General features: G+C 36.1%; 8 protein-coding genes, 1 long non-coding RNA gene and 4 other non-coding genes across 14 annotated transcripts; 3 read left to right on the top strand and 10 right to left on the bottom strand.

The window, feature by feature from the left end:
- Positions 1-9,823: 9,823 nt before the first annotated feature.
- Positions 9,824-16,876, top strand: LOC107763758 (microtubule-associated protein TORTIFOLIA1-like). The gene is given in 7 exon segments (NM_001324814.1): positions 9,824-10,480; positions 12,547-12,738; positions 13,214-13,316; positions 13,389-13,442; positions 13,541-13,983; positions 14,065-14,949; positions 16,679-16,876. Coding segments are annotated over 7 exon segments (2,532 nt in total).
- A 12,051-nt stretch (positions 16,877-28,927) lies between these two features.
- Positions 28,928-33,520, bottom strand: LOC107760808 (putative serine/threonine-protein kinase PBL23). The gene is made up of 5 exons (XM_016578912.1): positions 32,965-33,520; positions 31,678-31,859; positions 31,247-31,436; positions 30,093-30,484; positions 28,928-29,449 (listed from the first exon to the last, which is right to left on the bottom strand). Exons 1-5 carry the CDS (start codon positions 33,110-33,112, stop codon positions 29,141-29,143), a joined length of 1,221 nt encoding a protein of 406 aa, XP_016434398.1. The 5' UTR covers positions 33,113-33,520; the 3' UTR covers positions 28,928-29,140.
- A 1,145-nt stretch (positions 33,521-34,665) lies between these two features.
- LOC142167742 (small nucleolar RNA R21) lies at positions 34,666-34,745 on the bottom strand. Its single transcript, XR_012697828.1, has one exon. It is a non-coding gene; the product is annotated as a small nucleolar RNA R21 (small nucleolar RNA).
- A 279-nt stretch (positions 34,746-35,024) lies between these two features.
- On the bottom strand, positions 35,025-35,106 carry LOC142167744 (small nucleolar RNA R21). The gene has a single exon (XR_012697830.1). It is a non-coding gene; the product is annotated as a small nucleolar RNA R21 (small nucleolar RNA).
- A 46-nt stretch (positions 35,107-35,152) lies between these two features.
- LOC142167743 (small nucleolar RNA R21) lies at positions 35,153-35,233 on the bottom strand. Its single transcript, XR_012697829.1, has one exon. It is a non-coding gene; the product is annotated as a small nucleolar RNA R21 (small nucleolar RNA).
- A 16,729-nt stretch (positions 35,234-51,962) lies between these two features.
- LOC142167374 (uncharacterized) lies at positions 51,963-62,989 on the bottom strand. The gene is made up of 2 exons (XM_075227538.1): positions 61,655-62,989; positions 51,963-52,007 (listed from the first exon to the last, which is right to left on the bottom strand). Exons 1-2 carry the CDS (start codon positions 62,987-62,989, stop codon positions 51,963-51,965), a joined length of 1,380 nt encoding a protein of 459 aa, XP_075083639.1.
- Positions 62,990-72,645: 9,656 nt separating this feature from the next.
- LOC107806222 (uncharacterized) lies at positions 72,646-74,113 on the bottom strand. The gene is made up of 2 exons (XR_001652605.2): positions 73,973-74,113; positions 72,646-73,007 (listed from the first exon to the last, which is right to left on the bottom strand). It is a non-coding gene; the product is annotated as an uncharacterized LOC107806222 (long non-coding RNA).
- A 6,923-nt stretch (positions 74,114-81,036) lies between these two features.
- Positions 81,037-84,693, top strand: LOC107806225 (vacuolar protein sorting-associated protein 22 homolog 1). Its single transcript, XM_075227049.1, has 7 exons — positions 81,037-81,195; positions 81,289-81,399; positions 82,404-82,539; positions 82,882-83,036; positions 83,576-83,683; positions 84,084-84,200; positions 84,322-84,693. Exons 1-7 carry the CDS (start codon positions 81,145-81,147, stop codon positions 84,424-84,426), a joined length of 783 nt encoding a protein of 260 aa, XP_075083150.1. The 5' UTR covers positions 81,037-81,144; the 3' UTR covers positions 84,427-84,693.
- Positions 84,694-85,435: 742 nt separating this feature from the next.
- Positions 85,436-89,375, bottom strand: LOC107806224 (protein FATTY ACID EXPORT 5-like). The gene is made up of 3 exons (XM_016630348.2): positions 89,052-89,375; positions 87,137-87,224; positions 85,436-85,687 (listed from the first exon to the last, which is right to left on the bottom strand). The coding sequence occupies exons 1-3, from the start codon at positions 89,248-89,250 to the stop codon at positions 85,615-85,617; spliced, it is 360 nt and encodes a 119-aa protein (XP_016485834.1). The 5' UTR covers positions 89,251-89,375; the 3' UTR covers positions 85,436-85,614.
- Positions 89,376-91,638: 2,263 nt separating this feature from the next.
- LOC107806223 (purple acid phosphatase 18) lies at positions 91,639-96,692 on the bottom strand. The gene is made up of 5 exons (XM_016630347.2): positions 96,260-96,692; positions 94,041-94,709; positions 92,679-92,867; positions 92,522-92,610; positions 91,639-92,069 (listed from the first exon to the last, which is right to left on the bottom strand). Exons 1-5 carry the CDS (start codon positions 96,401-96,403, stop codon positions 91,850-91,852), a joined length of 1,311 nt encoding a protein of 436 aa, XP_016485833.1. The 5' UTR covers positions 96,404-96,692; the 3' UTR covers positions 91,639-91,849.
- A 1,486-nt stretch (positions 96,693-98,178) lies between these two features.
- Positions 98,179-103,031, bottom strand: LOC107806226 (reactive Intermediate Deaminase A, chloroplastic). Its single transcript, XM_016630350.2, has 6 exons — positions 102,790-103,031; positions 101,342-101,457; positions 101,169-101,213; positions 99,362-99,435; positions 99,219-99,268; positions 98,179-98,520 (listed from the first exon to the last, which is right to left on the bottom strand). Exons 1-6 carry the CDS (start codon positions 102,971-102,973, stop codon positions 98,426-98,428), a joined length of 564 nt encoding a protein of 187 aa, XP_016485836.2. The 5' UTR covers positions 102,974-103,031; the 3' UTR covers positions 98,179-98,425.
- A 27,930-nt stretch (positions 103,032-130,961) lies between these two features.
- LOC107810247 (autophagy-related protein 8C-like) lies at positions 130,962-133,608 on the top strand. 2 transcript variants are annotated; one of them, XM_016635005.2, is made up of 6 exons: positions 130,962-130,991; positions 131,083-131,156; positions 132,232-132,287; positions 132,401-132,453; positions 133,133-133,251; positions 133,335-133,608. In XM_016635005.2, exons 2-6 carry the CDS (start codon positions 131,120-131,122, stop codon positions 133,427-133,429), a joined length of 360 nt encoding a protein of 119 aa, XP_016490491.2. In that variant the 5' UTR covers positions 130,962-130,991; positions 131,083-131,119; the 3' UTR covers positions 133,430-133,608. The 2 variants fall into 2 exon arrangements, with proteins under 2 accessions (XP_016490491.2, XP_075083148.1); XM_075227047.1 differs by lacking the exon at positions 130,962-130,991 and having other exon boundaries at positions 130,999-131,156.
- Positions 133,609-136,231: 2,623 nt separating this feature from the next.
- On the bottom strand, positions 136,232-136,304 carry TRNAF-GAA (transfer RNA phenylalanine (anticodon GAA)). Its single transcript has one exon. It is a non-coding gene; the product is annotated as a tRNA-Phe (tRNA).
- Positions 136,305-144,179: the final 7,875 nt, after the last annotated feature.

Raw genomic sequence — 144,179 nt, 5'->3', positions numbered from 1 at the left:
CTCTCAGCTATTTCTAGAGAAGTTCCTTCCTATCACACTGAGAGAGGAATTCCATAAGCTATTTGAGCGTCTATAGCATGGTAGTATGACTGTTACTCAGTATGAGTCCCGTTTTGTGGATTTGGCCTGTTATACTCTCCTTTTACTACCTACTGAGGGAGAGAGAGTAAGGAGGTTTATTGAGGGACTCAATCACCCTATCAGCCTTCAGATGACCAAAGAGACCGAAAGTGAGATTTCTTTTCAGGTAGCTGCTAATGTCGCGAGAGGGATCGAGATGGTTCTTGCACAAGAGAGATGGTAGAGGTTTGATAAGAGGCCTCGACAGTTCGGTGGATTCAGTGTGCCTCGTCTGGAGGCAGGGGTGATTTTGGTAGGGGTCATCCTCCCAGACTGTTTCATTCAGCACTTCATACATCTCCCGGTGCTTCAGGGAGTCACGGTCCTATTATGCCTTACTCTGGTCAGCCAACATTCAGTGCACATTCAGCTCCTATCAGTGCATCACCACTCCAGAGTTACTACAGCGTTTATCCAGCCCATTTGGGTCAGCTTCAGCTTCAGTAGCCACGGCATCAGGATGGGTGTTATGAGTGTGGAAACATTGGTCACATCATGAGGTATTTCCCTAGATTGGCGAGTAACAAATCTCGACAAGATTCTCATGCCATCATACCGGCACCAGTTGTTTCCTCGCCTACTCAGCTAGCTAGAGGTGGAGGTCAGACCATTAGACGTGGAGGTCATGCCATTAGAGGTGGAGGTAGACCGTTAGAGGTGGAGGCCAGCTAGTTAGAGGCCGTCCCAAGGACGCAGTTCAGAGTGGTGGGGCCCAGCCCGAATTTTATGCTTTTCCAGCTAGGCCTGAGGCCGAGTCATCTGATGCTGTGATCACAGGTATTATTACAGTTTACCATAGAGATGCTTCAGTTCTATTTGATCCAGGATCTACCTATTCCTATGTGTCCTCCTATTTTGCTTCATATTTGGTTGTGCCTTGTGATTCTCTAAGTGCTTCTGTGTGTGTATCTACACCGGTGGGAGATTCTGTTATAGTAGATCATGTCTATCATTTATGTGTGGTTACTATTGGTAATCTTGAGACTAGTGTGGATCTTCTACTTCTTGATATGGTAGATTTTGATGTCATCTTGGGTATAGATTGGTTGTCCCCTTATCATGCTGTATTGGATTGTCATGCTAAGACAGTGACCCTAGCTATGCCGAGGTTACCTTGGTTAGAGTGGAAAGGAACTCCCGGTCATTCTGCCAGGAGGGTTATTTCCTATATGAAAGCTCGGCGTATGGTAGAGAAAGTATGTCTAGCCTAATTGGCTTATATTCGCGATCCCAGCTCGGATGTTCCTTCTATGGACTCAGTACCAGTTGTTCGTAAATTTCCAGAAGTATTTCCTGCAGATTTGCCGGGGATGCCACCCGACAGAGATATTGACTTTTGTATTGATTTGGCTCCGGGCACTCAGCCCATTTCTATTCCACCATACCGTATGGCCCCGCCAGAGTTGAAAGAATTGAAAGAGGAGTTACAAGACTTGCTTGATCAGGGATTCATTAGACCAAGTGTCTCGCCCTAGGGTGCATCAGTACTATTTGTAAAGAAAAAAGATAGCTCTATGCGGATGTGTATAGATAATCGGCAGTTGAACAAGGCCACTATCAAAAACAAATATCCGCTGCCAAGAATTGATGACTTATTTGATCAGCTTCAGGATGCCAAGGTATTTTTGAAGATCGATTTGAGGTCTAGTTACCATCAGTTGAAGATTAGGACATCTGATGTCCCTAAACAGTATGGGCATTACGAATTCCTAGTGATGTCATTTGGGTTGACAAATGCCCCAACAGCATTTATGGATTTGATGAATCGGGTGTTCAACCCTTATTTGGATTATTTTATGGTTGTATTCGTTGATGATATCTCGATTTACTCCAGCAGTCGAGAGGAGCATGAGCAACATCTTCAAAGTGTGCTTCACACTTTGAAGAATAATCAGTTATATGCCAAGTTTTCAAAATGTGAGTTTTGGTTAGACTCAGTTGCCTTTTTGAGGTATGTTGTATCAGCAGAAGGCATAAAAGTAGATTCTAAGAAGATTGAGGTTGTTCAGAATTGGCCTAGACCTACTTTAGTTATAGAGATCCGGAATTTCCTGGGTTTAGCAGGTTATTATCGTCGGTTCGTGGAAGGGTTTTCATCTATAGCAAGCCCATTGACCAGACTGACCCAGAAAAGTGTCCCATTCAGATGGTCAGACGAGTGTGAGTTGAGTTTTCAGAAACTCAAGACTTCTTTGACTTCGACGACTATGTTGGTATTACCCACAGGTTCAGGATCGTATACAGTATATTGTGATGCATCTCACATTGAGCTTGGTGCAGTATTAATGCAGGATGGCAGGGGTGATTGCATATGCGTTGCGGCAATTGAAGGTTCTCGAGAAGAATTATCTTGTTCATGACTTAGAACTGGCAGCCATTGTTCATGCGCTGAAGATTTGGAGGCATTACCTCTACGGTGTCTCGTGTGAGGTATTTACTGATCATCATAGCCTTCGGTACCTGTTCAAACAAAAAAATCTTAATTCGAGGCAGAGAAGATGGTTGGAGTTGTTGAAAGACTATGATATCACCATTTTGTATCACCTCGGAAAGGCCAATATGGTGGTCGATGCTTCGAGTAGAAAGGATGTGAGTATGTGCAGTCTTGCATATATTCCGGTTAGTAAGAGGCCATTAGCTACAGATGTTCAGACTTTGGCTAATCAGTTCGTGAGGTTAGATATTTCAGAATCCAGTCGGGTTCTAGCTTGCACAGTCGCTCGGTCTTCTTTATATGAGCGCATCAGAGAAAGACAATATGATGATCCTCATTTACTTGTCCTTAAGGACACAGTGCGGCACGGTGATGCCAAACAGGTTACTCTGGGGGAAGATGGAGTTTTGCGAATGCAGGGTCGTATTTGTGTGCCTAATGTGGATGGGCTTTGTGAATTAATTCTTGAAGAAGCACACAGTTCCAGGTATTCTATTCATCCAGTTCCGCCAAAATGTATCAAGATTTGCGGAAACATTATTGGTGGAGGAGAATGAAAAAGGATATAGTTGCATATTTAGCTCGGTGTCTGAATTGTCAGCAAGTTAAGTACGAGCATCAGAGACCTGGTGGTTTGCCTCATAAGTTAGAAATTCCTGAGTGAAAGTGGGAACGTATCACTATGGATTTTGTTGTTGGGCTCCCACGGACTCAGAGAAAATTTGACGCAGTTTGGGTAATTGTGGACAAGTTAACCAAATTAGCACATTTCATTCAAGTGGTAGTTACTTGTTCTTCAGAAAGGTTAGCTGAAATTTACATTCGTGAGATTATCCGCCTTCACGGTGTGCCCGTGTCTATTATTTCAGATCGAGGTACGCAGTTTATCTCATATTTCTAAAGGGCTGTATAACGTGAGTTAGGCACACGGGTGGAGTTAAGTACAACATTTCATCCACAGACAGACGGGCAGTCAGAGCGCACTATTTAGATATTGGAAGATATGCTTCGCGCTTGTGTTATAGACTTTGGAGGTTCTTGGGATCATTTCTTGCCACTTGCGGAGTTTGCTTATAATAATAGCTACCAGACGAGCATTCAGATGGCTCCATATGAGGCCTTATTCGGAAGGCAATGTCATTTGCCAGTTGGCTGGTTTGAACCGGGAGAGGCTCAGTTATTGGGTACTGATTTGGTACAAGATGCCTTGGATAAGGTCAAGATTATTCAGGATCGACTTCGCACAGCTCAGTCTAGACAAAAGAGTTATGTCGACCGTAAAGTTTGTGATATTGCATTCATGGTTGGAGAAAGAATATTGCTCTGAGTTTCACCTATGAAAGGTGTAATGAGGTTCGGAAAGAAGGGCAAGTTGAGCCCTAGGTATATCGGACCCTTTGAAATTCTTGAAAGGGTGGGTGAAGTAGCCTACAGGCTTGCATTACCACCTAGTTTATCAGCGGTTCATCCGGTGTTCCATGTGTCTGGCTCCGAAAATATCATGGTGATCCGTTCCATGTATTAGATTTCAGCTCAGTCCAATTGGACAAAGATTTGACTTACGAGGAGGAGCCGGTGGCTATTCTAGCCCGTCAGGTCCGACAGTTGATGTCTAAGAGTTATCCTTCAGTTCGGGTGCAATGGAGAGGTCATCCGATAGAGGCATATACCTGGGAGTCTGAGTCGGACATGCAGAGTAAATATCCATACTTATTCACCAGCTCAAGTACTTTTTCTAACTCCGTTCGAGGACGAACGTTTGTTTTAGAGGTGGAGAATGTGATGACCCAAAATGTCATCTTTAAATTAAATAAATAATTTTGAGTTCTAAGACATCGAAAAAAGTACCATTTATCATTTCTCAACTTACGTGCACAGTCCAAATAATTTTACGAAAAGTTTTTATGTGAAAAATAAATTAAAATATGAAATTGAGCTTTAAAACTCAACTGAGTTGACTTTGGTCAATATTTTGAGAAAACAGACTCGGATCAGTATTTTGACAATTCTAGTAGGTCCGTATCGTGATTTGGGACTTGGGCGTATGTCCGGAATCGAATTCCGAGGTCCCTAGTCCGAGATATGAAATTTTGATAAAAAATTAAAAGCTTGAAAGCTTAATAATTTTTAAGAAATTACTGATGTTGGATTTATTGACCCCAGGTCCGTATTTTGATTCCAGAGCCCGGTATAGGTACATTATAATATTTATGATTTGTCTGCCGAATTTGGTGAGAATCGGAGTTGATTTGATGTGATTCGGACGTCCGGTTGTAAAAATATAAGTTTTAAAGTTTTCTTAAAAATTTTCTTTGATTTGGTATCCGATTCGTAGTTCTTGGTGTTATTTTGGCGATTTGATCGCGCGAGCAAGTTCGTATGATGTTTTAGGACTTGGGTGCATGTTTGGTTTGGACCCCCGGGGGCTTGGGTTGGTTTCGGGTGATTAACAGACCATTTTTTGGACTTGGGAAAAACTGGAGAAATCTGCTTCTGGTATCCTTCTTCGCGTTCGCGAGAGGGGGCTCGCGTTCGCGAAGAAGAAACTGGAGGCAAGTGAAAATTACTCTCCGCATTTGCGTAGAAGGCGAGGCCAGGACGAGCACCAAGCGATGAAGCTTCGCGTTCGCGAAGGCCAAATTTGGCAAGGCTTTGCGTTCGCGACATTGCCTTCGCGTTCGCGAAGAGCAAAGTTTTGGCAGCAAAATGTGCTTTGCGAACACGAGGTACTGACCGCGTTCGCGAAGGGTAAAAATCTGAGAAACAGAATTTAAGTTCTGGAAAATGGGATTAAACCTTTTTCCATTTTTGATCTCGGGTAAGGTGATATTTGGGCGATTTTTACGGGAAAATATTGGATAAGTATTCCTTATCCTATATTAATTATATTTCATAATTCCATACTCGTTTATATCATGAATATGTGAATTTATGGAAGAAAAATCAGATTTTTATAAAATCTTCCAAAAACGAAAAGTTAAGATTTGAAGGTCAATTTGACATCGGAATTTGATAAATTTTGTATGGTTGGACTTGTATCGGAATGGGTGTTCGAATTTCGTAAGTTTTTCCGAGATTTGAGACGTGGGTCCCATTGTCTAATATTTTAATAAATTTTGGATTTTATCCGGAAAATTAGTAAATTCATATGTAATTAATTCCTATGATTCGTATTGAATATATCAAGTTGTTTATAAATAGATTTGAAACTTTTGGAGACAAATTTAAAAGGAAAAATTATGGTTGAGTAATTGATTGGAATTTGCAAAGCGAGGTAAGTGTCGTGGTTAACCTTGACTTGAGGGAATAGAACCCTTAAACTATTTGTTATGTAAAATGCATGTGAACGACGTATAGGCGAGGTGACGAGTGTCTATACGTCGTCAAATTAATTGTTTGCATAATTACTTGAAAAATCATAAATTATTTTAAATCATGAATTAATTATTATAATAATTATTTCTCTCCAATTCTTTGTCAAATATTAATTCTTGAATTCCTGCATTAATTATTACATGCTATTTGAATTATGTGTCTTAATTGTTATTTGACATTTAGCATATTAAATATTAAACTGCCTATTTTCTCCATGATTTTTATAATAATTTGCTATTTGTCATTGTTTATTTCATAATTAAATCATAATTATTGTATGCTTGTTGTCTTATAATTTTTATTTTAATTATTGTATTTATTGGGGAAATTTATTCTATAAGAATTGGTAAATGGATATATTGGAGGATCGGGTTGCACGCCGTAACAAAATTGATTGAAATGGATATATTGGAGGATCAGGTTGCACGCCGCAACAGACTTATTAAAACGTCCATATTGGAGGATCGGGTTGCACGCCACAACAGACTTATTAAAAGTCAATACTTGGGGATCGGATTGCACGCCGCAATAGACTTATTTAAAAGTCAATATATATACTTCATTAAAAATAGTTATATGAGAGGATTGAAAATGAATATATTGTGAGAGCGGGTTGCACGCTGCAACAGAATTGAATGTGAATATATTGTGAGAGCGGGTTGCACGCTGCAACAGAATTGATGAAAATGATAATTGGTTATGACTGTTGAATTGACTTCAATTATTATAAATGAGTTACCTGATTTATTTCTATTATTGTTGTTGTTACTAATATTGCGTACAGGTTAATGTAAGTGACCCGTCTTAGCCTCGTCACTACTTCGTCGGGGTTAGGCTCAACACTTACCAGTACATAGGATCGGTTGTACTGATACTATATTCTGCACTTCTTGTGCAGATTTCGGAGTTGGTCCCAGCGGCGTACCATAGACGTGCTCGGATTTCAGCTACTCGGAGGAGACTTGAGGTATAACTGCACAACGTCTGCAGTTCTGAAGTCCCCCTCTATTTTACTTTAGTTGTGTGTTTGTTTCCAGACAGCTTTATTTTATTCAGACCTTTATTTGTATTTATTCTAGAAGCTCGTGCACTTGTGACACTAATTCTGGGATGGTATTTAGACACCGTTATTTTTATGGATTATTCACTATATTTCAGAATTTACTCCCGCAATATTTCTTTGTTATTAATAAATTTAAATTTTTTTTTTAAAATTGATAATATTATTCTAACGTTGGCTTGCCTAGCAAATGAAATATTAGGCGCCATCACGGGCCGAATGTGGGAATTTCGGGTCGTGACAGAAAACTACGTCGAGGTTGGTATTTTTGTGAATTGAATTTGAAAATTATGACTTTCTTATGTTTGTTATCTTATCCTCTCATAGTTTTGTGTTAATTATAGCTAGAGCTTTGAAGTGGAATCCATCTTTCATTCTTTCTACCTTGTGGGTTATTTGTTACTTTCTGTTGTTAATTATAGTAACCTATCGGTTTCACTTTTTTCTTCTTTTAAGTATGAGATTTCGTATTTTGTTGTTGTTCTTCTTCTTCCCTTTCCTTTAGACCTTCGAAATCTTTAAGAAGGTATATTTTAATACAAAAGGGATAAATTATAGGAAAAAGAGCGAAAGGTAAAGAAAGAAATATAAAATTGAATGAGGCAAATACAAAGAGTAACCATTGGAAGAGGGATAAAAAGTAAAGTAATAAGAAAATGAATAACAAAGAAAGTAACAGTAAGTAGAAAATATCAATAGGTTGTTTGAGACTATTATTTCCCTGAAAATCCTCTATTTTCCTTATGTTGTGCGGGATCTTTTTAGTAATATATCTTCCCTCATTATTACTCTATTATTTATCTCTTTTCATAAAATTCCTCTAAATTTTGAGTTCCGTTATCTACTTATATAATAGGTATATATATGATCTTATTCTTGTCTTTATTTATTTTTTGGTTTCTCACCCGGTATTCGGTACACATATTGAGGACCGACTAAATCCGGAGGACCGACTAAATCCGGATTCGCGCCGGGAAGTCCCACGTTGAGGGTAAAACGCTCCCTAACAAAGGTGACTCCATATTCAGGGACTCAAACCCAAGACCTCTGGTTAAGGATGAATGAGTAGAGATGGCTCATATCAAGAATCTGGTCACCAAATTTGGAACTCAACATTGACAAGGGTTACGGTGCTATGACTACCTAACAAAAAATAAAATGTTAGTTCAAATTGTATTTTTTATACTATTTATCAAATTAAATTATAGAATAACGTGAACCCCTCATAATTTATGGGTAGATGTAAGGACGATGACAAGAGTGAAAGAAATCCAGTATGATGTACCCAGAGGCGGATGTAGAGCGTTGTCGACGGGTTCAATTGAACCCATAATTTTTCATGCGGAGCAAAAATTTATATGTAAAAATTTCTTAAAATTATAAAAATAGTAGATATGAACTCATAACTTTAAAAATATAATGAGTTCAATGTTAAAACTTTAAAAATTGAACCCATAAAATATAAATTCTGTATTCGACGCTCCATGTTGCCAAGGCTTGGGAATGAGGACGCGCAGATCATAGTGAAAGATGAAATTTTGGGTTAAGATAAAAGATGGTAAATTATGTCAAATAAACTTAATTATGCGATTATCAAAATGTCATTCGCAATCGGTGTTGTAAAATTCTAAAATGATGTGATTTTTGTTTTTGTTTCAGATGAGAAGAAAAAAAAAAGGAACAAAAAACAGATGGGAAAGAAGAAGGAGAAAAAAATTGTTTGAATCCTTGTGAAAGAATTTGTAACTCTGCAACTCTGTTTTTAGTTTGGTTTTTCCTTATTTTTTTATCAGAAAGGAAGATTATTTATTTATGACTAAGTATTAAAAAACATAGTCCAAAGGAGTATTAAGGTAAAGGTTAATATTATGTGCTTTTACCATCTAAAAAGAGGAACAATATAAATACCTACATTTATATAGTACACTTAGAGAATCGCGTATTAGGACCACTATATAAAGCTGAAAATTTTCCTTTAAAGTTCTTTTCTGTTTTATTTTTCTTCATTTTCAAAGAAACTTTTATAATGAAAACAGATCACCTAAGCTCTAATTCTAATAAAAGTATTTTAATTTGTTATATCACCAAGACATAGAATTTTAATTGTACGGATATACATAAAAAATTCACTTCTATCTTGATTAAATTATTTTAAAATTCATTAGTGTTCCACAATTGTCCAAAGCGCGGGTTACTTTACTAGTTAGAATGTAAAAACAACGAACTAGATTATTATAATAACTAAGAAATAGACTAAAAGTACAAACTATTAATAAGTACCATAAATTTTAAAAAAATTATAATAAAAATATTTATATATATATATATATGTGTGATAATAGGTTTTTAATAGGCATTTCTATAGTCTGTTTGATTAAAAAAATTTCGGTTATTTTCTGATTAAAATCAAATCAAATTTGATCGATTTTTTAAATTTTCACTTTTTCTTATGGATTTAATTCGATTTTCGTTTTGGTTGGATTTTTCAATTTTTCATGAACACCCCTTTGAACCAAAACAATGGAGTAAAATAGTTGTAGTGAAATGTGGACAAAAAATTGGCTCCACACTACACCGTTCAGTGTTCACTGAGAGCAGATCTCCTTTTCCTTCCAAAATTTTCCCATCTGCTCTTTACTTCTTTGCTTCCTTTTGTAGCAAAACCCAACTTTCTTCCTTCACTCTCACAATTCAAAAAATCTTCTGTTCATTTCTCTTCTTCCACTATGCCTCACTAACAGTGACCTCCACACACACACACACACACACACACACACACACACACACACACACACTGTAAAAATTCAATCTTTTCAATCAAGATTCAACAAAAAATGGCTTCTCAAGTACCCAAATCTTCAAAACCTTCAAAACCCACAAACCAATTTTCTTCCCATTTAGCCATGATTGAGCTGAAGCAAAGAATTCTCACATCTCTCTCTAAACTCTCAGATAGAGATACCCATCAGATCGCCGTTGAGGATCTTGAAAAAATCATTCAAACCCTATCAAACGATGGCGTTTCAATGCTCCTCAACTGCCTTTACGACGCCACTAACGACCCTAAACCCGCCGTTAAAAAAGAATCCCTCCGCCTCCTCCCCACCGTATGTGCTTCACATAACGATTCTGCTGCCACCCATTTGACCAAAATTATAGCCTGCATTGTTAAAAAGCTGAAGGATTCTGATTCGGGTGTTAGGGAAGCGTGTCGCGACGCGATTGGCTCGTTGTCGTCAATGTATTTGAAGGGAGAGAGTGATCAAAGTGGGGTTGCATTGTTTGTGAAGCCATTGTTTGAGGCAATGAATGAGAATAGTAAGAGTGTTCAGAGTGGTGCAGCTATGTGTATGGCTAAAATGGTGGAGTGTGCTTCGGAAACGCCTTTATTGGCTTTTCAAAAGCTTTGTCCACGGATTTGCAAGTACCTTAATAATCCTAATTTCATGGCCAAGGCTTCTTTGTTGCCCGTTGTTTCAAGCTTATCACAGGTTCTCCTAAAGCAGCTACTCCCTTTCGATACAATTTATGTGACATAGTTTGCATTTTCACGGAGTTTAAGAAATAAAACGAAGACAGTTTGAAATTTGTGGTCGTAAACATGTTATGACAGTTGTGCAACTAAAACTTATAAAACTTGTTGCCTTAAACATGCCATAATATTTGTATGACTATAAAAACTTCTCGTTAAACATAAAATGGGAAGTGTAAACTTAATAGTTTCAAAATATAGAAGTTTGTCATTCTTTTTTTGGAACGGACTAATAAGAAAATAGTGTTACATAAACTGGAACTGAGGGAGTATTTGTTTACCTTGGCATTGCTACATGTTTATTCATGTCTGGAATGTAGTGTTATACTCTTGATATTAAGTTGAAGCCAGTGAACTTTGTGCAAGTTTTGCTTGCCAATTATAAGTAATAAATAAGTAAAAGTGTCATTTCTCTAACAACTTAAGCTTTATGTGAGATAGCTCACATAATTTAACATGTTAAATCTCGATGCCGCGTATCATCGGAATATTTTCCCATATTTGGTTCAAAAGCATCAGCCGGCACGTGAGGGCCTGTGTTGCAGACTTGAAACGAATAAATAAAAGTTTCCTTTCTCCAACAACTTAAAGCTTTTAGACCAGGGGTTCACACAGTTCAACACTGGCTTGCTTTAAAATGTTTCTGTTCGTTGTATGTCACTTTTGGCACTCAAAGTGAGTAAGACATTTTGATTTTTGTATAAATGATGTTTAGCTACAAAATGACAAATCAAATACCATTACCTTTTATTGATAAGAAAATCAAATACACTACCTAATCGCCTTCAGTACAATATAGAGAGAATGACTATAGGCTTTTTGGGAGAATAAAGAAAGCCAAACTGGTGTCTTGTGAAAGACTTAGGGGTTGTTTGGTTACCGGGATGGGATAGACAAGGATATCTCATGTGATTAGCTATCCCATCTTCAATATTGGATAGCTAATCCCACCATTTTAATACAAATCCCGGGACTAATTAATACCTATAAACAAGCGCGTGATAAAATAATCCTGCATTTCATCCCGAGATTGTTATCCCTTATCCCACCAGCCAAACGACCCCTTAAGGTTATATGGCGCTTCTTATGTGGTGTGCATTTAGTCCTCCATGGGGAAATGGTTATTTCCATGCCCAATGTGCCTGCTTGAAGTTTCTATTTTTCTAGAACTGTTTCATGTCATTATCATTTGAGGTCAAATGCCTCTTTTTGAGGAAGCAGCCACTTGTCAGTTATTATGTACAATAACCTGATATTTGTATTGTGCAAATATAGTTAAGGTAGCATTTCGGCGTCTTTCTTGGTTCTTGAAGCACTTTCACCTCTCTGAACTTGTTTAACAAAGATGATTATCAGTTTGATTTAGTTGGTTTCCCCCATCTGCATGTATCTTTAGGAGTGCATTCTATCATGTATTGTTCTGCACTAAGCATAATTTGAACATGTAGTTGATGATCAGGCGTAAGTATGGGTATAGATAAATCTAAAAGAACTAGAGGGATGAATTAGGTCTAGAAAAGCAAAAACACCGTGAGGAACATTTGATAATGTAGTTAGTCAAGTGATAATTTTGGAAAGGCTGTGCTAGGATAAGATTTCTTGAAGTGGAAAGAAGGATTTAAGGTCAGACATTGAGTGGAAGAATGCCCTGTCGTTTCCTTAAAATATACCCCTAAATTAAGATAGTGTGAAAAAAAAAAGAAGGTCCCCAAATTTGTGAAATTCTTTCGAAATACATTCAAGTATTCTGCTGATGCATGGATCAATCAGATCAAGTTATGTTGAAATGCTGCTTTATTCTTTTCTTAATTGTTGCATAAGCATCACATCAGAAAAATAAATTGAGATAATGCACAGCTTCAAATTTGTCTTTCTTTGTGCATTCTATTTGGCATCATATATTAAACAGCTTCAAATTTGTCTTTCTTCTTGTGCATTCTATTTGGCATCATATATAGAAAACTTAAGTCATCTTTAAAGTGGTTGTGGTGATATTTAAAGCCTTCAGAAACCATACTATTGCAGGTAGGGGCCATAGCACCGCAAAACTTGGAACCTTTATTGCAGACCATTCATGAATGCCTCAGCAATACGGATTGGGCAACTCGTAAGGCTGCAGCTGATACATTAAGCGCCTTGGCGTTGAATTCAAGCAACCTGGTAGCAGGGGGAGCCACTTCCACTTTAACCGTGCTTGAAGCTTCTCGGTTTGACAAGGTACCTTCATGTATAATTCTTTAACATAGTGTTAGGGTAATTTCATAGATTATTTTTGAAGGGTACTATAACACTAGTTTGGTAAATCTTGGTCAACAGTATCGAGAATCATGTCTAGCCAGTGTTGCTCTTAAGAGTGTTGAAATGATTCAAATCTTGTATGAGTTTGATGCTGAAGGCCAAATTAGACGGTGCTAAAGTTGGTGGGTGAACAATAACACCTCTGTTGACACGATTATTGTGGAGCATCTCAAACTTGAATAAAGAAAAAATAAACTGAATTTTGACTAACCAAAATGAAAAAGTGAATGAGATTAGATTTATCCATATCTTTGAATATGAAGTTTGCGAATAGATTCTAACTCTGCTAAATGTTAATTTAGTGCCTGCTCTCAACTTCAGCAAATATATGTTATTTGTATGTCATTATAGGTAATTTTATTCTAGCTAATTAAAATGTAATTGGGTTTTCCAGATAAAACCCGTGAGAGATAGTATGCTGGAGGCATTGCAGCACTGGAAGAAAATTGCAGGGAAAGAAGATGGAGCCACAGATGATCAGAAAGCTTTAAGTCATGGTAAGCCGGGAAGCGTGTAATTTTTTATATGGTATGAATTTCCTTCCTACTTTAATGAGACTATCATTTCAGCTGGCGAATCTTCTGAATCTACGGGATCGTCAGAAAAGGACCTCCGAAATGCTGGTGAGTGGAATGAGGCTTTGGTCAAGGACTCATTTACGGAACTTTTTCCGATAATTCTATTTCCTAAACTCAGGCTAGCAACTTTTCTGATAAAACAGTGGGCATATTAAAGAAGAGAGCTCCAGCATTGTCGGACAGAAAATTGAACCCAGAATTCTTTCAGAAACTTGAAGAAAGGAGTTCAGGTGATTTGCCGGTGGAAGTGGTTGTCCCTCGTCAATGTCTTAATGCATCAAATGCACCAACTGAAGTAGAGTCTGAGTCAGACAAAGCAGAAACAGGACAGAGAATAATGAGGAAAAGCCAGCTTGATGCCGGGTACAGTAACACGGAGAGTCAAACTTCCGGAGTAAGTGGCAGAGAACATGCTGTTGACGAGGGAGATTTGAATCCGAGGGAATCATCCAGCTACCGTGCTGGTTTTGCAAAAAATTCTGGTCCATCTGAGGGGTTTATGGCTAACAAAGGAAACTGGTTAGCTATTCAAAGGCAGTTGTTACTTCTGGAGAAGCAACAAGCTCATCTGACGAATATGTTGCAGGTTCACCTATTTAGTTAGTTTTCTTATTTTTACAATGGTTTCACTAGCCACTTTTCCACCAACAGCTCTCCCCAATTGCAGGATTTCATGGGCGGATCTCATGGTAGCATGGTGGCTCTTGAGAACAGAGTACGTGGCCTTGAAAGAGTTGTTGAAGACATGGCACGTGATTTGTCGCTTTCAGCAGGTCGAAGAGGTGGTACTACTTTTACGGCGAGGTTTGATGAATCTCATAATAGGCCTCTTGGGAAGTATAATAGCTTCCATGATTACTCCAGTACCAAGCTAGGTAGAGGTAGTGAAGGGAGCATCTCATTTGGCGAAAGGTTTGTGCCATCCGATGGTAATTCTTCGGGCATGAGGGGAAGGAGCCCACCAGGGAGATTGGATAATCCTGATGCTTGGGACTTTCATGCATATGGTAAGAATGGGCAATTGGGCTCTAGGAGAGGTATAGGTGGTGGGCACATGGACGCTAGGTCGTCTAAACCAGAAAACGAGATAGATCAGGTTGGCACCAGGAGAGGATGGGCCAAAGGAGCGGGACCCGTTAGGTTTGGCGAGGGACCTTCTGCCAGAAGTATCTGGCAAGCTTCAAAGGATGAAGCAACTTTGGAGGCAATCCGTGTGGCTGGTGAAGACAATGGAACTGCTCGAGGTGCTAGAGTAGCTATTCCAGAATTAGAGGCTGAAGCACTAACAGATGACAACGTCGTGCGAGAGCGTGATCCGGTTTGGAATTCTTGGACCAATGCAATGGATGCATTTTCTGTGGGTGATATGGAATCAGCTTTCTCTGAAGTTCTGTCTACTGGAGACGATTTCTTGCTTGTGAAGCTGATGGATAGATCAGGCCCAGTGATCGATCAACTATCTAATGAGGTGGCAAGTGAGGCCTTGCATGCTATCGCTCAGTTTTTTATGGAGCCAAACTTGACAGACATCTGTTTATCTTGGGTCCAACAGGTACAAATATCTCTAAGGCCCTTTCTTGAGTTCATGTTAATAGATTTTTCTTCTTCCATAGTCAGTTGTTTCCGTAGAGTATCTCTACAATTGCAAAAATTTCTTGTAGTTTTGGTTGTCTTCTCGGGTTAGGAGGTAGACGTCATAGAGTTCCTCTGAAAGAAACATGTAGTTCCTCAACCTGATTCGTCCACATAACTACAACCTCCTCTTACCTGATACAAGCAGTCAAGTTTTGAATGGGAGCATTGCAGAGAGTCAAGTTCCTAGCCTTCGTTGTGCCATGCAGAATCTGTTCATTTTGCACTCCAAGACCACATATAGCAACGAGCTTTTTTATGCTACCTAGTTTGTAAATTCTGAATGGAGTGTATTTACCATTGAGTTTATAAAAACTGAAGGAGCTAATGTGTTGAATGTAAATAATGAGGTAATGGGCTCTGAACGTTATCTTTTTGCTCACTCATTCAAAAAATAAGTCTCACTATCAAGAGAATTTAATGAAATCTATTTCGTTCACTTTTGGGTATAACCCTTCTACATTTAGCATTTCCTTCAGATTGAGCTCAAGTAAATCATGAATTTCTACGTAACATGCAGATAAGTAGGAGTCAATCTGTCAGTTTTCCCTTTAGTTTGTCGCTGGATTTTCTCTAATGGAAAATTGTGCCTTGAACTGTTCATTTCCTTTTCAATATTATGCGACCGAAAGAAAAACCGCATCTTTACTGTATAACAGACATATTTCACATCAATTTCTACGACTACATAATACTTTCTTCTTGGGAGATATGGAGGTCGAAGATTAGGGTAGAAAGGTAATTGGTTGTAGTGTGTTTTTCTGATCTGTTCCAGGCTTATTAGGGCTAGCTGACTAGTACATTGTCTTCGATTCTTAGAGTGCTAGTATTAGGGTTGTTTTTAGTACTATCTTCCGCCTCGGTTTTCTGGTACCTTGTTGTGTTACTGCTTGTTGCTATTGCTATTGCTTTCTTTCATTTGTTTTTTTCTCCGGTTCTTACATTGCTGATATCATTTTCCTGGCCTTGTTGTTGTTATTTACTTGTTTCTGTTCTTCCTCTCGAGCCGAGAGTCTTTCGGAAACAGCCTCTCTCCTCCCTAAGATAGGGGTAAGGTTTGCGTACGCATTACCCTTTCCAGACCCCATTTGTGGGATTCCACTGGGTTGTTGTTGTTTTTGTTGTTGTACATAATACTTTCTTCAATTATTACTATCTGGCGCTTATCCACTGCAAATCTAAATCTATAAACTTTCTATTATCGGCTTAGGCTTTCAAATGCTATTCTCTGGTGAATTAATCAATTAGGAATGTCAGTGTCTGGAATGCAAGACAGTTCTATTTTTAGTCTGTTTAGCTTTATTTTTTGGAAACACGTGTGCTAGGATAGGGTTTGAAAGATTTTCTTTTGTACCTGAAGATTTAATCTTGGAAGAGCCTTTCGTTTCCCGAAAACAAATTTCAGATCTGTACTCGTTATTCTAGAAAATAAAACAACTATTTTCCAGAAAACTATTGTTTCGTTTACAATAGAGGGCCCTAAAGTTTGAATATTTCCCATATTATTTTCTCTTTTCCCCCTCATATTATGTGTCAAAATCCTCTGTTGCATCTGTGAAGTGTGAACAAATTAAGCTGAAGCTTGATACAATCTTAATAAGTTTTTACACCGACTTATATCATTGTCCTTTTTTTCACTGTGTTTTCAGTTGCTAGATATTGTTGTAGAAAATGGACCTGATGTAGTGGACATTCCTATGGAAGTGAAAAAAGAGCTGCTGTTTAATTTGAATGAAATTTCATCATCAGTAGATATGCCCGGGGATTGGGAAGGTGCAACACCAGAGCAACTGTTGTTGCAATTGGCTTCTGCTTGGGATATTGATCTGCAAGAGCTGGAGAAGTAGCTGCCTTCTAGCTGGTTTCCGCCCGTTGCATGAAGTTACTGTTTCGTGAATTTTCTCCCGGGCAAGCTCAATTTACATAGAAGCAACTCTTTTCCCAGTTTACTAGTTCACCTTGGAAAACATTTCTGCATTGATTGATATTTTGAGATTTGATGTAAATTGCGATGCTTTATTCTTCAAATTCATGTACTTGGGCAGTCTGCTTCGCTTGCGAATCACAATTTTGCTGTCATCTTAACATAAATTGTATCATGGATATTTCTTGCAGCTCAATAGTGAAGTGGTCTTTGAAAGTTAAATAAGACTATAACATTTAGTAAAGGATCACCACTAAAGTGTGGTGAGATGGATGGGTTTTCTCCATCCTTAGCGAGAGCGAGAAGTCTCAGGTTTGAGTCCTGGAAATAGAGAAATCCCGAGTCTCCTTATATAATTTGTAACTACTTTTTTGTTTTATTTTCACACCCCTTTTCCCTTTACAACTTGAGTAGGGTGGAGAGATAGACCAAGACCCTTTATATAGTTTCTAATGTCTCTTCATATACATACACATCAAAAGTACTTATTCCTTGATTTGAGTTCAAATAATTGCTATTCAACTAAATAATTCATTAAAGCATAAGATTCTCTAAATATTCCAAATACTTAAGGGGAGTCTTGGTGTCACGACCCGAAATTCTCACCTTCGGACCGTGATGACGCCTAACATTTCACTTGCTAGGCAAGCCAACATTAGAATAATATTATCTATTTTTAAAATAATTTTTATATTATTAATAATCAAGGAAACAAAAGCGGAAGCAAAGTTTGAAACATAGTGAAATAATTCACAAAAAAAAAATGGTGTCTAAATACCATCCCAAAATTAGTGTCACAAGTGCACGAGCTTCTAGAATAAATACAAATAAAGGTCTGAATAAAATAAAGTTGTCTGAAATAAACACACAGCTAAAGTAAACTAGACGGGGACTTCAGAACTGCGGACGCCATGCAGTTATACCTCAAGTCTCCTCCGAGTAGCTGAAATCCGAGCAAGTCTATGGCACACCGCTGGGACCAACTCCGAAATCTGCACAAGAAGTGCAGAGTGTAGTATCAGTACAACCGACCCTATGTACTGGTAAGTGCTGAGCCTAACCTCGACGAAGTAGTGACGAGGCTAAGGCGGGTCACTTACATTACCTGTACGTAATATTAATAACAACAACAATAATAGAAATAAATCAGGTAACTCATCTAAAATAATTGAAGCCAACTCAGCAGTCATAACCAATTATCATTTCCATCAATTCTGTTGCAGCGTGCAACCCGCTCTCATAATATATTCATTTTAATCAAGTCTGTTGCGGCGTGCAACCCGATCAACCCGATCCTCCAATATGGACTTTTAATAAGTCTGCTGCGGCGTGCAACTCGATCCTCCAATGTGGACTTTTAATAAGTCTGTTGTGGCATGCAACCCGATCCTCCAATATATTCATTATAATTAATTCTGTTGCGGCGTGCAACCCGCTCCTCCAACATATTCATTTACCAATTCTTATAGAAGAAATTTTCCCAATAAATGCAACAATTAATATAAAATTATAAGACAACAAGCATACAATAATTATGATGTAATTATGAAACAAACAAAGGCAAATAGCAAATTATTATAAAAATCAAAGAGAAAATATGCAGTTTAATATTTAATATGCTAAATGTCAAATAACAATTAAGGCACCTAATTCAAATAGCATGTAACAATTAATGCAGGAATTCAAGAATTAATATTTGACAAAGAATATGAGAGAAACAATTTTTATAATAATTAATTCATGATTTAAAATAATTTATGATTTTTCAAGTAAGCAGACAAACAATTAATTTGACGACGTATAGACACTCGTCACCTCGCCTATACGTCGTTCACATGCATTTAACATAATAAATAATTTAAGGGTTCTATTCCCTCAAGTCAAGTTTAACCACGACACTTACCTCGCTTTGCAAATTCCAATCAATTACTCGACCACCGCTTTTTCTTTTAAATTTGTCTCCAAAAGATTCAAATCTATTCACAAACAATTCGATATACTCAATACGAATCATATACTTAATTCCATATGAATTTACAAATTTTTCGGATAAAAATCCAAAATTTATTAAAATATTCGGCAGTGGGACCCACATCTCAAATCCTGAAAAAACTTACGAAATACGAACACCCATTCCGAGACGAGTCCAACCATATAAAAATTATCCAATTCCGATGTCAAATGGACCTTCAAATCTTAAATTTTTGTTTTTGAAAGATTTTATAAAAATATAATTTTTCTTCCATATATTCATGGATTCATGATATAAATGAGTATGAAATCATGAAATATAATCAATATAGGATAAGGAACACTTACCCCAATATTTTCCGTGAAAATCGCCCAAAAATCGTCTTACCCGAGCTCAAAAATGGAAAAAGGTTGAAAATGGGAAGAATCCCATTTTCCAGAACTTAAGTTCTGTTTCTGAGACTTTTACCCTTCGCGAACGCGGTCAGTGCCTCGCGTTCACGAAGCACAAATTTGTGTTGTCCCATTTTACACTTCGCGAACGCGAGGGCTATTTCGCGAACGCGAAGCTTGCCTAGCTTGGTCTTCGCGAACGCGAGATGCCCTTCGCGAACGCGAAGGCAATAATCCTGGCCAGCCTCTTTCCCTTCGCGAACGCGAGGCTTCGGTCGCGAACGCGAAGCTTTGAACCTCAAGCCTTCACGAACGCGGTCACTCTGTTGCGAACGCGAAGCACAAAATGTGCCAGCCCCAATTTGCTCTTCGCGTTCACGAGAGTACCTTCGCGAACGCGAAGAAGAACACACTAGAAGCCTGAAGTCTGCAAAAAACTAGATTTTCTAAGTCCGAAAATGATCCGTTAACTACCCGAGCCCTCGGGGCTCCAAACTAAACATTCACTCAAGTCCTAAAATATCATACGAACTTGCTCGCACGATCAAATCGCCAAAATAACACCAAGAACTACGAATCGGACACCAAATCAAAGGAAATTTTCAAGAAAATTTTAAAACTTATATTTTTACAACCGGACGTCCGAATCACGTCAAATCAACTCCGATTCTCACCAAATTCGTCAGACAAGTCATAAATATTATAGTGGACCTACATCGGGCTCCGAAACCAAAATACGGACCCGAGGTCAATAAATTCAATATCAGTAATTTCTTAAAAATTATTAAGCTTTCAAGCTTTTAATTTTTCATCAAAATTCCATATCTTAGGCTAGGGACCTCGGAATTCGATTCCGGGCATATGCCCAAGTCCCAAATAACGATACGGACCTACCGAAATTGTCAAAATACTGATACGGGTCCGTTTGCTCAAAATATTGACCAAAGTCAACTCAGTTGAGTTTTAAAGCTCTATTTTATATTTTAATCCATTTTTCACATGAAAACTTTCCGAAAAATTTTACGGACTGCGCATGCAAGTTGAGAAATAATAAATGGTATTTTTTGAGGTCTTAGAACACAGAATTACTTATTAAATTTAAAGATGACATTTTGGGTCATCACATTTTCCACCTCTAAAATAACAGTTTGCCCTCGAACGGAGTTTTTGCCCTCGAACGGAGTTAGGAAAAGTACCTGAGCTGGTGAATAAGTATGGATATATACTCCGCATGCCTGACTCGGACTCCCAGGTAGATGCCTCTACCGGTTGACCTCTTCATTGCACCCGAACTGAAGGATAACTCTTAGACCTCAATTGTCGGACGTGCCGGGCTAGAATAGCCACCAACTCCTCCTCGTAAGTCAAATCATTGTCCAATTGGACTGAGCTGAAATCTAACAAATGGGACGGATCACCATGATATTTTCGGAGCATAGACACATGGAACACCGGATGAACCGCTTATAAACTAGGTGGTAATGCAAGCCTGTAGGCTACTTCACCCATCCTTTCAAGAATTTCAAAGGGTCCGATATACCTAGGGCTCAACTTGCCCTTCTTTCCGAACCTCATTACACCTTTCATAGGTGAAACTCGGAGCAATATTCTTTATCTAACCATGAATGCAATATCACTAACTTTACGGTCGGCATAACTCTTTTTCCTAGACTGAGCTGTGCGAAGTCGATCCTGAATAATCTTGACCTCATCCAAGGCATCTTGTACCAAATCGGTACCCAATAACCGAGCCTCTTCCGGTTCAAACCAGCCAACTGGCGAACGGCATCGCCTTCCGTATAATGCCTCATATGGAGCCATCTGAATGCTCGATTGGTAGCTATTATTATAAGCAAACTCTGCAAGTAGCAAGAAATGATCCCAAGAACCTCCAAAGTCTATAACACAAGCGCGAAGCATATCTTCCAATATCTGAATGGTGCGCTCTGACTGTCCGTCTATCTGTGGATGAAATGTTGTACTCAACTCAACCCGCGTGCCTAACTCACGTTGTACAGCCCTCCAGAAGTGTGAGGTAAACTGCGTAACTCGATCTGAAATAATAGACACGGGCATACCGTGAAGGCGGACAATCTCACGAATGTAAATTTCAGCTAACCTCTCTGAAGAATAGGTAACTGCCACTGGAATGAAATATGCTGACTTGGTCAACCTGTCCACAATGACCCAAACTGCGTCAAATTTTCTCTGAGTCTGTGGGAGCCCAACAACAAAATCCATAGTGAAACGTTCCCACTTTCACTCAGGTATTTCTAACTTCTGAAGCAAACCACCAGGTCTCTGATGCTCGTACTTAACTTGCTGACAATTCAGACACCGAGCTAAATATGCAACTATATCCTTTTTCATTCTCCTCTACCAATAATGTTGCCGCAAATCTTAATACATTTTGGCGGAACTGGATGAATAGAATACCTGGAACTGTGTGCTTCTTCAAGAATTAATTCACGAAGTCCATCCACATTAGGCACACAAATACGACCCTGCATTCGCAGAACCCCATCTTCCCCCACAGCAACCTGTTTGGCATTACCGTGTCGCACAGTGTCCTTAAGGACAAGTAAATGAGGATCATCGTACTGCCTCTCTCTGATGCACTCATATAAAGAAGACCGAGTGACTGTGCAAGCTAGAACCCGACTGGGTTATGAAACATCTAACCTCACAAACTGATTAGCCGAAGTCTGAACATCTGTAGCTAATGGCCTCTTACTAACCGGAATATACGCAAGACTGCCCATACTCACAGCCTTTCTACTCAAAGCATCGGCCACCACATTGGCCTTTTCAGGGTGATACAAAATGGTGATATCATAGTCCTTCAACAACTCCAACCATCTTCTCTGCCTCAAATTAAGATCCTTTTGTTTGAACAGATACTGAAGGCTACGATGATCAATAAATACCTCACACGAGACACCATAGAGGTAATGCCTAATCTTCAGCGCATGAACAATGGCTGCCAATTCTAAGTCATGAACATGATAATTCTTCTCGTGAACTTTCAACTGCCGCGATGCATATGCAATTACGTTGACATCTTGCATTAATACTGCACCAAGCCCAATGTGAGATGCGTCGTAATATACTGTATACGATCATGAATCTATGGGTAATACTAACACTGGCGCAGTAGTCAAAGTGGTCTTGAGCTTCTGAAAGCTCAACTCACACTCGCCTGACCATATGAATGTCAATGGGCTTGCTATAGATGAAAACCCTTCCACGAACCGACGATAATAACCTGCTAAATCCAAGAAACTCTGGATCTCTGTAACTGAAGTAGGTCTAGACCAATTCTGAACAGCCTCAATCTTCTTAGGATCCACCTTTATGCCTTCTGCCGATACAACATGCCCCAAAAAGGCAACTGAGTCTAACCGAAACTCACATTTTGAAAACTTGGCATATAACTGATTATTCTTCAAGGTGTGAAGCACACTTCGAAGATGCTGCTCATGTTCCTCTCGACTGCTGGATTAAATCAAGATATCACCAATGAATACAACCAAAAAAGAATCCAAATAAGGCTTGAACACCCGATTCATCAAATCCATAAATGTTGCTGGGGCATTTGTCAACCCAAATGACATCACTAGGAATTCGTAATGCCCATACCGAGTTCGAAAAGCTATTTTATGGACATCAGATGCCTTAATCTTCAACTGATGGTAACCAGACCTCAAATCGATCTTCGAAAATACCTTGGCACCCTGAAGTTGATCAAATAAGTCACCAATTCTTGGCAGTGGATATTTGTTTTTGATAGTGGCTTTGTTCAACTGCCGATAATCTATACACATCCGCATAGAGCCATCTTTCTTCTTTACAAATAATACTGGTGCACCCCAGGGCGAGACACTGGGTATAATGAATCCCTGATCAAGCAAGTCTTATAACTGCTCTTTCAATTCTTTCAACTCTGGCGGGGCCATACTGATACAGTATGGTGGAATAAAAATGGGCTGAGTGCCCAGAGCCAAATCAATACAGAAGTCAATATCTCTGTCGGGTGGCATCCCCAACAAATCTGTAGGAAATACTTTTGCAAATTCACGAACAACTGGTACTGAGTCCATAGAAGGATCATCCGCACTGGGATCACGAATATAAGCCAAATAGGCTAGACACCCTTTCTCTACCATACGCCGAGCTTTCATATAAGAAATAACCCTATTGGCAGAATGACCAGGAGTTCCTTTCCACTCTAACTGAGGTAACCCCGGCATAGCTAGGGTCACTATCTTGGCATGACAATCTAATATAGCATGATAAAGGGACAGCCAATCCATACCCAAGATGACATCAAAATCTACCATATCAAGAAGTAGAAGATCCACACTAGTCTCAAGATTACCAATAGTAACCACACATGAACGATATACATGATCTACTATAATAGAGTCTCCCACCGGTGTAGATACACACACAGAAGCACTCAGAGAATCACAAGGCACTACCAAATATGAAGCAAAATAAGAGGACACATAGGAATAAGTAGATCCTGGATCAAATAGAACTGAAGCATCTCTATGGCAAACTGGAATAATACCTGTGATCACAGCATCAGATGACTCGGCCTCAGGCCTAGTTGGAAAAGCATAAAATCGGGGCTGGGCCCCACCACTCTGAACTGCGTCCCTAGGACGGCCTCTGACTGGCTGGCTTCCACCTCTAACGGTCTGACCTCCACCTCTAATGGCCTGACCTCTACCTCTAATAGCCTGACCCCTACCTCTAGTTGGTTGAGTAGGCGGTGAAGCAACCGGTGCCGGTATGATGGCACGAGAATCTTGCCGAGATCTGTTACTCGCCAATGTAGGGCAATACCTCCTGATGTGACCAATGTTCCCACACTCATAACACCCATCTTGATGCCGTGGTTGCTGAAGCTGAAGCTGGCCCAGATGGGCCGGATAACCGCTGTAGTAACTTTGGAGTGGTGGTGCACTGATAGGAGCTGAATGTGCACTGAATGCTGGCTGCCCAGAGTAAGGCATAATAGGACTGTGACTCCCTGAAGCACCGGGAGATACATGAAGTGCTAAATGAAACGGTCTGGGAGGATGACCCCTACCAAAATTACCTCTGCCTCCAGACGAGGCACCACTATAACCACCGAACTGACGAGGACTCTTATCGGACCTCTGCCCTCTATCCTGTGCAAGAACCATCTCGATCTTCCTTGCGACATTAGCAGCCGCCCGAAAAGAAATCTCACTTCCGGTCTTCTTGGCCATCTAAAGTCTGATAGGGTGCATGGGTCCCTCAATAAACCTCCTCCTCTCTCTCTCTCCCTCCGTAGGTAGTAAAAGGAGAGCATGACGGGCCAAATCCACAAAACGGGACTCATACTGAGTAATAGTCATACTGCCCTGCTGTAGACGCTCAAACTACTTGCGGAATTCCTCTCTCAGTGTGATAGGGAGGAACTTTTCCAGAAATAGCTGAGAGAACTGCTCCCATGTAAGTGCAGGCGATCCGACTGGTCGGGTCAATGTATAATCTCTCCATCACCTCTTGGCGGAACCCTCATCTGAAATACAGCAAAATCAACCCCAATGGTCTCAACTATACCCATATTTCGCAGCACCTCATGACAGCGTTCAAGATAATCTTATGGGTCCTCAGAAGGTGTACCACTGAAGTGAACTGGAAAGAGCTTAGTAAACTTATCCAGTCTCAATAAGGCCTCAAAAGACATGGCGGGCCTATCGCCGATCTGTGCCGCAACAACTGGCTGAACTACCCCAACTGGCGGGGTTGCTGGAGCCTGATTCTGGGGAGCCATCTGCTCCGGAGCGGGAGTAGTGGGAGTTTGTGCTCCTCCCCTAGCCTGTGAGAGGGCTGGTGCCACTGGAAATGTACCATTCTGGGCCACGCCCTCCATAAGACTTACCAAACAGACTAGAGCGTCCTGAAGTACTGGAGTGGCTATGAATCCTTCCGGGACCTGAACTGGTCCAACTGGTACATTCTGAACTGGAACCTTCTCCTGAAGGTCCACCTGAGGTTCTTCAATAGGTGCAACTGCTCGAGCTCTGGACTGAGCTCTACCTCGGCCTCTGCCTCGGCCTCTAGCACGACCTCGACCTCGACCTCTACCCCTGGCCATCGTTGCCTCCGGGGGTTCTGGTCCCTGTCCATCAGTAGAGGTATTACATGTTCTCACCATTTGCGAGAGAATAAGAGTAGAATGGTTCAATCATCGATGATAGAATAAAATCGCACGACATAATAAGAAACAAGTGATATTGTTCCTAAACTTCATAGCCTTTGAGAGATAAGTACAGACGTCTCCGTACCGATCCTTCAGACTCTACTAATCTTGCTCGTGACTCGTGAGACATATATAACCTAGTGCTCTGATACCAACTGTCATGACCCGAAGTTTCCACCTTCGGACCGTGATGGCGCATAACATTTCACTTGCTAGGCAAGCCAACGTTAGAATAATATTATCTATTTTTAAAATAATTTTTATATTATTAATAATCAAGGAAACAAAAGCGGAAGCAAAGTTTGAAACATAGTGAAATAATTCACAAAAAAAAAATGGTGTCTAAATACCATCCCAAAATTAGTGTCATAAGTGCACGAGCTTCTAGAATAAATACAAATAAAGGACTGAATAAAATAAAGTTGTCTAGAAATAAATACACAGCTAAAGTAAAATAGACGGGGACTTCAGAACTGCGGACGCCATGCAGTTATACCTCAAGTCTCCTCCGAGTAACTGAAATCCGAGCAAGTCTATGGCACGCCGCTGGGACCAACTCTGAAATCTGCACAAGAAGTGCAGAGTGTAGTATCAGTACAACCGACCCCATGTACTGGTAAGTGCTGAGCCTAATCTCGACGAAGTAGTGACGAGGCTAAGGCGGGTCACTTACATTATCTGTACGCAATATTAATAACAACAACAATAATAGAAATAAATCAGGTAACTCATCTAAAATAATTAAAGCCAACTCAGCAGTCATAACCAATTATCATTTCCATCAATTCTGTTGCAGCATGCAACCCGCTCTCACAATATATTCACATTCAGTTCTGTTGCGGCGTGCAATCCGCTCTCATAATATATTCATTTTAATCAAGTCTGTTGCGGCGTGCAACCCAATCCTCCAATATGGATTTTTCATAAGTCTGTTGCGGCGTGCAACCCGATCCTCCAATATATTTATTATAATTAATTCTGTTGCGGCGTGCAACCCGCTCCTCCAACATATTCATTTACCAATTCTTATAGAAGAAATTTCCCCAATAAATGCAATAATTAATATAAAATTATAAGACAACAAGCATACAATAATTATGATTTAATTATGAAACAAATAAAGGCAAATAGCAAATTATTATGAAAATCAGAGAGAAAATATGCCGTTTAATATTTAATATGCTAAATATCAAATAACAATTAAGGCACCTAATTCAAATAGCATGTAACAATTAATGCAGGAATTCAAAAATTAATATTTGACAAAGAATAGGAGAGAAATAATTTTTATAATAATTAATTCATGATTTAAAATAATTTATGATTTTTCAAGTAAGGAGGCAAACAATTAATTTGATGACGTATAGACATTCGTCACCTCGCCTATACGTCGTTCACATGCATTTCACATAACAAATAATTTAAGGGTTCTATTCCCTCAAGTCAAGGTTAACCACGACACTTACCTCGCTTTGCAAATTCCAATCAATTACTCGACCACAACTTTTTCTTTTAAATTTGTCTCCAAAAGCTTCAAATCTATCCACAAATAATTTGATGTACTCAATACAAATCATAGGAATTAATTCCATATGAATTTATAAATTTTCCGGATAAAATTCGAAATTCATTAAAATATTTGGCAGTGGGACCCACGTCTCAAATCTCGGAAAAACTTACGAAATCCGAACACCCATTCCGAGATGAGTCCAACCATACAAAAATTATCCAATTCCGATGTCAAATGGACTTTCAAATCTTTAATTTTCTTTTTTGGAAGATTTTATAAAAATCTGATTTTTCTTCCATAAATTCACGGATTCATGATATAAATGAGTATGAAATCATAAAATATAATCAACATAGGATAAGGAACACTTACCCCAATATTTTTCGGTGAAAATTGCCCAAAAATCGCCTTACCCGAGCTCAAAAATGGAAAAGGGTTGAAAATGGGACGAATCCCATTTTTCAGAACTTAAGTTCTGTTTCTGGGACTTTTACTCTTCGCGAACGCGGTCAGTGCCTTGCGTTCGCGAAGCACAAATTTGTGTTGTCCCATTTTACACTTCGCGAACGCGAGGGCTACTTCATGAACGCGAAGCTTGCCTAGCTTGACCTTCGCGAACGCGAGATGCCCTTTGCGAACGCGAAGGCAATAATCCTGGTCAGCCTCTTTCCCTTCGCGAACGCGAGGCTTCAGTCGCGAACGCGAAGCTTTGAACCTCAAGCCTTCGCGAACGCGGTCACTCTGCCGCGAACGCGAAGTACAAAACGTGCCAGCCCCAATTTGCTCTTCGCATTCGCGAGAGTACCTTCGCGAACGCGAAGAAGAACACACCAGAAGCCTGAAGTCTGCAGAAAACTAGATTTTCTAAGTCCGAAAATGATCCGTTAACCACCCGAAACCAACCCGAGCCCTCGGGGCTCCAAACTAAACATTCACTCAAGTCCTAAAATATCATACGAACTTGCTCGCGTGATCAAATCACCAAAATAACACCAAGAACTACGAATCGGACACCAAATCAAAGGAAATTTTCAAGAAAACTTTAAAACTTATATTTTTACAACCGGACGTCCGAATCACGTCAAATCAACTCCGATTCTCACCAAATTCGCCAGACAAGTCATAAATATTATAGTGGACCTACACCGGGCTCCAGGACCAAAATACGGACCCGAGGTCAATAAATCCAACATCAGTAATTTCTTAAAAATCATTAAGCTTTCAAGCTTTTAATTTTTCATCAAAATTCCATATCTCGGGCTAGGGACCTCGAAATTCGATTCCGGACATATGCCCAACTCCCAAATCACGATATGGACCTACCGGAATTGTCAAAATACTGATCCGTGTTCGTTTGCTCAAAATGTTGACCAAAGTCAACTCAGTTGAGTTTTAAAGCTCTATTTCACATTTTAATCCATTTTTCACATGAAAACTTTCCGAAAATTTTACGGATTGCGCACGCAGGTCGAGAAATGATAAATGGTGTTTTTCGAGGTCTTAGAATACAAAATTACTTATTAAATTTAAAGATAAAATTTTGGGTTATCACACTTGGAGTAACGGTAAAGTTGTCTCTGTGTGACCTATAAGTCATGGTTCGAGCCATGAAAGCAATAACTAATACTTGTATTAGGGTAGGCTGTCTACATCACATCCTTTGTGGTGCGGCCCTTCCCCGATCCTGCGTGAACGCGGGATGCCTTGTACATCGGGCTGCCCTCTTTATATCCAAATAATTAGTTGTCTTTGGTCATTGTAACCTAATTTATCCATTAGAAATGTACAAAAAAATCAGTTATAATTAACATATAAATGTTCTTCATATATAGAGGAGTTGTCCATTTAACATTGATAGATTGAACTATGGTCATGTATCTTTGAATAAACTTGAAAAGTTCAAGGACTTCAGTCATTGTATCTATATGCATGGTATGTACATTAGTCCCTTAAAAATGTAAGTATATGTGTCAATACATAAGCATGGTCTTGAAAGGCTATATTTTCCTAACACAATGTACAAAATCTGAAGAAACTTCACAAGAAAAAGTACTGATTATGCTTAGAAGGTTTTAGTCTTTTGCTGTATCAACATTAGCTTCATTGCTTTCAATAGTTCCAATGTTATTTGTATTACTTTGAAATGGTGCTGGGGATTTGGAAGTATCTTCAGCTTCCTCCTCCTCCTTTTTCTTGCTCCCTGATAGATATGCCAAAGCAGTGACTACATCGCTGATCAACGGACGAACACTGGCTTCCTGTTGCAGACACATTGCTGCAATTGCTAGAGCTTGGTACAGTCCCTTCTTTGGGTAGTTCCCTTCAAGCATTGGATCTACCATTAAGTGAAACTTTTTCTTGTCTTTGAACAGTGGTTGTGCCTGTCAAGCAATTTGTGTAAGAGGTTAACTTCTATACGTTGATCATGTAAAAGAATTCTTACAACGAAAAGATAATTACAGGTAAACCGTCCATAAAAGTCGTATTAGTAACCTGGAAAATCAAGCGAGTTGCTTGCTACACCAGGTTAACATACATTGATGTCACCGGGGCGGAGCTAGTATACATGTTACGGGTTCGGTCAAACCCAGTAACTTTGGTCCAAACTCTGTATTTGTCTTAATAAATCGATTGAATATGTACAAATTCTTAATTTAGAACCCAGTACTTTAAAAGAACTAGAATTTCGAACCCAGTAACTTTAAATCCTAGCTCCGCCTCTGGATGTCAGTGTATAAAGTCTAACACAATGGTAGAAATTGCCATCGTATGACAAGGGGGTCATTAGTTTAAGTCGTGGAAACATCTTCTTGTAAAAAAGTAAGGTAAGATTGTGTAAGATAGACCCAATGTGGTTCGACCCTTCTTAGGATCCCGCACATAGTGAGAATTTTGTGCAACGTTCTACCCTTTTATAATTAGTTTGGAATGGTTCATAATGTTTCAACAATGTTCTAATTGGAAGTAAAGAGTAATCTCATTGCTTAAGCATTTCATAGTGAACATTGAAATGTTGGAACTTACCCACTGAACAAGATTCTGTTCTTCACTTGGTTTTGAGGTGTCAATGACTCTTCTTCCTGTGATCATTTCCAAAAATACAACTCCAAAGCTGTAAACATCAGATTTTGTAGTCAATTGACCTGTGGAAGCATATTCAGGTGCACAATAACCATATGTTCCCATGACCCTGGTGGAGACATGACTCTTATCGCCCGTTGGCCCTAACTTGGCAAGTCCAAAATCCGAGAGCTTCGGATTGAAATTCTCGTCTAGAAGTATGTTGGAGGCTTTAAAATCGCGGTAAATCACCGGAGGATTAGCTGTTTCATGCAAGTATTCAAGTCCTTTTGCTGCTCCTGCTGCAATTTTCATCCTTGTATCCCAATCAAGTGGTTTCTTATCTGGATCAAGTTCTGCCAAACAAGGTGATTATAATTGGTAAATAATGTGAAAATCAAACTCAAGGCTCATGTTACTAGTTATGTTGCGCGAACTCTCCAAAAATGTTGTTGAACCAGCATTAGATCCTCCAAAAGTGCAATAATTTTGGAGGATCCGACATGCACCTAGCAACATTTCTGGAGAGTCCGAGCCATGTATCATTAACAATGCTAAAAACGGTTGGCAAAAGGGTAGTCCGGTGCGCTAAGCACCCAATTGGCTTATTATAGCGCTTGGGTTGAAGGAGCCCCTCCGGAGTCTGCACACCCACATTAAGCGCAGGTACCTACTGAGTGCGAGTGCCGAGTGACTGTGAGGTTGGAGTGGATGGGAGGACAGAGTGGTTGTTACTCTAAGAATATGCACTTGATTTCATTACTGTGTACTTCAGCTGACCTATATCACTGTCATGTAGTTTCTAAGAGATACTATATCTTGTTTCAATTGAACGTGACATGAATTAACTGTTTTGGCTTCAAATGTCGAACTTGAAACCATGCCTATTTCTTTTTTTTTTTGGGGGGGGGAGAGGCCGGACCACAAGGGTCTATTGTAAGCATCCTTGGCCTGCATTTCTGCAAGAGGTTGTTTCCACGGCTTTAACCTGCGACCTCTTGGTCACAAGGCAACAACTTTATCAGTTACGCCAGTACTAAAAAGGGTTACTTGATGAATATGCAAAATTTCAAGTTGCGTAAAGAAAGTAAGAAATGGTGACATATCAATATGCATACCAAGAAGGTGATCTTCTAGTGAACCATTTGGCATGAATTCATATACTAATATTCTCTGTTCACCGTCTGAACAATATCCTACCAAATTGACAAGATTAGGGTGATGAAGCAGACTTAATATCAGAACCTCCACAAGAAATTCTCTAGTTCCTTGGAAACCATTCCTGTCAAGTTGCTTCACAGCAACATCCTTAAATAAAAAAATACAAAAAATAAAGAAGTTAAACCTTTTGATAGAATAATCATTTTAACTATCAAAATTTGAAGCAAGTATATTATACCGGAGAGATAGAGGGTGTGATTGGTATGAAGGAAAATATTTTAAGAAAATACGTCAACTTTTGGTGTTTGGTTGCTAGAAAATATTTTTAAAAGTTGACTTCTGTCATACTAAACACACCCTAGAGAGAAAATCGAGGCGAGGAGAGTACCAAATTCTTGCTTTCAATGTGTCCCTTGTACACTCTCCCAAAACCACCTTCACCAAGCAAACGATCATTGTCAAAGTTTTGAGTGGCAAGCTTCAATTCTTGAAATGTGAAGATTTCAGCAGAAATGTTCCCTTTTCCAAGTTTTGCTATTTCTTCTGCTATGTACCTCCTTCTGCTGCTGTCTGCACACCAGCACAAGGATGATTATGATGTGAAAGCTGGAGAAAACTCAGGTCCTTTGGGAAGTTAATTGGTTTTAGAATGATAAAAAGGGTAGTCCGATGCAAGAGATATCCCGCATTAACGCAGGGCCCGAGCAAGGGCCGCACCCTAAGGGGTATGATGTAGACAGTCTACTCTGATGCAAGTATCGGTGGTTGACTCCACGGCTCGAACCCGTGACCTATAGGTCACACGGAGACAACTTTACCGTTGCTGCGAGGCTTCCCTTTGGTTTTAGAATGATAATGTGAAGAAAAGTTATTCAATGAACTTCCAACATAAGCATTTTATTACGGTGATTCGATTATTTCTATGCTCTGACCTATAACCGTTTTCATTGAACTTCCAACACAAGCATTTTATTATGGCAATTCTATTATTTTTATGCTGGATGTCAACCTATCGTAACTTTTTTCAATGAAATTCCAACACAAGCAATTCACATGGTGGTTCAACTATTTTTATGTTGATCGTCAACCTATTGCAACCCTTTTCAATGAATTTCCAACACAAGCATTTTTCGTATGGGAGTTCTACTATTTTTATGTTCGCTATCAACCTATAGCAACCTCTTTTTTTGTCTAGACTTGGGACCGGCTAATTTGCTAAGCACATATAAGGCTAGTTTTTCAAAACAGACATTAATGTGATCAATTTATGTTTGATGTCACTCAAATAAAATGCATTTGATTCTTTTATGAAGCCCCATACCATTTAATTTATTTAGCAACTATGTTTATTTTGATGGTTAATCAACTCCGTTTTTTTGGTAGGATCTTGAATACCAAAGGCAATGTCTTTTTATTGATAAAAGAACAACAACAACAACAACAACAACAACAACAAATCCAGTGTAACTCACACATGTGGGGTCTGGAGAAGGTAATGTGTACACATATCTTATCCCTACCTTAAGAAGGTAGAAATGTTGTTTCCGACAGACCCTCAAAAAAAGAAAACCATGCAAAATTGTAAAACATGCAAAGACAAAGCAATTCTAATTAAATTTAACAAAATTGGATGGCCAGAAATAATAGATAAAACCAAAGGGCAGACAAATTTTACCAGTTCTAAAAGAAAGATTGGATTGAGTTTTTGTGTTCTTGTGTTCTTGAATATTCTTTGTCAAAGATCTTTTATGAACAGTTTCTTCCTTTGCAACACAACATGTAAAGCAATTCATCTTCATTTTCTTCTTGTTACCCAATGTCATACCTAAGATTCACAACAAAAATCATCAAGAATGAGGTTCTCCTTTTTATTTCTTATTTTTCCTAGTCAACGGATTTCGCTCATCAAGTTCTTGTTTGATCTTCTACCCGTAAGAACATCACAATGTTCGTCTTTTTGGGATTAATGTCCTAGTTGTTGCCAATTTAATTTGATCTTCCGCCCATTACAACACCACAATGTTCGTCTTTTGGGGATTAATATCCTAATTGTTGCCAAATTTAATTATGAAATTCCCAGATAGGAATCCAAGAGGAACACATTAATAAAGTTAATAATCCACATGAAGATGAAAATTGAAGCCCTTTGATTCCAGAAAGAAACAATTTTCTTTCTGGCCTTTTAGGGAATCAATAAAAAAAATATTGGTTAGGAAAAATGTTTGTTTTGCTTCCTTTGCCCTTCAGATAAAACGATTTCTGGTATGATAGGAATATACTTAAATTCATTTTGTTCCTTCTTTGGAGAATGTTACACTTGTCAAAGAAATATTTCTTTGAAAAGCAGGTAGAAATATTTTTGTATGACTAAATTGACTGGCCTTCTTTTATTTTACCTATGTTAATTACTATTTTTTTTATTGATGGGAAAGCAATAAACTGATTTTTATATTTATTCTCTGACTTTAATTAAAAGGTGACTTACTTTATCTTTTACCTTCCATTTATTTCGGAAAATTTCAAAATGTACATAGATCTTCTCTATGCAATTTCTAATAGTATAGCTAACAAGTTTATTCTAACTTTTTTTTCGTATACAACAGCATTATATTATCTATTTCTTTACTTTTTTTTCCACCATGTCCGGTACTCACATAGTCACATTGGAGCACAACTATATCCGACAACTGCATTATATTATCTATTTTTTTTCTTTTTTTCCTACCGTGCACAACTATATCTGAATTCGCAACACACGTAAGGCTTCATTCGGGGGAAGCACTTACTACTCAAATTTTTTCTATACCCAAAGCTCGAACTGAGACCTCTGATCAAGGAAAAAGCAATCTATCCGCTGCACTACGATACTATGATCTTCTTTGTATATGATAATATATGAACTTTTGACCAACCATTTTGTAATGCTTTCTCTAATGCCTGCCGAAATGCCGGGAAAAACACTAAGCCTAAGTAATTCATACTAAATTGATATCGATAATCACAAACTTTAAGATTGTCTTTGTTCTACCTTTTCTTCTATGTTTTCTATGTCTTTATTGTTGTGAAATCCTCTTGTGAAATTATATCATCTTTAAGATTATATCAAATTTGTTGTTATTCTGAAGTGGAGAAGAAAAGATAATATACTTTTATAAACATCATATCATATTTATATATACTAGAAAATACCAAAAGATACACAAACTAGTTTTTACGCACTAAAATCCCGCTATGCGCGGAACCAAAAGAAGGGCCGAACTACAAATATTTATTATACACAACCCATGCAAAGATGTTATTTCCACGGCTTACCGGGAACTCACGTCAAGGCTTCCTTGTAGTATTTATAATATACTACTAAATAAATAAATAAAGGCATCCCTCAGAACAAAGCTTCTCATCAATGGACATCAGGCCACTACTTTTAAATTATTCAGCTAGTTCATCAATGGGATAAAAAACCGCCAAACACTAAAGAAAAAAACAAGATACATTAAAAAAAACGATACAAAAAGCATCTCACATTCAGATAGCGCTCGAGAAATTTACAGTTAGTCCAAGGCTTTCCTTCAAAATACATTAAAAAGCATCACAAAAAATAGAGAATAATTAGCACTTTAAAGTTATTAGTCTAGTATTCAGATTGGGGAAAAAAAGAGTTCAGATTTGAAATAGCAGAAAATAATTAGAATAGTAAATTGTAAAGAACTACATGAGGTATGTAAGAAAATAATGCATCCCTCAGAATTAATTTTGTCTTCCTTAAATATCAGTCTACTTTTAACGTTAAATTTATAAAGTATTCATCACAGGGATGTAGCAGGAGTAAAAAAAATTAGGAAAAAGAGAAAAAATGGAATAAATATCGCTCGGAATTAATTTGCTCATCAATGGATATTTCAGTCCACTACTTTTAAAACATAATTTTACTCGTCATAGCGATAATAATCCGAAGAAAATCGAAAGAAAAAAATGATACTTTAAAAACACCAAAAACAAAATACAGTGTACCCAAAACAAAACAATGAAAATCTAAGTTGAAAAAGATACCAAAACTGAAGAATCACCAACTAAGCACAATGATATTCGCAGAAAATGTAGAAAGCAAAAAGGAAAGAAGAGTGGAGACGGCGACTATGGAAAATGGAGTAAAGGGTTTTATATAGAAAGAAGAGAATGGGCTAAAGTGGAACTATAAGCCCACATCTCGATCCTAAGCCCTCTTACCATCTAATTTGGGAAAACTACAGTAGTATAACCCCTCTTAAAATGGGGTGAACAGTTACCCACACAAATAAAATTATTTATCTTTATCTATTCATTTATTTTTTTACCCATCAAACTAATTATATTTTCTATTCATAGTAATTTTTGTTAGAAATTTTCTCTTTTTTCTCCAATTCTTTTTTATTTCTATGCTTCTTTTCTTTTTTCCCTTTTTCTTTCTTTTCTCCTTTTCTTTTTTCTCGTTTTCTTTTTTTTCTTCTTTCTCTTTTATTCATTTATTTTTGCCCAAATCGTATTATTGTTATTTTTTATCATAACTTATTTCATACTCAAATTTGACTCCTTATTTATTTATTTATTTATTTATTTATTTCTTGTTCCTTTTCTAATTCCACGTGATTGCCATGCAAACCTTGATCTCCTTCCCTACAAATATCAGTACACACTCTACCATTATAAGTAATACAACCAGTTATGGAGAAAGAAAACATAATCTACGGTCACCAAATCTCCATATATACTAGTTAGAATAGATATGATAATAAAATAATGAAAATGCAATAAAAATATAAGTAGCAAAAAAGACTTCTAGTACCATATGATACTAATATGGAATACATGTATACCAACAGAGTATATGATTGCTCTAGAATATTGCTACAACTATATGCGACTATACTATTGTACCAAAATATTAAAGGATGCAATAAAAGTATGAGAAAATTACATGCTCGTATTGCAAGCTAAATATTCGCAAAACAACTTGCTCATTCTGTATACTAATAGGGTATATAGTTGTATGGGGTCGTTCCAACAATTGCCTATAAGTATAAAAAAAACTATTACATAATACACATAATCTATGTCCATCGCCACAAAAAAATTTCAGCACTGTAAATCATGTTCATATAAATAATTTTAGAATAGAATTCACTTAAAATGTAGCTAAAACAATCAAAAATATGTTCAAACTGCCATATGATACCAACATGGCATATAACTATACCAACATGTAGGGGTGTTCATAAAAACGCGAAAAACCGAACCAAACCGACCAAAAAACCCGATATTTTTAGGTTTGGTTTGGTTTTGGTTTTAAATTTTAAAAATCGATCAAATTTGGTTTGGTTTTGGTTTAAATAAAAAAACGAACCAAACCGACTATAAAAGTAGCTATTTAAATTTATTATTACACCTATATATATGTATATTTTTATATAAAGTTTTTAAAATTTTATGGTACATATTAATCATTTGTATTTTTAGTCTAGTTCTTTGCTATTATAATAATATAATTATTTGCCTTCTAGTTTGATTGGTAATTTTCTTTTACTAAGTACAAGAATTTATTTCATGTTAAAAATAATTGATTTTTAATTAGTACTTAATTTATTCATCACTATTTGAGTCAATTATCATCAATATATCTTGGTAAATGATAGATTTCTGAAAGAGCAATTGGTTTGATAGCGTTATGTTAAAAATGTAGTCGCCGGAATATGCGTTTGGTAGTGTATGTCTCATATTTAAGAAAAATCCGATAAATAACCGAAAAAATTAAAAAACCGACAAAACCCGAATCGATAAAAAATCGACTTAATTAGTTTGGTTTGGTTCCAATATTTGAATAATCAACTTACTTGGTTTGGTTTCTTTTGTAGGGAAAAACCGACCCAAATCGAACCATGAACACCCATGCCAACATGGTATACAGTTTTACTGATTAATTCCTGGCAACTATATGATTATACTACTATTACTTAACACACATGCATAAAGAGAAAAATAAAAAAAATAGTGTACCACATATTAATATAATGGAGTAAAGTATTTCAAGATATTGTACTATATTACTATTATTAAAAGAAAATCAAATAGTGTACCAATTAAATGCAGCTAATACAACCAAAAAATGATTCAACTAGCATATGATACCAATATTGCATATAGCTATACTAATAGGGTATATAGTTATACGGTCTTTCCAACAACTGCATATAAATATAAAAACTATTACATAATACACAAAATCTATGTTTATAGGTACAAGAAAATCCAACACAGCAAAACATGATCATATAAATCATTTCAGAATAGAATTCACGTAAAAATGCAGATAAAACAACCAAAAAAATATTCCAACTACCATATGATACCAATATGACATATAATTATACCAATAAGGTATACAATTCTGCTAATTAATTTCAGACAACAAATGACTATACTATTATTACATAATACACATGCATAAAGAGAAAAATCAAAAAATAGTGTACCCATATTAATATAATAATGTATTTCAAGATGTTGCACTATAATACTATTATATAAACAAACGCATAAAGAAAAAATCAGAATGATTACATAATATACATGCATAAAGGAAAATTTAAAAAATTCAAGATACTTTACTATTCTACTATTAATAAAGAAAAATTAAATAGTGTACCAATTAAATGTAGTTAATACAACCAAAAAATATTCCAACTTATATATGATACCAATATAGTATAAAACTATATCAACATGGTATACAATTGTACGCAAAGAGTTTTAAAAAAAAATTTAATTCAATTATTAAACTGAAATAACATAAGTTGTCAATAAAAATTTCAAAAAAAATCTAAAAGGACCTAATTGTAAGAGTATACCGTTACATTATATAGTATACTATAATAGTATATCATTGGAATGATCTTTATACAAAAATGGTATATAGTATATCATTTTGGTATACAATACAAATTCTTCTTCGCCAGTTCAACGCAATAAATTATACACTATTGAATTAATAAAAATGGTATATAATATATTATTTTGGTATATAGAGGATTGGTTCATTCCTTCAAAAAAAAAAAATAGTATACTATTGTAGTTAATTATATACTCTTGAATTAATTATTGTATACTAATACAATATACAATATACTATTTTGATATAGAGTACAAATCTTTCTTCTTTGCTACACATAGTAAGCTGCTATGTGTAGTCTACGAATACAATGAAATGTGAATGAAAATGTTTCATATTTGAAAATGTAGATAACAATTGGATAAAAATTAGGACAATCTTTTTAAAATTATGGTATGCACAACTGGGAATAAGGGTGTACATGGACCGGGTTGGTTTGGTTTTTACCAAAATCAAACCAAACTAAATCGTTTATATCGATTTGGATTGGTCCGATTTTGTCAGATTTTTTGGATTTTTTTGTTACATGAATAATATGTCAATCTTACTTTGTTAAAGTTTTTAGCATATCATTTTGGTATACAGTACAAATTCTTCTTCACTAGTTCAACGCAATAAATTATACACTATTGAATTAAATATTATATACCAAAATAGTATGTAGTATATTATTTTGGTATATAGTACAAATTAGTTTTATTCGCTATTTCAACTCAGTTTCAACCTAAGTTTTAAAAATCTACTCCAAATTTCCACCAAATTAACTCAAATTGCAGCCACAACCTCGTATCAAATATTTCAAACTAAATATTTTGAAGAAATTTTTTAAAAAACATGAGAACTCAATTGAAAAGTTGAAAAAGAACTCAATATAAAATTTTAAAAAAATCAAAAATGACCAAATTGTAATAGTATACTGTTACATTATATAGTATACCGTTGGAATGAACTGTATACCACAACGGTATATAGCATATCATTTTGGTATACAGTACAAATTCTTTTTCGCTAGATCAACTCAACTTTAACCCAATTTAAAATTTTACTGCAAAATCTCCACCAAAGTCCACTCAATTTAGCTACAACCTTCAATTAACATTTCAAACAAACCCAGGAAAAATTAGATAAAAACAACTACAAACTCAACAAACTCAATATATGAATTTCAAGCTTCAAGTCCATCAATAGTGGATTTAGCTTTTGCAAGAAAAAGAAAAAGACAAAAAGGGAAAAGATAAATTATGTCAAAGGACAAAAAAAAATAAAGAAAAGAAGATCCGAGGAAAATAAAATTTCTTAAAAAAGCGTTTCTCGGCATACGTTAAAACAAAATTCAGTATTAGCTAATTTACTTTCTACATATGCTATTAAATGTGTGAGCATAAACATTGATGGATATCTTTTTTTTTTTTAAAAATAAATAAAATAAATAATAATAATAATAATAATAATAATAATAATATCCTTTTGTTTTCTCCAAACTCATATATTTTTATAATATTCTATATTATTTAATAAATATTATATTATATTATTTTTTAATTAGTATTATTATGATAAGCTGATGAGAAATATTTAAAAAATGTGATGCACTTAAAAGATATAAAAAGGTGCATGAATGGATCTATGAGAACATGAGCTTTCATGTTAAACAATAGGAAAGTAAGAATGGGTAGAGCGGGTAAAATAATTGTGCGGCATAGGTATAAAATGTAAAAGAAATGAACATGGGTAGATATGGGTAATTGTTTTGTCTTCTATGGGTACATAGCATAATTTACCCCTTAAAAATAAGGAAAAATTAAGAGACACATCAAACATTTACAGTGTATTTATTGTTTGTAGTTATATTTTTAGCAAAATTACTATTTATAGCTATATTTAAATTTTATTGTAAATCCATGAAATAAGAGATTAATTATTTTGAACTAAAATAAGAGAGAAATAAGCTCTCGTAATTCAGTTGGTTAGAGTGCCCATTTAGTTAGTAGAAGTCTTGAGTTCGACATTCAACAAAAATATTTTATTTTTCTGTATTTCTGTATTTCTCCTTAGTTGTATTCATTATGACACATGCTGTATTCGTTACGCATTTTTTTTGGGTAAAGGGTGGATGACCCAATAAAAGCCTCAATATATCTTTCTTTTTACATTTATTGTCATGGGTTTTTTGGATTTTTTTATAACCGTGTCATATGTGCTAGTTTATGCATATCGCGCTATCCATTAAAGCTTGAATAGATTAAAAAAATTAACTATTATTTTTTGTCTTCTCTAAGAATTGAACATGAGATTTCATCGTTCTAGCCGACTTCATTGAAGTTCTATTATTATTTATTTATCTATCTATCTATACTAAATTAAAAACACGAATGCCCTTAGCGAAATGTCGTTCGTCTTTTTTTCCCTTTCAAAATTGAGTTCACACCAGAGGAAATAGTCATTTTATTATTTTCTTAATACTTACAAATAGTCATTTAGTTAATCTCCTACTATGTCATTTAATTATTCTCCTAATATTTTTAAACTAGAAAAGTTTGTTATTTTCTTAATATTTAGGAATAGTCATTTAATTAATTTTCTACTATCTAGGATAATCATTTAATTATTCTCCTAATATTTATAAACTAAGAAAGTTTTTCATTCAACTCCATTTATATTTAGGAGTACCAAATTTCTTCTTTTAGGTTTCCAAGGTGGTTTTTTAGTTAATAAAATTCTGCCTATAAGTTTTAATTTTTCTTTAGTTAATAAAGTTTTGACGTAGGAAAGTTAGAAAAGTTCCGGTACTAACTTATTAGGACTATTTTTTTTATAAAATATATTAGGTGAAAAATGAGCCTTTTGAACTTATTTGTGGATTAGGGGTCTTTATTTTATTAATAAAGTTTTCTTTGTCTATTTGAACTATATATAATTTTACCTTATATAAGTGGGCGTTTGGACATAAGAATTGTAAAATTCCAAAAAAAAAAATATTTTTTTTCAAGTGAAAATGGTATTTGAAAATTAGAGTTGTGTTTGGACATGAATATAATTTTGGGTAGTTTTTAAATTTTTGTGAGTGATTTGAGTGAAAATTTTGAAAAACAACTTTTGAATTTTTCAAATTTTTTATAAATTCCAAAATTCATCTTCAAGTGAAAATTGAAAATTTTATGGCCAAACACTAATTTCGAAAAAATATAAATAAAAAAAATCGAAAAAAGTGAAAAAACTCTTATGTCCAAATGGGCTCTTAAATTATCTTTGTCTATTTACTCATTATTTCAAAATAAGGGTTTTTTTAGAAACTGGAATAATTTATTACTCCAAACTACGTAAAGTGTGACAAAAGATCCAAGGGATCATAACAAACAGCTGAAAGTCCATGCATACTGTAACGATACGACCGGTCGTTTTGAATATTTGCACTTCGCTTGATTGTTTGAGGGCATGAGTAACTCCGTATGATGTACTTTGACTTGTGTGAATCGTCGGTTTTGGGTTGCAGGTACTTCGGAATCGAATTGGAAGAAAGAATTTCATTGTTGAAGCTTTAAATTGGGAGAGTTGACTAAAATTTGACTTTTTAGCATTTGACACCGGATTGGAATTCTGATGGTTTCATTAGCTTCGTTAGGTGATTTTGGACTTAGGAGCGCGACCAGAATATAATTTGGAGATCCGTGGTAGAATTAGGCTTGAATTGGCGAAATTTGAAATTTGGCGATTTCGGTCGGCAGTGAAAAATTTGATAGCGGGGTCGGAATGGAATTCCGGAAGTTGGAGTAGGTTTGTAATGTCATTTGTGACGTGTGTGCAAAATTTGAGGCCATTCAGACGTGGTTTGGTTGGTTTCGGCATCAATTGCCGAATTTGGAAAATTTAGAAGTTCTTATGCTTGAATCTGAGGGTAATTTGATGATTTGATGTTGTTTTGAGTGATTTGAAGGTTCGACTAAGTTGGTATATTGATATATGACTTTTTGGTTAAGGTCCCGAGGGCCTCGGGGTGATTCTGGGTGGTTAACGGATTTATCGAAGTTGGAAAATGCAATTGAAGCTGCTGCTACTGCTATTTTCGCACATGTGTAAGGAGGAGTCGCAGGTGCGAGGTCGCTGGTGCGTTTGGGGAAGCCGCAGATGCGAAAATAGAAGGCCAAGGCTCGAAACGCATGTGCGAAAAATTGGCCGCATCTGCGAGCCCGCAGGTGCGAGGCCTTAAGCGCAGATGCGGAGAGGAGTATTTTGGGCTGGCTTCGCAGATGCGAAGGGCAACGCGCAGGTGCGCAAGCGCAGACGCGCGCTTTGGGCCGCAGATGCGGAATATGGGCTCTTTAGTGAGTTCCGCACCTGCGATGGAAATTTTTGTAGGTGCGGCATCGCAGAAGCGGAAAAAGAGGCCGCAAGTACGATTGTGCTGAGCAAAAAAACCCCAACTCGTGGTTTTGTCTTCATTTTCAATTTTTGGATTTGAGAAACTCGGGAGAGAGGCGATTTTTCGAAGGTTTTCAAGGAGCAACGTTGGGGTAAGTGATTCTAACCCATAATGGTATAAATTTCGTGAATCTATGGCTTTGTTCATCATTAATTACTAGGATTTTGGAGTTAAAGTAAGGGGTTAGGGCTTGGAATTTGTAAGAGTTTAATTTAAGGATTTGAGGGACCAAACGATGTCGGATTTTGATGAATTTGGTATGGTTAGACTCGTGAGTTAATGAGCTTTCTAGTTTTATAAATTTTGCTGGATTTTGAGATATGGGCCCGGGGGCCGGGTTTGAGCTAATTTCGGGTTTTGGTCTAATTTGATAGTTTTTCTTGTGGAATTCATTCCATTAGCGTATATTGATGGTATTGTACTGATTGTAAATAGATTTGGAGCATTTGGAGGCCGAGTCTAGAGGCAAGAGCATTGCAGGGTAGAGATTTAACCGGTTTGAGGTAAGTAACGATTGTAAATCTAGTCTTGAGGGTATGAATCCCCGGATTTTGTATCATTCTACTATTTTTAGTGATGCACATGCTAGGTGACGGGCGTGTGGGCGTGCAATGTTAGGGATTGTGACTTGGTCCATCCCGTAGAAACTGTAAAGTTGCATACTTTGTTGAAACTATATGATGCTTATATGTTTTAGAAAGAGTTTCTGTAAATTGGGCTGAATGCCATGTTTGGGCCTTGCGACAGTGCTGTTTGGACCCTTAGGGAATTTTTTCTTACTATACTCTCATTGTTTTCGATTGAAAATCTATACTCAGTCATATTTATACTTGTTTACCGCATAACTCAGTTTTATGACTATTTTGATGCATATAAATATTTTAGGCCGAATGCCCTGTTTTACAGAAATGCCCGAGTGGCTTGAGAAATTTATGACTAAGTGAGGCCGAGGGCCTGATTTGTGAGGATATTTATGGGATCGGGCTGCACGCCACAACATGTTTGATATCGGCCGAGGGCCTGATTGTGAGGATGAGTGTGGATCAGAGCTACCCGCATGCAACATACTTTATTATTATAGCACGTGAGTTGTCCGTGCAGCACGTGAATTGTCCGTGCAGATTATTAGTGCTTGGGCTGAAGGAGCCCCTCCGGAGTCTGTACACACCCCCAGTGAGCGTAGGTACCGAGTGAGTGCGAGTGCTGAGTGACTGGGAGGCATGAGTGATTGTGAGGTATGCCCGAGTGGCAAGAGTGATTGTGAGGTATGCCCGAGTGGCACGGGTGACTGTGAGGTTTGCCCGAGGGGCTATATATGAGTGATGTTTTGCCTGAGAGGCTGTTTATGATTTTATCATTTTTACTCACCTTTGCATTTTTTCTCTGTTTGAAAACTGTTGAAAAATATCTTTAAATGATTTTTACTGGAATTGGGTTTAAACGAGATGTTTTGATTCAAATCTTGATTTTAAAGGCATGTGGTATTTTACTGAGATTTTCTGATATGAACGTTATATGCTTTATTGCTCGTCACTACTGCTCAGTCTTTATTTATTATTGTTACTTACTGAGTTGGCGTACTCATGTTACTCCCTGCACCTTGTGTACATATTCATGTATATCTGGACACGGTAGCGGTTGTTGATTGTTCTGATTGCAGATTTTTCTGGGGATAGCAAGGTAGTTGCCTAGCGATCGTAGCCCTGCTCTTCTCCCTCTTATCTTCCTCTAGTTGTATTTAGCTATTTTCCAGGCTAAGTTAGCCTTGATATTGTTAGACAGATTGTAGTAGAACACCCCGATGTCTGGCTTTTCCTTCTGCATTTTTATTTTGATTGGAACTCCTTTACGAAGGTTTTTATGTTAAATAACATTGAAATTATCTTTGAAATGAAAATATCGGTTTGTTTTGGAAATGATTCGTCTTGCCTAGTTCCACGATAGGCGCCATCATAACAGGGGTTAGTTTTGCTCGTGACAGATTGGTATCAGAGCCTAGGTTACATAGGTCTCACGAGTCATGAGCGGGTTTAGTAAAGTCTTGCGGATCTGTACGGAGACGTCTGTACTTATCTTCGAGAGGCTGCAAAACTCTTAGGAAAATTTCACTTTCATGTATTCTATCGTGCGGAATTGATTAAGCTTGAGACATGACTCTTTGAATTTCTTCCACACATCTCGTATGCGCACATGTGCACTCGGTATCAGTTGTGCATCACCGGCTTGTGATTTTATGAACGAGGTTCAAGATGTGTATTCTGTGTTTTGGTGATGGGGCCAGTTTGGAGGACTTGAGGCCAGGTTTAGACCACAGCTTAGGCTCGATAGATTCAGTTGTAACCTGTACATTTGGATTCATATGTCCGGTAATATCCCTATGAGTAGAAGTTATGGCTCGATGAGCGACGGAATGGCTTTGTGATGAGTATGATGTAAATGCGGGATGTGTTAAGACGATTTGAATATGACGAGAAGTGTTTCCTTGAAATGTAAAGGAAAGGCCATTGGGTGTTTGATTTTTGAATTGATGTGATGTACAGTCTCTAGTATGAATGTTTTGAAGGGTCTTTCACATTGTTAAATTTTGGGGCAAATTAAATTCTCATGTCTTGTCAATGAGTTTGGACACAAGAAAAGTAAGTTATTGTGTAGTAATTGTGGTTGCGAATGGATATTTTTGATGTTGATGGCTCGAGAAAGATGATCTTCGAAGAGACATAGAGTCAGTAACATTTTATTGGTTCAGGTGCGACAGAGGTACATTCCGATTGATGCAACGGTTGGGTAGCAAAGTATGAGGGAAGACATGATGGGAAGTGTTTCGCGGTTGTTGAAGTACTAGCAGGTTAAGTAGGAGAAGCAGAGGTAGAGAAGTTTCTTAAAGGAGATGATTTAACCAAAGTAAGAGTGACAAATTAGCATATGAATTCACTAGGAGGGTAGTCGTGCGCCTTGAGAAAGAGTAGAATGGTTTGGAATTGTGTTAGTATGTGAATCATCCTGCAGACTCTATTTGGAGTGATGGTTAGTGTACAAAGAAAAATTGAATATGGCATAAAGGAGTATGTTTGAAATGAATAGAGGCGTGAAGATCTGATTATCGTGTCAGGTGCAATATGACTTGAGTTCGAAAGGTATTTTTGACGTACAGTTGATGTCAATAGGGAAAGTGCAGACTTATACAAATGGTGGATGAGCATGAACTCAGGAGAATTTACGGATTTAGTGGTCGTTTCACTCAGTGCAGTGTCATTGGAAGATGTCGGTAAGGAATTCCACATGTAGGTTATCTTCTGTGTGCAGTTAGCGGTGGTATGATATTGATGAAGCTTTTGCGAGGAATATTACTTGCTACCCGGTAGGAGATCGCGTGTGTGATTGTGGATGGCGATTCAGAATATTTATGAGAAGCTTAACAAAAGACTTCGAGAAGTCTGGCGGGTTAACAATGCGAGATCTTGGTAATTGAGAAGGAGAAATCCTTGCGGGTTCTAATTTTATATAATTACAGCTTGAGGCTATGTGGGGGGGAGTCTTCTATCGACGAGTTGATTGCACAATTATGTGTCATATTATTTTCGGTTTGGGGTATATTGGTGAATCAGTTATGACTTGCAGAGGTTGATATCGAGGATGACTCGGATAAAGGAATTTCTGGACACAAGTTGTATTACACTCTATGGTTATAGGAGGACCATAAAATAATTGAGTGGTTATTCACAAAGAATGTAGTGTACATGGAGCGGGAATTTGCTCGGTTGCGTAGGAATGTGGGTTACTCTTTATTTTCCTTGGGTGTTGGTGTGCTAATGGGGCACAAGTCGTTTCGGTCCGTTTGGTCGGTTAATTCGAGATTTGAGTAGAGTGGATGACTCTCAAGAATGGTTCTAATGGATTCAAAATTTATATGTAGCGATTTGAAATTTTCACGATTTATATATATGGCTAGAAAACTGGGAGTTACATTGAATGATGTCGAGACTTGTGGCATTTCATATCATTGTGAATTATGCATTTCAGTATCAAGAAGGTGAAGGAAACAGTTTTAGGTTCACATAAGGTCTCATCAGAGTAAGCATTTTGGTTGTGGAACCTTTGGGATACATAAAAAGGGAATTCAACGGTTTATAAGCCTTAGGGCGGTGTGATTCTATGCTAGAGTTCGTGGGGCAAGTTTTAGTTAAGGATAGTAGTGTTCTAACAAGGAAATAAAATAGCAATTTGAAGGCAATTTGGAAAGGACTTGGAGAAATAGGACAACTTGGTAGTAGGTTGGGGTAGCACAGTAATGGGTATGATCAGTTATTTGTGTACTTATGACGTGGATAGTATCTACAGGTGTTTCGTGGCAATGCTCCCGGATTTGGCAACTTGTGTGGCTTGGTGAAGTTAGAGGAATTCGGTTCAGATAGCTTGGTTATGTGCAAATAGATTTCAAAGTGTTCATGATATTTTCTACCATGGTTTGAACCGAATATTTTCTATCGGTGTACGAAACGTATTGTGTATTAAGATTTTCTCCTGTAAAGAAACAAGAAAGAGGTTTCTGACTAATAAGGTATGCAATTTGCTAGTGACTCAGAGTTGATAATAGAATTCTTATGCTTGTCACATGATGGCATAATAGATGTGGTATTGTGCGGGAATAGGATTTACATGTACAAGGTCACAATTCAGTTTCGAAGGGAAGGACATAAATTCTTAGGCAGCATGGACGGTTTTAGATGTCTAGGTAAATGATATTACTATTTGGTATGGCTTGATAGGAGTGTACATTTCAGAAGGGGCAGTGTGTTTTGATTTATGGGTACTTCGCTGGTATTGCGGCACTCTCCCGGTTGATCGACTGTTGATATTCAAATTTTTGCCAGGTGGCACGGAAGAATTTTTTTAAAAGTATTTCACGTGGGATAATTGTGTATGAGAGAGGTGTTCGACATTCGGGCGGTGGAGGTGGAATCAAATATGGTGATTCATGTGTTCTATGGAATTGGAGATTGGGAGTTCTCAGGAGCAAATTGTTTCATGGTTGTGGACTGTGAAGTTGTGGCCGGAGCTAGCCAGATGATAAAATGTGTTATGATTCAGTTATTGTGGACTTTCAGAGGTTATTTATTGCGATTCGTTGGTTACATGCACATATGGTGCGGTTCTATTGTGGCCTTATAGCGGAATTTGAGCGAGAATAGTATTGGATATTACTTGGTTGATGGCGTATTAGTCATGTTCTTTCGGGTTTTGTATGGCATGGTGTTGTTTGCTTCTCCGTGGTTATGGTAATGCACTTTGGGTACTTGATGTCGAATTGCGCATGGTTATTGATTTTAGCTGGGTAGCTTGAGGTGTTTCATATGGACCAGTATTTGGATAGGGTCACGTATTGCAACAAAGTTATGTGGGAATATGATTCTTTGTGCAAGATTCATGTGTTATGGGTCTGCGGTGTGTGATGGGTTCTTAGCATTGCGTCGGGGTGGTACCCGTCGAGCTTGCAGAACGGTTCTCCTGTTTGGGTCATTGTTACGATTGAGTACACTTGGAATATTACTATCTGGTGCACGTATTGCACGGGTTGTGGCTTTAGATTGTATTGATATGTCATGTCACTAGAGTGGTATTGTGGGATGAGACGAGGTCATTGGGCCTAGAACGGATGCTATCGTATTTGATTGTGGTATAATTGGGAGGATAATATCGAAAGTCGCCTTTGAAATTGGCTATAGTTCTTGTAGAAGGAACGGGAGCTCCATGACCTGTTGGTCTAATAAATGGTTATGAATTTGGTATGTTTCTTTCATCATCGGCAGTGTACGAAGGTTTTGAAATGAGGTTTTGTCTGATATGAGGTTATTACCGGCACTGGGTTGATTTGAGTCGATACTGTGATTAGAAATCATTGCTTTGAGCATTCGAGCTATGCGGTATTTGAATTTGAGTATCTGAGTTATGGTTACGGCTTTTGGTACAGAATTTAGAAATTTCAGTTATGTTGTGCTATCGGACCTGTATGGGATAGGGTGACGTGGGATCACCCCCGGGTATGTGCATGTGAAAGCTACACAGTGATTTGATGGCTTTTGGAACAACTTTGGGCACGTTCGAGGACGAACGTGTGTTTAAGTGGGGAGGATGTAACGACCCGACCGGTCGTTTTGAACATTTGCACTTCGCTCGGTTATTTGAGGGCATGAGTAGCTCCGTATGATGTACTTTGACTTGTGTGAATCGTCGGTTTTGGGTTGCAGGTATTTCAGAATCGAATTGGAAGAAAGAATTTTATTGTTGAAGCTTTAAATTGGGAGAGTTGACCAAAATTTGAATCTTTAGCATTTGACCTCAGATTGGAATTCTGATTGTTCCATTAGCTTCGTTAGGTGATTTTGGACTTAGGAGCGCGACCGGAATATAATTTGGAGGTCCGTGGTAGAATTAGGCTTGAATTGGCGAAATTGAAAATTTGGCGATTTCGGTCTGCAGTGGAAAATTTGATATCGGGGTCGGAATGGAATTCCGGAAGTTGGAGTAGGTTCTTAGTGTCATTTTTGATGTGTGTGCAAAATTTGAGGTCATTCGGACGTGGTTTGGTTGGTTTCGGCATCAGTTGCCGAATTTGAGAAATTTAGAAGTTCTTAGGCTTGAATCCGAGGGTAATTTGATGATTTGTTGTTGTTTTGAGTGATTCGAAAGTTCGACTAAGTTGGTATGTTGATATATGACTTGTTGGTATTTTTGGTTGAGATCTCGAGGGCCTCGGGGTGATTCCGGGTGGTTAACTGATTTATCGAAGTTGGAAAATGCAGCTGAAGCTGCTGCTACTGCTATTTCCGCACCTGCGGAAGGAGGAGTCGCAGGTGCATTTGGGGACGCCGCAGATGCGGAAATGGAAGGCCAAGGCTGGGAATGCATGTGCGAAGAATTGGCCGCATCTGCGAGGCCTTGAGCGCAAATGTGGAGAGGAGGATTTTGGGCTGGCTTCGCAGATGCGAAGAGCAACGCGCAGGTGCGCAAGCGCAGACGCACGCTTTGGGCCGCAGATGCGGAATATGGGCTCTTTAGTGAGTTCCTCACCTGCGATGGAAATTTCTACAGGTGCGGCATCGCAGAAGCGGAAAAAGAGGCCGCATGTGCGATTGTGCTGGGCAGAAAATCCCCAGCTCGTGGTTTTGTCTTCATTTTCAATTTTTGGATTTGAGAAACTCGGGAGAAAGGCGATTTTTCAAAGGTTTTCAAGGATCAACGTTGGGGTAAGTGATTCTAACCCATAATGGTATAAATTTCGTGAATCTATGGCTTAGAATTCGTAAGAGTTTAATTTAAGGATTTGAGGAACCAAACGATATCGGATTTTGATGAATTTGTTATGGTTAGACTCGTGAGTGAATGAGCTTTCTAGTTTTGTAAATTTTGTCGGATTTCGAGACGTGGGCCCGGGGGGCGGGTTTGAGTCAATTTTGGGTTTTGGTCTAATTTGATAGTTTTTCTTGAGGAATTCATTCCATTAGCGTATATTGATGGTATTGTACTGAATGTAAATAGATTTGGAGCATTTGGAGGCCGAGTCTAGAGGCAAGAGCATTGCAAGGTAGAGATTTGACCGGTTTGAGGTAAGTAACGATTGTAAATCTAGTCCTGAGGGTATAAAACCCCGGATTTTGTATCATTCTGCTATTTTTAGTGACGCACATGCTAGGTGACGGGCGTGTGGGCATGCACTGTTGGGGATTGTGACTTGGTCCGTCCCGTAGCAACTGTAAAGTTGCATACTTTGTTGAAACTATATGATACTTATATGTTTTAGAAAGAGTTTTTGTAAAGTGGGCTGAATCCCATGTTTGGGCCTTGCGCTAGTGCTGTTTGGACCCTTAGGGCCTTTTTATTACTATATTCTTATTGTTTTCGATTGAAAATCTATACTCAGTCATGTTTATACTTGTTTACCGCATAACTCAGTTTTATGACTCTATTTTGATGCATATAAATATTTTTGCCGAATGCCATGTTTTACTAAAATGCCCGAGTGGCTTGAGAGGTTTATGACTGAGTGAGGCCGAGGGCCTGAATTGTGAGGCTATTTATGGGATCGAGCTGCATGCCGCAATATGTTTGATATCGGCCGAAGGCCTGATTGTGAGGATGAGTATGGATCGGGGCTGCCCGCCTGCAACATACTCTATTATTATAACACGTGAGTTGTCCGTGCAGCACGTGAGTTGTCCGTGCAGCACGTGAGTTGTCCGTGCAGATTATTAGCGCTTGGGCTGAAGGAGCCCCTCCGGAGTCTATACACACCCCCAGTGAGCGCAGGTACCTACTGAATGCGAGTGCCGAGTGCTGAGTGACTGGGAGACATGAGTGATTGTGAGGTATGCCCTAGTGGCAAGAGTGATTGTGAGGTATGCCTGAGTGGCACGAGTGACTGTGAGGTTTTCCCGAGGAGCTGTATATGAGTGATATTTTGCCCGAGGGACTGTTTATGATTTCATCATTTTTGCTCACCTTTGCATTTTTCCTCTGTTTGAAAACTATTGAAAAATATCTTTAAATGATTTTTACTGGAACTGGGTTTAAACGAGATGTTTTGATTCAAATCCTGATTTTAAAGGCATATGGTATTTTATTGAGATTTCCTGATATGAACGTTATATGCTTTATTGCTCGTCACTACTGCTCAGTCTTTATTTATTGTTGTTACTTACTGAGTTGGCGTATTCACATTACTCCCTGCACCTTGTGTGCAGATCCAGGTGTAGCTGGACACGGTAGCGATTGTCGATTGTTCTGATTGCAGATTTTTTCGGGGATAGCAAGGTAGCTGCCTGGCGATCGCAACCCTGCTCTTCTCCCTCTTATCTTCCTCTAGTTGTATTTAGCTATTTTCCAGGCTGAGTTAGCCTTGATATTGTTAGACAGATTGTAGTAGATGCTCATGACTAGTGATACCCCGATATCGGGCTTTTCCTTCTGTACTTTTATTTTGATTGAAACTCCTTTACGAAGGTTTTTATGTTAAATAACATTGAAATTATCTTTGAAATGAAAATATCGGTTTGTTTTGGAAATGAGTCGGCTTGCCTAGTTCCACGATAGGCGCCATCACGACAGGGGTTAGTTTGGGTCGTGACACATGGTATTAAGGTTGCCAAGTTTGGCGAGTTTTCTACAGTTACTTTCACTAACTAACTTATTGATAGATGAAAGACCCTCCTTGTCCGTCATCATCCTGGGCTCGACGAAGGTAGGGGGTACAACATAGCAAACTAAACCATCATGCTTTGATTGCTTAGCTCCTTCCTGTGCCAGCAAGTAGGCTATTTCATTTCCTTGTCTAAAGTTATGCTGGATCACCAGTTCCTTCCCCTTCTTGGATATCAACCACCTGCAGAATTGTAAAAGAAAGTTGTAAGAGGTGTTGCCTTCCTGTAATAGTTCAATTACCTGGGTTGAATCGGTTTATATCTCGCACAGCCATAAGTTATGTTGAAGGACCAATTCTAGGCCTTTAGTTAGGGCCATAGTTTCCATATGGGTACAAGTTAATGCTTGTACTCCTTCATGGAAACCCAGGATGCAGTCACCGGCACTGTTTCTTATGACTCCACCTATGCCTCCATGTTTCTTTTGAAAAGCTCCATCTACAGTAAGCTTAAACCAACCAGCACGTGGTTTATGCCAATGTAACGATCCGACTTGTCGTTTTAAGAATTAATGCCCCATTCAGTGACCTAAGGTCTCTAGCAGCTTCACAATATGTATTATGACCCGCGGGTGTGGTCGATTTTGATTTACTGAAGATTCAGAATTTAAATTAAAAGAACAATCCTTAATTTGAAGCTTAAATGGAAAGAGTTGACCGAAGAGTTGACTTTTGAGTAAACGACTCCGGAATGGAATTTTGATGATGTTAATAGCTCCGTATGGTGATTTTGGACTTAGGAGCGTGTCCGAAAAATTATTTGGAGGTCCGTAGTGAAATTAAGCTTGAAATGCCGAAAGTTAAATTTTTGGGAAGTTTGACAGGAGAGTTGACTTTTGAGCAAACGACCCCGGAAAAGAATTTCGAGGATGGCAATAGCTTCGTATGATGATTTTAGACTTAGGCTTATGTTCGGATTTGGATTTGGAAGTCCGTAGGACAATTTGACACATTTTGACGAAAGTTGGAAAATATAAGATTTTGGAAAAGTCCGACCGAAGGGTAAATTTTTTATAACAAAGTTAGACTTCAATTACGAAAATGGGAATAGCTCCATTAAGTCAATTATGACTTGTGTATTTGAAGTCATTCCGGATTGATTTGATATGTTTCAGCGCAAAATATAGAAGTTGGAAGATTTGAAAACTTATAATTCGATTCGATGCGCGATTCGGAATTTCGACATTGTTTGACGTGATTTGAAGTCTCGACTAAGTTCGTATTGTATTTTGGGACATGTTAGTATATTTGGTTAAAGTACCGAGGGCCTCAGGTGGATTTCGAAAAGTTAACGGAGTTGATTTTTGGATGAGATAGCTGCTGAAAATTTCTGTTGTTTCTGGGCAGCAGCTATTTGTTTCGCTTCTGCGGATGTTTGATCGCAGAAGCGAGATGAAGCTCGCAGAAGCGAAATCTGGACAGGCTGGACGTTGGTCGCAGAAGCGAGGGTCTGGGCGCACCTGCGACAGGGCAGGTGCGGAAATAAGCACGCAGAAGCGGAAGAAGGCAGCTGGGCATGTCTTCGCAGAAGTGATCGTTTTGTCGCAGAAGCGACATCACGGATGCGTATTTTCTTCCGCAGATGCGAGCTCTTGTTGGGCAGTGGACATTGGGACTTCGCAGATGCGCATTTTGGCTCGCAAAAGCGAGTCCGCAAATGCGCAAATCTGTCCGCAGAAGCGGAATTGGGCAGAAACATAAAGGACCAAAAATGGTCATTTCGCCATTTTTTATTGGATTTTTGGAGCTCGGTTTTGGGGCGATTTTGGAAGAGTTCTTCACGACTTCGACCTGGGTAAGTATCCTATATCCAAAAGTGATTATATTTCATAAATCTATGGTTATATTCATCGTTTAATTCAGATTTAAATGGAAAAAATCAAGATTTTTACAAAATCTTCCAAAAATAAAAATTTAAGATTTGGAGGTCGAGTTGTTATTGGAATTCGATAAAATTGGTATGGTTGAACTCGTATCGAAATCGGTGTTCGAATTTCATAAAAATTATGTCGGGTTCCGAGGGGAGAGCCTTGCGTTGACTTTTGTTGACTTTTTGGAATAAATTTTTAAGTCGACGTATTATTATCTGAAATTGTTTCCGACTAATTTTAATGGAGTTATACAATTAATTTGGATAGATTTGAGCTGTCCGGAGGTCAATTCAAGCAAGAAGACTATTTTGGAATGTCGGCCTAACTTCAAAAAGGTAAGTGTCTTGCTTAACATCGAGTTGGAGAATTACACCTTAGGCATTGAGTCTTATGTGCCATTTGTGAAATGTGAAAAGCCGTGTACGCGAGGTGACGAGTCCATACTCGGGCTTATATGTGCAAATTTTTATTGGATTAAATTCTTAGGCACTATTGTGTAGTAAATTGGGTGATCGTGGATAATTATTAAATCATCTATTTGCCATGACTAAATTCTTGTTGTTGAATTTATTTTTATATGACAATTTGATGAAATTACTACTTGTATATTTATGTGAATTCCGCGAGTTTGATGGTTAATATTTCTTGGAATTTAATTTCATTATGGATTTTCTATCTGCAAATAATTAATTAAGCAAGGTTAAGAAGAAGTGTTAATATAATTATCTAAATTTGCATTAATGAAGGCTTTGCTTTATGTTGATTTATTTCTATCTCTATCGATTATTTTTGGGTGTTATATACATTGTGTGGAGCCTTGGACTATTTGTTGTGAAGTTAATTGATTTTGTTATATCTTTGAAATTTGGTTGTGGCCATTGAGCAAATTGTGATATGATTTGATTTTGTTATGTTGCCGTGATAATTTCTCGTGTAAATTATTGTATTGTGTGAGTTATTATTTTAGGGAGATAATGATGGCATTTCACTGTTGATATTATGTGGGTATAGGGGTGATATTTCACTGTTGTTGTGTTTGTTGGAATATTGTCGGGGCGGAGCGATAAGGGTGGCTATAGTAGCGATAAGGGTGGCAATAGGAGCGATAAGGGTGGCTATTGATATCGTCTGGGCGGAGCGATAAGGGCGGCTATAAGGAGTGATAAGGGTGGCAATAAGAGCGATAAGAGTGGCTATTGTTAGGGACGATATGTGATGATGTGGGGTTGTGGTGTTGATAATTTTCGTGTGATGTTGTGATTTTTTTGTGTTTACTTTTATACCTTGTGCAATTTATTTTGTTGTTGGTAATTGATAACAATCTGATTTATGTTAAAATTGAGAGTATGTGGCTATTTCCAAGCGGTTTATAAATTGAAATGTGAGCACGAGATCCCGTGAGTAAATAATGAGGATATTTAGCACGTGAATTGTCCGTGTAATTGTGATATGAAATGTGGGCACGAGGTGCTGTGATGAAATGATAATGATATTTGGCACGTGAATTATCCGTGCAGTTGTGAGATGAAATGAGGGCACGAGGTGTCGGAAAAATATGATGATTTAATTATGGGCACGAGGTGCCGTGGAAATATGAAAATGGGCTGAGACCCGTGTTTACGAAAAATATGAAAATGGGCTGAGACCCGTATTTTTATGATTATGAAATGAGGTGTCACATAGTGACTTTTTAATTGAAAGAATTATATTAAAAATATTTATTTGGAAGGACTTTTATTCAAAAAGAATTATATGAAAGAATTGTATTTGAAAGATATTTATTTGAGGAAATTATATTTGAAAAGATTTATTGAAAGAATTATATTTGAAAAATAATATTTGAGAAAACTACATTTGAAAGAGAGTTATTTGGAAGAATTAAATGTGAAGGCTATTTATTTGAAAAACTTGAATTAATTGGGCTTACATGTATTTATTAATTGTTGAGTGATATTTATGGTATTCTTGTTGTCTTGCTGCGCATACCATTGGTTGTTTTATCCTGCCCTTGTTGCTATCTGCTTCCTAGTATTTTGTATATTATATTGCACATGTTATTAGACTAGTGAGTGTCTTGACTGTACCTCGTCTCTACTCCATTGAGGTTAGTTTTGATACTTACTGGGTACCGACCGTGGCATACTCATACTACACTTCTGCACATTTTTGTGCAGAGCCAGGCTTTGAAGATAACGGACTTGAGCAGAGTTAAAGCGGGATCATAAGGATTCAAGGTAGAGGTACTCGGTCGTCGCAGTCCCTTGGAGTCTTTTCATTTCATTGTACTGTTAACTTGTAATCAAATAATATTGTATATTTAGTCCTCGTGATCGTTCTATGTATTCAGTTAGAGTTTGTGACTCAGTACTACCAGTCTTGGGAGGTTGTATATTCATATTTGTTCCGCTGTTAGTTTTGATTACTTATTTAATTCAAAAAAAATGGCTTAAAAATGTAATAAAAATCGGCTTACCTAGTCTTAGAGACTAGGTGCCATCACGACTCCCCTGGTGGGATTTTGGATCGTGACAGCCAATTAGTGTTACATGTATTCTTTCTTGAGGGACAACTTTATCTACTGGTTAGGAGAACAAATTCAATAGCTTGTTTGATGAGTAAGGGGATAGAAATGTGATTATAGGTATTGTTATCAATATAATTATTCCTATTTAGCCAAAGATTTCAAATAGCAAAAGGGAATAATTGAGACCAAGTAATCAGTTTAGAAGGTATGATAGGATTAGAAAATTTTAATTTATCGATCCAAAGGTGATCCTCAGACTTTGGTCAGTTGATGCTTAGCTTAAGGTATTGCCAAAGATTTTTTGCTATAAAAAAGTGAATGAAAATATGGGGGATGTCCTCAATATCGTTACGACAAATAGTACAAATTTGGTCAACATTCATTCATATATGGTGAAGATAGAATCTGCAAGGTAGTCTATTATGGAATCATTTCCATATAAGGAATTTTAGTTTATCCAGGGCCCAATTGTTGTGGTTAATAAGGTCCTTGATGGTTAAGGATGAGTTTTTTTGTTAGGGGACCTTCAATAACATTTCTACGGCAGGTACTATATATCAGGGATCCATTTGGTATCCCAGATGCCTAGGGATGAGTTATGACCTATGTACCACAATGATCCTTTAATGCAATAATGTCAACCCTTGAGAATACTTTTCCAACAAAAAGATTGATGCTTTCTGGAAGAAAAGATGTAAGATTGCATGAGAACTCTTGCCCATGGGGCGTGAGGAAAATTTAGAAGTCTTCATGCTAGGCTTGTAAGGAGAGCTAAATGTTTTGATTTAGCTTTCCTAATACCAAGGCCACCTTTGTTCTTATCACGGATAATAGTGTCCCAATTAAGAAGATGAAGTTTTCTTTTAGAATCATTAGAACCCATAAAGTCTTTTTGAAGTTTGTCAATGGTTTATGAACCTTATATGGTAGAAGGGTATATTGCATTACATAATTAGGTGTAACACCCCGGAAAATTTCAAAGTGTTTTAAGACCATTAAGAAGATTTACATGTACTAATTATATTAATTCGGGTATGAACAAGACTGATAATTTAGATATCAATTGATCATGATAATATATGTATGAGGTACATTAAGAATGGTTTATGGTCTAAGAAGAGTCTTAAGGCTAAGTCAAGTTGAAAATTATATGATGGTATAAATTTTCAAGTGAGTTCACACAAGACCTAACTTCAAATGAGCATAACTCTCAAGATATGACGAGTTATATGGTGTGCAACCTATCAAAAAGAAAGGTATATGTGTCTGGTTTCTAATGCTTTAAACCGTTTGTCATTTGGAGATTCCTACAAAAAAATATGACCTTTTTACTAAAGGGTGGTAGAACAGCTACGCGAGTCTTGCGTAGCCTACACAACATAGTAGCGTAATCCAACAACTTTCAATTGAAGGGGAATTGAAGTCCACCCTGCATAGCCTTTATGCGTAGCCTACGCAGGAGGCTACGCGGCTTCAAGGGTTATTTTCAGAAGCTGAAAACGTGGGTTTAGAGAGAGACTGTGTTCGTTCTTCATCTTGGAATGGATTTCTAGAGAGAAAGAGGAGCTCTTCCACTATGGATACACTTCAAGGTAAGTTATTTTGGCACAAGATGATTATATAACAATTAGTAATAACACTAACATTATTATGGATCAAATTCATAAGAAATGGGTTGAATCTTCAAGAACACCAAAAAGAGGAAAAGTGAGATTCTTCCACCAAGAGGTAATCCCTTCTCTTCACAAGATGATTATATAACATCAATTAGTGATAACACTAACATTATTATGGATCAAATCCATAGGAAATGGGTTGAATCTTCAAGAATACCAAAAAGAGAAAAAGTGAGATATATATATATATATATATATATATATATATATATATATATATATATATATATATATATATATATATATATATATATGTGTGTGTGTGTGTGTGTGTGTGTGTGTGTGTGTGTGTGTCATATTGGAGTATGGGTAGCATGTTTATTAGTTTTATTTGAAGTTATAATGGGATATTGTATGAACCCTAAGGGTGGGTCTTGAGAATATCATTTTTGGGTAAAGAAGAAGATGAATAGTGGTGAATTGATATAAATACATATGTCTTGAGTTTCTAATGATTCCAATAGACTTGATAACTTAATTGATGAACGAATTTAATTGGGAATCACCATTTGGTTAAGATACAACACTAGTTCTTAAAATGGACGTTCTTGAACCTAGAGTTTTGTTGGAGAAGACAATGAATAGTGACTTGATGATGTTGTCTAATTAACATAGTATTATTTATACATGCTTTTACTAATAAGGTTTGTAGGACTGTTGAGCTCAAATAATTAAGGATTGGGTTGTGGAGTGAAGGAAATCTTGTAGAAGAACCTTGTAGCCAAATTTGCACACATAGTGTTTGATAAAATGCTCAAATGAGTTGAAACCTTGAATATCTTCCTAAGTTGTGTTCAATTTTGTTATGTCTCAAAATAGATTGGGATTGCTAGAATTTTTGGGACGTTGTAGTAATTTACGGAAAGCTCAACGCGAGGTATGTTGGCTAAACTACTCTCTTAGAATTAAATTACATGATGTTCCCATAAGTTTCAAGTATGGTTGTCTCAAGTTCCTTATTCTATGTTGCGAGTTATTCCCAATAAACTCGATTGTCCTGAATAGGCAAAGTGTCAAGAATTATGTATTCAAAACATGTTTTGAATGTTCCTATCACATTATATTATCATTTGGGAATGTGTTCAAGAATGATATGTGTATTAAAATGCTATGTCTTTGAGTCATGTTTCAAGCGAGGGTTATGGTGCCAAATTGTGTGGGAAAATCTCAATATGCTTAAGACTCTTAATTGCTCATATGTGTACTTAAAGTTTTGATTGAAAATGTCTTATTGTTGATAATCTATAAGGATGGTTGGAAGTGAAACAAGTGAAATGGGGATATAAAGTGTGGCAAACGTGCCAAGAGTGAAAGTTATACTTGTGGCCAATGGTGCCAATAAAATGAGATGATGTGAGAAAGATTATGAAATGAACTTTGATTCAAATGTTCCAAAAATTGACTTCGAAAATAGAATTGCCTAAAAGCTTATGAACTCAAGTGATGATTATATGTGGTTGTTTTAACTAATGATATGCTTTGTAAGTAGTTTCGATGTGTTTTGCGTTCTTACATATTCGTGAGTTGAAATTGTGTATTGCCGTTTTTGGGGGAAAGTATTTCAAGAATAAATTATGTGTTACTTGTTTATGATTTTAACTTGTGCATCGATTGCCAAATGATTTTACTCCATTTCTTGAAAAGAAATCCATTGTGTTTAAAGTCTTCATTACTAATGAACCTAAAGTTGTGATTTTTGGAATACTATATTTGTTGATATTTGTGATAATGATCCATGAAAGGGAAGAAATGAAAGTGTGGAATATGAAATGCGGTCATTGTACCATGAATGAAGAATCATATGTATGGCCAAGAGAGCCAATGAAATAATGATGTTGAAAGTTGTTGAAAGTGTCAATGAGGCTATATACAATATGAACGGTTATGAGGTAAATGCATTTGTATTGTTGTTTCCTTGGTAAGCAAATCAAAAATATTTTTGGGAGTATCGATAGTCACTGAGGAAGGGTAGGTTGAAATAACCTAACCCCGAAACTACACGTGTCGGTGTAGGAGTGGATTGTGATTATTATCCTTATTTGGGATGAGATTGATGTGATAAAATTATTCCCCTTAATTGAGATGAGATGATTGATAGAAATGGATGATGTCGATCCACAAGACATTGTGATGAGATGTCCTAGCCGATCGGGTCGTGATCGGACACCATGTCGCACACATGGTGGTGATTGTGCTGGGAATTGTAATTGTGGTTAATGTCTCGGATGAGATGGCCTAGCTGATCGGGTCGTGATCGGATTACGTACTAAAAGTACGGTGGTATTGGTATTATGAACATTGGTATTGTGAACGGTGATATTGTGAACAGTGGTATATCGGTGCCAAAGATCTCCCAACCAAAGATAATATTATCTTCGTATCTTGAAAATTTCTATGTTTTAACTTGGCATTTGATTATCATTTATTGTTGATTATTGTTTCTATGATTTTCCCTTTCTTACATTAGCATTCTATTTTGAAAGAGGACAGTTATCTTTACATACTAGTACTATTCCATATGTACTAACGTCCCTTTTGCCGGGGGCACTACATCTTCGATGGATGCAGGTGGTTCATCATCGGGCAACTTTGGTCCTCGCTAGCAGTCACTCTCTATTCAACAAGTTTTGGTGAGCTCTACTCTATTTTGGGCTTTATGTCATCTTACGTTGTATTATGTACTATGAAGTATAGCTGGTGCCTTATTGCTGACACTTCCATACCTCTCTTCTTTTGTACTTAGAGGCTCCATAGACAGGTTGTGGGTGGTGTTTGATGTGGAAAATTGAACTAGAAATATTAGTATTTGGCAAACATATTTTTTATTATATCTATAAACTTGTAATACCTTAAAAATTATGAATGAAGTTGCTAATGGATATGAAATGGGAGTTGTTAATGAAATATTTTTAATATTTGATTAATGGAGCTCATCTTCTCTTTATTCATGGATGAGTTTAGGTAGAAGGAAATCTAACAGGCTTGCTCGGCCGGGTTCACTCGGTTGAGCGCCGGTCGTGCTTCCCGATTTCGGGGCGTGACATTAGGAATGCTAGCAAGAGTAGAAGATGAGAGAGTAGTTCGACCTGCCATATTTATACAATTAATCTTCCAATTGGCAAGGCGATTACGCATACTGTCAATAATAAAAAGGGAGTCTTTGGATTATGCAAAGGATAAAGATGTAATGAGATATATGGTCACCTTGTCTAATTCCTCTAATGGGATAGAAGAAATCACTTCTTGTACCATTTACAAGAACATCCATACTAGATGAAGTGATACAAGACATAATAAGTTTTGAAAGATTAGGAGGAATTTTAAAGTACTTTAGGGTTCTAAATATGAAAGACCATTCCAATTTATCAAAAGCTTTTTCAAGATCTATTTTTAGGACCATTATATTCTTTTTACTAAAGCTATTTTTGAGATTGTGGATGATTTCTTGAATTAGGATCGCATTGTCACCAACTCTTCTATTTTTTAGAAAACTAGATTGGAATAGACTGATGATCTTGTCTAAAAAGGGCTTTAGTCTATTTGCAATAATCTTAGTGATGATTTTATAAATGGTGTTGCAAAGGCCTATTGGCCGGAAGTTTTTAAGATTATTAGCATTATGGAATTTGGGAATGAGGCATAAGTAAGTGTTATTAATATTATCAGGAATTTGGTGGGAATTGAAGACTTTATGGAAAAAATAAATAACACTTGGCCCGACAATTTTCCAGTATTTTTGGTAAAAGAACGGGTGTAAACCATCTGATCCAGGCATTTTCTATGGTTTAAAGGAGAAGTTTGCATTGGTAATTCACTATCTGAAAGAGGGGAGAGGTCTAAGGAGTCAAAATTGACTAGGTCACTAATGTCATCAGTTTTATTAGTAAGACAGTAGGAGGTTTTGAAGGACTTTACAAAGAAACTTTGTGCATGAGTAAGGATATCTCTTTGTTTATCAATCCAATTCCCTTGGTCATCTTTAAAGAAACTAATGTGATTTCTTCTTCTTCTTCTTCTTCTTCCATTAGAAGCAGTTATATGAAAAAATGTAGTGTTAGCATCCCCATCACTGAGCCAGAAAATTCGTGATCTAAGTCTCCAACAGTCCTCTTCTAGTTTAAAGATATTATTGAATTCTTCCTTAAGGGAGAATTCCAGGTTTTGGAGAAATAAGCTATAAACATAGTTATGAGAATTTTGAATACCCTTGAGACGAGCCAAAATTCTCTTCTTTTTCCTAAAATTGTCACCAAAGGTCTCCTTACTCCAATTGGAGACATTAATTGTGAATCTATGAGTGGCTTCTAAAAGATTAGAATTGAGCCAGTTGTTGCGCACCAAATTAACAAAATCAGAATATGTGCACCAAATATTTTCTGACCTAAAAGGCTTATGAAGTGCTTCATGGGAAAAAGAGTTAAGGTTTAAGAGAAGAGGTTTATGATCAGAATAGGTTTTTGGTAGGTGCGTCACTGTAGCATTAGAAAATAAGTTAGCCCATTCTTCATTAGCAAAGAAATGGTCAAGTCTTTCAATAATTAGACCCTTAAGCCTTTTCCTATGATTTGACCAAGTAAATTTGCTACCTTTGTAACCTAAGTCCATTAGCCTACATTTGTTAATGTAATTCCAAATACTAGATGTTCTAGAAATGCTAACAGTTCTGCCTCTAAATCTTTTGGATGACATGGTAATATCATTAAAATCCCCTCCTACTAACCAACCTCCTTTATAACTATTAGAGATATTGGTTAGTTTTTCCCACATAATATCTCTTGCATGTATATCTATACTGGCATATATAGTGCTTAATAACCAAGAAAAACGAAAAGGGAGTACCTTTATCATTACATGTATCTCCTGACCCCTCCTCGTGAAATTGTTAACAGTGATCAAGTTGTGATCGTAAAGTATGGCCATACCCCCAGATTGACCTTCAACGGGAACTTCAATCATTTCGGTGAAATTAAAATTATTTAGAAGTGAAGCATGTGCTCTCATCCTAGTTTCAAGGAGAGCAACTAGGCAAGGCCTATCAGTATCAACAAGGTCCCTAAAGTTACGATGAAAATCGTCATTGTTCACCACGAACATTCTAAAAGATGATTCTAGTGGATTTCATCATCCTTGTTTGGTGGTTTAGGTTGACATTCATCTCCTCTTCCTCCTCCAAGTTAGAGTTTGGAGTCCTCTTTTGACATGGAATCAATATCGCTGCATGGGTACCTACAGTTGGGTCCCGGGGTGGCCTTATGTCCACTAAGCATTTGAACATTGAGTGAGGGCAGTTGAAGATGAATTTCTTGCTCAACGTCTTCTCGAATAGTAACACTTTTACCTCGTTTAGGTTTGCAAATTCCACACTCGACTCCATATTTAGAGGATTCATTTCTTCCTCCTCCTCTGGGTGATTTCCTACTGGTTCTTGAGCGTTGGGAGAGGGATTGTTTTCCATTTGCATTGGGTTGTTGTTCTGGGCATTTGCATGTTCTGTCGTTGCATGCATGTCCCATGGAATGAATATGGGATTGATTTGGCAGACTTCCTCCGGCAGGAAGAATGGAAGATTCAATAGAAGGTTTAGTGGAGCTTGAGGGTTTGCATGTGGAGGAAGGTTCTATTGGTGTTGCATTGCCTGGATTAGGTTTTGGTTCATGGTTGGAGCTAGTGGTTGTAGCACATTGTTGATCCACATTTGGTTCATGTAGTTGTTCATGCCTAATCTCATCCCTTCCGAGATTAATTGGCAAGGTAAGGGGTACTCTGGATGATCAAAACTGTATCTTGGCCATTGATGTCCATGTTGAAGGAGATTGCATGGCACATCAACCCTGCTTATAGCCAAGATAGGGATTGGTAATGCTGAGGAAGGGGGGTGTAGTATACTGTTGGATTTGGAAGTTGAGGATGAAGTGGGGGAAGATTGTTCATTGTTGGCTGATGGTGGTAACGAAGGATATGGAGAAGTATGTTCCTACTCCTTGATGAAAATAGAAGCCTTGGCATTATTACAAGTAAAAAGGGTTATATCCTATTTTTTTGGTTGAGTGGGATTGATAATAGTCGAGTCCCTAGGTGACTTTATAACATAAGATTCTTCTTGCATTGGGGCAGATTGAGGAAGATTAAGAGGATTAACAAGATCTTTAGTAGATTTTATTTGTGACACTTGGTCATGTAGGATGTCCATTTGGCATTCTTCAGAATACTCGTTTGTCATGGGAATTGGAGAGGCTTTGGAATTAACAGAAGGTGTTGTATCAATGTAGTGGTCGTTAATGTGTGTTATATCCATTGAGTCAGGATTATTATCTAGATTATTACAAGTATGTTGGTTAAGAAAAAGATTTTGATTATTAGGAATTTTAGCTAATGATTGCAAGCTAGGTGTAGTAGGATGCATGCATTTGGCCACATGTATATCTTGGTTTTGGTAGGTGCCATGCATAGTTAACATGTATTGGCTAGAGGAAATATCAACCGGATTAGTGGAACTCGTCTCTCCCAAAACCTTGTGCTGATTCGCTAAGCTGAAAAATTGGTTACTAATCACATGTGGTTTAGTGAGTAATTATCTTTTATCTTTTCCAGATTGATCATGAGTAGATTTTTCCTCATAAATCAGTTTTTGAGTATTTAGATACTTACCTGTTTCAGCATCATAAATCTAACATTGATACCTCAGACTGCTTGGTCATTAATGGATGTTGTTGGTGGACGTGTGTTCTTCTTTTTTGTCCTGGCAAAAGAGATTGTTTTCCAGTCTTCCTCCATTGGCTCATGCTTCTGAACATTAACATGACTGGTTGGATTATCTAGAACTTTGGCAATTGGTTCTTGTTATTTAGCTGTATTTGTAAAATAATTATGGAGAAGATAAAATAACATAAATGTAAAAAAAAAATAGAATTTAATCCGAGCCTACTGAATTCACAGTGTTTCCTTAAGGAATTTAATCCCCTCCTAGTACCCAAGGTTGTGGATTATTTTCTCCCAGGATAGAACAAATTACACACTGGTGTAGCGATACTTCAAACACCAATGTTTCAGCGAACACAAAGATCGGTAGCAAATCACACTTACTGATGCTTTGTTTGTAGTTAAAACAATGCAGAAGAAAGGAGGAGAAATCAGAAATTCGTATGGAAAATCTGAGACAATGGACTGGTATTTATAGTCAATGTTGAGCTCAAACTGAAGAGGTGCAACTCTTCAAATCTGAAGAGGTGCCAACTGTTTCTTCAAATCTGAAGAGGTGCAAACTGTTCTTCAACTCTTCAGATTTGAAGAGGTGCAAACTGTTCTTCAAATCTGAAGAGGTGCAAACTGTTTTGTAAATGTCTTTTACAAAAAGCGAAGGGCATATACTTTTACGTTTGGATTTAATATTAATATTTCGTTTACAAAAAACCGGATATTTAATAACAATTCTGTTAATATTTACTATTAACAAATAAATTTGTTCCAAAAAATTAATCAATCAATCGATCATTTGACCAAATCCAAATCCAAATCCAAATCCGAAGCCGAAGCCGTAGCCGAAGCCGAGCGAGCGAGCAATGACGACGGCGCGAGGCTTGCCTTCTTCTTAACTTTTTAAGAGCTATAAGAAGTGCAATTGTATATATACCCATCAAAATCTTTTCCTCTTCCAATATGGGACAATATCCCTTTGTCAAGAAGGGAAACTCAAATATTTTTAATTTTCCTCCATTTCTTATTCACCCTCTTTTAAGCTACATTTAAGCTTTAAAAAAAAAACCAACAATCCCCCACATGAATGCGAAATGGCTATATCACGGAAATATGCATGAAAAACTATGTGATTCGCAAGCAAGGATTAATTGTATCAGGATAAGTAGGTTTCCCTTTGAACTTTCCGTAGTGAACTTATATCGGATATACTCGGTCAATCGGTAGATTTGATATCTTTGAACCGTCGAACTTTGGTGTATACCTAGACAACCATAAGTCACACAACTAACCCTTAACTGTCTTTGGCTCTCATTGTTGTGTTCGTTTCAGCCATGAACACCGCCTCGTTTAATAAGTGCGTAGAGAATTGGCCTTACAAAATTCTCCTTGAAGCGGCTAGCACTTCACACTTACATAGGTGATTCCTAAATGTGTCATTCCGTAAATACACTATTTGATATACCCCGTATCAAATTTAGAAATCATTAAAAAGCCTTAATGTTTTATCCTTGGTACTGAACATTATCTCATCACGAAAATGGGCCAAACTTTTAGTTGACAATGTTGAACCGTTATTAATGACTTTGTTTGATCTCCTTGAACCTGGATCTTGGGATCTCCAGTCTTCTAGGTAGAGTTACCGCCACAATGGCTTGTTCTCGGCCATAGTCCCATTCCCCTCGATGATTTATCAACTACCTCTCTAGTTAGGCCTTTTGTAAGTGGATCCGATACATTATCATTTGACTTTACATAGTCAATCGTGATAATTCCTCTAGAGAGTAATTGCCTAACGGTTTTATGTCTTCGTCGTATATGATGAGATTTACCGTTATACATCACACTCCCAGCCCTTCCAATTGCAGCTTGACTATCGCAATGTATGCATATTGGTGCCAACGGTTTGTGCCAAAATTAAATGTCTTCCAAGAAATTCCGGAGCCATTCAGCTTCTTCACCGGCTTTATCTAAGGCTATGAATTCAGCTTCCATTGTAGAGCGGGCAATACAAGTTTGCTTGGACGACTTCCAAGATACCGCTCCTCCACCAATAGTGAATACATATCCACTTGTGGACTTAGAATCAGTTGAACCGGTGATCCAATTTGCATCACAATATCCCTCAATCACCGCAGGATATTTACTGTAGTGCAAAGCAAAGTCCTTGGTATGTTCTAAATATCCCAAAACTCGTTTCATTGCCATCCAATGAGATTGACCTGGATTGCTCGTGTATCGACTCAATTTGCTTATAGCACAAGCTATATCTGGTCGTGTACAATTCATGATATACATTAAACATTCCAACACACGAGCAGAATCCAATTGTGATATGCTTTGGCCTTTGTTCTTTGCTAATGCAAGATTCACGTCAATTGGAGTCTTTGCAACTTTAAACCCTAAGTGCTTGAATTTTTCAAGTATTGTCTTAATATAATGAGATTGTGACAATGCCAGACCTTGAGAAGTCTTATTGATCTTAATCCCCAGAATTAAATCAGCAACTCCCAAGTCCTTCATATCAAACTTGCTAGTTAGCATACGCTTAGTCGCATTTATGTTGGCAATGTCATTACTCATTATCAGCATATCATCCACATATAAGCAAACAATGACTATGTGATTTGGAACATTTTTAATGTACACACATTTATCACATTCATTTATCTTAAAACCATTTGACAACATTGTTTGGTCAAATTTCGCATGCCATTATTTGGGTGCTTGTTTTAGTCCGTAAAGAGACTTAACAAGTCTACATACCTTCTTTTCTTTACCAGGAACCACAAACCCTTCAGGTTGTTCCATGTGGATTTCTTCCTCCAAGTCTCCATTTAAGAAGGCCGTCTTAACGTCCATTTGATGAATTTCAAGACCATAAACTGCAGTTAATGCTACTAACATTCGTATGGACGTAATTCTTGTAACCGGAGAGTATGTATCAAAATAATCAAGACCTTCTCGCTGTCTATACCCTTTGACTACAAGTCTTGCCTTATATTTATCAATAGTGCCATCATCTTTCATTTTTCTCTTAAAAATCCATTTAGAACCCAGAGGTTTATTTCCAGGAGGAAGATCCAATTCCCATGTATGGTTATTCAATATGGATTTTTTATTTCACTATTGACTGCCTCTTTCCAAAACAATGATTCCGAAGAAGACATAGCTTCTTTAAATGTTTGAGACTCATTTTCCAATAAGAAAGTCACAAAATCTGGTCCAAATGAAGTAGACGTTCTTTGACATTTACTACGTCTTGGATCTTCCTGATTAAATATACTTTCTTTTGTTTCTTCTCGAGGTCGTTTAGATCCTTCACCAATCGACTCACATTCCTTGTTATACGGGTATATATTTTTAAAGAATTCAGCATTATCTGATTCTATAACCGTATTATTATGAATGTCGGGATTTTCTGATTTATGAACCAGAAATTGATATGCTTTACTATTGGTCGCATATCCTATGAAAACACAATCAACGGTTTTTGGTCCTATTTTTACTCTTTTGGGTTTAGGAATGTGCACTTTTGCCAAACACCCCCACACTTTAAAATAATTCAAGTTGGGTTTCCTTCCTTTCCATTTTTCATATGGAATGGATTGTATTTTTCTATGGGGTACTCGATTTAGTGTCCGGTTAGCCATAAGAACGGCCTCCCCCCCCCCAAGTTCTGTGGCAAACCAGAACTTATCAACAATGAGTTCATCATCTCCTTTAATGAACGATTCTTTCTTTCTGCAATCCCATTGAATTGGGGTGTGTAAGGGGCAGTTGTTTGATGAATTATTCCATATTCTAGACATATTTCTTCAAAAGGAGATTCATATTCGCCACCCCTATCACTTCTTATCATTTTAATTTTCTTGTTACGTTGCGTTTCAACTTTATTTTTGTATTGCCTGAATGCATCTATTGCTTCATCTTTACTATTAAGTAAGTAAACATAGCAATATCGAGTACTGTCGTCAATAAAAGTTATGAAATACTTCTTTCCACCTCGAGATGGTATTGACTTCATATCATAAATATCTGTGTGAATTAAGTCTAAAGGATTTGAATTCCTTTCAACTAACTTATAAGGATGTTTAACATACTTAGATTCCATACATATTTGACATTTTGATTTGTCGCATTCAAACATAGGCAATACTTTCAAATTAATCATTTTTTGCAAGGTTTTGTAATTGACATGACCCAAACGTATATGCCATAATTCATTTGACTCAAGTAAGTAAGAAGAAGCTGAAATTTTATTATTATTCTCAATAACCATTACATTCAGCTTAAAAAGGCCCTCAGTGAGGTAACCTTTTCCTATAAACATTTCATTCTTACTTATTACAACCTTATCGGATACAAATACACACTTAAACCCATTCTTAACAAGAAGTCCAGCAGAGACTAAGTTCTTTCTAATCTCGGGAACATGAAGGATATTGTTCAAGGTCACCACCTTACCAAAAGTCATTTTCATAAATATCTTTCCAGATCCTTCAATTTTTGCCGTTGCAGAATTTCACATAGAAAGCGTCTCTTCGGGTCCAACAAGAGCATATGTAGCAAATGCTTCTCTAACAGCACAAACATGGCGAGTGGCTCCAGAATCAATCCACCACTCCTTAGGATTTCCTACCAGGTTCCATTCAGAAAGTATAGCACACAAGTCATCGATATCTTCTTGCTTTTCAACCATGTTTGCATGACCCTTCTTCTTGTCTTTCTTTGGAGCACGACAATCTGCAGATCTGTGTACAGCTTTTTCACAGTTGTAGCAATTTCCGTTGAACCGCTTTTTGCTTGGGTTGCTTTTCGGTCCATAAGCCTTCTTCCTCTTTCTATCCTCAACAATATTTGCTCCCATTATTGTTGAGTTTTCACGTCCTTTCTTTTCAGCAGCTTTATTGTCCTCTTCGTTTCTCAACCGAACAATGAGATCTTCAAGGGACATCTCATTTCGTTTGTGTTTCAAGTAATTTTTGAAGTCCTTCTACAAAAGAGGCAACTTTTCAATCATTGCTGCAACTTGGAACGCTTCATTGATGACAAGACCTTTAGTGAAAATTCTGTTAGTAGAAACAATATTATTAATACTTTCAACATTAGTATTAATTTGACTTATACCTTCAGCAAGGAGATCGTGAATAATCACTTGCAATTTTTGGACTTGGGTAATAACAGACTTGCTATCTACCATTTTATAGTCCAAAAATTTAGCGACAACGAATTTCTTTAACCCGGCATCTTCCGTTTTGTATTTCCTTTCAAGCACTATCCACAGTTGTTTTGACGTCTCCATATTACTATAGACGTTATACAGATTGTCCTCTAGTCCACTAAGAATGTAATTCTTGCATAGAAAATCAGAATGCTTCCACGACTCAGTCACGAGAAAGCGTTCATTTTCTGGAGTTTCATCGGGTAGAACAGGAACATCTTCCGTAATGAACTTCTGCAGACTTAAAGTCGTCAAGTAGAAGAACATTTTCTGCTGCCAGCGCTTGAAGTCAATCCCGAAAAATTTTCTGGGTTTTTCTGCCGGTGCCAATGCCGGTGTTGTTCGGCTTGTCGATGCGTTGGAAGTTACCATAGGAACAGTCTGGTTCCCATTGTCATTCTTTATTTCTGTAAAAGAATAACACAAACAAACGTTAAAATCACGTAGATTTTAATCTCCGCTAGAGTAAAAAATCACACAGGTTTTAGTCTCCAGAAACAGTGAATATAACACAAATACAGAAAATATTAAATTCCTTAAGCTTGTTATTTAGCTGTATTTGTAAAATAATTATGGAGAAGATAAAATAACATAAATATAAAAGAAACAGAATTTAATCCGAGTCCACTGAATTCACAGTGTTTCCTTAAAGAATTTAATCCCCTCCTAGTACCTAAGGTTATGGATTATTTCCTCCCAGGATAGAACGAATTACACACTGGTGTAGCGATACTTCAAACACCAATGTTTCAGCCAACATAAAGATCGGTAGCAAATCACACTTACTGATATTTTGTTTGTAGTTAAAACAATGCAGAAGAAAGGAGGAGAAGTCAGAACTTCGTATGGAAAATCTGAGAGAATGGACTTTTCGGATTTGAAGAGGTGCAAACTGTTCTTCAAATCTGAATGATTTAATATTAATATTCCGTTTACAAAAAAACGGATATTTAATAACAATTCTGTTAATATTTACTATTAACAAATAAATTTGGTCCAAAAAATTAATCAATCAATCGATCATTTGACCAAATCCAAATATCCGAAGCCGAGCGAGCGACGACGACGGCGCGATGCTTGCCTTCTTCTTAACTCTTTAAGAGCTATAAGAAGTGCAATTGTATATATACCTATCATTTTTCCTCTTCAAATATGAGACAATATCCATTTGTTAAGGAGGGAAACTCAAATATTTTCAATTTTCTTCCATTTTCCATTCACCCTCTTTTAAGCTACATTTAAGCTTTAAAAAAAAACAGTTCTTTAATGTAGTAGTGACATTGTAGGGCAACATGGCCTAATCTCCCGCAATTCTTGCACAATAATTTTTCTCCCTCATAACAGATATCCTGCTTATGAGATCCAATAAAAATAAAAGGTTTAACTGGTTTGTCCATAGGGATCTCCACACATAATATCGCATATCGCCCCCTTAATGTAGGGGACGTGCAAGCATCAACTTTTAACAGCCTTTCTATGGTATTGCCAATCCTTTGTAGGATTATGCTATCGTAAAATTCAGTAGGTAGCTGGGGAAAACGGACCCATATTGCTATGGAAAGAGGCTTTGCCTCTGAGGCAACGAAGTTAGCTTCCAATTGTTGAATTGTGATCATTTGACGGATTCTCGTTTGTCATAATGTTGGTTGAAATATCCGGTGGCTTTGGTGGAATTGTGGTAGTTTGGATGATGGAGTTTTGGGGGCTGTTGTCATCTACCTTTTTTAAAAGCACGTTATGTTAAGTAGTAAAAACCTAGAGATTTTACCTAGCAAGTTAAAATTCATTGTAATTTAGTTTCTATGGATCCAATAATAAGGCATCAAAGGACTGTTGTATGACTACATTTCTTCATTTTTTAGCCAATTATACTTTTATCTGTAATTGTTCTAATTAGTTTATAAAAAATCTTTCATAATGTTTAATCTTAAAGTTTTGTATGCAATGATATATGATACACGCGCAAAATAAGACTAGTGTATTTAAATTATATATATATATATATATATATATATATTATTATAAAAGCACGAATAATTTATTAATATGATTTAACTTATTATAGCATGTAACTTACTATTTATTTTTTATTACTTATAACACGTTATTTAATGCATAGAACTTATAAGAATTGTTTCCATTTCATTTGTATAATATCGTTTGATTAACTACAACGTTTAAGAAAGACTAGATGGGATTGGCCAGGCTTGCCCGGGCCCAACACTTTGGATTAGAGTCGTGTTTTATTTTGATAAATATTGTTTGATAGCGTAAAGAGTACCATGGTAACTCTTGTTTAAAAAGTATTGATTTTTGATGAAGACAAAAATTACTTGTAAGATCGGTTAACATTTCCCAAGCAGGAGCATTTGCAATACATAAGAAGATCTGTGTTTTACCATTGGAGAGATAAAACTAACATCCGATAGTATTTCCTAAGCAATGAAAAAACATATCAGGATATGAATGGAGTTGGTATCTACTCTGCTGAAAGTATAACAGTGTATACTTGCTAATGGGTTGAGAGTTATTGATCTACATTGTAGTAGAATACAATTCTAGAAATTAAGAGGTCAATATACTCATGCCTATAGTCATTCAACAACAAAGATAACTTGTTGTTGCACTCTTTTAGGTTCTTTTGGTGCAAATATGCATTCCAAATATAAGTATTTCTTACAAAGATATAAAAGAATATTTGTAGTGCATAAAGCAAAAAAGAAGAATAGGAGATCTATAAATACTGCAAAACAGCAGAATAACCACACTATTAACTTTTAATCTGTTTCAATGGTATGTAAAGAAAACTTGCCAAGTTGGTACCCTATAGTTGTAACAAGAAGTTCTTTTCATTAGCCGGACCAATTCCATTCCACGTCTAGAAAAAATTGAAACCTTATATCAGATAAACCATTCAGTTGCATTATAGATCATGCTATTAGCACAAACATGGGCAGCTATTACGCATCTATCATATACATCTTTGGAACCGTCAGCGCAAGCTGTAGTACAATCTGCATATGCTCTTTATATTACGGTTAGAATCATGAGTAGTTCCTAACCGGCCTATCTATTCTATTATGGCCGGCTTGGAGACATCAGAGGAAGACCATCATCTCTATCCGGGTACGATCATAGTTTCATTCATTTGTTGAACCTTGGGGATCACCATTAGCATTGAGGGCGACCAAAGAGCTGTAAAGAGAAAATCAAAGCACTCATAAGTAGACCTATCTTCGATAAAAAACATGTAGGCTACATACATGTCATCACGAGATGAATTACTAGCTGAAAATAGTATACGACATCACACGCTTGAGTAACATTATTTACATCTAAGAAACCACACATAACATATAGTGACAAAACAGAATTAACAATTACAAGAGAAGACAAAAAAAATCAAACCACTGAAACATATCAGCTAGGAAAGAAGTTATTTAATTGGATATATTAAAGAAAAGTGCAACCCATTTTCTGCTGTTGGTACTGCTTTTCCGTTGGAAAAATGAAGGAAGGAGATAGCGAAGAAGCTAAACATGACAGTATAACAATCTAATCTGGAAGTTTAAATATCTACATTATATGCAATGCAGCATATGTTTCATTTATACTTGAACCAACGGTGCTCAGATGCTGCTACTACAACAAATCTATCTTTTTTCAGGTGTAAGAAACAAATTTGTTTCTCTTACCAAGTACATCTGAGTTTCTAAAAACTATCTTTGTACCATAAAAATGATAAACAATCAAATTTACCAATGTTATTAATCGATAAAAGAGAGAATTTACAATATCACAACTACCAAAATGACCTTCATAAAATAACCAAAATTCCCAGCACCCATTACCCCAAAATGGATTTAGGAAACTCAAGTTGGAATGAAGAAGCGAAATCCAATTTCAACAACCACTTTGATCTTCCCTTTAAAGAAATTGTCTTTTCAATTCTTATTTTTCTAATGACAACCCAATTGACAAAAAATCATTCTCTCTTGTTTGCAAGTCCTTTTATACTGTTGAATCTTATCATACGAAAATCTCGAAACCCCTAAGATAAGAAAATTTCAGAGAAGGTAAAATAAGACCCTTATGCAGAAATACTAAGGCAAAATTATAAATAGAAGAAAGAAAAAAAATTGTAGAAAATGTAAACTGACCAGTTCACGGGTGTAGCAGTGAAGAACCCAGCGCCAGGTGATTTTAACCTGAGTTTTTCCTTACTTCAACAGGAAACAGAGGTGGTACTGAACAATAGAATATCAAAAGCACTACAAATACGGGCAAACAAAACTTAAAAGGGAAAAACCCACAAAGGTTCGAAGATAAAAACAAAGGAGTGAGAAAGTAAGTAGTAGGAGAGTTTCAGAGACGGTGGAAGCAAAAGTTATGGCCTTAAACGTATTTGAATTTTTGTTTGATTATTATAAGCTTTTTAAAATACTAGCTTTAGAGTTGTTCTTCATATCAATATCAATGGAAGTTTATGTAATGAGTTATAAAATAAATTTTTTAAAGTAAAAGCTTAATAAGAACTATTGATCCTATTAGCCAACTTAATAAAGAAAAAAATTATATCATTCAAAAGTATTCTAATACTTTTACATAACTTCGATACATGAGTTGCGCATTTATTTTAATAGCTCAAATAGTGTAGAATAACATACCAACTTGTCAAATATTATGTAACTATACTATGTTCTCATAGCCTTAAGAAAATAATTTCTATTTGCTCAAAGTACCTAATAAATTTTATATTATTCCCATTGAACTCAAGTTGAAGAATACTAATAATAATAAGATACTTCATATATTGTTAGATATAATTATCATAGAAAGAATTTTATTAGATTAGAAATATTTAAATCCAACAATATTTATTTCTAGAAATAAATAAAATGAGTTAAAATTTGCTTAAATATTATTTTTATTGTTAATGTTCTCAAAATAAGTTAAATTATTTACATTGTTAGAGTATTATTTAGCTGTTAAATAATAATGTAGGATCTGGGATTGGAGCGCAAACCCATAATCTGACATTCGTAGACAACTCTTAAATAAAAATTTATAATTTGAGATTTTAACTAATATTAAAAATATGTTTGTATACTTTTTGTTTCGGTTATATACACTAAATTTATAAAATGTGTGCTTTAGCACATCACACTTATAAAAGTTCTCAAAAAGAAGTTTAGATATTTCAATGCTTCGTTAGTAATCTTCCCTAAACATGTACCCGCTTGCACACCTAAATATTAGGACTTTTTACATTGTTTATATAAGGAAATAATTAATAACAATAATTTTAGCTGACTTTAGAATCCTAAATTTTAGGAAAAATAATCAAATAACTATTTTGTCTAATGTGAACTCTATATTTAAAGGGTAAAAAGGGCGAACGACATTTCGCTAAGGGCCTTCGTGCTTTTAATATAGTATAGATAGTATTGTCTTAAGCGTATCATATTATTTATATGGCTATAAAAATGTATGCTTAAAAATATGAGAAGTTCAAGTAAAGTTAAATTATTTTAAAATTTATAAATATATTATCTTTTTAAAATAGCCTAATAAGAAAATAATAATAATCTTTTTGTTATAAAATAAAGACTGTAAAGTAAAGACAAGTATAGAGAGAAACTGATATATTATTCAAATTTCAAACTTATGTACATAATGAACTGAAAACTCCTTTATTTATAGAAGAAAGGAAGTTGTTGTGTAAGCTGCTATTGCAAGCTGCTACAACAAGCTGTTGTGTAAGCTGCATGTAAGTTGTTTGTAAGCTGCTACTGTACCAGATATAGATAATCTTCTACCGGGGGTAATATTTATCCATAACGGAGTACCAAAATGATAAGTTTCTTCAGGAGGCTTATTTTCAATAAAGTACTAGATAGATAAACATATTTACGGTGGAGTCTCATATGGATAAACTTCTTCAGGAGGCTTATTTCCAATAGAGTACTAGATAGATAAACATATTTACGTCGGAGTCTCATATGGATAAACTTCTTCAGGAAGCTTATTTACAACGGAGAACTAAATGAACATCCATAATATAATATATTTATAATACTCCCCCTTGGATGTTCACTAAAAGATAATGTGCCTCATTAAAAACTTACTAGGAAAAATCCAGTAGGAAAAAAATCCTAGTGAAGGAAAAAGAATACACATATTTAGTAATACGCATTGCTAAATGCCTCATTAAAAACCTTATAAGGAAACCCCTATGGGAAAAAATCTTAGTAAGGAAAAAAAAGAGTACATCGCGTATTTTACTCCCCCTCATGAAAACCTTATTTCAAATATTTGAGTCTCTGCATTCCAATCTTGTATACCATCATCTCAAAAGTTGAAGTTGGCAAAGATTTAGTGAATAAATCTGCCGGATTGTCACTTGAACGGATTTGTTGCACATCAATGTCACCATTTTTCTGAAGATCGCGTGTGTAGAATAATTTTGGTGAAATGTGCTTCGTTATATCTTCTTTTATAAATCCTCCCTTCAATTGGGCTATGCATGCAACATTATCTTCGTATAAAATTGTGGACCTTTTATCACATTCCAAACCATATTTTTCTTAAATAAAATGAATCACTGATCTCAACCATACGCATATCCTACTTGCTTCATGAATAGATATTATCTCATTATGATTTGAAGAAGTAGCAACAATAGATTGCTTTGTGGAGCGCCATGATATGACAGTACCTCCACATGTAAACACATACCCGATTTGAGATCGAGCTTTATGGGGATCAGATAAATAACATGCATCTGCATAACCAATAAGATCTGCACTACCTTTGTTAGCATAAAACAAACCCATATCAAGAATTTCCTTTAAATATCGCAAAATATGCTTAATCCCATTCTAATGTCTCTTTGTAGGAGAAGAACTATATCTTTCTAGTAAATTAACAGAAAATGCTATGTTAGGCCTTGTAGCATTAGCAAGATACATAAGTGCAGCAATTGTACTGAGATATGGTATTTCAGGACCAAAGAGTTCCTCTTCTGGAGGTCGGAACGGGTCCTTGTTCACTTCAAGTGATCGAACAACCATTGGTGTACTCAATGGATGCATTTTGTCCATGTAAAAGCGTTTTAAGACACTTTCTGTATAGGCAGATTGATGGATAAAGATCCTGTCTGCTAAATGTTCAATTTGCAGATCAATACAAAGTTTTGTCTTTCCAAGATCTTTCATCTCAAATTCTTTCTTAAGATATTCAATTGCCTTTTGGAGCTCTTCTGGATTTCCAACAAGATTTATGTCATCAACATAGACAGCAAGTATAACAAATTCAGATGCCGTTTTCTTTATAAAAATACATGAACAAATAACATCATTTATGTAATCCTCTTTCAGCAAATATTCACTGAGACGATTATACCACATACGCCCAGATTGCTTTAAACCGTACAAAAAAATTATAATCTGATTGAGTACATTTTCTGAGTTTTTGAATATACGTTAGGCATTTAAAATCCTTCAGGGATTTTTATGTAAATTTCATTATCAAGTGACTCATACAGATAATTTGTAACCATATCCATTAGATATATTTCAAGCCTTTCACGTAAGGCTAAATTGATGAGATATCAAAATGTTATGGTATCCATAACGGGTGAATATGTTTCTTCATAATTGACTCCATGACATTGTGAGAATCATTGTGCGACAAGACGAGCCTTGTATCTTTCAACTTCATTTTTGTCATTCCTTTTGCGCACAAAAACCCATTTATGACCAACTGATTTTATACCACCAGGTGTTTGGACTACTGGTCCAAAGACCTCTCTTTTAGGAAGTGCGTTCAGTTCTGATTGAATTGCCCCTTGCCATTTTGTCCAATTAGATCTTTGTCGACATTCTTCGACAGATCGGGGTTCAAAATCCCCACTATCTTTCATAATATTACGTGCAATATTATATGCAAAAATATTACCCACCACTATTTTAGATCGATTTAAATTAATCCCATCACCAGTAGAATTTATTAAAAGTTCCTCGCTCACTTGAGTCTTGGGTTTATTGATTTCTTCAGGATTCTCTGAACTAATCAGATCTTAGGTCTCTTCAGGAGATCCCTTCATAGTATAGTTATCATTTGTCGATTTTCTTTTTCGAGGATTTCGATCCTTAGAATCCAAAGGCCTACCACGTTTCAGGCATGCTTTAGGTTTACTAGCTCTCATGCTAGTAGATGGTCCTGCTGGGACATCAATTCGGATAGGCACATTCTCTGCAGGGATATGTGACTTAGTTATCCTATTCAAATCAGTAAATGCGTTTGGCATTTGATTTGTTATATTTTGTAAATGGATGATCTTCTAGATCTCCTGATTACATATAGGGTACGTGGATCAAAATGAGATAACGATGAAACTTTTCACACAATTTCTCTTTTGATTTTCTTTATCTCTCCCCCTAATTGTGGGAAATTTGTTTCATCAAACCGACAATCTGCAAATCGAGCAGTAACTAAATCTCCCGTCAATGGTTCAAAATAGCGAATAATAGAGGGTGATTCAAACCCAACATATATTCTTAACCTTCTTTATGGGTCCATCTTACTGTGTTGTGGTGGTGCTACTGGCACATATATAACACATTCAAAAATTCGTAGATGGGCAATATCTGGTTCATGACCAAAAATTAATTGTGACGGAGAATATTTATTATAATGTGTCGGTCTGAAACGGATAAGTGATGCTGTATGCAAGATAGCATAGCCCCAAACAGTAGCGTACAATTTTGTTTTCATAAGTAATAGTCTTGCTATCAATTGCAGGCGTTTAATAAATGACTATGCAAGGCCATTTTGAGTATGAACATAAGCTACATGATGTTCAACTTTTATCCCAACTGATAGACAATAATCATCAAAAGCTTGAGATGAGAATTCTCCAATATTATCAAGGCGAATAGCTTTTATGGGATAATCTGGGAATTGTACCCTTAATCGAATTATTTGGGCTAATAGCTTTGCAAATGCCAGGTTGCGAGATGATAGTAGGCACATATGAGACCATCTTAAAGATGCATCTATTAGGACCATAAAATATCTAAACAACCCACTTGGTGGGTGAATAGGTCCACATATATCCCATATATACGTTCCAAAAAGGTAGGGGATTCAATGCCAACCTTCATTGGTGATGGTCTAGCGATCATTTTGCCTTGATAACAAGCATCACACAAAAATTTATTATTTGTAAGAATCTCCAGGTTCTTTAATGGATGCCCACTCGAATTTTCAGTAATTCGCCTCATCATTATTGATCCAGGATGGCCCAAACGGCCATGCCAAAGTACAAATATATTTGAATCAGTAAACTTCTGATTTACGATAGAGTGTGCTTCAACTGTACTAATCTTTGAATAGTATAAGCCAGAAGATAGAGTTGGTAACTTTTTTACAATGCATTTCTGGCCAGAAACATTCTTTGTAATACAGAGATATTCCATATTCATTTCATCTGTCGTCTCAACATGATACCCATTTCGGCGGATATCTATAAAACTCAACAAGTTTATTCAGGACTTGGAGGAGAATAATGCATTGTCTATTATAAGTTTTGTTCCCTTAGACAGAAATATAGTGGCTCTTCCGGAGCCTTCAATCAAACTTATATTACCAGAAATTGTTGAAACATTTGCTTTTTCCTTATGCAAATAAGAAATGTATTTCTCATCTTTGAATATGGCATGAGATGTTCCGCTATCAATTACACAAATATCTTCATGATTGGTCTTTGATCCAATCATAATTTGAGAATTATCCATATTCTTCAAAATAACATAAACAGAATAAATATGATAGTAAACATCATTATCAAAGCATAACTTTTATTTATGTACAACAATTACATAACCATACTATCTATTACACACAACAAAAATTAAAATATTTACATTTCTACATATTCATCACCGATCACATGACTTGTTTCTCCTTCCGAGAGTGCAAAGTAATCAACTATATCCAAATGCATGAAGTATAAATTATCTTCAGAAATAAAATTTGCTTTAGCATTTTTCTCTATCTTCTTCAGGGAGGCTTGATACAGTTCAACCAAGTGCTTTGGCATACGACAAGTATGTGACCAGTGCCTTTTTCCTCCACATCTATAACACGCATTTTCTGCCTTTGCTGCTTGCACCGCTTTATGCTTATGTTCCTTCCTTTTCCACTGCTGGTGGTGAAGAGGATTCTTTGGTGCATTATTATTACCATGATTAGAGTTTCTTTCACGACCACGGTCCTGACCACGACTGGGGCCACGTCCTCTTCCACGCTTAGCTTGGTGTAAGTTCGTCTCATTCACTTCAGGAAATGGACAAGAACCGGTAGGTCGGCTTTCAGTCCAATCATAATGTGCCTGTGGAAGAACGACCATCTTCAAGTGGTCATATTTATCTTTCAAATTATTCCACAGTATGACTGATCTTTAATAGTGAGATATTCCATTTTCAAGCCTTCATCAAGGTGATGGCGTAGGAATATCATTATTTTTGCACGGTCTTGGTTTGATGGTTGATTTTTGTCCATGATGGTGTCTGCCAGACCCATCGCATCAAGATGAATTTTAGCATCAAACACCCAAGACATGTAACTTTTGCCCGATATTTTCAGGGCTACAAATTCAAGTTTAGAAAGATTTGACATTATTTAGAAAAAGAAAGTTCGTACCTTTGATACTTTCAAAGTATTTGCTCGAGATGGCAGAGTCTCGTGCTGATAACGTGTTATAAAATAAAGAGTGTAAAGTAAAGACAAGTATAGAGAGAAAATGATATATTATTCAAATTTCAAACTTATGTACATAATGAACTGAAAACTCATCTATTTATAGAAGAAGATAGGCTGAAGAAGAGAAGCTGTTGTGTAAACTGCTTGTAAGGTGCTATTGCAAGTTGTTGTGTAAGCTGCTACAACAAGTTGTTGTGTAACCTGCTTGTAAGTTATTGTGTAAGTTGCTTGTAAGCTGCTACCGTACCAAATATAAATAATCTTTTATCGGGGTAATGTTTATCATAACGGAGTACCAAAATGATAAGTTTCTTCAGTATTCTTATTTCCAATAGATTACTAGATAGATAAATATATTTATGGCGAAATATATATGGATAAACTTTTTGAGGAAGCTTATTTACAACAGAGTACCAAATAAACATTCATAATATAATATAATATAGTATTTATAACACTTTTTAAGTAAGAGATATTTGTTACTGCTTTTTCTTTCACAAAAGAAGGAAAAACAGCTACGGGGAGACGAGGAATACTTCACAGAATTTCTCTCAGCAGCTGAAGGATGAGGCGGAGACCGGGAATCGGAGGTTTGCAGAACGCTGCGGCGGCTAGAGTTTGTGACCTAATTTTATTTTGACTTTTTCCATTCTTTTCGTACTTTTTTTAAATTTAATAATCTCCGTTTTTCTGGCGATGTTAATTGTAGGATCAATATCGATTGCTAGGGGAAAATGTGGCGAAATTGAGAACTGATCTTATGAAAGAGCAGCTCGCTACGTTTCGCTCTCAGCTTGAAGACTTTGCTCGCAAACACAAGGTTTTGCATTATTGTGTTTTTTAGTGATTAATTTAAAGCTTTTTTTTTCCGATTGTTTAAGTTATTTTTTGTTTTTAACCTAATCAGTTATTCCGCCCGTCCTTGATTTAATGATATGTTAGGAGTACGATGATTAAAGCATCTAATTTTGTAAAATAAAAACCTATGTATTGATAAACTACAGAAAAAGTACTTTGAATCATAATTTTATTTATAAGTACTTGTAAAAATTTGAAAAAACCATGGCTGAAAAAGAACTATTTAACTCTAGTACCCGAGGCTGTAGCCTATTGGTCACTGAAGTGGGAGAAGAACCATGAGATATCAGTTTCAAATCTCAGCCGAGGCAAAAAAACACTTGGTGATTTTTCCTATCTGCCTAAGCTTGGTGAGTAGAGTTACTCGGCACCTGTATTGGTGGGAGGTAGCTGGTACCTAATAGAATAATTAAGGTGCACGCAAACTAGCCCAGACACCAACGTCATCAAAAAGAAAGAAAAGTAATTGTCTCATCTAAATTGAGACAAAAGGAATCATATATGCTTGTTAGAAATAAGTACCGAGGAAGCATGTATGCCTCTAAGTTATCTTAATTTGGCCATCTGTTGATAATTCCAGAAATGACATGAAAAGATGTAACTTTAGATATTCATTGTCGATTTGGGATTTATGTGCAGTTATCTCGGCAAAAGGATCATAATTGAACTCCCCCATTTTTATTTTTCTCAAAGATCATACTATTGGGATAGTATCAAGAGATAAGATGGGTTAATTTGTCAAATGCGTGATATTTCTAAAGTCTGAGCAGCAATCAGGGCTGTTGAGCTTGATAAATCTTTTTCTTTTTCTTGTCTAACTGGAGTGTTGTAAAAGAGGTGTTCCTTGTGCATTGTGCTTCTACGGTACTTCCTAATTGAAATTTATCAACATGCTTTTACTTGTTTAACTAAACCTTTTTTTGTCACAAAGAGAAAATTTTGGTTATTCCTTGTTTTATTTTGCAGAATGACATTCGCAAGAATCCTGCATTCAGGGCACAGTTCCACGAGATGTGTGCTAAAGTTGGAGTAGATCCGCTAGCATCAAACAAGGGTTTCTGGGCAGAATTATTGGGGATTGGCGACTTCTATTATGAACTTGGTTGGTATCAACCTCCTTGGTAATTTCGGTTATTGCAAGACGTGCTTGTGAACTTTTTAATAGTGCATGAGAGGAACATTACATAGTATTTTACACTGCATTTTTAGATCTATACTGCAATGTGGCAGTTCTACTTCCTTTTCATACCTTTTTAATTAAAACAAACGAACGCGACAGTTCTACTTCCCACTGCTATATGATTGGTTGACATCAAACCTTGAGCAGTATTAATACATTTGGTAGATCGCAGCATCGCTATTGTCTGTTTCCTAGTTAAGTATTATCATTTGTGGATAATATCTATACGAGCTGGATTTAAGTGAAACCCACCTGTCTAGGCAGGGGTACAGATCATTGAAGTATGCTTGGCTACCAGACCCCACAACGGAGGTTTGATAAGCTTGGATGATCTTTGTAAACTGCTTGGTCGGAGACGTAAAGCTGCTCGTGAGACAATATCTGAGGATGACTGCTTGCGGGCTATTAGCAAGCTGAAGGTACTGGCTCAAGCTTTTTACGTTTCAGTTGGCAGTAAGTGAATGATACATCGAAGCAGCTGGCGCTAAATCTGGGGGATCATCCTTTTCCATTTAAGCTGAAGAGCATATTTCACATTTTAGTGCTTTGCACGTTTAGTTACGAGGATCATGTTTCGCATTTGGATACCAAGATATTGATTTTTCTAGTTGCTCCATTACCAAAATGAATAGAAAAAAGAATCTGCACTCTAAACCACACGCATGTCACAAAAAAAATGTAAACTGCAAAAAATTATTCTTTCTGTTTCTTGAGTTTTTATAGGTCCTTAGCACATGAAGCACCCAAGTTAATGGTGAATGTATATGGGCAGGTCATTATTGCTCATGCAATCCCTCTCATTTAGATGGAAGATAGGAGAAATGCAAAGCTGTGTAAAACATGCTTTAAAGTTCATCATTTATCTTGAGCGTGTAATGACTGCTCATTTTTTGGGGCTGGTGTGTGTTTTGTTACTGTTGCAACGAACTGTAAACTAACATTTAATTGCATCTTTCAGGTATTAGGTAGTGGTTATGAGGTGATTACAGTGGGAAAGAGAAAGCTTGTTAGATCTGTCCCTACTGAACTGAATAAGGATCACAATGAAATTTTAGAGCTGGCCCAGGTATTACCTTTGTACTTTATGTTTCCTCCAGATTCATGCAGTTAGGTAGTTTCTCTCTTTGGATAAATTTTTTAGTTAGGTAATTTCCATGCAGCTCAAATTGGCACTTCCACTTGATGCAATAACTATTTCCCCATTGTATTTCTAAAGATTGGTTTCTTCAATCAGTCCTCAACTCTATCTTGGCCTCTTGAAAGAAATCTGATTTTAGTACTCACTCAATTGTCCATCTCATTTTCCTTTGAATCCATGAGTGTTGAAAGGTTTCCTCAGATTGTCAGCACTTAGTTTGAAACATTGCCTAGTATTGGCATAATATATGTATATGTATGTGTGTGTGTGTGTGTGTATATATATATATATATATATATATATATATATATATATATCTATAAAGCAGGGGCTAAGGGAGGTGAGGTGCCACTCTCATCGTTCATCTTTCGCATTTGATGAAGTACAAAGACGCCTAACCTGGTCTTTAGGTCGTGCAACTGATGCGCTTGAAACACTGTTAGAGGTAAGTAATTGAGGTCATTCCTTTTACTTCTTTTCTCCCATCTTTCCCAGCAAGGCTCTAAATATTTCCTTCTAGATCCTTTGTGATTGGAGCTAACAAATGGGTCACATGTATCATACAGGAAGGACTTGCCATGATTGATGATGGTCACATAGATGGCAGACGTCGATACTGGTTCCCCTGTGTGTCCTCTATCTCCTCCTATGTAGGGGCGGACACTCTTTAGTGTTTTCCTCATTCAGATCTGAGGATCTTTCGCGCTTTCGAACCACTGTTCCTTTAAAGGTTTCATAACCAGAACTTGGAGGATAGATTGCTCGCAGAGATGCAGTCTTTTTCCATTTCCCTTGGTCTAACAAGCTTTTGATATGCAGCTTTTGCATATCTTAGAATGTTGCCCTATTTATGTAATCCGTACAGCGAAATTAGTGCTGAATCATTGATTGTTGTATGAAACTTGTTTCATATATCTGAAATGACTTGCCTGTTTTTATGAGCTTTCTCCAAATTTGAACTTCATAGCATATCATTATGGTGTACAATGCAGGGAAAGAATGTGACTTTGCTTGTAGTTATTCCTGTTGAATTGTTTGTTGATGCGTCATTTTTCTTAAACAAAATGGCCAAATTGGCGTTATAAGAGTTATGGAGGATTATATAAGTAGCCTCATTCAGTTGTGCAATTGTTAAGTCATACTGTTTGAAACATAAGCCAGGTATCTTGCTCCTTATGTCTCCCATTTGAGTAATACTGGTGTGGATTTACTTACATAAGGTTTGCATAAGATTTACCTAAAACCCGTTAACACTAATCAGTGACAGAATACTCCCTGCCCCCAAAAAGGAATGTAAATGTTGATCAATCAATCAATTACTTCTCAATTCTAGACTAGTTAACGTCGACTATATGAAAACTAGACTAGTTAATGTCGACTATATGAATCCTCTATATATATCTGAGTTTGTCTGACTGACCACTAGTTCATTTATACCAGGGATGCACTGTCTTATTGTGTATCTATCAACGTGTTATCTATTTCTTTCCCAAGTGGTTTTTGCATAGTCATTAATAGGATCAGCCAATTCTTCTGCCCAAGCTTTAATTCAAGACCGGGAAGTTGTTTAATGCTAAGTTTAATTTGACTAAAGATGCCAGTTATTGGTTATAACTGATTTAACAGCCAGAAATTACACCACAGCTGCAAATTCAAAGGCTGATCAAAGAGAAAATGCTAGGAAGAGTAACACAGACTGAAATTCTACTCATTGAGACAATGCTGTTCAGTTCAAAAATAAAAATAAAATAACATAAAAAGTGTCAGGTGGCTGTATACAGCAATTCACAATAAGAATCCCAGCTCTTCTCATGTACACACAGTATCGAACTGGAACCCCACGTTATGGTCAAATGCCATTACTCGGCTTTAGACGGGAAATGATTTCCACCGGTGGTGATCTTATACAGGTAAAATCCAGTCATTACCACACTGCAAAAGACGATCAAAATAAATGTACTGTCAACCCCATTATTAGATAAAAAGCTTCTATGATCATATCTGCAATATAGATTTTCCAGACAAGACATTCTTCTCTGTGAACAATCAGTACAACCAATGAATCATCAATGAAATAGGAAACCAAGCATGAAAATTTGTTGTATCTTCCAACATATATAATCCATAATCAATTTTTTACGATCAACTTTAAGGTTTTGTCGAGAGATCATGCAACTCGGCTTGCAAAACCACCCTTTCCCCAATTTTCTTTGTATATTATATTGATCATATTGGCAGTAGTCCTCCTAGACACTGAACCTACGGTCCCCTTTACTCATCTAAAAAACACGAAACACATTGCAACCTCAGAAGGAAAAGGTGATGGTTCAAGCTACTATAAATCTGTAATAATGGGAACACATGTTCCGAGAGGCACATTTTGCACTTACATTAAGTGTTCAATTCATTAAGAGATTAAAAATATGTCTTGCTCAAAGTTCTAGCACCACTAATTCAAGATCCAAATGGAGTGCTGCTACATGCTTCTTGATCATCAAATACATCAAGAAGATGCATATCATCCTACGTTCGAGAAATACGCCGCTAAGGCCCTCGAATTACGGATAACAAATCGAAGGAAAGAATCAAGAGATAAACAGAGTTGTAACCCACAATTGTTTATCAATAAAATCTTTTTTTCTTTTAAAAAAAAAAGTCACACCCTTATTTGAGGTGTCTAAATGAATTTTTTTGGCAAGTCCGAGGGGCTGTCTATGTATTCCGCCACATATTCTGCTTGATTACCTGAAGCAAACTTCAGCACTGACGTCTGCTTGGTCTTTCTTATATTCTAGCAAGAGTCTTAAAACACTTGTAGGAGAAATAGAGTTAAATAAGCTACTTAGTCAGCCTACAAATGAAATTGTTTTGTGATCCGTAGGATATGAAAAGAACCGCTGAACTTATGAAATTGTTCAGTGTTCCTCATGTAACCACAGACACTTAGAGATGGGAAAGTTTCTGTCTGACTATCCACCATATACGAAATCAGAGAAATCTTTTTACATTTAGATGTAACTTGTGAGCTTGCATTGAAAAGGTTAAGTGGGTGAAGAGGTTATGGACAAAAGTTAATTTACTACTTGGACAATTCAACTACCAATTGAATCTTTAGATGCATGTCTACGTAAAATGAAGAAATACAAAATGAGAGGTAATGTTTGACGCCTCTAGGAAAGTTGACATCACTGCACATAGCAACCTAATGTTCAGTTCGCACCCACGATAAAGCAACTTCACATATTATATGAAATATGAATCAAATGAACCATGCCACCCAAATCCAATATATTTATGAATTAAACGGAACAGATAAATGAAATGCAGAAACCACGAAGTAAATAACAAAACTTGTATGGCATGCTTTCTATATGAAGTTACCTGATACCAGCAACAACGCCAGCTGGCATTATCTTTGAAGTCTGCATGTACCGCTGTCCCATGACCCATGTTAACACGGCAGCACAAGCTGTTTCAAGCCAAAAAAAGAAAAAAGGAAGTTCAATGTGATGGCAAGAAAATGAATGAAGATTTCGCTTTTTATCTTTCTAAATCAGAATATGACCTTGCGGACTTCAAACAAACAAAAACTTTTAACACATTTATTGCAGTTGAGTGAAAATATGCTTATTGCGGCTTTGAAACTCTAGGCAATATGCTGAATAAAATTGAACAAAAAAGTAGGGAGATGAAGAGGAGTGCTTACAACAGTGAGTTTTTAAGACGTACGCAGTGCAAGGTTAGCATAAACATATGCAGTAAAGAATGTGACCTTAGGCCGGAAGCTAATGAATCATTATAGAGGACTCGTTAAAGCAATTGATGCGTTGTTTTCCTTTAAAAACATTCTTTATGCATCCTTTATAGCTGTATTAAGAGTTATTGATAAATTGGTAATGGGAAAAATTGTCTTTTATCTCCCTATGGTTATCACACTTTGCTCGTTATGATTCTGGTAGCTAGCATTCACCTTTCTCTATGGGGGTGGGTGGGGGTGGGGATGGATAAAGCACAAAATGGAATATGTGACTATTTTTGCTTTTGCCATGGATGTAGAATGATCGGCGTTGCACATCGCCTAAATATTGTCATTCCGATAAAAAGTACGAGAAAGAGTACATGAAAGCAAGGGATGGAGAAATACTTAATCATTTTCTATTTGTTCTAGTTAGTTCAGAACTATAATAGATTAATCATATTACGCTTCGCTACTTATTCGGATGAAACTTACCCATTAGTTTCTCATATGTTTAGCATCATTGTTCACTTCCCTTAGCCTAACAATCAAGAATTCTTCATTTTGTAGGAAGGACCAATTTAAATGCTATCAAACAAAACAAACAGAAAATGAAAATGAAAATGTAAAACATAAGAGGAGCTACTAGGACAAGTTTCTAAACAATTAAACCATCCTATAAAAATATCAGAAGAGAAATAAACACAATCCAAAACCAACGTCTATCCTCTGCTTCAAAACATACAGCTCACACAAACTTTATCAAACAGAGACAAACAATCAAGGAAAAAAGCTTTCTCCGCCTTAGATCTAAAGTAGAGCAGCAAATACCAGACCTTATACAGTAGATAGTCAGATAGATATTAGGACTTACTACTGTATCAGCAGAGTCAGATTCAAGATTTGAGCTTTATGGGTTTGGAATTTTAGTACAGCGACCTCAGTGCTAATTACTGGGTTCAAAATTTAACATTTGTACATATTTAGTGGATTTCTCAACACATACAACGTCTAGGCCAAAGCTACTGGTTTGGCCGAACCCGTAGTTTTCACTATGTATCAACATATCATAGAATGAAAACTGTAGGCAGATCAAAGTGTAGGCTACAGGTTCGGATGGACCCATTGCCTTCTATTCCAGTGATATTCATATACAACAACAACTACGCCTCGATTCGAAGTTAGTTGGGGTTGCCTGTATGAATCCTCAATATCATGAATGCTCTATTTGGGTCTTAGTACTATTTATACAACAGCAACAACAACAACAGAAAAAATAGTGTAAACCTACAAGTGAGGTCTGGGGAGGGGTAGTGTGTACGAAAACCTTACCCTACCTTGCGAAGGTGGATAATCTGTTCCGATAGACGCTCAGCTCAAGAAAAGCCGAAAAGGATTTTTTTTTTCATATAATAGATTTTTTTTTATATTACATTTGCTGTCATGTTACAAAAGAGTTATGGTTACAATACTACAACAACAACTACGACCCAATCCCAAACAAGTTGGGGTCAGCTATATGAATCCATACTAATCAGTTAAGGGAATGAAAGGCTATACCAGTTTCAAGAATCAAGGCAAAGTAAGAATTTTTGCGCTTGTGAAATGCTTGAAGACTCAAGTAACCAGCTAAAATGAGCAAAAATCCAGTACCCAAACCTCCAGCCAGTGAAGCTGTGCTTCCTTTCTTGAAATATCCTATAATACCACCACATACAAGAATTAAACCATATGGGATTGTGAAGCAAAAATCATGCATTTTTATCAACTGGGGTTTTAAGAAAGATCGATATTTCGACGAATTTAGCACAGATTTGAGAGATCAAACAAGAAAAGATTCAATCTTTCAACGATCTTGGTGTCTTAAAACTTGAAAGTTCCAATCTTTGTAGGTGGTCATGGCAATATATTAGAGAAAATGACAGAACTAGTCCCTTATGTTTGGGGTTGGTGTAAAATAGTCCTCTAAATATGCATCTGAGCAGTTTTAGTTCTTTATGTTTACAAAAACTGAACACTTTTGATCTCCATTATATTTATAGCACACGACGGTGGTTATCTTTGATGGAATTGGCTTGTAAGAAGTATGTTAGCTGTTTAATCTGAGACAACCATCCACACATGCTTCTCCTTATTCACCCCCTCCCTCCCCCCCCCCCCAAATTTGTACCTTAGGAAAACTTTTTACATGTAAGATTTCATCAACAAATGCTGTTATTGATGATTCAAATGAGATATGAATGTTGGTTCATTCGCTATTTCATATGATTAAGGTTGAAAGAAACGAAAAGTGTAATCATTTGCCTTGAATAAGATTTTCCAATTATTATTGGAACGAACTTCTTCGGTTTCATTACCCAATTCGAGCCTAAAAATTTCCTTTTCTTTCGTTATAAAAATAGTTCTTACGATTTGAATTCGGGAAATGAATCTAGAGAAGTTTGTACTGATGGTTTATTTAGTTTAAACAGTCCATGTGCTTCTCATGACCCAATTCTGCTAAAGAATAGAGATAAAAATGCTCAATTTCAGAAAAAAGGGCTTAAAATTGTTCAAGTATATACTTAACGGACTATTTTAGACCACCCTTAAATATAAAGAACTATTTTTGTAATTTTCTCTGGCATATTACATCTGATGATAATCATTTGTCAAAAGTCCAAAGGTTCATGTTACCTAACCTCCATATTGTCTGTGTCTTTGGTCTAAATTGTCCTCAGGATTGTTGTTAAATGCCACCTATATAAGGTTAAATTTATAGTTGAATAATAAGCATGTGAGGGTAATATTGTCACGACAATCCAGTTGGTAGCCATTTGACCCAGTGTGCTTATGTTCTGGTGGGCAGTCCACACGCCATTTGAACAAAATTTTAGTAGGTTGGGGTAGTGTACATATGCCGGGTTTGTTCGAGTTTTTTAATTATCAAATCAAATCAATTGTCTCGAATTTTTAAATATATAAACTAAATCAAACCAACAAAAGTCGGATTTTTTAATCTCGGTTCTTCTCGGATTTTTCGGTTTTCTCGGATTTTTCGGGTTTTTTCTGACAAAATCTTCATAGCATAAAATTTATAATTTGTGTTCTATTATTTCTTAGGTCCTAGTAGGATAAAACTATATAAGATATTACCCAATAAAATAATACAAAATAATGTGAGACGAGTCATGATTATACTAAAATACTCAACAAATCGCATAAAATAAATATTACTAATTAATAAGTCATAATAAAAATAAACATAATCTAAAATTACTAAATCATGTTAAAATAAGTACTACGACTAATAAGAACTAAGTATTAATTACATAACTAAATAATATTAAAAGTAAATTATGTATATTCACTATCTAAAGTAATGAAAAACTAAGAAAATAAATATCCATTACTATTGTCATTCCTAGAGTTGAATTGAAAATTTTTATTAGCATTTTCATTGATTTGATTTTGCTTTTGACTTTACTTGAGTCACTAATTTTTATGGCCTATAAAACATATTTGACCATTCAAAAGTTCCAAGTCCAAACTTGAAATAATAAATTAAAAGAGAAAACTATGAAAAAGATAAAAAATATTTATAAATTACATTACAATAATTATTTTTATGTATAAATTTTTTTTAAAACTTGTATATATGTAATGTCGGGTTGGTTTGGTTTCGATTTAACTTTTTTAAGTTAAAACCAAACCAAACCAATTATGGTCGGATTTTTTTTCTAACATCAAACCATAATCGAATTTTTTTTCTCGGTTTGACTCGGATTATCGGTTTGATGCGGCTTGTCAGTTTTCTTTGTACACCCCTAGTTCTTGGAAATGTTTTGTAGAAAACATTTCTTAAACAATGGTTTTGTTATTTATTATAAAAAGTCGTCTGATTTCTGTAAAAAAAAAATTCTTTTATGAATAGCTGGTTGTGTTTGATGATTGACGAGGACAACTTTTTAAAGCGGGCGCTCTGCTCGGTATTTTTCATGGTTATGTCTTTGCAAACTTAGCCGTAGAAACTCATGCTATTTTGAATTTGAATAATTTTCTTTAATGTACAAAATGCAACTTCCCTATCTTGATACATGTATTGCAGTTTCCTATGTGGTTGCCCCATACAACTTTAGTACAAACAATTATCTGACTATGTATCCAGTGGCGAAGCCTCGAATTTCTCCAAGGATATTCAAACTTGAAAGAAGTTACAAAAAATTCCGACAAAAGGTGTTTAATATATATTATATACCTGTAAAACCTAATATTTTACCTATATATACAATGTAATTTTCCGACGAAGGGTGGTACAAGAGCGTAGCTTCGCACCTGTATGTATCTACATGCCTATAGAATACAGTTGAATGCAGGGACTAAGAGGCCAAAAGAATCTTTCTCAGTTCATGGCTATCTCCAGTATTGCACCTTGAACTGATCAATGAGGTTATCCAAACCTGATCAGACCTTACGGGTTCATCATCGTCGTTCCTATGCCAACTCCAAAACGCATGAGTTGAATTAACCATCTTAAGTTCACCATGTCCAAAGCTCGCTTCGCGGAAGACTGACCATTCTGGTGAGGGTTGTTTGTACCTGTTGAATGTGCCAAGACATGTAAACTTCATGTCATATTTTACACTAATGCTTATTTATCAACATAAAGAATAGGAAAAGAGTCCTATAAAAATGGCATAACCAATGCTAGGAATAGTAGTGCTTTAAAATTTTGGAACTCAAAATGAAGGGGGGCAGGAAACTACTTTTTTCATATGGGGTAGTACTTGATTAAGTTTCCAGAACAGTTTAAGTGAGCCTTCGGCTTCACAAAACCTGGTATAAGTGCTTGCCCTTTTTTTGTTTTTTACTTTCTCCTTTGTTGTCAAAGTTGCTCAACTACTATGGTAAAACCTCTTGAGCTGAATCCAGTCCAAACCAAAAAGAAACAAAGATCATTTAAGAATTCGACTTGTTGGCGCTACAGCCATTGTCATTATATGGTTAATATGCTCAAGATGACGGGAGAAATTACTACAAGGGACACTTACTTGCGTGCTAAACCTTCTCTGTTTCCTCCATCGCCAATTGTTATGTGGACAGCACCACAAGGATCAGGTTTACCATTGTAAACTCGTTTCTGTTGTCAAAGAAACACACAATTAGCTAAAGAAGCAAGGAGAGCCAGTATAAGCAATGAAGGCGTACCGTGCGCTCATAAGCATGAACATGCCCAGTGAGCACGATATCTGCACCAGCAGCATACAGCAAAGGCTCCATAGCTGTCATCATGTCATCACCTTCACATTGATGGGCTTTATTACTATTATACCATGGCACATGGAATAACACAACTAACCACGGTGTTCTTTTACGATCCACTTTTAGAAGATCAGCCTGCAGCTCCAAAATTGAAATAATTAGCAAGTAGGTCACTCTGATTGTCAAAGAACAGAATGTCAAGAGATTCTCACTTTTCTCCTTATAGAATAATATACTGAAAATGCAAGAGCTTGGTTGATGAAGTAACAAGACTTGATATTTTCAAGCGTGATGGAATTTTCAATGTGATGCACGTCCTTGTTTGAATGCATTATGGCTCGCCGGTGTTACGGTCTTCTTGGATTTTGCTTTCGGGGCAGGGTGTTGTGAAATGGTGCCTGAGGGGCGATTTCCAGAGATAGCTGCGTGCAGCAGTTCAGAATCAAATTGGTATTTCTGATGTGGATGGCTCTAGAAAGATGATCTTCGAAGAGGCTTAGAGTTGTAGCATTTTATTAGTTCAGGTGTCACAGAGATGCATTTTGATTTGATGCAATATTTGAGCAGCGAATCATGAGGAAAGACTTGGCAGGAAATGTTTCGTGGTAGTTGAAGTACTAGCAGGTCAAGTATGAGAAGTAGAGGTTGAGAAGTTACTTCAAAGGAAATGGTTTAACCGAATAAGAGTGGAAGATTAGCATATGGATTCTGTGGTAGGATAGCCGCGTGCCTTGAGAAAGTGTAGAACGGTTTGGGAATTGTGATGGAAGGTGATTTGGCCTACAGATTTTATTTGGATATTAGGGGAGAACTTCTAATGGGAATATGAAATACAAATAGAAGTAGTCTTCTGTACCATAGCTGTAGATTCGGGAAGATTATAAGGAAGCTACTTTGGATCTCAACCCACTCCCCAACCAAACTGGATTCTTGCCTCCTCACCACCTCAACATTTGGCTTTTAGTCCTCAATGTACAGGTTCTAAGTCCGACTGCTTAAAAAGGCTACATGCCTCAGCTCATTTTCTCCGCACTACAGATACTAGGTTCGTTTTTCGTGTAAGTATTAAGATCTCTTAATATAACAATGGACAAAGATATCTATAAATCTGGAAGTATAGGCAACAGAATTATTTTTAAGCTTCATATATTGGGACATCCAAAGGGTCGGAAATTCCTCAAATGTCATAAGTGAAACTGTAAAACAAAAGCAAATTAATCCCTTTCATGGTGACTTCTACCTGATCATAAATTTCCTCAAACAGAGAGTTTTCGTTATTTTTTAGGAAAAAATGAGAGCTCATCTAACCTTCAGCCAGCTATATTGGTCAGAGTATTCATCATAAGCAGTATATGAACCGAGCATAATGATATGAACCCCAGCAACATCAAATGAATAGTAGAGATTTGAAGTGGATCCACTCTCCGCAAATGGCATCTTCCACCTTGAGTTATAAGAGACAAACCCATCCTCAAAAAATAGTATGCTTTCTTTTTCATGATTCCCTTGTGTCACCATCCATGGCCTAGCACTAGCGAGCGGCTGAACGAGTTGACCAAATGTGTCCCACCTATATTGTAAATAATCAGCATAAGAAAGATCACCAGGGAGCAAATGAACATCGTATTTGCATTGGTCAATGTGGTCCAAAGTTGACTTAGTCCATCCAGTTTGGCCTAAATCACCGGCCACAGCAAAAGTAACTGGAAATTTAGAGGGTGGAGTTTTCAGCTGGAACTCAGGACCTTCTCCTCCACATCTATAGAAGTACGTGGTATTTTCTTGCAATGGTCCAATGACAGTGTGATGTATCTTCCCCGAACTATATAATAGATAACTATACTTGGTACTTTCTCCTTGAGCTGTAGCACTGTATTTTCCAGGCGATGTTCCATATTCAACAATAGAAGGACAAGACGTATCAGTGGTGACCCATGTGACCCGAATGCGTTTGTCCCCAGCTAAGGAGATGTGAACCTGCGATGAGAGAATCAATTCCGTTGATGAATTCCACACGGCTCAAACCGTGAACCCAAATGCAAAATAATCACTTTACACGTTAAAGTCAACAGGTCTTTGAAAACTTAAAATAACATTAATAACAAATTTAGACAAACATAAATGAAACAAAAAATGTATAGTTCTAGGAGCTTACAAGCTTTAGTGATGTTATTCAAATGAACCTTCCATGGCTAATTTAATTATGCTTGTCGTACAAAGAAACACATATAAAATCTATACTAGTAACTGGTAATGTACCTTTCTGTGAAGAAAGAAATACTGACTCCAGGTCAATATTCAGTAACTTAAGGAACCGAAAGATGGTGGAATCTATATAAGCAGACTCAAACTGATCATAGAGGCATACCATAGGACTCCGTAAGGGCCTTAACAAATTAAAACCAAAAATGATCATTAACGGTCAACTTTTATTTGGGATAACGGTGATATCCGCACCCGCTTTGCAGACAGACTGGCTACCTCTCACCAATATAGGTACCAATAACTCTGTCCACCAAGCCTTGGATAGATGCAAAAAAACACCCACATTTTTTTTATTGCTCTGTTTAGGATTTAATCCCTGATATCCCTTCAGCTTCATTAATCACTAGGTGCTAAAAGCCAAATTATTCTAACAAGGAAAAGGTCCAAATTTGCTCTTGTACCATTCAAATTGCCAAATTTTGTCCTCCGCATTAATGAAGCTCTAATGTGAAATGGTGGTCTGTGGACTCCCAGTATCCAAATTCTTTGAGGAAAAAGGTCCAAATTTACCTCTCAACTTTTGACTCTGGTTTAAAATTACCTTAAGATTGAAGTTCCGTTAGGGGTCAAGGACAAAAACAAGACCCTTTCATAAAAGCAGGGTAAGATTAGATCAGAAGTCTAAGGGGTCGTTTGGTATGAAGACAAGTTATGCTAGGATTAATTATAGTGAGATTAGTTTTATTGAGATTAATTATCATGGTATTATTTCTTATTGACTGTTTGGTATGTTGTATTAATCCTCAGATTGTCAATTTTACTACTTTATCCCGGATAACTTATCCTGGGATTATTATTCTACCTTCTGGCAGGTATAAGTTATGCCGGTACTATTTTTAATCCCGGGATAACTTATCCCCGGGATTATTAACCAAACAAAGGATAAGATGGTACTAAATTTTTATCCCATGATTATTTTTGCTTATCCATCGTACCAAACGCCCCCTAACAGAACTCAAAGTAGCTCAATTTCGTACAGTGACAAATTCGTCCATTTTCTCTTCAAAAAGACAAAATTTTACAACAGAAGAAGTTCCATTCTTTCTTTTCACAACACTAAGATGGAACCAAGTCCAGATAACAAAGAAAGTGTAATCCCATAAGTTAGTTAAAGCTACCCAATTAGAGCAACAACCGATCCGACCCGAATAGTAACATTCCGGTTTTAACCCGATTCATTTTTAAAAAAAAAAAAACTAGAGCTAAAATCAGAGTAAAGACAAAAAGAAATGAACTTCAAATCCAAAATAATAGTTAAGTACCTGCTGAGGTTGTGAGGAAGGTTTTGGATTCCATGGCAAATGAAAGGTTTTACGAGGCGGAGGTCGGACATAATCACCTGCAATTACTGTTCCATCGATGAACAAAGTAGCTATCAAACAGAGTAATACTACTAATATTTTCATCTTTGATTCAAGAATTTTTGTTTACTGGCAAAAACTGTATGTACTCAAATTTGGAATCTCCCTTATTTATGTCTTCTCCCTTTATCCTTTTCTTTAGCCAATTAATAAGGAGAGAAGAAACTCAACAAATTAATATATATTTTCTCCTCCCAATAGAATAATGTTCCTCAAGTACAAAGATAAACTAATTTTTTTATGTATAATATATCTGAGGTTAGGCAAGATTCTGACTAGTCAATGAGTTGGGTGTATGTGGTTAAAATGTGTACTTTAAGTTCTATGTTTTTCTGTGTCATTTAGCACTGATTGAGATTTTTATGCCAATAGAAAATATAGAAAACTAATAACACTATTTATTGTTTTTTTTTGTTTTTGTACATTATTGGCCTAATATGAACTAAGGGCCCGTTTGGCCATACAAAAAGATTTTTTTTTCTCGAAATTAGTATCTGGTCTTGAAATTTTCGATTTTCACTTGAATATGAGTTTCGGAATTTTTCAAAAATTTAAAAAATTCTAAAAAATAATTTTTTAAAATTTTTACTTCAGATCAGCCACAGATTTTTTTTTCACTTTTTTTTTTTTTGAAATTTTACAATTTTATGTCGAAACGTCCACTAAGTAGAGAAACATGATCAATGAGTATCCATGTGACCTATCCCAAACTTATCACTTTATAGGTTCAGATTCTAAATTCTATCACATTTTATCTAATTTAATAGGTTCAAGATCTATTAAATATACTAATTTACTAAGTTTTCTAGCAAATATAGAGGGTCTGAACAGAAACTATGGGTTCAGGCTAGATAGGTAAGCTTAAAGTTCTACCCATTTTACACCCCTCAACCAAACTGTTATCAGAAGGTCTATGATTGGGTTGATGGAAAAAATAATTTAAAATCCAAATATTGACTTAGATTCATCTATAAATTTATTAGGGTTGTTCAAAATTGAACAGATGCCGTTAATCGAACCGAACCGATGATTTATTGGTATCGGATTATCGGGGTAATGGATGGTGAACGAATTGAGATTTTATAATTAACAGCTTAACGGTTTGGGGCGGATTACTCAATTTTCTTATCGGGTAACCCGTTAAGAATTTTTATATTTACACTTTTAACCCTATGTATATAAGGTACTATTGAAACCCTAAATGGCTAAATCCCTAATTTCTATTTTCTAATTCTCAATTGTCTGCAGCCACTAGAGACAGAGAAGTTGTCAGTCTTGTCTCTCTCTTGAACTGAGAAGTCAAAAAATCAAAATCTCAATGACTAATACGTGTATGTCTGTATGAGTAGTCTTGATAGTATTATAAATTTGGTCAATACGTGTATGACAGTATAAGTAGTCTTGAAGACTCTTCAATTAAAAAATACTGGTTGGTTAGATCTTAGATTGTATTAAAAATTTGGTATTGATTTGAAACTGTTTGGTATTGATTGAATGATTGCTCACAAAATTTCTATTTGGTTAGCCGATAAGCTGTCCGATAATTGTTAATCACCCCTAAAATCCATAATTTAAGTCTTATTATTTGCTGTTTCAATGAGATTGGAGTTTGTTTTCTGGAGAGAAGACCAAAGAACTTTGACGCCTAACTGAATGATTAAGTGGGAATGAAAAAAATCTTAGAAAGGACTCTCTTAAATGTGCATTGTACGGCCTTTTCTAGATTAGTGGGGTCAGTAGATTCCAAATATATAAAAAAAATGGTTAAGTGATGAGCTAGTGTTAAACAAATTAAGCAGAAGACAAACTCCTTAGATATATACTAAATAATCTGGATTTATCGACTAGAAGTTTGGATAAATGGATGGCCGCTGAGTTACAGCATGTTCTTAAATAGCGTTTATTCTTAGCTCAGGGGAAGTTGGAGCTACATAAAGATGAACAAAAGCTCCTGAACTACTAGCTAACTTTCCGCTTATTAAATCTAACAAATTTAGCTAGGAAGTCAGAAGACTTTCTCCATCGAAGCCTAAATCAGAAGTTGAACGCAATAGCGAAGGGGGGGAATCATAATGCTGCTATGCACTCGACTTCAATCCTTGCATCCATTGGCAGTGCTGCCACCTGATAAGTCGCACGAGCTGGTGCAGGAGATTGAAAATCTGCAAGATACCCAAAGTTAGATTGAGTACATAAAGCAGCATGCTAAAGTAGACATTCTTTATACAGTGGCTAGTTCGAGTATACAACAACAACAACAACAACCCAGTATAATCCCACTAGTGGGGTCTGGGAAGGGTAGTGTGTACGCAGACCTTAACCCTACCCTGCGATAGAGAGGCTGTTTCCAAATGACCCTCGGCATCCTTCCCTCCAAGAACTCCCCACCTTGCTCTTGGGGTGACTCGAACTCACAACCTCTTGGTTGGAAGTGGAGGGTGCTTACCATCAGAGCAACCCACCTTGTCTAGAGCAACCCACCTTGTCTAAGTTCGAGTATGAAGGGGACAAACTATTAACACTCAGTTCTTTCTCTTACATGCAAAACCAGCTTTATATTTTCTGTTCTTTCTTGCTTCGGTATAGTTTTTTGTCTCACAAATTAGCAATTCCAACAGAATTGGCAAAAGAAAAGTAGCCAGGGCAAGGAACGAGCCTTTTGCAACCAACTAAGAAGTATCAAAATGTAGTACATCCAGTTTTATATTTCTGCTTGACTACTGTTTAGACCACGGACCTTTTTTTAAAATTTGGTGTTCAAGTTGTCAAGATGATCTTACTTGTTAAAAACAGTGGGAAGAATCTCATTCATAAACACTACACAAAAATCAAAACTAGTTTTCTCGGTATCATGACTCACATTTAGCATAAATCTCATTCACTGTCTTGAAGTCCTTCAGATCAGCTAACCTGTAGAGATAGAATTGTCCAAAATCAATAATCAAGACTACAATGAGAGCATAAAACTTAGGGGTTCAGGAGAAGAAATAACAAAAGTCATACAAGATCGTCGTCTTAACAACTGCAGAATAGCTAACGCCACTTGCTTTAAGTATCTCCCCCATATTCTTGAGAACCTGGAAATCAATATTAAGCTCAGATATCTTAGGGATCGTTTGGTAGGATGTATTAGGGAAAATAATGCATGTATTAGCTTCGGTATTATTTATCCTTGTATTATCAGTACTATTCTTATACATAGCAAACCATGACATTGCAATACCATAATTTTTAATACATGGATAAATATGTATAAACACAAAATTTACCTTTCAAAACTTTTTGCAAATCCTTTCCAAAGAATGTGTAGGGTATTTTTGTAAGCAAATAATTTATTTTTTAAAATTATGCAATGCATGTTATTTTTAACGGAAAAGGTCCAAATGTGCCCTTATACTATATAAAATTGAGCAAATTTGCCCTTCGTTAATACTTTTACTCAAGAATGCCCTTACCGTCACATAGTTGGTCCATATATACCCTTTTCTAAACAGAATCCACCCAAACTAATTAGCTCTTTCGTTAATTGTATTAAGTGTATTACAAACACTATTTCCCTTTTATTAGTATTTTTTTTTCTTTGCCTTTCTCTTTTCTTTCTTCTTTTTTCTTTTCTTCTCTTTCTTTTTTACCTTTTTCTTTCTTCCATATCCAATTTCCTCCATTGTTGATGTCTTCTCCATTTTCGTCACCAATTTCACTTGACAAAACTCATGAATTCCTGCTAATTTTACTATCATAAACCCCACCACATTCTTTCTCTATTCTAATCCTTTCCATCACATTCAGCTAGACCAAAACCTCCATTTCAGTCACCAATTTCACGTGACTTTATTTCTAAAAATCAAACCTACACCACCAAAAGCTTCTCAACGAGGTTTTGGTTCTTCGGACCTGAACGAGATGAAAATTGTCGGAGAAAAATTTTCGGTGTTGTTAATTGGGTGAAGGTAGGATATGGTTGTTTAGATTTCGAAGGTGTTGTTCACTGTGGAGCTTTAGATCTGAGATTGAGTGGATGGCTTTTGATGTTTTGAAGGTTGTTTTGGTGGATTTTGAGAGGGAAATGAGATGAGAGAAAGAAAGAGGAGAAGTCCGGCCGAAGCTCATTTTGCCGGTCTTGTTGGCTTCTTCGCTGGTGATATATTTCTTCGCCAATTTTGTGGTGCCAGTAAGCCATTAACAGGATAACTTAGAAAAAAAGTGGGTCTTGTTCCTTTCTTAGTCACTTATGGTATCAGGGACCGTCAAAAGTGGTGGTAGTGGCGGAGAACTATGAAGTTGGTGGCCGGCGGTGGAGATAAAAGTGCAGGAAAAAGAAAAGCAAAATAAAAAAATAAAATAACAAAGGTGGGTGTAGATTAAACCACATGGAGGACACGTGGCGAAATCTAGGACTAACTAAACTAATTAGAGAGCTAATGAAAGACCTAATTAGTCCGTTAAGAAAAGGGTATATATGGATCAACAATGTGACAACAAGGGCATTCTTGAGCTAAAGTATTAACGAAAGGCAAATATGCTCAATTTCGCATACTGTAAGGGCATATTTGGACCTTTTCCGTATTTTTAATACACCAAACCAAACCGTCGACAAGAAATGATCCCAGCATAACTAATCCCAACATTACTAATCCCACCATTAGTGATTAGTAATACACCATATTCAATACTATTCTTATACACCATACCAAACGACCCCTTAGAGTCAGTGTTTTGAATCTGAAACAATTTAATATCGATAACCATAAATATAATCATGACACATGGATGCATAACAAAATGAAAAAATGACTGATTACTAAAATACCTGCTCTGTTTGATCCTCCACATTGTCTGAGACAAACTTCCCAGTCTGCATTCAGTCATAAGTTAGTTAAACATTGCATAAACCAAATGCACGTAATTGAAATAGTACACGGATCTTTTCAAACTTATGATAAGACTTAAGTACTTGCAATAACTGATGCGAATATCACAAACCTCAGGAACAAGACCCAAAACCCCAGAGACGAAAACAAAGTTATTGGCTTTGATGGCTTGAGAGTATGGCCCCAGTGCTGCCGGAGCCTTATCAGTGTGAACAACCTCCTTTACACCTAGTGAAATACAGATATTCATTAACATAAGGTAAAGAACTCTTGGAGAAATATCGTGTGAGAGAGCAATTTCCCTAAAACCTTATAAATTAATTATTTATAGATATAATGCTGCATCGTTAATAATAATTCCTTGTTAACATAAATTGTGGTACACAAATTAAGGGGTTATATTTAAGTTTTATTCACGTATAATATGAGTTAAAAGCTAATTACGGGAAGTTGTCTATAATTATTGTGCATTGACAACCTAAAAATACTCTCTACCCCTCCGGGGTAGGGGTAAGGTGCGTACACTCTACCCTCCCCAAGCCCCACTAGTGGGATTATTACGGGTGTTGTTGTTGACAACCTAAAAAGTAACAGCAAGCAACCTGCTATATTGATAGTATAAAAGTTCTTTACAACACTCGCCTTATATAACCTAAAAAACATTATCTAATTACCTTGTTACATAATAAGTTGCCTAATATCATTCATCAGCGAAAAGCAATTAAACATAACTATTTCTGCATTTCAGCATCAAGTTCTCACGCCATTGGTGATAACGAATGGAACAACACATAACATACTGCTTTCCTAAAGCAGGATTATAATCCATGCCCAAATTACAAACTAAACTCTAAGATCACATACAAGTCAGAAAATAGAAAGAAAACGTCAAAAATTACAAAAGAAAGTGTTCTAGTGCTTTGAATCCAACATAAACGATACTATGCTTCAAATTCAAACAAGTTCAGGCTGAATAATGAATCCTTTAAATCCACTCGGCCTTATACCAAAGCAACAAGACTAATCAATCAGCTAAAAATCCCGACTTTAGTATATCATGTACAGAATAGATAATGCAAAATTGATACTCGCTTTGTTTCAATTTATATAACACACTTTTCTTATTAGTTCGTTCAAAAAAGAATGACACATTTATATACATGGAAGCAATTTAACTTTAAACTTTTTATTTTGCCTCTTTTATCATTAATGAGAAGCTTTTATAGCCACACAAATATTATGATCCTACAAAAGCTTTTACCTTTTATGATTGATGTAGATATATCTACATCAATCAACTCTATGCCTCAATCCAAACTAAGTAGAATCGGCTATAAGAATCCACTATATTCATTCCATTCTATTTGGATAATACCATAAGCCAATTTTCTTTTATATTTAATACAAAAACAAGTAAAGTAGGTAAATAGAAGAAGACATTCTATTTATTCCCCTTTTATTTTTGCCTCTCCTTGTTTTCTCCGGAAACTAAAGTTAAAAACTTTATTTGTTTGTAATGTTTTTGCCAAATTTTAAGGAAAAGGGTAAATAGTGACTCACTTGCATCAGTGGAAGTACTTAAGCAAGCGAAAGGCTTTGACCGAGCTGGTGAAGAAGATCCACGAAACTTTGCACCGGCAAGTGAGACACAGCACACTCCAAACGCTACCGGAGCTCGGCTGCGTAGGGCGGCGACGTCCATTGTTGGCATTTGGAAGCGACTAGCTGCGGCGGCCCACGTCATTTTTCCGATTCTCTGTTATGTTTCTGCTGTGACCTTTTTTCTGTTTTTTCCGCTCCTTTTATTGCTGCCTAATTACGAAATATTAGGCATGGTCTCTAAAGCCCATATAGGCCCAAATATAGGCCCAAATATTTGTAGGACTGAATCTAGGCCCATTTATTGTGGACGGCTATCTGCTACGTCCAGGTGTGGACATAGTTTGGGCAAATCCGAAATCCAAACCAAAATCCGAATTTTTTGGATTTTTGGTTTGGATTTTGGATTTTATTTTTAAAATTTTTGGATATCTGAAAATCCGAAATTTTTATACTTTAAATTTAGTCAATTATCCATATGTCAATTGTAATAAGTTCAATACCCTACCCATTAGGTATTATCTCATATATTCAATATTAATTACTAAGTTACTATCAAAATATTTTCTATTTGGACATGATTTTACTATTACTACTTCTTATCGGCCGTATTAATGTCTCTGTTGTATTTTTATATAATAATTTCATTACTTGAATACTTTATTTGGATAATTGCGGCAAGAATGAGGAACTTTTCAGGCAATTTGAATATTCATTTTTGGATAATTGCGGCAAGAATGAGTACTTCATTTGAATATTCATTTTTGTAAAAAGTAGAAACATCTCAACTTATACGCTCAAAACCGAAAATCCGTAATATCCAAACCGATTAATCCGAAACCGAACTTAAAAAATCCGATCAAATCGGAACTTATTTGGATTGGATTTGGATTGTCATTTCTTCAATCCGAAAATCGAAAATCCAAACCGAAATTCTCATATTCAATATGAACTGCCCGAACGCCCACCCCTAGCTACGTCTTTTCGCGTAGAAATGACACCATGTAGTCACACTAAGGGGCTGCTATTTAAAAATTAGTCAGTGCGTCCTGAATTTCAGTTTTTCAGTTCAAATTTCCAGCACAAAAATGTCTTGAATTGTCCTAAAGTTAAGATTTTTAGTTTAAAATTTCAGGAAAAAATAAGTACTGGTTAATCTCTAAATAGCATCCCTGAGAATGACTATCTGTGCACTTGCCTCTCTTTTTGCGATTTTATTGCTTCATAATGGGATATTTCAGCACAAAGTCAGCACATAGATTCACCGTTTATTTTTCTTAATCGGTATACATTGATTATACATATTTTTGTACATGTATTATATATAAATTATACAGATATTATATATTTGGGGGTGGAGGACTATTTAGGTTAATTCTTCGCTTTACTTAAGTTTAGGCTAGGACCAACCTTGAAAACACCCAAACAATTTAATAAAATTGTATCGAAAGATCTATAACTTTTGCAATTTTTCGGTTGAGCCAAAGGCTTAGTCTTAGACTTCTGTTTTAGCTGGCGAAATCCTAGAAGCCTACGACAATGTTAAAACTCAAACCCTAACTCGCTTGCTACTATTGTTTGGTTCAAATTTAGCAACCGTAGTCATTTTGATTATTAATATAAAAATCACGTTTTTTTAGGTTTAAGAGTCTTTTTGTTTGTTCTTAGGTCTTAAAACCTCTTTGCTCATCCGTATAGAAAAACTAAGCGGCTAACTTGTGGGAAAAAAAGACAAGAGGTTTTGACTATTTGCATGCTTAACGATGAGGTTTAAGCTTTTTGTTTTTCTTTTTTCTTTTTTCCCCTTAATTTCTTATTCATGCGATTATTGTTTCGTTTTTGTTGATTACTTCTGTATTTCGGTGTGAATCTGAATTTTTTTGCCTGTAGTAAACATATATTATGTTGTATTTTCTTGAATAGTTCTTTCTATTTTATTGCAAATATTCATCTATGATTTGTTTAAATTATTGTATATTGTGAGATTCTATATAATAGGATGATAAAAGAATCATCTTCTTGTGCATTAGGGAAAGACAGATTCACAAATTTTAGGTTGATTAGAATTGGCTTGAAGGTATGTTCTATGACCCTAATTTCCTCTTTCTTATTTTAGTAGTATAACAATTCCTTAACCAAAAATAAAGTTTTAAGAACTTTCGCGATTGGTTTCAATGACATAATTCTATTCGCTGCATTTAAATTTTGTTATCTGTTTTGTCGGTGTAGACTGAATTCTTGGTGTTCCTTTGGGCATATGTGATAAGATTTAAATTACTGTTGACCTTTTTCTTTTTGTAGTTATTATTAGTGTTTATGCTTATGATTCGATTCTAAGAACAACGATGGTGACAACAACAACAACAACAACAACAATAACCCAGTAAAATCTCACTAATAGGGTCTGGGGAGGGTAGTGTGTACGCAGACCTTACCCCTACCCCGAAGGAGTAGAGAGGCTGTTTCCGAAAGACCCTCGGCTAAAAAATAAATAAAAAGACAAAAGGAAACAATATTAGTATCACAACAACAATTATAGGATAAATATGAATACCATGGAATCCAGAAGAAAGATGCAAAGCAAAGAGAGACAATATTAGTAAATATTAGTATCACCACAACAATCATAAGGAAAATAGGAACATCATGAAATCTAGAAGAAAGGTGCAATGCAAAAGCGATAGCTAGTAAATATGACATGCACTGAAAAGCAAAATAGTAAGCCACAACATTGCCAATAGCTATCTTAGACAAAACCCCTACAAGGCTAGTCCCACAGTGGTACGAAGTAAGGCACGACTCAACTACCTTCTAACCTACAACCCTAATACTCGACCTCCACATCTTCCTATCAAGTGTCATGTCCTCGGAAATCTGGAACCTCGTCATATCCTGTCTGACCACCTCTCCCCAATACTTCTTAGGTCGCCCTCTACCTCTTCTCGTGCCATCCACAACCAACTGCTCACACCTCCGTACCGGAGCATCTGGGCTTCTCCTCTGAACATGTCCGAACCATCTAAGCCTCGCTTCTCGCATCTTGTCATCAATGGGAGCCACATGCACCTTCTCCCGGATATCATCATTCCTAATCTTATTTATCCTAGTGTGCCCGCAACATCCTCATTTCTGCTACTTTCATCTTCTGGATATGTGAGTTCTTAACGGGCCAACACTCAGCCTCATACATCATGGCCGGTCTAACCACCGCTTTATAAAACTTACCTTTGAGTATCGGTGGCACTCTCTTGTCACACAGGACTCCAGATGCTAACTTCCACTTCATCCATCCTACCCCAATACGGTGTGTGGCATCCTCGTCGATCTCCCCTCCCCTCTGAATAACCGAACCAAGGTACTTGAAGCTACCTCTACTCGGAATAACTTGCGAATCAAGCCTCACATCCACTCCCTCTTCTCCTGGCTCAGCCCTGAACTTACACTTTGGTAAGAGCTTAATGAAAATACTTTGGTATATTGGGCAATTATATTTTCATAATTTAAGCTAAAGGCTTGATTCGATATGATATACTTTCATATACTCCATCTTATTCAGATTCTCGAGTTAATCAAATAACAAGTTTGGTTGATAATTCTCTTAAGGATTTTTTTTTTTCTCATTTGTTCCTCGAGGAGGGTTGACTGATTTTACTCATTGTTGATTTTCTTCTTGTATTCATTTTATTATAAGGTTCAATATATTATTGTGCTTAAAGTCTGCTATGCAAACCATAGTTTTTATGCAATTCTTGTATCATTTGGCATATATAACTTTTGAATTTTTTTTTTCCTTTTCATTTGATTGTGTTTTTATTTTAGGCGTGAGACAGAGGAGGAATAAAGAAAATAAGGAAGAAGAGCAGCTATAAAAGCATTGATAATATTAGGCCTTCTGAATAGTTTACATATATAGAACACACAAGAGACGTCACTATTCATTTATCAATTCATAATATAAGGTTTTTTGAATAGTTTACATTGTTGATTTAACCTTTTTTTTAAAAAAAAAAAATCAGTAAATAGTACTTCATAGCATGGACTTTAAAGCGCAAGCACATTAATAGCATATTTGGCCAAGCTTCTCCAATCCTAGAAACACTTTTTTGAAAAAACAAAGTACTATTTTTTTCAAAGTTGAAGTGTTTGGCCAAGCTTTTGGAAGAAAAAAGTGATTTTGAGGAGAAACAGAAGCAGAGAAAAATAGCTTTTCTCTCTCCAAAAAGACTTTATGAAAAACACTTTTAAAAAAAATACACTTAGAAGTAGTTTTTTAAAAGCTTGGCCAAACGTTAATTGCTGCTCAGAAGTGCTCTTCAAATTAAGCGGTCAAACACAAACTGTTTTCCACCAAAAGTACTTTTGAGAAAAGCACTTTTGAGAAAAAATATTTCTCAAAATAAGCTAATTTTTGCAGTTTGGCCAAACATGCTATAAATTGAAAAATAATAACCATTATTTAATGGAGAAGCAAGCGATGAATTCTTGCTTTTATTTTTACATCGTACAAGTTTTCTATCATATATCAAAGAGATCTTTCTCTTGTCTATATTTGAATTGTGCATTAATTTATTTTCATGTTTTGGACTCGAGAGGCATTTATATGTGACTTAATTTACAATTTTGTAAAGATTGGTTGGATTATTGCAATTCATAATAAAATTTTTTTTTTTTTCTACGAGTCTTTGTTGCAGTTCAACATTTCTTATACATTTCATAGATTATTTATCTATATTCAAGAAAATGGTCTATTTTTTGTATGTACCTTCTTAAGATAGTGAGAATGATATTGGGGTATATCTTTTTGTTTGAATTTCTTGTGTATATTTGTGGTTTAGTTTGAATTTTTAAGTTCTTTTATTTAGTGCATTATGTAAATTTTTCTCCTTTTCAATTTTTTTCCTTTAGTAAGTGATTTTTAATCTTTTTCCCCCTATTTTTTTTTTTGTGATCAGCGAGTTAAATCTTTTACTTTCTTTACTGAACTATTCTTTAAAGTCAATATTTATCGAGTTATTGTTTTTAAATATTTTATTATGGTTAAAGTTATAAATACTTCAGTTTGTACTCAGATCAATTCTTTTGCTCTCAACCTCAACCATATACTTACTCTACTTATTTTTTTTCCCTTTCTGTAATTTTCTTTTTGACATGATTTAGTGATGGGGTCGGGGACGATATGAAGTCATTACATAGGATTTATTTTCTAAGCCCATAATTAGTAGTTATATTTTCTAATCCAAGTTGTTATGTATGTCAATGTGTTAATATTTATTTTTTTATTTAAATGAACGATGTAATTATTTCGGCATCAATTTTTATTATGCATAATACATTTTTTATGGATAAACGTACAATACACATATATTAAGATTAGTATCAAACAAAATATATAAACGGTCACATGAATATTCTAACTTACCAAATGACCATTAGACACCTCAACTCGTCCCCGTAAGAAGTGTGAAGAAAAGAGTAAAATTGTGGGACCCACAATTTGAAAGAAGAAGAAGATTGAAACACCATTAAAACACTATGGACGTCGCCCGAAAGATTAAAACACCAAAGTCACCAACCAAAATTTTGCCATTTATTGATTTGTTCATTAGCCACATCATTCGCGCTTATAGCATGTATTTAATCTGCCGGATTCGGGTGTCCACGAGATACACTGAGGGCAAGTATTTGAGGATAATGATCTATATCTATATTTATCTATATATATATCTATCTATATATATATATATATATATATATATATAAAAGAGGGAATAGAGATGGTGACTTGGCACTTCTCTTTGGCCAAGTATCCTATTTATCTTTTTTCTCCTTTTTTTTTTGCATTTTTCTCTCATTTTTATTTAAGTAAATTAGCTCAATAACAGCTTTTATATATATATATATATATATATATATATAAAGGAGGGAATAGAGATGGGGTGACTTGGCACTTCTCTTTGGCCAAGTATCCTATTTATCTTTTTTTCTCCTTTTTTTGCATTTTTCTCTCATTTTTATTTAAGTAAATTAGCTCAATAACAGCTTGAGTCTTTTTGATTCCCCTACTTTTATTATACTCAAAATGACACCTTAACTTTCTTCTACCATTTCAAAGTGATACCTTATTAAACTTTCTTCTATTGTTTCAAACTCTTTCCCTTCCCCATAATTGCTTATTAATTAGATACATTAACATCTCATTAAATAAATGGCTAATGTGTTTAGGCACCCATTGTTAGCCTACAAAAGCATATTTAGAAAATGGAGATTAGCCACCGTAATAAGCATTACTATGAGTTTTGTGAAAAGGTATGAATTTCTAATATTCTGGTGCTTCTGAATAAACTAGCAGCTATAATTATGTTCTATTTTAATAAGTTCAAAGGTTTTGCTTAAATACTTAGGTTTCAATTATATAATTGTTATCATGAACAGTACATAGTCAAGAGAAAAGCTATGGCGATTTGGAGATGTAAAGATTGCATCAAAGGTGGAGCTTATACATTGAAGTAATACTCTCTATTAATTATATTTTTTTTGCAATAGTACTGCAAGTTTTTATATAACCTTTTCTCTTTTGGTGATAGGTCTGCTGAATTTGGGAGAGCATATTTTTCAGTTTGAAGAATATTTTGATGTAGCTATTGTGCAAAAATTGGATATATTCTGAGAAATACTCTATTTTATCTTTTCTTGCAATTTTTTAGATGACACTATATCAGGATAACAGTTTTATTATCTCCACCTTATTTTCAATATATTTCTATTACTCAATATAATTTTCTGATTAGGACCCATCTGAAATATTAATATTTTGAACCCCAAGTTGTGTTAAAGTTGGGGTTTTGTTGCAGGTGTAACAAATGATGCAAAACTTTGCCAATGCAGTGGGTGAAGTAGTTGAAAATCGATTTGCTCTTCATTTCTTGAACTGAAGATTAGTTTCAACAAATTAGTACTCTTATGATATTTCTGTGATAGTGAATTACATTATTTTCTTATTTCTGTAATTATTATTATTATTATTATTATTATTATTATTATTATTATTATTATTATTATTATTATTATTATTATTATTATTATTATTATTATTATTATTATTATTATTATTATTATTATTATTATTATTATTATTATTATTATTATTATTATTATTATTATTATTATTATTATTATTATTATTATTATTATTATTATTATTATTATTATTATTATTATTATTATTATTATTATTATTATTATTATTATTATTATTATTATTATTATTATTATTATTATTATTATTATTATTATTATTATTATTATTATTATTATTATTATTTACTGTCTTTTTCCCTTCTAAATCTGATGTTCCTTCTACCTTATCTTTCCATTTTTTTCTTCCTTAATTATATTAATTAAAACATTATATCAAGGAAAAATGACGTTCATTATTAGACCAAAAAACACAAATAACTTTTTCTCATTTTAAAAATATTTTCTCAATATTAACGCCCAACAATACGTAACTACAATACTAATAATATCTATACATAATTTTAGTATATATATATAGTGACGTGACACCTCTTATTGGCCAAGGATTCTATTTATTCTTTTTTTTTTATCTAAATAAATTAGTTCAATAATGGCTTGAGGCTTTTTGGTTCCCCTAAAAGTACTCCGTTAAAAACTCAAAATGTCACTTTTTCCCTTAACCATAATTACTTATTAATTAGTCATTTATCATTTTGCTTAATAATTACGTGACACCAAAATCATTTTTCTTTTATTTTTAACTTTCTCCTCATTAAAGCTCAAAATCTCTAAATATATTTATTAATAATATTATTATTTTATTTCGACAAATGATACATTATTTGTAAACAATATTTAGACGAAATGAAATGCAAGTGTGTGTGTGTATTTTTTTGCATTTTTTCTTATTTTTATTTAAATAAATTAGCTCAATAATAGCTCGAGTCGTTTTGAGTAACTTTCCTCTTATTTAGACTCTAAATACTTTTCCTCATATTCTCTTCTCTAATGTTTATATGAATTTGATTGAAATTCAAGAAGTACACGTATTTTATGACTGTTTGTTATCACCTACGTTAAATAAATATTATATGTACATATTTATTTAGTGGATAAATAAGAACCAGTTGAAGAACTATTGTCAAACCAATACTCAATTATTTACAGTAATGCAAGTAATAAGACGACGTTAAATTGATCAAGTTGTTCATGATTATAAAAAATTTGATTTGTGATATAATCAATTTCTATATATGCTTATGGATAAAAACTATCTATTTTATCTCAAGTAAATTCAACAAAATATATTTTTAAAATATTATCCAATTAAACCGCGCTAAATTCACTAGTATCTATATAAAGCTAGGAATTGAAATAGTGATGTGGCACCTCCAAAACCCAACATCTATATTTATCTTTTTTTCAGATTTTTTGAATTACATCTTCCCCTACATACGTTAATTATTAGTCTTAAATAAGGGAGAGGAAGAGATTCAATTTAATTGGGCAAAATAAGCAGCTTTAATGACTTAAAGAAGAAAATGCATAAAATAAAGCTGGTAAGGAAGTATAGAATTCTAAATCAGAAACGGCTTCTCCGGTGAATCCTCACTCCTCTTATTTTTCTTCATCCCAATGAAAGCTCTTTGTATTATTTTTCCAACCGTTATTAGAATTAATGATACAATTATGAGTAGTAAATAGTAGTATCTAATTTGATATTTATTTGTTCTTGGCATCTGCGCAATTAAAAGTATATAACAATTTTAATTCTTTTTCCTCCCATTATTTAAGGTGTACATATAGTAACTCCAAAAATTAATTGACTGCGGTAAGAAATTTAAAAAAAGTTCCCCTCTTTCCGGTTTTTGCATAGTAATAATTGCCAAGAGAATAAATTTAGTAAGGCAAATTGAAATAGGAAAGAGAAAGAAAAAAGGAAAGAAAGAATAAAAAATTGTAGTGGAAGAATAAGGTAGGGAAAAAATAGTAGAGTATTTAGGGAATTGAGAAGGAAAGAAAAACAAGATCAATAAAAGGAAAAACAATTAGGAAAAAGTGTAAATGACTTAGTTTAACCAATGTATTTTATTTTTTATTTTTAGTTTCTTTATTTTTCATTTCATGTTTATTAAAAGTTTTTGTATACGGTTAAAACCGGGCCTATCCGATTTTACTATTTGACAGAGACCGGGAAGTTGCATCGAAGGATGGCCTCGTAACGGAACAGACTAAATCACGATGATAAGATACCGAGTTCAGAATCGAGGTACCTATCGAGATCGAGGCTAGTAGCAATCGAAGCCAAATGAGACAGACATCGAGCAAGATCGAAGATAGCACAATAACAGAAATGCGAGATATCCGTGACTGGTCGAGGATTATAGCATAAATCTCGGAACGGATCAAATCAGAAACAGTTAATTAGCTAATGATGGGATTTTCTTGTATAATTAGAATTATACCATAAGTGGAATTCCTATATTATTTGTTTTTTTTTTTTTTGGGGGGGGGGGATCTAATCATCTGTAGCACACATTGTTCACAGATATCAAAGCAATATAATTCTCTTTCTCGTTTATACTATTGTTCATGAGCTTGTTATATTTTAATGGTTCTCACGTCAACCAGTTCGAGGGTATCCAAACTCGAGGGCTCAGTTCCATTCTAACACCGGTTTACTTTACTTTATAGTTCATTTCTGTTATTAATCTTCATACTTATCAATTGGTATTAAGTGAAATCACGTGTCCTTAAAATTACATTATAAATTTAATTGTTAAGGGTAAACAATTTGGCGCCCACTGTGAGGCCAAGGATAATAGTGATTGCTTAATACTGATTCTGATAACACACACTGCTTTACACTTGTTCTCGTAAGAATCTTTATTTTCAGGATAAACATGTCAAACTCATAAGCAGCACCTATACATGGTGACAATGGCCTTAGATTTCATGGGGAAAATGACAATATATATGCCCTAGGGATCGAGGCGCCTCAGGCTGACCTCGAGGGAGCACCAATTGCAAATCCCGTCAATGTCAGTTCACATGTCGCCCTAAATACAAATTTGGGCATTGATCCCGAAGGTAGCGCACGCAGGGAAGTTCGATCAGGTGGTCGAGGTACGTAGGGCGGAGAAGATGGTAGAGTTAGACTCCAATTGATATTCGAAATGTTGCAGGCTCAACAAGCCGTTATAGTATAATTACAAAATCAGCACCGAACACCGAGTAGGATTGAACCAGAAGTCGTCCACAGAACTGAGCGTGTGCCGGAAAGGTCGAACGCCAACGAATCGTGGACTGACCCCGCCATTATGAAAATTCTCGAGGATCTCACTAAACGGATTGAATCGAGGCAAATAACAAGAAAGTAGAGACATACAACTCCCGGGTTGACCAAATACCGGGGGCACCACCGATTCTAAAAGGTATGGATTCAAAGAAATTCGTACAGAAGCCTTTCCCTCCAAATGCGGCTCCGAAACCCATTCCGAAGAAATTTCGAATGCCGGAAATTCCTAAGTACAATGGGACCACCGACTCCAATGAGCATGTCACTTCTTATACATGCGCATTAAAAGGGAATGACTTGGAAGACAATGAGATTGAATCTGTTCTACTGAAGAAATTTGGAGAAACATTGTCGAAAGGAGCAATGATATGGTACCACAATTTGCCACCTAATTCCATCGATTCCTTCGCCATGCTTGCAAACTCCTTCGTAAAGGCACATACCGGGACAATAAAGGATGCGACTAGGAAGTTGGACCTCTTCAAGGTAAAACAAAGGGACAACGAAATGTTGAGGGAATTTGTATCTCGGTTCCAGATAGAACGCATGGAACTACCATCGGTTACAGACGATTGGGTTGTTCAAGCCTTTACTCAAGGTTTAAACGACGAAGTTTGGTGGCATCACGACAACTAAAGCAGAATTTAATTGAATATCCAGTGGTAACCTGGGCAGATGTACATAATCAGTACCAGTCAAAGATTAGGGCCGAGGATGATCAATTAGGGACCTCTTCCGGTTCCGTTTATCCAAACAGGCCCGTCGGCAGAACTTAAAGGGACATCGACACAAAACCCTGGTCGAATAGAGATCGGTACCAACCATACAACGCAGATCATATAAACAGCGGCCCAGGATGCAATCCCATCCAAAATGATCGAAGGAACGATCGAGGACAGAGCTCTCGAGGGCTCATGAGAAAAAGTGGCTTCAATAAACAGGCTGATCCCACAGAAGCACCACGATAATCAGAATATAACTTCAGCATCGACGCATCAGGTATTGTGTCAGCCATTGGGAGAATCAAAGATACTAGATGGACCAGACCCCTACAAACCGATCCATCCCAAAGAAACCCCAATCAAATATGCAAATACCATGGTACACATGGTCATAGAACCGAAGACTACAGACAATAAGGGAGGAGGTGACCCGTCTATTCAACGAGGGTCACCTTCGAGAATTCTTGAGTGACCGAGCTAAAAACCATTTCAGAGACAGGGATGTAAACAGGAAAAACGAGTAAGAAGAACCACATCACGTGATTCACATGATCGTTGGTGGGGTCGATATTCCATAAGGGCCCATGTTCAAACACACTAAAGTATCAATCACGGGAAAAACGAACTTGAGACTATGTGCTAGAAGGTACTTTATCATTCAATGATGAGGAAGTAGAAGGGATATCACAACTCCACAATGATACTTTGGTAATCTCTATCCTTATGAATATAATTCAGGTTAAACGTGTTTTAATTGATCCAGGAAGCTCGGCCAATATTATTCGATTGAGGGTCGTAGAGGAGCTCAGCTACAAGATCAAATCGTACCCGCAGCTCGGATTCTCAATGGCTTCAACATGGCGAGTGAAACAACTAAAGGTGAAATCATCCTACCAATAAATGTAGCCGGAACTATTCAAGAAACAAAGTTCCATGTGATCGAGGGCGATATGAGATACAATGCATTGCTCGGAAGACCCTGGATTCACAACATGAGGGTGGTCCCCTCAAACCTTCACCCAATGCTGAAGTTCCCAACACCGGATGGAGTAAAAACAGTGTATGGGGAATAACATGCTGCCAAATAGATGTTCGCGGTCGACGAAGTAATACCGGTATCGGCGCTTTCATCAACAAAGAGATCGGAGTCCAAAGGAAAATAGGAAGCTAAATAGCAACCACAACCACCATCCTCGACTCAGTCGGAGAAGCAGGGAACGGACGAGGACAATGACTACTGGACCCCTCGATCCTTCATAATCCCCGAGGATTCCGATGCCACCAAATCGACAGTCGAAGAGCTGGAGCAAGTCATACTGATCGAGCATCTACCCGATCAAAAGGTATACCTGGGTACGGGGTTAACTCCCGAGCTCAGGGAAAAACTCATTAAATTTCTTATCAATAATATGGATTCTTTTGCTTGGTCCCACCTAGATATGACAGGGATCCCGCCGTAGATCACTACACATCAACTAAGCTTGGACTCGAAGTTCCGTCAGGTAAAACAAAAGAGAAGGCCCAATCCGAGGTAGCCAAACTTCTCGGGAGTTAACTTCTCAAAATAGGATCCATTTGGGAAGTAAAATATCCCGAATAGTTAGCAAACGTAGCCATAGTCCCTAAAAAGGGAAATAAACTTAGAATGTGCGTAAACTATAAAGATTTAAACAAAGCATGTCCTAAAGACTCTTTTCCTCTGCCGAATATCGATTGCATGATCGATGCCACGACCGACTACGAGATCCTTAGTTTTCTCGATGCATACTCCGGGTACAATCAAATACAAATGAACCCGGAGGATTAGGAAAAAACATCGTTCATCACTAAGTATGGCACTTATTGTTATACTGTAATTCCGTCTGGACTAAAAAATACTGGTGGCACTTATCAACGCTTAGTAAATAGAATGTTCGAAGAACAAATAGGTAAATCGATGGAGGTTTATATTGACGATATGCTAGTTAAGGCCCTGCGAGCAGAGGACTATTTGACACATTTGCAGGAGACCTTCAATATACTAAGGAAATACTACATGAAACTCAACCCGGAGAAATGTACATTCGGGGTCGGTTCGGGCAAGTTCCTTGGCTTTATGGTATCAAATCGGGTGATCGAAATCAACCCCGATAAGATCAAGGCAATCGAAGACATCACAATCGTGGACAATGTTAAGGCCGTACAAAGATTAACAGGGCGCATAGCCGCCTGAGGCCGATTCATGTCGAGGTCTTCAGATAGAAGTCATAGGTTCTTCTCACTGCTCAAAAAGAAGAATAATTTTGCATGGACCTCGAAATGCCAACAAATATTGTAAGAATTAAAGCGGTACCTCTCGAGCCCGGCGCTGCTTCATACTCTGAAAGCGGACGAGAACTATACTTGTACTTAACAGTCTCGGAAATTGCGGTAAGTGGGGTCCTAGTTCAAGAAGAGCAAGGTACGCAATTTACTGTTTACTCTATTAGTCGAACTTTAGGTGAGACCGAGACCCGGTACTCACACTTAGAAAAATTAATGCTTGCCCTACTAAACGCCTCTAGGAAATTAAAACCATATTTTCAGTGTCACCCGATATGTGTGGTGACTACTTATCCCCTTCGCAATATTTTGCATATGCTCGAACTTTCGGGCTTGGCCAAATGGGCCGTCGAGATCAGTGGGTATGATATCGAGTATCGACCCCGAACGGCCATCAAGTTTCAAATCTTAGCGGACTTTGTGGCCGACTTTACGCCAGCCCTCGTACCCGAGGTTGAAAAGGAACTATTATTAAAGTTGGGTACATCATCGTGGGTATGGACCCTCTTCACAGACGGCGCTTCGAACGTGAAGGGGTCCGGGCTTATCATCGTTTTGAAGCCACCCACGGGTAATACAATTAGACAAGCTATCAAAACTTCCAAGTTAACTAACAATGAGGCCGAGTATGAGGCCATGATTGCAGGTCTCGAGCTAGCTAAAGGGTTGAGAGCAGAGGTCATCGAGGCCAAATGTGACTCCCTGCTTGTGGTAAACTAAGTCAACAGAACCTTCGAGGTTCGAAAAGATCGAATGTAGAGGTACATGGATAAACTACAGGTGACTCTACATCGGTTTAAAGAATGGACCCTATAACATGTGCCTCGAGAACAAAACAGCGAGGCCAATGCCCTTGTAAATTTAGGGTCATTAGTCGAAGACAATGATATTAGCTCGGGGACTGTCGTATAACTTTCAAGGTCAGTAATCGAAGAAGGTCACGCCGAAATTAACTCCACAAGTCTGACCTGGGATTAGAGGAACAAATATATCGAGTACCTAAAGAATGGGAGGCTTCCATCAGATCCTAAGGAATCGAGGACTCTATGTACGAAGGTCGCACGATTCACATTGGCCGAAGATGGAACACTATATAGAAGGATGTTCGATGGACCATTGGCAATATGTTTGGGACCATGAGATACCGACTACGTCCTACGAGAAATCCATGAGGGCACCTACGTAAATCATTCTGGTGCCGAATCATTGGCTCATAAAGTCATCAGAGCAGGATACTATTGGGCCGATATAGAAAAGGATACAAAAGAGTTTGTTCGAAAGTGCGACAAATGCCAAAGGTATGCACTGATGATTCACCAACCCGGAGCAACTCCACTCAGTCTTATCCCCATGGACATTCATGAAATAGAGAATGGATATCGTCGGCCCTCTACCATCGGCCCCAGGTAAAGCTAAATTTATTTTGTTTATGACTTACTATTTCTCTAGGTGGGTTGAAGCACATGATTTCGAGAAAATTAGAGAGAAAGAAGTCATAGACTTCATCTGGGACCATATTATATGCCGATTCGGGATGCCTGCCGAGATCGTATGCGATAATGGAAATTAATTCATCGGCAGCAAAGTGACAAAGTTTCTCGGAGATCACAAAATAAAAAAGTTCTTGTCGACGCCATATCATCCTAGTGGGAACGGACTGGCCGAATCAACAAACAAGACCATCATTCAACATCTAAAGAAAAGATTGAACAACGCTAAGGGAAAATGGAGAAAAATATTGCCTGAAGTCCTTTAGGCGGATCGAACAACGTCAAAATCCAGTACGGGGGCAACACCGTTCTCTTTAGTATATGGCACCGAAGATCAGATCCCGATTGAAGTCGGGAACTTAGCATCAAGTTTCGATATGCAATGGAAGAGTTAAATCACGAGGCTATGAATACAAGCCTCGAATTGCTAGATGAAAAACGGGAAGCCTCCCTCGTTCGAATGGCCGCACAGAAACATCGGATCGAAAGGTACTACAATCGAAGAGCCAATCTTCGACACTTTAAAATCGGGGACTTGGTTCTGAGGAAGGTCACCCTCAATAATCGAGACCCAAACGAAGGAAAACTTGGCCCGAACTGGGAGGGACCATATCAGGTCCTCGATATCATCGGAAAGGGATCCTACAAACTTGGCAGGAAGAACGGCAAACAATTACCAAACAATTGGAACATATCACTCCTCAAACGATATTACTGCTAAGGTACGACCTTCTCCATTTTTGTTTATATTTTATACTAACCATTTATAGGTGTTTAATCGAAGACACCAAAGGATTCTTTAAACACAAAGTCCTTAGGTCTGAAAGCATGCGTTGCACTCCTTTTCCCTTAGACTGGTTTTTGTCCCAAATGGGTTTTTCCGGCGAGGTTTTTAACGAGGCAACCATTGTTCGTGCTAACTTAGAGCAATTCAATAGTATCTGAGGCTCCTTTACAATCAACCTCGAATACTGGGGGGCATCACCCTCGGATAGTTACAAGGAAAATATTTCGTGTTGACATGGTCTCGATAGGTAAAGGACCAAACGATCAAATGAACCGCGTCCATGTAGATTACTCGAGCCCTAATGCCAAAACATGTACGTATGTATAATCAATTGAAAGAAGTATGTTTCCTTACCAGATGTTCCATGCCTTAGAAAAATTTATACTTTATAATTTTATACTTATGATCTATTATGGAAACTGGCTTAAGGGTCGATCACAACTGAACTTCAAACAATTTACCCTATACTCTGGGACTGCCGTCCAAAAACTCGACATGATCGAATTACTAAACCTCAAAATCGTAAGAACTTAAAAAGGCAATCCTCGATTTTATAGGCCACGACCACCCCACTCGGGGACTGATACTTCGGACGAGTTCGAAGTATAGCAGGGAAACAAGCCTAAGGGGAAAATCTCAAACTAAAGGCTATGGCCAAATTAACACGGTTCGAAGACATCTGAATTTCGTTATAAAACAGACCTTCAAATATTCTCATAAAATGGTTAAAAAAGGCAACCCTCGGCTGAATTACCAAGGGTCTCGATAATATCGACCCTCGAAAAACCCTAAGGGGTAGTGAATTGTTCGAACTCCCGGATAATTTTATGCTAAGGCATAACAAAGCAAAGGATTTCGATAACAACAATCCTCGAAAAAACTAATGGGTACAAATTTCCCTCGTGCTAAGGCATGACAAATTTTTATGATTAAGTTTTCAAGCCGAAAAGGGGTCTTTTGAGGCCATATCAGCCTAATTCAAGAGCCTAAGGGCCATTTTATTTTTTGAGTTCGAGAAATCATCCTTACTCAATTAAAACCTAAGGGTAATGCTACTTCTAGTTTGATCAAGTACTCACTTGATTTTAAAGACAATACTGGTCCGACTTCGGTCTAATTGCCTAAGGTCCCAAACTTGTGAGGAAAATCTCCATAAGGCATGAAGGCATGAATGAAATAGAATTTTTATGAGGCAGGAAATAGAATAAAGACAAGTCAAAGAGAAAAAAGTTCTCTTATCTATACGAAAATATTTACAAGGACCGATCCCGATCCCGCACAAAAAATTAAAAAAGCAAAAAGCCTAAGATTCCAAATTTTCCTCAGGGGAAGCTTCTTCTCCATCGAGGTCCTCCCCATTCTCGGACCCGCTCTTGCTGCCATCATCATCATCATCATCGGAAGAGGCCAACGCTCTAGCATCAGCTTCATGCTCTTTAGCCTTTATTATCTCGTCAGTAAGATCGAAACCTCGAGCATGGATCTCTTCGAGGGTTTCCCTACGAGATTGACATTTGGCGAGTTCAGCAAATCCAATGTGCTCGAGTTTGAGCGGTCTCGGTTGCCTTTCTCTCTTGGACTTGAGCGGCTTAAGCATCGGCCCGGTAGACGGCCACGATCACCTTTACCTCGGCCTTTGCCTTTTCGGCTTCAGATTTGGCCTTTGCAAGTTCGGAAGCCAACCGAGCCTCGAGCTCCTTTATTTTCTTTGCCTGAGCTGAGCTCTTCACCTTCATGCATCGAAGCTGACTTTTGATCGATGACAATTGGGCTCGAGCAGTCTCTTTTTCAGCAGCAAAGCGGTCCATACTTTCTTTCCACCACAAGGTCTCTGCCTTCATCATGTTGACCTCATCGCGGAACTACTCGATCCTCTCGACCTTCTGCTGCAGTTGTGAGATTGAAATTTTAGCCACCGTTCCCAAATCGAGCCCATGATTTTTTAAGATTTTTCATTACTTGCTCGATCAGTTCGGTCTGATCTTGGTGAGCCTTGGCCAACTCGGCTCGGAGTTCCTTGATCTCATCTTGTTTTTGCCCACTGAGAAGTTTAAGGGCATTTTCTTCTCCGTGAGCCCTCGAAGGCCGGTCTCACATCGGCTCAACTCTGTTCGGAACTTTGAAAATACCTCATGATGGAGCGCCAAAGCCTATACATAAAAAAGAAAGGAAATTAGACAGGAAGAGAAGAAATAAACTAAGTATGATATCGACAAAGGGAGTTGAGACTCACCCGATTCAAGGCTTGTTGAGCCTCATCCAAGAGACTCGATGCTTCATTCATGTCGGTAGCATCCTCAACCCCGTTAAAGTAACCACGGAAGGGGTCCTCCCTTCCATAGGCCCCGTTTACTTCGGGAGACCTCATAGCTTGGGCCTCCCGAATTGCCTCCTCGAAAAACGTAGGGAGAATCGGCGAGTCTCTAATATCTATTGCCCCAAGTGAGCCACTTAGGGCGTTCTCCTCACTGCGAAGGGCCTCGGAGCCGACCCCTTCAGACATACCCGCCTTTTTCTCATATCGGCGGGCAGCATTTTCGATCTTCGATGACTCGAGGACTTTTCTCGAGTGCTTTTCCATGACCCCCTCGGCTCGAGGCGGAATCTCCTCAACTACCACCGACTCAGCGGCCTTTGGGGCCTCGATGGTTTTCTTTACTCGGGCCACCAATTCCGAGCCATCGTCTTTATCTTCGTCTTCTTCCTCCCTTAGCCGTTGAATCACATCCGCAGGCAGGGCAACAATGTCTTTCTTCGGCTTACGAACCGGATTCTTCTTAGGCTTTGGATCCTTGGAGGTTGAGATCCTTTTCCTCTTCTTATCCTTTGCCGGCTTCGGAATTGGGGTCGAAGTCTCCTCCTCACCAGACGGGGGCCTCATGTTCGCATCCTTGCCCAGGCCTGTACACGAGAAAATTGAATAAGTAGAAGAAAGGCATCTTAATCAAATCATCAAATACACAAAATGTGGGCTTACCATGAGTATTGGCCTCCCATCGGCCCTTTGCTAAATCGCGTCATGAGCGCTCGGTGTATGTAGAGGTCGAGGCTAGGTTCCGAACCTATCTCTCGAGGTTGGGAATCGCACGGGGCATCCAAGCGACCGCTACATCATGGAAAAAGACATCAATGAGAAAATACAAAGGAATAAATAGTACTTGGAAGCTAACAGTGAGACGGTACTTACGATTCATGTTCCATTTCTCAGGAAATGGCATCTTCTCGGCTGGGATTAGGTCGGAAGTCCTCACTTGAAAGAATTGGCCCATCCAGCCTCGATCCTTGTCCTTGTCTATGCTCGAGAATAACACTTTGGTATCCCGACATTGGAGTTTTATTAACTCGCCTCGATAGAGGCGGGGGCTATACAATCTGATAAGGTGATCGAGGGTGAAAGGGAGCCCCTCGACTTTGCTCACGAAGAATCAGAGTAGAATAACAATTCACCAAAATGAAGGATGGATTTGACCTAGGGTTATTTGATATTGACGGCAAAAATCAACGATGACGGAGTCGAGGGGGGCCAGCGTGAAAGTGTAAGTGTAAACACTTAGAAACCCTTCCACATGGGTGGTGATGTCTTCTTCAGGGGTTGGGATCATCATCTCTTTGCCCTCCCAGTTGCAATCTTTCTTTACCTGCTTAAGGTATCCCTCAGTTATCGAGTATATATACCTCGACATTGGCTCGCATCGACCAGGAATCGACGAAGCTTTATCAGTCTTGAAATCGAAGTTTAGAGTGCACCCCCCAGGAATGCATTCCTCAAGACGGGGTTCCACTGGCGTTTTTCCGCCGGTCGGTTGAGAAGATGAATTGGCTTCTTTTTGTGGCACCGTTTTTGATGTTTTTGCCATTTTGTGTAAGTTTGAAGAAGAATGAGATAATAGGACTTGGCGTTTGAGAAAGACCTGAAGATTTGTAAAAGGGAAGAACTTCGAAGATGTAAAAGTTTTGGAGATTAGAAGGAAGTGAAAGTAAAGTTTGAATCAATGAGGAAGGGGTCTATTTATTGGATTCACGGTGACGGTTCAAAGGCACTAGTGGCCGACCACCAACTGACACTCATTAATGACTTGGGAAACTATACCGACGGGACGTTTCGGTCACTCCCGTTGCTTACGTCACGAGGATGACGTCATGACAGGTCGAGGTAGAAAATCAAAGGCTCAATTCGTTTCTTATCATTTCACTCCAAAAAATGAGGGGACTATCTGTATACGGTTAAAATCGAGCCTATCCAATTTTACTATTTGACCGAGACCGGGAGGTTGCATCGAAGGATGGCCTCGTAACGGATCAGACTAAATCACGAGGATAAGATACCGAGTTCAGAATCGAGGTATCTGTCGAGATCGAGGCTAGTAGCAATCGAAACCAAATGAGACAGACATCAAACAAGATCGAAGATAGCACAATAACAGAAAGGCGCGATATCCGTGACTGGTCCAGGATCATGGCGTAAATCTCGGAACGGATCAATTCAGAAACGGTTAATTAACTAATTATGAGATTTTCTTCTGTAATTAGAATTATACCATAAGTGGAATTCCTCTAGTATTTTAGGGGAGGGGGATCTAATCATCTGTAGCACACATTGTTCACAGATATCAAAGCAATATAATTCTCTTTCTTGTTTATACTATTGTTCATCAGCTTGTTATATTTTAATTGTTCTCACATCAACCAGTTCGAGGGTATCCAAACTCGAGGGCTGAGTTCTATTCTAACACTGGTTTGCTTTACTTTATAGTTTATTTCTGTTATTAATCTTCGTACTTATCAATTGGTATTAAGTGAAATCACGTGTCCTTAGAACCACATTATAAGTTTAATTGTTGTCCAATTTTAAGGGTAAACAATTTTACTATTTAGTGAAAAGAAAAAAAAATCAAATGCATATCTAAGTACACATTCATGTATATTAAAAATCAAGTATTAAAACCATATGCGCACAACACTGCCCCATACAAACTACAAGTCTCCTTAAAATTCTTATTAAAAAATCTGATAGGAAGATGGATTCATTAAGCTCAACTTTTAATAAGAATATTATTTTTTTTGTAACTTAATCAATACATAGAATAATTTCTTATACGCATTTAAATAAAAAACAATTATCTCTTATATCTGGATTGATTTATAATAATTATTTTGTTCAATGACACTTATTGCAACCACGCGAAGTGCGGACAAATTCTCTAGTTATTTGATAAGTTTAAATGTCCAACTGACAACTGAGGCCAATTTTAAATGTCTCTTTATATATTTTTCCTTTATACTAATTATAATTTACGATTAAGTTTGTCCTAATCCAAGTAGGAGAGCTCATTAGCGGACGGTTGTGATCTATTATTGCTTCATATCTTGCAAGTTACCTTCTTTATTAACTCTTTTAAATTATATTCATTCACAGTATAAAAATAAATTTTACATGGCCGCCAATATAATTTAACCAACTGGAATAATCTATTTGTCTAAATTACCAGTTATTAACGACACTTGTAAGAATAATTACTGGAAATTATCTTTCAAGTAAATTGATTGAGTAAAAAATACACTATCAACGTACAAAAAGAGATTAAACTCTAAAATATGATACTCTATTTACTAATTAACAAGGATTAGAGACTGCTATTAAGTACAAAGGATTCGTTTAATTTGATGAATTGGATAAAATAATCGTGATATAAAATTAAATGTTGTTTTACTCAGTATTTGGTTGCTATTTTGAGTCATGCATAACTGATTTTGAGATAATTTAATGCCCCAATTGGTGTATCATTTCATACCGCCAGTACATGGATTAAGCTTGTTAAGTTTAAAAAATAAACTCATGTTTTAAATTTTAATCGTATATATCCCATTTTTATTACAGAAAAAAAATTCTTGAAAAAATATTTTTTACATTTTTAATCCATGTATTATAATTTCTGCATAATTTATTTCTTAGCCAAACGACCACTAAAATTGTACTTAGAGAGATTTGCATTGCGATATTAATGAGTTTTTATTTGACATTGTTGTTAGTGAAAATAGCATGGGCTAGTTAATTCGTGATGATAATTGAAAAATAGTCAGCGTTTGCAAAGTCATTAAAAAATAGCCAATATTTTGCTGAAACATGAAAATTTCCAGCATTGTTGATTTGGATTATGGAGCCCCAGCGCATAAACTTCCAACATATTATGTTGGAATTACATTACATCATGAAATTCCAGCACATTATGCTGGAATCATATACGCAAAAATTCGATTACTTTTGAAACTGTGACTATTTTTTAATTACCAATTATAAATCTGGCTATTTCGGAATTTATGCAAAGAGCCAAAATAAAAAGCTTATCTTATACTATCATTTTATTTTAATAGAAAAAGGAAAGTTGGTGGAACATCTCTTTCTATTCTCAATGTTTAATCTGAATTCCACTGGCCAGCATATGATTTGTATTGGGAATTAAATATTTTTCGAAGTATTTAGAGTTATATCACTGCCTCGTGTTTCTTTCTTTGTTCCTTCCATTGTTGTTATTCATGTTAAAGTAATTGTTGACTTGCCCTTCTCGCTAGAAGCCGAACGATGATTTAAAATTTATGAGTTTTGAGCTTCCCGATATATTCATAATTCGTCTTAATTATTAGATTTGTAATTAAAATTTATACATGTTTCTAATGAATTACCTATACAAATACAAACAGTCGTGAAGCCGGAATTATTACTAAAAGAGGTCAAAATATAAAAAAGTAAATCCATGAAGAAGGTAATAAGTGTCAATATGTAGTATATATACATTTAAAAAAATTTACCTAACTACGCAGTGTATGTAATTTTGCGATAAAGGAGTGTCGATGACACCACTTGAATACATGTGGCTCTGCCACTGAATATAAAATCTAACAAAAAACTACTGTATTTATCCGAACGCATACCAAATTTCATGGGTGGTCACTCAACTTTGTGTTCATTACCTAAAAGTCACTTTTCTTTCTTTTGTTACGTAAAAGTCATTCAACTTTATGTTCATTACCCAAAAATCACTTTTCTTTCTTTTGTTACACAAAAATCATTTGTCTATGCTCTAGTTATCACAATAATCACTTTGACCAGATTTTACAAATCTTTTACCTGAAAAGTCTATTATGCCCTTGATATTATAAATCATCCAATTTATGTAATACCTTCTATATTTTATGCTACATAATATACTTTTACCCAGGTATTTTACTTATAATTAAAATAACTTGATATTATTTTATTTATTTTACGTAACGGTAATTTTCAAGATATATAAGTAGCATTATTAAATTTGTCAGTAAATATTACCGTGAACAAATCTCAAGTCCACGTTCTTAATCATGCTTAATGAAATATTTTTAATGATCAGCCAAGCCATACACATTAATCCAATAAATAAAATACCTATATTTAGCACAATGACACATCAGATTAATACTTTCAAATAAATAATATTAACAGATAAAGCTTTAAAAATCTTAAAATTAAATACAAATATCTTTGAATTTTTTTTCAAAATTTGTATTGACTATAAAAAAAATTATCATTTGTTAAACAAATCTGTTTGTTATTATTTCAAATAAATATTTTTTATGGTTTTTAGATTTAAAATATGTTCATATTTAAATATGATTAAACAAATTGAGTTCCGTAAAAAAATTAAATGTATGGATATATTATAAAAATAACAAATAAAATAATTTAAAGTTATTTTAATTATAAGTAAATTACCTAGTTAAAAATATATTATATAGTATATAATATAGAAGACATTACATAAATGAGAGGATATATAATGTCAAGGGTATAATAGACTTTTCAAGTAAAAATATTATAAAATCTGGTCAAGGTGACTTTTGTGATAAATATAGCAAAGTAAAATAATTTTTCTGTAACAAAAGAAAGAAAAATAACTTTTAGGTAATGAACACAAAGTTAAATAATTTTTACGTAACAAAAGAAGAAAAATAAATTTTGCATAATGAACACAAAGTTAAAAAACCATCCATAAAATTTACTCAATAATCTATTTCCGACCCCACCTCCCACCACACTTATTCAAGAAAAGAAAAGGCTAGAAATAAGATGAACAAATTGATGTTAGATATAATTAAAGTAGTTAAGACTGGATATAGAACATTTGCAACAAATTAATACATTAATTTCTAGAATTTACTTTACAAAAGAAGATTATTTCCTTGTCTATGTTTGAGTCAGTTAAGATTTAAGTATTTGATTTGTTTGTTGAAAGAAGGCCAACCCCACCTCAATCAAATGTTACTTCACCTCTTTCTTTTCGCCTTATTAACGTGAATTCATCCCCCGTGAAACTCATTAAAAGGAAAGTGTTCTTCAACAATTTTTTTCATTCTCAGAACTCGAATCCGTACCCAATACGTCTACTCTTCAATTAACATGAATCAATTGGTCAATAATATTTGCATTTGTAAGCATTATGAACCAAAAGAAGAAATAGTTAATCAATGGCCTATTTGCAGGCAGAGGCGGACCCAGGATTCGGAGATCACAGGGACACTATGACATTTAATATAAATATATCAGTGCTCATAAAAATTGATACGGGGCCTATGCTAATATCTGTCTATTTTTTAAATACATTTGTAAGTATATATATAGAGTTTTTGTAAAATTTTTCGGATACCGGTGATCCCCCAACCTATAGTGTAGGTCCGCATCTGTTTGCAGGATAGCCATATCTCTGCCTGCCCCATTCTAAAGCATATACTAACTTGTTTCTACGAGCTTTCTAAAATAATCTATAATAATTGGCCACCAGAAAAGAATAACAACACAAAACTTTTTCTTGAAAATATTGTCATGTTCTGTCGTGAATTGTGATGGTATGATTAGGATCTCTACATCTTTAATTCAAGATTTTGTGTCTTTGAGTTTCGAGAATAAGAAAATTATATGTATTTAGCGCATTAATAGGTTTAGATTGGATATAGCTGATTTTCGGCAAAATCTATTTCAGTAGGGTGTATGATGTCGATTGCCCGAATTAGAATATTCAATGGACTAGGGTGGCCTCATTTCGCCCGTCCAACCGAATGAAGATTAATAGTATACTTTTGTTCTCTCGTCATTAAAAAATATAAAGGCATTTACATGGTAGGTACTTGATCATATTTAAATAATTTCACCATCCACTAGCTGCTTATGACAGCAAAGAAATAAAATTGGGAGACCTAACTCCAAAATTAAAATTTTACATAATCATGTGCACAATGATAAAGAACATGACTCAAAATCATTGCTTGCTTGCTCCATAAAAAGGATCTTTATTCTCCTAGCAACATTACAAAGCCACCAAGATAATTATACACACACAATGAGGCTTGTTTTTTTTTCCTTTCTATTTTGTCTTTCTTTTCTTGGTTCCCTTTAATTATAAGATTACCTCGTGAAGTAAAAAAAAATAAAAAAAAATTAGAAATGTACAAAAAGGAACTACAATTTTTGAGCCTCCAGCCGGCTTATACAGATCTAGATTATTTTCACTCGTTACTTGTCATCTTTCACCAGTATGTATATCGACGGATTTTCAAGATTTGCATACAGATAGAAAAGAAATAACGTAACTTGTTATTTTTTTTTTTTTAAAAAGAAAGATTTTTAATACCACAACCATGATTCAAGTGGGACCCAATTCAACTCCCCCCTCCCCCCTCTAATGAGCATTGATGATAATTCATATGCTATTCAAGAAATCCAGTTTTGGTTAAAACAGCATTTCTTACCCTGCTTAGATCTCTGCCTTTCAATGTTCTTCCAACACCTTCACACACTGAAAATGAAGAAATTTGGCTTCTCCCTAATCTTTTAGCAAGCCATTCATGTGGAGGCATTATATTTCCTTCATCATTTTCTTCAATTTCTTGATCATCACTTTCCCAACTATTATTTGTCACAAAATTACCAATATCTTTCTTTAAACTTGTCCCATAAATTTTTGACCAATCTGGTATTTTCACAGGGGCTGAGTGTTGAACTATTTTAAATTCTTTAATTGAATTCTTGTTTGACTTTGGGATCATAATCTTGGCTGCAGTTGGTATTTGCCTCCTTTGATTCAAAGTAAATGGCTGATCTTTACTGGTTATGAACTTGGAACTAAGTTGGCTTTTTTCAATAACACTATTATTATTAGTACCCCAAATATCTTCTTCTTGAAATTCTTCATTCTTGAAATTATATGTCCCTTCATTTGATGAAGTCATCTTCTGAAAAAAACACAAAATTCAATCAAGTCAACCAAGTTGCATATATGCATTAATTCAAAAAAAAAGAAATTATGTAAAAATAGAATCCCTTTTTCTTTCTCCCAAAAGATGTCTAAACTCCTCGAGTCTCAATTCAAACAATACCATCAAGTCATAAATAGGCGTACAATGACAACAACACACACAGTGTAATCTGACAAATGAGGTTCGTGGAGGGTAGTGTGTACGCAAATCTTACCCCTACCTTGTGAAGGCAGGAGGTTGTTTTCGATAGACCCTCGGCTCAAGCAACCAATTAACTATGCCTCAATTATTAATCGATTATTCATCAATTACTAATAGGGATGGCAATGGGGCGGTGTTGAGTTGTTACAGATAAATAGACACTATAATAGATTATGCATATAAGCAAGACTTACTTACCAAAAATGTACTTTTTTCTTCAATTGGAACTTGCAAGAGCTAGCTTACTACTTGAGATTTGATATCTGCATATATCACAAAGACTTTAGTCCTGTCTATACATGAATGGGATTCTCAGCAGAGAGCCAAATGAGAGAAAATGTGTAAGCAATCAAGAAGAGAGAAAGACTTTAACTTTAGTCCTAGAGATGTTTTAAATAATAGACTTCATGTTTATTTTAGTCTTTTATTTTTGTATTAAAGAAAAGCTTGACGGTCTTATATAATGAGAGTTAGAGAAATTCTTGTTAGGAAGTACTTTACTTTTTAGTGGGCCTATCTAACGTGAATTTAAATTAGTGAGGCGCGGAGCCAAGAATTTTAGTAAAGGAATTCAAAACCTCAACAACCAAAAGCAATTTTGAACTACAAATTTTGTCCCAACAATGAAAAGCAATTTTGAACTACAAATTTTGTCACAACAATGAAAACCTTCTCTATATCAAGGGAACTCATTAGCTTATACTATAAATAAGGGGAAAAAATTACGTTTGCCCAATTTTATATATGCAATATAATTCTTCATCAACTGGATTCAATTAAACCTGAAATTCATTGTGACTCTGCGATTGAGTCAGAGTCTGTGTATTTTGAATATCGGATAAGTTAAACAAAAAAGAGCATACAATCAAAATAGAGTTTCATTTAAACTAATGATTGTCATACATTACTTATTAATTAGGGCTATTAATTGCAATTCACGTGTATTTTTTTTTGACATAATTTACATTATCGTATTGAGCTTAAACATAGTTTTTATCATACATTAACCCTTGTTTACAAATATAAAACCAAATTTTCAAGGTGACTTCGATGAAGCTCTGATGATAATGACTTTTTGCTTAGCCAGAATAATCTAGTCACCCTAATTAACTCTATCAATGTAGACAAACTTTCAGAATAATAAAAAATTTAAAAAGGTGTTTATAACTCTATCAATATAGACAAATGACGTGATAGCACGTTCTTTAGGCTTTTGCAAATGACATCATTTATTATATTTATTTGACTTGTAATCTTAAGATGTTAATTATAAGAAATTATATGAATTACTTTAACGTAAATTACAATGTTTGCTGATTGTTGAAAAGGTTATACAATATATAGTCAACATTACATGCAATTTTTAGTGTGGTAAACTAGCTAGACAAATTCTTCAGCATGATGATAGAACCATTTATTAATTTAAATAAAGTAGAGAAAAGAAAGAATAATTTCATAACTTAGGATAAGGGAAATAATTTTCAATTTGGGTGGATTTTATGTTGGATTTTAATACAAGTTTTGAATACCGAGTGAAAAATAAAATAAAATAAATAAATAAAGAAGAGAGCACACACACACACACACACACACACACACACATATATATATATATATATATATATATATATATATATATATATATATATATATATATATATATATATATATATATATCTTAAGATGTATATATAGAACATAACTTACATAACAAAAGAGACAAAAATAGACAAAGGGAAAAAAAATTCTCGCTTCGTCCTAATTTATATGAAGTTGTTTGACTTAAAAATAAAATCAAACAAATTATTTTTTGACCATAAATTTTTTTATATACCTTTTAAATATTTAAATTATTAATTATTGTAACTTATAATATTTTTTACGTAGTTTTTAAATATATAAATTTTATTTCGAAAAGTTAAAGGAAGTTTAAATTTCCTACACAAAAAATGTCACATAAAATATGCTAAAAGGAATACTAGTTCAAAACGGCACCGTAGCATAAAGTGACATTTGATAAAGAGTTTTGTTTGTTCAACCTTCACAATTGACGAATTTCCTCGGTAAGATCCTTTCATCTTCCTCTCTTTGAAGTTCCTTTCTTTTCCCTTTTTCGGCAAAACCCTAATTTCCTTTTATATCTGTTAATTGCAGAGCTAACCTAATTTACTAGGACCACTCACTCATCACCATGGCCAAAAGCTCCTTCAAATTGGAACACCCACGTGGTATTATTATTATTATTGTATTTTTGGTTCCAAGATCCGATCTTTAACTTGTTTGGCTCAATAATTTGTTTGATCCACTAATAGTTATTCTTATTTTTTGGGAGTTTTTTTTTTTTTGTGTGTGTGGATGGGGGGGGGCTTGTTTAGTTGGACCTTTCTTGTTATGTTCCCTTGTGAATTCATAGTAGTTTATTTTGTGCAATTGAGAGTTGGAATTCTTGCAGAAATGAAGGGTAAGACTGTGTATAATATATCTTTGTGGTCCGGCCCTTTCCGGACCCGGCGCATACTGAGAGCTTAGTGTACTGAGGCTCTTTTTTACATGGCTATATAATTATAAGTTTGTTTATTTTATAAGCTTCTGTTGGACTGCTACTGTTTGTGTGTCTTTTGTGTGGAAGCGTGGCTATTATTGCACTTTCAAGGGGAAGTTTGGTATGATGGATAAGCAAAAATACTCTTGGGATAAAATTTAGTACCGCCTTATCCCTTGTTTGGTTACTAATCCTAGGGTAAGTTATCCTAGGATTAAAAATAGTACTGAGATAATTTTTACCTGCTAGAGGGTGAAATGGTAATCTCCGGATAAGTTATCCTCGGTAAAATTGAGAATTCCAGTATTAATACAACATACCAAACAATCAATAAAAAATAATACCGGGATAACTATCCCAGCATAACTTCTCTTCAAACCAAACGACCCCTCAAAGATTTGTGAAAATTTTGATGCAAGCGGCAAAGTAGTACTTATACAAAGGAATTAAATGGCGAAAAGTGGCATGCAGAATTAACAGGAAAAATATCATTTTTGTAACGAGTCAGTGCCCTCAATCTTGTAGAAGTACTTGGCTCATATCACAGTACGTTAATCGCTTGATAATCTGCTAAAATATTGCTGTCATTACCTGTCTGTATTCTCTCGTACTTCAAAATTTTGTGGCTTCTTTTTTAAAATTCATTATAGCCATCGCCTACCTTATCAAAAAATTATAGACATTGCCTATGTAAACATTTGTCTTTCCTTTTGTCTAACATTATCTATCTGTCTTATTAATTCTGTGTTGTACTGTTCCAGAAAGGCGACAGGCCGAAGCTGCTCGTATCAGGGAGAAGTATCCTGATAGAATACCGGTACCAATGCAATTTTGTCTATTCTCTCGCAGTGATGCTTTTTTTTTTTTAAAGCTAGACATTTTATATGCCTTGTTAAATCTGCTTTTCATTGTTCTCTTCCTGGAATTTAGGTTATTGTGGAGAAGGCTGAAAGAAGTGACATTCCTGACATTGACAAGAAGAAGTTAGTAATCTTGATAGTGATCTATGCTTGGTCCAATATTATATTCACATTGGTTATCGTCAATGTTGCTAAAGATGGTTTTGTTCGATAATGAGTTTTTAATTTTCTTGAGCTAGTGTTGGGGTGGCTACTGCACCTTTATGAACTATGACGTGATTCATGTAAATTTCTTATACGTCTTTCTAAAGAATAAACGGATTCTCGTAAGTATTTTCATGGGTACAAGATTGTAAGATGTAGTGTTTACTGTTCGAGTTGAAAGATGACTAATGTGCACTAGCAATGAGATTGATTAGAGCACAAGATAGGTGTGATCTATGTTGCTGACTCTCCAAAATGTTGCCGCACCCGAGTCGGGTCGTCCAAAAATGCACTACTTTTGGAGTATCCGACACACATCAGGCGACATTTTCAGAGAGTCCGAGCAACGTAGGGTGTGATTGTCTGTTCTAAAGTGTATAATTGAAGTGCAAGGATTTCTTTATTTTGTTTTCTTCATTTGATAGTGATATGCAGCAATTGAAGACATTGGTTCAAACTTCCATAAACGTGGGATCTCTCCGTTTTAATTTCCATCTGCATTCTCCTGTTAACAGTGTTGAGTTAGCGTCTAGCTCTTTTACATTTATCTTTATGATATTTTCCTTTTTGAAATGTCTGTTAATCATAATTATTGCAGATACTTGGTTCCTGCTGATCTGACTGTGGGGCAATTTGTGTATGTTGTTCGTAAGAGGATAAAGCTTAGTGCTGAGAAGGCTATTTTTATCTTTGTGAAAAATATCCTTCCTCCGACAGGTGAGCAATATTTTGGCACAATTGTCATTATGCGTTTCCAAATTTCTTCGTTTTTAATCAGTCTGGTTTCCGTCGTTTTACAGCTGCCATGATGTCTGCGATTTATGAGGAACACAAAGATGAGGATGGCTTCCTCTACATGACTTACAGTGGAGAGAATACATTCGGATCGTTCTAAAAATGCAGTCAAACTGCTCGTGTAAATACGTCCTAGTGAAACTTGTAAATTCCGTCTATCTGGCGTTTACTTTCTTCCGAGAAGGTGTCTTCTGTATGATGCCTACTTGTTTAACTTAGGTACATCGACTGGTTTAAAGTATATACTTAAAACTCTTATGAAGATACTCATTTTCCGTTTGCTGCTGTGTGATCTTGTTAGTTTCTTTTCCTTTTTCTTTTTCCCCTTGGTCACAAATGGTTTGATGATAACCTTTATAGTGGATTAAAAGCACTCATATGAAAGTTCCCCAGAAAAAAATGGATATTGTTAAATCAACCGTGAGATACGCTCTTGCTCATGAATCTACTCTGCAGTCTCTTTACGCCCAATCATTCCGGATAACGTTTGCATCCTCTGTATTACTGCAACTGCTGACACAGAGTTAGCCGATGCTTATTCCTCAGATACCGTCATTGCTTCTTCTCGGAGGCACAGGACAGGCATTCTGGGGACCCCTATTCTATTAGCCAAGCTTGGCAGCCCCTGCCAAACTTTTTTAAAAAATGCCCCTTTTTGCAAATCGCACAATGTTGGAAACAATGTGATTTGTTTTTTTTTTTGTACCAAAAATGTAGCCATATATATTTACTACTTTGAAAGTTTAAACAAATACCAAACAGTACTTTTCTTCTTTGCTTTTCCTTAACCGCAAGATTAGGCTGGTGTTGTAAAAAGCATTGCATTCGCACTCTTGCGCAGTTGCACTTGTACCAAAAAAACATAGAAAATGTAGAGATAGCAGTTTGAGACACCAGACAAGGAGAAGAAAAAGAAAACAGGTGAAAATGTCAAATTTCCTGACGCAAAACGCGTACAGATATTGGACATTCTCACCTGTTATTCTAATGCTTGTCATTTGTATGTATCATATCCATGCAGCTGTCATCGATTTTTTTATTTTTTTTGGAAAATTCACAGAGAAACCTGTAGCCGTAGCTCACAAATCATATAGAAGATGTAAATCACACTAAGCAAGCTCGGTGCGGACGAGCTTTGACTGAGAAGGCTGCTAGTGAGAAGAATCGATCACAGGTCTCACATGTGAGAAGACATTCACCCAACCAACTCAGCCAACCCTTGCGGCGGGCACTGTCATCAGTTTTGACATATGCATTGATATGGATTTTCGCCCTTAATTTGGCTTTTCCAGTGAGAAGACCGTATCCAACACACGTTTTGTAGTTGCAACTAATTATTTTTAATAATGTTAGATGCGTATGCTATCTAGCTTCTACAAAAAGATTTGAATTTATACTATATATGTTACTAACAATATATTAAAACTTGTAGTCTTAAATATGTCATGATATTGTTGTGGCAATAAAGATACCTTCATTACTAAGGGTAAAATACAAGGGGAGCTTTGTCGTAACTGGTAAAGTTACTGCCATGTGACCAGGAGGAGGTCACGGGTTCGAGATATAGAAATATCCTCTTGCAGAAATGCAAGGTAAGACTGCGTATAATAGAGCCTTGTTATCACGAAAAACCCAAGAGGAGCTAAATCGATTAAAAAAAAGAGAGGAAAGAAGACTCTTTCCACGCTAAAATAATGAGTACTCATTAATCAAATGTTGGTAGATCATTGCTCCTATAAATTGACTCTAATTGCAATTTTCACATGGAAATTATACCCTTCCATTTTGGCATAGTTGCAGCTGTCAATATATAGTGTTTATTCCCTTCTTCACCAGCAATATAGGACAAACTCTTTTATCTGTTCTCAGCCTGAGCTATGCAACAACGAGATCTCCCTTGATCCTTGCTGTATGTGCTTGACACTCGCCAAAAAGACGCTCTCTTGGGAACTTCTTACTCCAGCTATTCCAAGAGTCTCCGCTAGTTGAATCGCATCCACTAGACTCCTCGTTCTGCTCATTCCCTTCGTCAGCTCTTTGATCGGGATATATAATTACTTAGGTTCCTACTATATATGGCTTTGTTCAATTTCTGTAGCTGCTTCTCACCTGAGTCCTCAGACTCCGGCGAATTCGTCTGCAATGGCGATGTTTGTGTTTTACGCAATCCCAAGTCCTCCTCCCCTGACATCAAATTCAAGAACAAGAATAAACAGAAGGGAAGATTTAGGATTCCGTTTCCTCAGCTTTCTCTATGCAAATCTTGAAGATCAATATTTATGCCTTTTCTTGCACTTATACCAATATACATCATACATTCTTTATGTAAAATATGGCTAAGATTCTTGAATTAGCCAGTTTTTTCTTTCGACTTTAGCTTGTAGATAGTATATACTTTCTCTAAGTATTAAACAGCTTTGACTTATGGGGATCAGTTATGTGAATTCGACGTTCTATTCATTATCACTGCCTATATCACACCTTCTTGTAGTGTAGCCCGACATGTATACCATCTTCCTGGACGGCAACTTGGAACTTCCCATGTTGTGTAATTCTAGTGGCGGATGTAGTTTATTAGCTTAACCGAATTCAGTATTTCTCGACGCAGAATGTGATATACATTAAAATTTTAACAAATATTATATTATTCGCAACATGTTGATTCCATCAAATTAAAATTCTATATCCGCATCTAAATTTCTTCGCGAACTATTCCAATACTCAAGGTTGAGGATAAGTCAAAGTTTCAACTAAAATGACTTAATCAATTCTAATTAGCGATGAACAAAAATAAAAAATGGAATTTAACTCAACCCAATAAAAAGATAGATATGACTTAGCTCCATGTTGTAATTGATATTCATAGTCTGATAAATAAATCGAAAGTTGAAACGAAAATGAATGCGGTGAACGTGGATCGAACACGTGACCTTCAGATCTTCAGTCTGACGCTCTCCCAACTGAGCTATCCCCACTTGTTTGTACATTTATTTATTAAAATCTAGAAGTTCTAGATCTAATTTTGAAACAGTTGCCCCCGGAATCGACAATTAACGTACAATAACAACAACCCCCAAGTATAATCCCACAAGTGGGGTATGGGGAGAGTATGATGTACGCAGTCTTACCCCTACCCTGGAAGGGCAGACAGACTGATTCCGATAGACACTCGGCTAAAAAAGGTGAAAGAAGCCCTGATAGCAAGTAATAACAAGACAAATAATTAGAAAACTAAATCGAAAATATCAACAGAAAATATAAAAGAGGTACCGATAACAAGTAATATCACGACAATATATTTAGAAAACTAAATCCAAGGTAGCAAACGAGAATATGAATGAAATACTGCTAGCAAATTACGGAATTACCGATAACAAGTAATAACGGAACAAGACATGCGAATATAACAAACTAAGAAAATTCAATTATAGACGTATAAATATTTAATTTTGTGCCTCACATAAGTGATACAATTGTGTGCATAATTGCCTATATCCATGATTTTGGATTCACAAATTCAGTTATCAAACATATATAGAAAAAGTCATACAACTAGTGTCAGTTGTCTAAACGCACAACCCTGCTACTGCAATAAAAGTTACTGCAAAAGTACTCTTCGAAAATTTGAGCAATAGACACTTGTTTTCCATGAATCAAGAACTTAATATGCACGTTAAATGAGTTCCAATGAATCAATTCCTCAACTTTGGTTTAGAGTAGTAACTCTCCTTTTCATATAATATAGTTAGCGAGGGTTCTTTAACATGCACGTAATTAACATCATTTTTTCAAGAGTTCTAAGTTCTATGCATTGACGGTAAAAAGTATTTACACTATAATGATATTTATTAAGTAATTACAGATAAATTTCTTGATAAATATTACTCCTTTCGATTCACAATAAGTAACTTTTTTGTCTTTGACACACCCCTTAATAAAATACAAACTCCTAGAAAACAAATAAGTATTTTGACTAAAATTACCTTCAATTAAATTTTGCATATTTTTAACTTGACACATTGAGATATGTAAATAGGGGTAAATTTGAAAAACTATAGTTAATTCATTCTTGATTATGTAAAAAGGACACTTACTTTGGACCAAAATAAAAAGGCCAAATGATCACTTATTATAGACCGGAGGAAGTACTTACTAGTTAATACTCTGATAAAAATAATAATTGACCGTCTATTATAGGTCAACATTCACTGATAGTGTAAAAGAATCTTTATACTATAATTTAAATGCTTTTCCAAAATCCATGATTTTAAGAAGCATATGTGAAAGTCATGAACTATTTTGATCATTAACATTATACTCAATGTAACAGTTGGGCTGTTGACTTAATTATTATTGGAGGGAAATTATCTATATAATCCCTTCTATTCAGTTCTTCACTTCTCAGCAAAACTATAGCATTTCCCTTTAAATTGAAAAACTTTTGCATATACTTGGAAATGTTTGCTAAACTTTTGCCTCTGCTTTTTATACTCTTAATTGGAGTTTTAATGGGCAGCATTAGTGCTAGAAAATTATCAAAATTTTCTATTGAGGATGCAAAAATGGTTACTGATTATGAATTAAGATAATGGTGGACTCAGAGGCGGATCCAGGATTCGAAGGTTGCGCGTGCCACCATGTTATGCATAGAGTATATGTGTCAGTAGCTACAAAGACAGATAAGGAATAATGGGTCGGTTCGCTTAGTTTTTGGTTAATTTGTATAGGCCTTTCATTCACAAAACAAATACGTTTGATTTTAGTTCAAATTCTTAACGCTTAATTTAAACACATTCTAAATAAAAATGCAAAAAAAAAATAATATTTCATGAAAGAGCGCTTCCAATATAAATATTTGCTTAAAGAGTAGCTTAACTACACTATATGTTCTTTGTTTGACTAGATTAATTTACTTGTATTGTTCTTTGTTTATTTTTTCATCTTAATTGTTGAGTTATATGACAATTATTTTTAAAGAAAAACCTTCAACATTCAACCTATGATATTCAACTCAAAACAACTATCAATCAAGCTATTTAATTTTTTTTCAAAACCCAATAAAAGATATTACTCAAATTATATTCCAATATATAAATTAATATCGTTTCATTAAAAATAAAAAAATTTATATGCTAATTAAAATTAATCCAAATTACCTATAGAAAATAGTTGTTCATAAAGTAAGGTATAATGATTGAAACAAAATGAGGACTGAAATTTAAAAAAATGAAGAAGAGAGACTTAGCAAATAATAAAAGGAAGAAAAGGAGGAAAGAGCCGAAAAAGAGGTGAGGCCCTCGGGCTCAACTGAAAATAAAAGAAATCTTAATAAGTAGAAAAAATAAAAAATCAAAGAAGCTATTCCAACAGGGAATGACATTCATGAGGCCAAAGAAAGCCTTCAAAGGGAAGGCTGAACCAATGTCACCCGCTTCCACTTTGTAACTTTTAAGTGTCACTTTATCCATATATACGTTTCTTCACAGAGATATTATGTACATGGTAAGAATTTTAGCGAAGCGAGCGGGTACCGTAGTATCCCTAACTCATAAGGTAGATCCGCCCCTGATGGTGGTGGATTAGTTGCAGCACGTAATGTAATTGCAATTTGTTTATATTTGTCACAGAGGCGGACCTAGGATTTGAAGTTTATGAATTTTAAAATTTTATCGAATTCATAGCTTGTTTTAATTATTTGGTTTGTAATTAAATATTTAAACATATTAATAAATTTACTAATACAAATACAACATTTAAGCAAGCTACTGTCGTTCGAGCCCGTACGTAATACTGCAGCTCCGCTTTGGATTTGTGCGGAAGCGGTTTTATTTTTATTTTAAAAAATAAAGGTTTTATTTTTATTTGTTTCTTTAACAGAATATTTTGTCATTTGAATTTAAACAAAAATTATAGTAATTAAAGGATTCAAAAATAACAAAAACGCTATATTTGATATTTTTGAACCACTTTTACCGCTACACAAAGTATTTTATATTTTATTTCAACGGATTCAAAGGTTGTGTCTACATTTACAAAAAATAAAAAAATAAAAAAAAGATTAATTATACCCCATTGTATAGTATAATTTTGGACGAATTCCCTTCCTTACATGCAGAGGCGTATTCAGGATTTGAATTCTATGGTTCAATTTTTAAAATTTTTAGTATTGAACTCATTATATTGTTAAAGTTATGAGTTAATATCTACTTTTTGTTCCTATTTTAGATAATTCTTATACATGAATTTATGTTCCATATTAAAAATACAGGGTTCAGATGAACATGACATCACTGCGCTGGTTCCGCCCCTGCTTACATGTGGGTGCTCCACTGTAAGAATACACATAGGGTTTGTTGAAAATTCCTAAAGCGACTTGCTTGTATTTTTCAAACCAATATACGAACAATATGCTTTTAAGAATATTGATTTCACGCCTCGAAGCCTTTCTTTGATTCTGTTTATTCTTTTCTAACAGGAAGTGCCGTTGGTGGGGTGCTAATGTTGGAATAGGAGGGAGGTTGGGTTTTGGGGCAGGACCAAGTGGGTGAGGAATTGAAGGTCGATTTGGAGTTGGAATTAGTTGGGGATTCAGAGTTGGTGGTGGCAATGGCGCGGCCGTAATGGAGGAGTTGGTGATGCTGGACTTAGCGGTGACATTGGCTCGTCACCTTGAATAAAGGGGCGGAGCTAGAAGGTTATTAACTCCGCCTCTACTTGAACATGGAGACGGAGCTAGAAGGTTATTAGCTCCGCCTCTACTTGAACATTTGTCGAACACCTGACTCGAAAATTCAGAGTTCATGAGATGTTAATAGTGATCCACCTAAAGAACTTCTACTAGTTTTAGGCTCTTTTAATGTATACTACATGTTTTATCATGTGATCGATGTTTTGTTGCAACGATATTTAGAGGAGTATAACTTCTATACATTGACAGTACTGTCTTGTTACCTAAAAAATATTAATTATAGATAAACACTTATAAAAGTGAGATTAGTTAACTAGAAATAGAGCAGATTATTTAATACAATAGGTTTAAATACATTTGGTTGTGTAAGAAAATTATGCACGATCAATATATATAAGTCTAACATATTTACCATAAAGACATGTAGTCTAATGGTACCGGTGAGAATTTCTACATAATAATTGTGAGTTCGATTCCCACTATTTCCTTTCCTAATCTCCTATGTAATGGAAAAAGAATTTAAGAAAAAGTTAAATCCTATTTAAAGAAGATCAACTCTTGGTACTTGAATGAGATCCTTGATACAAAACAATATTTCGAGTTGGTAGATAACTGAAACCGAATTTAAATTTGTCAAATTGCAACTTAGTTTTAAGAAAATTGTAAGATTGTAAAAAGAAATTTTATTATAATTCTTTTGAAAATCTCATTCGTAGAAATACAGATCAAATGGAATGCAGAACCAAAGGAATATGAATAGAAAATGCATAAAAGGTTTTGGATGACTTTTTTAAAACTTTTTACAACCTAATATCCTTATCAAAAAGAACTTGTTACTACCTAATATTTTTCAGTAGCTTCAGTAGATAACTGAGAAAATTCGATTTCAACTAATAACCAAGATTAATAGCAAAATATAATATAACCAAAGAAAAGAAAGGAACAAAACAAGTCTTCGTATAATACACTCAAAAGTCTATTTAAACAGTTACCTAATTACTATATTACGTAAGTGCAACGACATAATATAAGATCATATATTACCACTCATCAATTCTTTTGCACATGGCTAAATATAGCAGTACTTTAGGTTGGTTTCCACAAAGAGCAACCTAGAGCTTTGCCTTTTGTGGTGATTAACAAAGTCGCCACCAATACTGAAAATTTTAATTTCTTTAGTGCTTCAATAGCGAAAAATATGAAAGTGAGTTATTGAAATTAATTAAATTATAATTTTTTTCCTAATATATATTGCTCAAACCAACCTATTTTCATTTTTATTTTTATTTTACATATAATTTTTGTGAACATTTTTCGTTAAGGCTTGGACCAATGTAAATGTGTATCTGCCCCTATTGAATTGTTATTATTAAGTTTTTTGGCGACTAAACTTTTTCACAAAAAATAAATAACAAAATAGATTTTAGGTAAGTCAGCTACTTCAAAGAACTAAGTATAACAATTTACTTTTGGTGGCGACCCCATTATTGCCACTAAACGGCATCACCCAAAAATCTTTTGTGGCGACTAAATGGTCGCTACTAAGAAGCGTCACCAGAAACCTTAATTTTAGGTCGGTCTCCAATTCGGGAGGCGTCCTAGATTATTACCTTTGGTGGCGACTATTATTGATCGCCAATAATATTGTCACTAAAAACTTATTTTCTTCGGTGCACGAATAGTAACAAACATGAAAGTGAGTTGTTCGAAGCCAAGTAAATTGATCTATAAATTATTATTTAAATCATAAAAAATATTGGCTAATCCAATTTTTTTGTTTTTGTTTTTACATATAACTTTTGTGAAAACTTTTTGCCAAAACTTGGATCAATGTAAATGTGCATCCGTCAATGTTGCGTTGTATTTATTATTTTATTATTAAATTTTGTGGCAACTAAATTTGCGCCATAAAATTGATTTTACATGTTCTTTAGATATTGTAGACGTTCTATAAAGCTACCTATATACGGTCAAAACCGGTTTCGACCTTCGTACGATTGGTGAAGATGGATCGAAGAGCTTCTTCATAATATTGAGGTGAGATTTGAACAAGGCACGAACGAGCTTCGAGTTTTGAGGTCAGATTAAATACCGAGCTCGACGTCATTATCGAACTTGAGTCCAAATCGAGCTATGATGAGAAGCGATGGTATCAAGTTTCAGAGCCAGAGACCAATACCGAGTCCAATCAAGATCGAGCCAAGATACAAGAACCGTTAAAGCCGCACTAAGAGAGAGAATCTCGGCGGAAATTAGGAAAAACTTGATTTATCATGGATTCCCCACTATGTATTTTTTATTATATCTAAAGTAGAATCCCTCCACTATAAGAGGGATGTCTATTATTTCTATAGAGGAATCAGGTCATTAATATACTGTAACTCAAATATTGTTGATACATTCCCATATTAAGAGATTATCCTTTTTAGCTTCATACATAATTTTATTTTGCTTGTTCATAAATCATCTTCCTTTTAACTCGGTTTGTATCTTTTCTTTATAGTCAATATTCGATATTTCTACTTACTCTTACAATTTGTGTCAAGTTATTCCACATACCCTTAGAACTATGTACAAATTCAACTCATCTGTTTTTCGGGTAAACAGCTTGGCGCCCCCGTGGGGCTAAGGATAACAATGGTTATTTGATATGAATTTGCAAAACACACCATTTTACGCTTGTTTTCGAAAATATCTTTTTTTCAGATTAGCAACGACGAGATCTCAATTAAATGGCCTTACCTATCCACAATGAAGATGGCCTTCAAGGTGATAACAACAACTTGACGCCCAGGGCCGAAAGGCCGCTTGTCGACGCCGTTGGAGCTCGAGTCTGTCACGACCCAAACAGATGGGCTGCGACGAACACCCGGTACCTTACTCAAACGAGTACCAACGTAACATATCTTTCGTATCATACTATCATAGGTAATTGAGCCGAAGAGGCTGTCGTGAGATAAGTAGAATAAAACATGAGGAAATACTCAATATAGGGTGACCCAACTTGATATACCGACTTATACATATGACGTACTAGCCTATAAGGCCATACCAGTATCCATATACATGACATCTGTCTACAAGCCTCTAAGAGTACATAAATATCATAAAGGTCGAGACAGAGCCCCGCCATACCAAACAATACATATTCAAATCATACTGATCAAATAGGCAACTCCGGAGCAAGTGATCGCACAAACACCTTATGCTGAGATGATAGCCTACTAGGAGAACTCTTAACCTGTCTATCGGGACCTGCAGACATGAAACGCAGCATCCCCAGGCAAAATGGACATCAGTACAAATAAAGTACCGAGTATATAAGGCATAACAGTAGTATATAAAAGACATGAAAGAAACATGGAGTAAAGAACTCAACCTGAAATTCTGAACAACTCTGTGAATCATGAAAATTTACAATGCCATGCATATGCATATAAATGTCATACCATTTATAAGTATATGCGTCCATAACATCATCAAGCCTCTGAGGGCATCCCATCATATCATCTCGGCCACTGTGGGCAAAATCATCAATGTATACCAGCTGATCAGGTGGTGGTGCGTATATAACGCCGTAACCTTTTTCCTATATCCCATATACATATAATATATGCATATATAACGCCTTCTGGTCATGGGTCAATGTACATGTATAAATACATGAAATGCATAACAAATACATTAATAAGATTTCTCGAATATCATAAAATCAATATGCCTTATGGACAAACTTTATCAAATACATATTTTTCTGAGACCCATGAACATATGATAGAATAATAAGACACATGGGGAATCAAGAATATAGACACCCATAGTATTTCTATGAATAGAGTCATTTATGAAAGTTGCGTATTTTGCTCGTTTCGTTTGTATCATTTTGATCATGCCAAAAAGAAAGAAGGGATAGCCTTAACATACCTTAACTCCGTTGAGCCCTTAATACCTTCCAAGAAATTATTCAAACAACTCAATTAAATCTACCACATCATAAGGAGATTCAAAATCAGTGCTGAGTAAAGGCTAAGTCCGCAACTTAAACTAGTAGCTCGTTTACGTAAATTTGGGCAGCATCTCCCCTGTAACTAGGCCCTCCTCCAATACCATAATATACCAACAACAACAAGAATACAACAATAACAATATGTAAGTATCATTT

This window comes from Nicotiana tabacum, chromosome 12 (genome assembly GCF_000715075.1).
Source record: "Nicotiana tabacum cultivar K326 chromosome 12, ASM71507v2, whole genome shotgun sequence".
Classification (NCBI taxonomy): domain Eukaryota; kingdom Viridiplantae; phylum Streptophyta; class Magnoliopsida; order Solanales; family Solanaceae; genus Nicotiana; species Nicotiana tabacum.
This window is presented reverse-complemented; position numbering and strand designations above follow the sequence as displayed.

Bases quoted from the DNA above. Each gene is read 5' to 3' on its own strand.
- LOC107760808 (XM_016578912.1), bottom strand. From the start codon at position 33,112: ATGACATTGGGTAACAAGAAGAAAATGAAGATGAATTGCTTTACATGT. The intron at 31,437-31,677 runs GTACTCTCCTCG...TTTTTATTTAAG, and splicing joins ACATTGAAAGCAAGAATTTG to GATGTTGCTGTGAAGCAACT. The intron at 30,485-31,246 runs GTATGCATATTG...CTTGTTTGGCAG, and splicing joins ACTAGAAGATCACCTTCTTG to AACTTGATCCAGATAAGAAA.
- LOC142167374 (XM_075227538.1), bottom strand. From the start codon at position 62,989: ATGTTCGTGGTGAACAATGACGATTTTCATCGTAACTTTAGGGACCTT. The intron at 52,008-61,654 runs GTTTACACCCGT...ACAATTCTGCAG, and splicing joins GAAAATGCCTGGATCAGATG to GTGGTTGATATCCAAGAAGG.
- LOC107806225 (XM_075227049.1), top strand. From the start codon at position 81,145: ATGAGGCGGAGACCGGGAATCGGAGGTTTGCAGAACGCTGCGGCGGCT. The intron at 81,400-82,403 runs GTTTTGCATTAT...TTTATTTTGCAG, and splicing joins ACTTTGCTCGCAAACACAAG to AATGACATTCGCAAGAATCC. The intron at 82,540-82,881 runs GTTGGTATCAAC...CTGTCTAGGCAG, and splicing joins CGACTTCTATTATGAACTTG to GGGTACAGATCATTGAAGTA.
- LOC107806224 (XM_016630348.2), bottom strand. From the start codon at position 89,250: ATGCATGATTTTTGCTTCACAATCCCATATGGTTTAATTCTTGTATGT. The intron at 87,225-89,051 runs GTATAGCCTTTC...GGCTTGAAACAG, and splicing joins TGCCTTGATTCTTGAAACTG to CTTGTGCTGCCGTGTTAACA. The intron at 85,688-87,136 runs GTAACTTCATAT...CGTCTTTTGCAG, and splicing joins GGCGTTGTTGCTGGTATCAG to TGTGGTAATGACTGGATTTT.
- LOC107806223 (XM_016630347.2), bottom strand. From the start codon at position 96,403: ATGAAAATATTAGTAGTATTACTCTGTTTGATAGCTACTTTGTTCATC. The intron at 92,868-94,040 runs GTTAGATGAGCT...TTGGAGCTGCAG, and splicing joins ACCAATATAGCTGGCTGAAG to GCTGATCTTCTAAAAGTGGA. The intron at 92,611-92,678 runs GTACGCCTTCAT...CTTTGACAACAG, and splicing joins TTCATGCTTATGAGCGCACG to AAACGAGTTTACAATGGTAA.
- LOC107806226 (XM_016630350.2), bottom strand. From the start codon at position 102,973: ATGACGTGGGCCGCCGCAGCTAGTCGCTTCCAAATGCCAACAATGGAC. The intron at 101,458-102,789 runs GTGAGTCACTAT...GTATTTCACTAG, and splicing joins AAGTACTTCCACTGATGCAA to GTGTAAAGGAGGTTGTTCAC. The intron at 99,436-101,168 runs GTATTTTAGTAA...ATTGATTTCCAG, and splicing joins TGGAGGATCAAACAGAGCAG to GTTCTCAAGAATATGGGGGA.
- LOC107810247 (XM_016635005.2), top strand. From the start codon at position 131,120: ATGGCCAAAAGCTCCTTCAAATTGGAACACCCACGTG. The intron at 132,288-132,400 runs GTACCAATGCAA...CCTGGAATTTAG, and splicing joins AGTATCCTGATAGAATACCG to GTTATTGTGGAGAAGGCTGA. The intron at 132,454-133,132 runs GTTAGTAATCTT...TAATTATTGCAG, and splicing joins CCTGACATTGACAAGAAGAA to ATACTTGGTTCCTGCTGATC.